The following is a 121,896-nucleotide window of genomic DNA, read 5'->3' on the forward strand; positions in this document are numbered from 1 at the left end:
TCCATTTTCCCTAATAGAGCCCTAAAAGTGACTCACTTCATGTGATTTTCCCTACAGACCAGATAAAATTAATCCAATACCCCAAAGATATTTATTCCTGCACTAGAGTGTATACCCACCACATTGTTGGGGAATTTTAATACAGCAAGGCTTGGAGTTCTGTAAAATGCATTTTAGTGGGGTTGGTTGAAATTAAACTAGTGTATATCATAATGTAAATTACTAGGTAGGAAGATTGGCTTAACTCACTAGCAGCTTCTGGTCAACATCATCAGTGGGTATTAAGTCTTTGATAATCTTTTAAATCCAAAGTGTATGATTCATTGAAGCAAGGACAGATTGAACACCTGCTGTTTGCAGAGCATGGTGCATGCTTCAGGAACTGAGAAACTGTGTAGGACAATGATTCCCAAAGTGGGAGCTGGGCCCAGCAGCCTGAGCATCACCCAAGAGTTTGTTAGAAATGCCGGTAATTCTTGAGCCCCATCCCAGACCTATGTACCGGATTCTTGGGGGCCCAGATAAGCCCAGCTTATCTAGATAAGCCCACAAGAGGATTCTGGTGTGTAATGTTTAAAAGCCACTGATATAGGACAGACTGCTCTGAAAGAGCATAGCGTATATTGTCCCCTGACATCCCTTCACTAAATCTCTCCTGCTTAAATTGACCAAAGTGGTAGGAAAGAACGCATGTCTTGTAGAGAGAAGGAGGTCCTGGGTTCAGAATCTGGGTCTGTCATTCAAAGCTCAGGGACCCTGGGCACCTGTCTTTCTTCTCCAAGCTTCTGTTGCCTTATCAGTGAGTCTCTTCAAGTTCCCTCTGCTCCCCAAGTTCCTCCCATCTGTTGTGTTTTTGCAAGTCTGCAGGCTTCTCTTGTTTCACTCATTTCCCTTTCTTCTACCAGCCCTGGGCTGTGCCTCTATTGCTAGGGCAGCACCTTCAGGATGAGAGAGAGGGACTCTATCTAAATAACTCTAGGTTTTCAGAGATGTACAGCTCACACCGGCTTCATTTCACCTTAAAACTCTTGCTGTCTGCATCGCTGCTTTTCTGGGGTGACTGTGCAGTGTTGCTGCTTTAGGAGCCTCTGGCTGAGTCCGACATTACAGAGGGCCCAACCCAGTTACCCTGTGCCTTCAAAAACAGAAAAAATTGGAGAAGTAACACCCTTTCCTGCAGGGGTGTTTCCTGCTCAAACATGTACTTTTCAAGCCTTTTGTTGCCTATAGGATAAAATCCAAGTTCCTGTCACTTGTTGAGCACTTACTATAGATCACAGACTTCCTCTAAACTTAAAAGTATTTTATCTGATGCTAAAATGACCCCTCAGGATAAATATTCTATCCCTGTAGTATGGATAAGGAAATATGCTCTTTAAAAGGTTGAATCACTTGTCTAGTACTACAGCACTGCATTGTTGCTGTATGATCCCCCAAAGAGATGTCCACCCAGAACCTCAGAATGTGACCTTGTTTGGAATAGTCTTTGTGGATGCATTGAGGGTAAGGACCTTGAGATGAGCACATCCTGGATGAGGGTGGACCCTGAACCTAATGACAAGCCCTGAGAAGAGAAGGAGGAATCAATGAGACACCAGAGGAAAGGAGACCATGTGAAGACAGAGCAGAGATTGGAGCTATAAAGACCCGAGCCAAGGAATACCAACCATTGCTGGCGGCTTCAGAAGCTCAGAGAAGGGCAGGGAATGGATTCTCCCGAGGGAGCAACCTTGTCCACACCCTCCTTTTGCACCTGAAGCCTTTAGAACTGTGAGAAAACAGATTTCTGCTGGGACTTCCTAGCAATCCAGTTGTTAAGACTTTGCCTTCCAAGCAGGAAGTGCAAGTTCAATCCCTGGTTGGGGAGCTAAGATCCCACGTGCCTCATGGCCAAAAAACCCAAACATAAAACAAAAACAGTATTGTAACAAATGCAATAAAACGGTCCACTTAAAAAAAAAAAAAAAGGTCCTACAATATATAGATTTCTGCTGTTTTAAACCACCCAGCTTGCAGAAATGTGTTATGGCAGCCCCAGGAAACCAAAACAACCACTGAGCTATCTTAAGAGTGGAATGTGGGTTCAGACTGGGGCCTGACTATAGCACCCTGCTCCACACTGCCCCAGCCAGGCATAACCCAGCCTCCCCCTGCCCTCTGCCCCCTACCCCCCCCCCCCACCATTCCCCACCCTCCACCCCACCCCCAGTCCAGGCTCAGTGAACTTCTCGGTGTCCTCAGGGTCCTTCTGCTGTCCACAGCCTGTAGCTTTGTACTTGCTGCCCCCTCGACATGGCATGGTGTTGTGGACTCAGTGTTCGTGGTACCCTCCAAGTGCATTAAAGTCCTAACCCCCAATGTCATAGCATTTGGAGTTGGGGTTATTTGGAGGTAATTGGGTTTAGATGAAGTCATGAAGGTAGAGGCCCATGATGGGATTAATGTCCTTGTAAGGAGAGGAAGTGACACAGAGCTTGCTCTGAAGTCCAAGCAAGAAGGTGGCTGTCTACAAGCTAAAAAGAGAGCCCTCCCAAGACCTGGACCTGCCAGCCCCTTGATCTTGGCCTCCAGCCTCCAGAACTGTGGGAAAGAAATGTCTGTCATTGAAGCCCCCCAGACTGATATTTTGCTACAGCAGCCTGAGTGGACTGCGGCACTCGCCCTCTCTTCCTCCTCACAAATTCTTACTGAACTTTTATGTCCAACTCAGATGCCTCCTCCTCTGAAATGTCTCTAGACTCACTTCTGCTGCCCAGGCACATTTCATAGATTTTCTCCTCAGCTGGACAGGGGTCTCTCCAGTGTATTACTTCTTGGCAGACTAAGACCTTATCTTTTCTTTATGTTCTTGGTTGCCTAATAAAAGCACAGTCAATGTCTGAGAAGTGAATGAATGACCTCTGTTGCTGGACTGTGAAACAGATTGAAGATCTTTCAACACATGTTTTCTGACTGATTATGAAAGAAGTCACAGAACACAACTGAATGTTGATTAAAAGGAGCCTAACAACTCTGGGAGTTGGTGATGGACAGGGAGGCCTGGCGTGTTGCGATTCATGGGGTCACAAAGAGTCAGACACGACTGAGTGACTGAACTGAACTGAACTGAATGGAGAGTAAGAAAATAAGAAAAACATGGGTGCCCTTAGCATCCAAATATGTTGCTTGTTAACCAGTCAAAGCTTGGCATAATTTCCTCAGGGAAACTTAAGTATTTTCCAGGTTTATAGAAGTTCCTTGGAAAAGTGACAGGAGAGTTGGCTTTGTCAGGAATCAGGCCTAGTTCATGAGGACCAGCAGAGTCAGTGCTGTTGAAGGCCTGTCCAATAGCCATTTCTCCCTTCTTCCTTTTTGGTAGAGTCCTAGTGTCTGTCCCTCCACTGTGAGGCTCAGGGTGAATCATGAGTGATTGAAGCCATTTATGGTGGTACCAGTTCTTCTAGTGACTGATTTGGAAGTTGGTGCGTGACCCTGCTCTAGCCAAAAAGATAATGGACATTCTAGGGAGCTCCCAGGAAAGAATTTCATCCTCCTGAAAAGGGCAGCATGGGAGGAAACTGTTTCTCTTCTTCTGTGGAATAATGTATCTGTGTATGATGCTAGATTGTGGTGCCAGCTGGCCAAGATGGGAGAGGTAGCCTGTGATGGCAGAACTGATTCCCCAAGGGTGGCAGGGCAGAATCTGGAAAGCAACATGCCCCTTACAGATGGGTTTGAGCCACCAAATAACTAACCTCAGACCTGTTCTAACCAAAGACTTGTTATAGAGATATTTTCTCTACCATTAAACCATTGTGAGTTGAGTTTGGGGTTACATAGGACAGAAATAATCCCAACAATTCTAATACAACCCAACTACCCAAAAACACCTCTGGCCCCACTCCAGGAGAGATGGCTGAGAACTTCACCATCTGCAATTGATTAAAGAAAAGTTCTGTGTGTTAAATTATAAGTTTTACCCTTGAGAGGGATTAATCACTGAGCTTTTAACACCTTAGAATTTATTCATTTATTCCTAAGCATTCCTTCCTCCATCAAGCATTTATTAAGTGCCTTTTCTATGCCAATCACTGTTAGACTCTGGGATAAAACACACACACACACACACACACACACACACAATGAACAATGAGTATCAATTTATAGCTAACAGTCAAATCCTTTATATTATTCTCTCTAAAATTATTTAAATGTATTTTTTGTTTGTTTAAAGGCATTTTTGAACTTGGGCTTGACTTAAAAAGAATTCCCACTTACAGCTACATTAATCCAAAATCGTGAAGAAGATGAAAAGAATGTAGATGACTTGGGAAACTTTTATTAAGAGAAGCAAAGAAATACAGACCCCTAAGAACCCGCTCTGAACCTAGAGCCTGTTATAGAGAGTGAAGTAAGTCAGAAACAGAAACAACACATTTCATATATTAACACTTATGTATGGAATCTAGAAAAATGGTACTGATAAACCTATTTGCAGAACAGGAACAGAGACGCAGGCATAGAGAACAGACTTTGGACACTGTGGGGGAAGAAGGTGGGACAAACTGAGAGACAAGCATTGACAAATATGCACTAGCGTGTGTAAAATGGATAGCCAGTGGAGGCCGCTGTGCACGTGCAGGGAGCTCAACCTGGTGCTCTGTGATGACTTAGAGGGGTGGGATGCTGCTGCTGCTGCTGCTAAGTCGCTTCAGTCGTGTCCGACTCTGTGCGACCCCATAGACGGCAGCTCACCAGACTCCCCAGTCCCTGGGATTCTCCAGGCAAGAACACTGGAATGGGTTGCCATTTCCTTCTCCAATGCATGAAAATGAAAAGTGAAAGTGAAGTCGCTCAGTCCTGTCCGACTCCTAGCGACCCCATGGACTGCAGCCTACCAGGCTCCTCCGTCCACGGGATTTTCCAGGCAAGAGTACTGGAGTGGGGTGCCATTGCCTTCTCCGGAGGGGTGGGATGGGGGTGAGGAATTTCGGGGGGAGGCTCAGGAGGGAGGGGGCATATGTATACTTATGGCTGATTCATGTTGTTGTGTGGCAGAAGCCAACACGATATTGTAAGGCAATTATCTCCCAATTAAAAATAGGTTTCTTTAAAAAAAAAAAAAAACTTGTCCTGCCTTAAGAAAGGGATAAAGAGAGCAGTGCAGAGAAGGCAAACGGGCACTCACTGCCAGAGCCAGTCTCTGATGGCACGAGAAAGAAAGAGCAAGAGGCCTCCAAGCCAGCAGAAGAAAGACTGACTCAACCCTAACAGCTGCTAAAAATAGCAGAGCAGAGTTATAAGCTTTCCTGTCCAAACAGATCTAAAGCTGGCAGGTAGTCCGGGCCTAATAGCGAACGGAAGGGTCAGAGCCATCTCAACCAGAGACCCTCACAAGGGGTTCTGATCCTTGCTCGGCTATGAGCAGAGCCATTGCTGGCTTCCCACTTGGCAGGGCTGGGTGCATGGAAAGCCAGAGGCACCTAGGAGGGGAGGGTGGGTGAGAGACAGAGTTGCTCCAACCCACCCTGAACCCACTTCACTGAAGCGGGTTTCAATAAAGTGAAAAAAGAATTTTTTTAAATAAGAGCTATAATTTTTTTTTTTTAAAGGACCAAGTGTTTGGTCTGGTTTTGAAAAAGCTTAGCAGATATCCCTCAATATAACACTGGTGTCCCCCATGTGGCAAAGGAAGATTGCAAGAGGGGTGGCAAACCTTGTTAGCTAACTTACTTCCACTACCCCTTGAGTATTAGCATCTTTTCTTAAGAATGTGAGAGGGAAAGTAATGCCAGTGTGAGTTATTTAATAGTTATAAAAATCACTAGCTGCAGAAGCACATGGATATGATTAACCTGCTCATGTCTAATTTGAGTGTATGTCAGCACACCCGCAGGGCCTGAGAACTTTGTGAAATGAATCCTAGAGAGCGTCACTTAAATCTGGACCACTGTCTTCCGGTAATTATCATTTTGTGACTTCTTGTGCATTATTCCTTGATGGTCTCATCCTTTTTTGAACCACTTTTTATCCCAAATCAGCTATAGCTGGTTAGGACGTGTCATTCCTCCTGCTTTGCTTTCCCCACGGCCCAATGCTAACTTGACCCCTAGCCAAGCAAGGGGGCAGGCTACGGAGGGTTATTCCCCCAGTGATGCCCATTGAGGCTGGGCAGGTCAGATTGCACAGCACAGCCTGAGGTCAGATGTGTGGGTGTACACTTGGGCCATGCGCTTTACCAGCTATGGAACCTTGGGCAAGTTATGAACCTACTCTCAGTTTTCTCATCTGTAAAATGGACATATAATCATCTTTCTGGCATAGAACCATGAAGATTACGTGAGACAAGTAGGTGGCGACCCAATCAAGGAGTATCCTGGATGCTAAAGATTTTAGAATTGAATCTGAAGGCAGTAGGAAAATCATAGACACTTTTTGAGGAAGTAAAATTGTCTGAACTGTGTGTGCTTCCGGGAGATATGCCAAAGACAGCAAAAAGGGGGTTTGGAGAAGAATCTTGGAATGAATCCCATGAACCTCAGGCATCCATTCTTCTGTTGGGCCCATAATGTCCTCTTGTTCCCAACCAGCAGTCGTGGAACAACGCCAATTAGGTGACATGGAAGGGACAGGGACCCACAGGAGGGCCTCTTCCTTCCCAGCTTTACCCTTGCACTAGAAGATTTCAAGGGCCTCTTTTCTCTCAGAAGAAAGTACCTTTTTAAATGAGACTTTTAAAATCCTTTACAAGCTCCAGATTTTACCTGCTAGTGCATTTAGTGCAGCATCAAAAGTAGAAACCCTGCCTGGAGAGCATGTCAGGAGCCTCCCCTGATCAGTGGGAATAATGTCTCCCCAAACTGTCCTCATCCTGGTCTCCAGAAGCTGTGATGATGCTGCCTTATGTGGCAAAGAGGATTTTGGAAATGTGAGTAAAAGCCTTGATGAGATGATACAGGTGGGTCCAAGGTAATCACATGGGTCCTTCAAATTGGAAACCCTTTTTCTGGTTCTGGGGTGTGACTATGGAAGCACGGTGAGAAATGCACTATTGCTGGCCTTGAAGACTGGGGAAGGGTTCCTGAGGGAAGGACTGTGGGCAGCCTCTAGAAGCTGGAAAAGGTAAGGATTTAAGTCCTCCCCTACAATCTCCAGAAAAAATGCAGTCCTACCAATGCTGTGGTTTTTGCCAGTGAGTCCCATTTTGGACTTCTGATGTGCAGAATTGTGAGCTAACTCACCTGCACCGTTTAGACATTGAGTTTGTGGCAGTTTATTATGGCAGCTGCAGAAAAGGATTACACTTACCAGGGACCTGCTCAGCCCTCAGCACAGGGCAATCGGCAGTTTAAAAACCGAAACAGGATCACTGTATCAATAGAACTCACATGCTATGGGAGAGAAAAGTGTTAGTCACTCAGTCATGTCCAACTCTTTGCAACTCCATGGACTGTAACCTCTATCCATGGGGTTATCCAGGCAAGAATACTGGAGTGGGCAGCCATTCCCTTCTTCAGGGGATCTTTCTGACTCAGAGATCCAAACCCGGGTCTCCTACGTTGCAGGCAGATTCTTTACCACCTGAGTCACCAGGAAGTATAGGTATGGAAATGTACAATTGGATCCTTAGTTTCCTGTGGCAGCCAGAACAAGTTATCACAACTTGGATGGCATAAAACAACAGAATTGTACTCTTTCCCAGGTCTGGGGTCCACAATTGCAGAATCAAGGTGGTCAATAGTGCCACACACCCTGGAGGCTGGAGGGGAGAATCCCTCCCTGCCTCCTCCAGCTTCTGGAGGCTCCAGATGTTCCTTGGCTTGTGGCAACATCCCTCCAGCTTCTGCCTCCATTGTCACAGCACCTCCTCATCTGTGCCTGTCTTCTCTGTGTGTCTCTTAAAGACATCAGATTTAGGGTCATCCAGGCAATCCATGATGATCTCATCTCTTGATCACAGCTGCAAAGACACTTTTTCCAAATAAGATCACATTCACAGGTTCCAGGGATTTGGCCATGTACCTATCTTCTGGAAGGGTGGTGACAAGGAACCGTGCAACCCACTACAGATCTCCAAGTGAAAAATGACCACTATTCCTTGAGGACAACTTCAAGGGAAAATGACATTGAGCACTTTACAAGTATTATCACATTTGATCCCCTAGCACGTTGGGGGGTGGGGGATGGATAGGAAGATGGGGATAAGATCAGACTTGGATTTGGAATGATCGATTGCCCTAGTTGGGGTAGTAGAGAATGGGTGAGAGGAGGAGAGAGGAAGAATAGGGTCAAGAAATGCTTCCCAAGTCCTGAGATGGGGCGCCAGGCCAGGGAGTGGCTGCTGGAATGGTTTAGGTTTGAATATCTACAATGAGGGCATGGAGCCAGCCCTTCTCGAAGCCCCTAGCCTGACCCCCTAAGAACTGGGCTCTTTGAGTACTGGGACAAGAGGGAGGGATAGGCACTGTGGAACAGAGGCCTCCATCTCCTGCTGGCCTGGGTCTTGTTGCCTCTCAGTGTTCAAAATCTTTTCCTGCTCCTTTGAATCCCCAGCAGGCAAGGAGAGGCTCGTTAGGGCATATTTCTATGGTGCCTCTTCCCAGAGGGACCCTGGCTTAAGTGCTTTTGGAAACATGACATTTCCATAGAGGCCTTGGGATTACTCAGCATCCACATGTTGCTTTGCACTCCTTGGGCATATGTCTTACTTGCCCCAAATTTAACCTGCCTGGGCCTCAACTTCCTCATCCAGGCTGAAGTAGAATGATGTTTTGAGTGTCTTCCAGCTCTGACATCTAGGGAGCCATGATTCTTCCGGGTGCCCCTGGCCGTAAGCTGGGCACTGAGTCTGAGATCACAGTGTCCTGCCCGGAGCACGCTTCTGAGGATTCCCTCTGGAGCTGTGCTTATGCACCACCTGGAGCATCTGGAGTCCAGCCCTCCTTTGCCCCTTCCTTGCTGTGGGCTCCGGAGCAAGTCCCCTCTCGTCTCTGAGCCCTTTTCCTCACCTGTAAAATGGGGACCTGGGTACCCAAGTCATAAAGCTGAAGGAAAGAACACCATAGTGCCTGGAGGCAGGATCCCACAGAACACAGGGTCACCGCCCATGGGGCAGTACGGACCAGTGCGTGCAAGGGGACGAATGATTGGTATTAAGTTGACGTTATTTCAGCAGCAGGTTATGGAGTAGCTGCTCTGTTTCAAACGCTGGGCTGGAGGAGAGCTGGCCCAGCTCATGAGGAGATGCTCACACCCAGGATGGAACAGACTCAGAGACACCCCCATCCAGGGAAGAGAAGGTGGTCCTCACTGTGCTCTCTGCCCACCCAGAGGCCCCAGGAAGGGAGCAGGGCACTGGCGCTGTCAGATGGGGGAGGAGGGGATGAGGCCGGAGCCTACCCGCTAGGGCAGTGTGGCTGTGCCGGTGAGATACGTGCGTGCTCACCCATCACACTCATCACATGCATGCACTCACACTCATCTCACATACGTAACTCTGTCACAGACTCTGACACAAAGCATGTACTCATCCACTCCGAAACACTCGGACCCATACTTGTACATGCTCACAGTGGTCCAACAAGCAACCCAGAGGAGAGGCAGAGCTGGGGAGACCTTAACACGGATGCAGAAGCAGCAAGAAACAGAGAAGGACAGAGAGACACAAAGAAGTGACATTCGGGCTGAGAGTCAGAGAGGAAAGCCACGGTGGGGTCAAGACAGGGACCCAGAGGGAGACCGCAGCCCAGCCCGGCTCTGAGTAGGTCCCGCAGGAATAGCAGTACCAGAGTGGCGGGGCGACCTGACCAGGAGGTGGCTGGTAACTCCCATTTGACTTGTTCTGTGGAGACTTGCCAGCCATTCTGCTGGACTTTCCTGGGAGCTCAGATGGTAAAGAATCCACCTGCAATGCAGGAGATACGGGTTCAATCCCTGGGTTGGGAAGATCCCCTGGAGAAGGGAATGGCAGCTCACTCCAGTATCCTTGCCTGGAGGATTCCATGGACAGTGGAGCCCAGTGGGTTACAGTCCATGGGGTCAGACACGACTGAGTGACTAACACACACACTGATGTCCTTGAGCCCCATTTCCTAGGGGGCAGTCTCTGTTATCCACCACGAGGATACTGAGAATTGAGGAGCTGGAATCATCTGTCTGAGTCCCCTGCAGCATCTAGGCCAGTGCCCATGGTTGACTCCAGAGGGCTCCTGTCCTCCAGATGAAGGCTCTGAACCTTTGAGCCGGAGGAGTTGGTGAGGGGTCTGGGCCCTGTAGGAGACATCCTCCCGGCCCACCCATCTACTCTGCAATTGCTGCGGGTACACCCTGTAGAGTCCTTGCCTTTCTGCACGAGTGTCCTGTTTCCTGCTCTGCTGCCCACCACTCAGCCTCCTGAGGCTCACACCGGCATGCCTGCAAGTACTTGAGAGTAAACCCACCGACTGGGGCCCCTCAACCACTGCAGGATGGAAGCAGACAGATAAATACCATCCCCCTCCCCCCTGCTCCAGTCACCCAGCCAAACATGCCCAGGTGCCTTCTGCACAGCTCCTCAGAGGGTCCCAGAGGGACTGAGCCCCACTGCCCGCGGCAGGGACCACTCCGGCACACACCCTGTATTTACTGGCTTTCCTGTCTTCCCTCCCTCTCCCAATTAAACCACCTGCACACAGGCTTGTGTCAGGCTCTGCTTTCAGCTGAGGCCCCAATCAGGGCCCTCCTGGGGCCCAGCACCAGGGGAGCTGGGGATCTTCTCTCCTCCTACTTCTCTTTCCCCAGGACTCCAGGGTTCTGCTCTGATCTATTGTTTGCTGGATTCAGGAGCCACCGCTTTTCCCCAGGGGGGCACACCACTCTTGTTTATCCAATAACCATTAATTCTCAGCAATCATCTCTAGTCTCAAACCATACAAACAAAAGTTGCCTTTGGCAAACAGTTATCCTATCCGAGTGGATCCTGGGATCGGGTGGAGGTTGGGAATGCCCTCTAAGCTTCTAGCCAAGCCTGTAATTCTGTCTTCACTTTAGGACATGTGTCATAGGCAAGTCACCCACACAGCCATTCATGGTCTTGGGTTGTGTGGGTGTGTGCATGTGTGTTTGCAAGATAGATTTACTTTATCTTTTGATTGTAAAAGAATGCATGTCAGTTGTCCAGATAATGCAAGATGCATAGCTTAGAAACTGAAGACACTTTGCCCCCTTTTCACTTGAGTGGGGTTATTTTTATTATTTTTTAAATTTATTATAATTATTATTTTTGCCCCACCATGCAGCATGTGGGATCTTAGTTCTCTGACCAGGGATCAAACCCACACCCCCTGCATCCCCAAAATGGAAGCTTGGAGTCTTAACCACTGGACCACCAGGATAGTCCCTGCGTGCGTGTGTGCTCAGTCGCTCAGTCGTGTCCAACTCTTTGTGACCCCATGGACTGTAGCCCACCAGGCTCCTCTGTCCATGGGATTCTCCAGGCAAGAACACTGGAGTGGGTTGCCATGCCCTCCTCCAGGAGATCTTCCCATTCCATGGATGGAAACTGCATCTCCTCTGTCTCCTGCATCTCCTCTGTCTCCTGGCAGGCGGGTTCATTATCACTAACACCACCTGGGAAGCCCAGGATAGTCCCTAGTTATCTTTAATTTACCCTGGCCCAGGACACATTCCGCATCAGTGAATAAGGTCTGTTAGTCCTCTTAGGGACAGCCAGGTGCACTTATAAAGTGCCATTTCTCCTTAAGGAAATCATCCACTCATTCAGTGGCTGTTTTGAGCACCCACTAGGTGCCACGTTCTGGAGAAGCAGCTGTGAGGGAAACAGCTGAGACTCTTGTGGCCTCACTGTCTGTCTCTGACTAGCTGTGTTTTCCCTGACAGCCTCTCTTAGTTGCCTCTGGCTTCAATGAGGGGCTGCAGCTGCCCCCCTGGGTTTCCCACATCCATAGGGAAGGTCTGTGCATATGACCCAGGTTGCAGAACAGGGTTGGGAGTGTGCTGTCCTGCTGCTGAGCCTTGGCAGAGGATCCAGACAATCCAATGCTCCCCTCTGGTCCTGAAAGGCCCTGTTTCAGGTGGCCTGTGCTCAGCTGAGGGTCTATCTTGGTGGACATAGTACCCTGGCAGAGCCGGCAAGCATCTTGAGAGCACGGGCAAGGTGGCTCCTCTAGTCTTTCCTGATGGATGCCTGGGCTGGCTGGGCATCCTGGGTGCTCTCAGCACAGGTCTGTTGAACAGGTGGCACGGCTGAGAGAGGAGGACTGTGGAAGGCCAGGGAGCAGAGCAGTGAGGTCAGCAGTCAGAGTAGGAGGGGGCGAGAGATTTCTGTGTGGAACCCGCTCCCTTCACGGGATTTGTGGGGAGGAGAGGCCAGGGCATGGGTGGTGGAAGCAGGCTCATCATGAAACCCACAGGGCCCAGGGGCTGGGCGTGGCCTTGCCAAGTGGGGAGCTCCACAGAACCTCAAGAGTTGGCATGTGTGCCAGGAAAACAGGAGGGATTCACAGAAGGCACAATGTGCTTATCCCTTGCACCCAAGCAGGCTCAATTTATCAGCTTTTTCTTTTTCCTTTTATTAACCCATGTATCTTGGTTGTGTTGGTGGTGGTAAAGAATCCGCCTGCTAATGCAGGAGACATAAGAGATGCAGATTCAGTCCCTGGGTTGGGAAGATACCCTGGAGGAGGGAGGGCAACCCATTCCAGTATTCTTGCCGAGAATCCCATGGACAGGGGAGCCTAGCTGGCTACAGTCCATAGGGTCGCACAGAGTCAAACACGATTAAAGCAAGAGCATAAGCACTTGGTTAAACATAAAAAACGTGCCTCCTTTAACATTGTGTAACGATTCAAAATTCAGAAAACTAAGATCATGGCATCTGGTCCCATCACTTCATGGCAAATAGATGGGGAAATAGTGGAAACAGTGACAGACTATTTTGGGGGGCTCCAAAAGCACTGCAGATTTTGACTGCAGCCATGAAATTAAAAGACGCTTACTCCTTGGAAGAAAAGTTCTAACCAATCTAGACAGCATATTAAAAAGCAGAGACATTACTTTGCCAACAAAGGTCTGTCTTCCAGTAGTCATGTATGGATGTGAGAGTTGGACCATAAAGAAAGCTGAGTGCCAAAGAATTGATGCTTTTGAACTGTGGTGTTGGAGAAGACTCAACAGTCCCTTGGACAGCAAGGAGATCCAACCAGTCAATCCTAAAGGAAATCATTTCTGAATATTCATTGGAAGGACTGATCTTGAAGCTGAAACTCCAATACTTTGACCACCTGATGCGAAGAACTGATTCGTTTGAAAAGACCCTGATGCTGGGAAAGATTGAAGGCGGGAGAAGAAGGGGACGACAGAGGATGAAATGGTTGGATGGCATCACTGACTCAATGGACATGAGTTTGGGTAAGCTTCCGAAGTTGGTGATGGACAGGTGTGCTGCAGTCCATGGGGTTGCAGAGAGTTGGACACAACTGAGCGACTGAACTGAACGATTCAAAATAAATATTTGAATTCCAACGGGGGGAAATGCTGCTTTATTGAAACTGTTGTTTGCTGTTTAGTCACTTCAGTCTTGTCTACTCTTCTGCGACCCTGTGGACTGTAGCCTGCCAGGCTTCTGTCCTTGGGATTCTCTGGGCAATAAGGGAGTGGGTTGCCATTTCCTTCTCCAGAGGATCTTCCTGACCCAGGGATTATTGAAATTACCCTCCTCCTAATTTGATGTCATATTTCTCATCTTTGGAAGCAAACCCTGACAGGTTTGAGCTGAGGTTAGTAGTTTTTTGTAGTTAGTATGAGAAACAGACAGAAAAAACTGTGATAGGATCGAGTCTCCAACTAATCTACCCCCTGAGGTTCTGCAAAGGGCCCTCACAGATGATCTCAAGAGATCCAGGAGTCACCTTCATCCAGGGCCTGGAGGGCTGGAGTTCTGCTTTCCCCAGGAAGCCCACCCTGAAAGGGCTGGCGTCCTCAGCAACTCCCTTCCTCCTCCCTCCACATAGTCTCTTGTGTTTCAAAACAACTTACCTCCCTTCTCTCCCTTTATCTAAATTCCTAAAGCCTGTGGTTGATCTTGACAAGACGTTTTGTCAAATCCGAGGAAAGTAATTTATACTAAGGTGAAAGAGACTGGTGGCTTCCCTGGTGGCTCAGAGGTTAAAGCATCTGCCTCTGATGCGGGAGACCTGGGTTCGATCCCTGGGTCAGGAAGATCCCCTGGAGAAGGAAATGGCAACCCACTCCAGTATTCTTGCCTGGAGAATCCCATGGACGGAGAAGCCTGGTGGGCTACAGTCCACGGGGTCGCAAAGAGTCGGACAGGACTGAGCGACTTAACTTTCAAGAGACAGATAGACTTAACCATTCAAAGGAGCATCTTCGTTCTTAACAGCGTTCCTACATTCAAAAAACGCCTCAAACACGTGGAGTGTGCACAAGAGACCGTTTTGAAGCAGGGTCTCTCTCAATTCCACGTGCCTCCTGGGCCACTCCTACCCTCTTCCTTCAAGAATCGGGCTCAGTTGCGGGCCCTTCTGCGGCAAGCTCAGGCCGGCGTTTGGGCTGCCAGGGTGGGCGGGGACACAGGCCTAGCGCGCCGGGCAGGGGAGTCGTCCCCAAACCTCAGCCCCCGCCTCTCCGAGCCCGGAAGGAAGCCGCGGTAGAGGAGGGGGCGCCCGGGATGCCCCGAGTGTGCCTCACCTGCGGGAGGGCACGTCCCGGGCTTTTATCTTCCGAGACCGGGCCTGCGGGGGGAAGGCCCTGACTAGCCCATCCTTCCTGCCGCCGCCCACCCCGAGCTTCCACGCAGCGATTGCCGCCCGGTCCCGGAGCGTGGGGCCGCGGGGGCCTCTGCAACTCGCCCCCGCGCTCCTCCTCCTGCCCCCGCACTGGGTCGGGGTCCCGAGCGGAGCACCTCCCCCCCGGCACCTCCCCTGCCCCCCACTCCCGCCCCAGCTCCTGACCCGCTCGCCGAGAGGGCGGCGACTGCTGGGAGGGAGGGGCGCCGCCCGCCTCCAGGGGCCTGGAGCGCGCGTGGCCCCGGAGCCGCCAGCGCCGCGCGGGGACTCACTGTGCAGCGCGCCCGGGCTCGGCTGGCTCCGCTCGGCGCGCGGGCGGGGCAGAGGATGCTGGCGGGCTTCCCCGGCCTCGGCCCGCGCTCCCGCCGCCAAGGGCCCCCGGTGCGCCCCTAGCCGCGCTGCCGCCGCCGCCACCGCGACCACTGCGGGGCCAGAGGGAGGGCGCCGGGCCCGCGAGCCGCAGCCCAAGAGGCTGGCGCCCCCGGATTTTCTAGCCGCCGCCGCCTCCTCTTTTCTCCAGCGGCCGGGCGCCTGTGGATGCTGAAGGGCAGCCCTGCGCCTTTCCCGGCCTGACGGCGGGAGGGTCGCGCCCCGGCGAGGGGACCGGGGACCGCAGCGCTAGCGGGGCGGCGCGGCTCCGTGGAGAGCAGCCCCCGGGCGCGCCAAGCCCTCCTGTCCCCTCCCGCTGCACGCGTGACCCGGCCTCGCAGCCCGCGAGGGGACTGGCCCGGGCCACGCGGTTCTCGAGTTCCCTCACAGGTAAGCGCAGGGGCAGGGCCTGCCTTCCGGAGCAGACAGTGCCCGGAGATGGGGAGCCCCAGGGGCAAAGGGCTGGCTGGGAAGGGAAGTAAACAGAGAAAGATTCAGGAATCCCCCAGGCTGGCGCTGGTTTCTTGGAGCATGTTTTATCCTCACATTCTAAGACTTGGGCCTGGAGGCGACTTAGATGAGATCAGGGGGGTGCGAGAGACTGAGATGACACGGAGAGAGACCAGGGATGGTGGAGAGGTAGCCAGGCCCGTCCACAGCCGGAGACAGGAAGCAGAGTGTTTGGGTGGACAAGACTAAGTATGTGTGTGGTCGGGTGGTGGCCGTGAGCGTTGGGGTGGCGGGAGAAAGGCCTCGGTTTTGGAGCCTCTGGCAGCAAGGATTCTTCCCGGAGGGCTGGGGCAGGTCGTGGAGAAAGCTCGGGTAGGAAGGAAGAGGGGCTTCTACTCAGTGATGTCCTTTTAAGTTCCAGATGGTCAGCGCTCCCTGGGCCCTGGAATCCCGCTCTGCGTTCCTGCCCAAAGTGGCCCCAGGTCTCCGAGAGTCCCGGTAGGTGGCCCGTGCCAGAGCGCTTCCTCTGCTCTACGGCCGGCTTCTCCGGAGCCAGTAGAAGCAGATACCAGCCAGGATGCCGAGGACCCAGGGCTTCTCCGAGCCTGAGTACTCCGCGGAGTACTCGGCCGAGTACTCTGTCAGCCTGCCTTCGGACCCGGACCGCGGGGTGGGCCGGACCCATGAAATCTCTGTCCGGAACTCGGGGTCGTGCCTCTGCTTGCCTCGCTTCATGCGGCTGACCTTCGTACCAGAGTCCTTGGAGAACCTGTACCAGACCTACTTCAAGAGGCAGCGCCACGAGACCCTGCTGGTGCTGGTGGTCTTCGCGGCCCTCTTCGACTGCTATGTGGTGGTCATGTGCGCTGTGGTCTTCTCTGGCGACAAGCTGGCCCCCCTGGCCGTGGCTGGGGTCGGGCTGGTGTTGGACATCATCCTTTTCGTGCTCTGCAAAAAGGGGCTGCTCCCCAACCGGGTCACTCGGAGAGTGGTGCCCTACCTGCTGTGGCTGCTGATATCAGCCCAGGTCTTCTCCTACCTGGGCCTGAACTTCTCCCGTGCCCATGCGGCCAGCGACACGGTGGGCTGGCAGGCCTTCTTCGTCTTCTCCTTCTTCATCACGCTGCCGCTCAGCCTCAGCCCCATTGTCATCATCTCCGTGGTCTCCTGCGTCGTGCACACACTCGTCTTGGGGGTCACTGTGGCCCAGCAGCAGCAGGATGGGCTGAAGGGAGTGCAGTTGCTGAGGGAGGTGAGTCCCGCCTTTTGACCCGGCCAGTGACTTCCCTCCCCAGCGGCTCTCAGCTGAGGGTACCTGTTTCGGACAGTGGGTGGTCTGGGGGTCTCATCTACGTGTGTAGGAAGGACCACCTCTCTCTCAACCCCTGGCTTCGCAGGAGCACTGGTCTGTGGCTTGAGGGATCAGAGGATTTCCGGACATTGGCCACTCTGTCAACCCACGCCCAGCCTGAGTGGGTGGCCGGAAGGGCCTGGGCCTGATCTCAAGTGAGGCAGCCTTGTCTTTGTCACTGACCCCTGCCGGGAAGGACTCTTGTGGGGAAAGAGGGCTCCCCTGGCTTCTGGCCTCTTAACTTGGCATTGAGTGGCTTCAGCAAGAGGCTGACTGTGTGGACTCAGTGTGCCTCTGCCCAGTGGGGACGGTGTTTGCCTGCCTAACGCTGCTGTTATCAAGATGAAAGGTTGTGGGTGACCTCAAAGAACAAGATGTGAAGGACTGTGTGGTTGTCACAGATCCCACTTCTGCTGCTGAGAGCTCAGGGTGCTTGAGTGCTCAGATGATGGCGTGGTGGTCTCCCCCTGGGAGCTGTGGTGCGGGGATGCAGACGGGGACAGAGTAGCCAGCCACAGTGAGGGAGGGTCTGCTGGTTCTGGAGGAAGCCTTCTGCTGGAAGGGGCGGAAGTTTGGCTTCAACTTAATAGTCTGTGCTCCCCACTGGATGCCAAGACCCTGGGTAGGTGCTGAGGGGCTGTGGAGATATGATGCCTGGCCTTCTGAGCTGGGTCACCTATGGGGCGATGGGGGTTCCATAGGGCTGAGAGTCTGTGAATTCCACAGCTGTGTATCCTACTCGCTACTTTTTCCTCATTTTGTGTATGAGCCCAGAGATGGAGAGTGACCTCTCTCAGTCCACACAGCTAGGTATGGCAGTGGGTAGCTGCAATGTCCGTGTCCAGATTCCCATTTCAGGACTCTTCCTTCTATGTCACACCACCGCCCCCATCTCAGCCAGAATCTCCTGGGATGTGGGGCTGAGTCTCCAAGGGCACAGCAGTGCTGGTGGTCGATGCAAGCACCCTGTGGGGCCGCCCCGTTGCCTCCCTCTTGGTTAGAGGAAAACACAGGTTTTTTCCTCTGTTTTAACTTTTTCCCCGGTTCTTGGACCAAGATTCTTCCTGTTTTCCCATTCTGGCTCATGCAGTCATCTCACAGAAGCTTTGTGCCTTGATTCTGCAGGGGCCCAGCCCTGGGCTGGTGTGCATGGATTCATGCAGGCACACTAGAAGGTCCCTTTTCCTTCCAAGGCCCTGTTCATAAAAGGGTGACAGCCTGCCATACCCCTAATGACTTCCAAGTTGGCGAACTTCAAGTTGTGCCCTTGCCAGCTGAGGGTCCTGCTGGAAGCTATCTGGGCAAGAATGGTGAGAGGCATTCCTTTTGGGAATCAGTGAAAAGCACAGCTTGCGGGCAGATCGGTGGGCATAGCAGCCCTTGGGGCCTGGGATCAAACTCTGAACCCTTTCCTTTATCTAACCAGTCACTTCTAGCTTTTTCCTCTTTGCCGGGGTCCCTGGACCCCATGAATTTCCAGTATGCTTCGCTGCCTATGAAGGAGGCAAATCAGACATTCTCCACATTGGAGCCCAGAGGGTGAATACTTGATTGCTGATGTCTTTGGGGCGCTAAGAAACAGAAACTCCAAAAGATTAGGAAACAGGAAAAAAAAAAAAGAGAGAAAATAAGTAAATCAAGAATAGCAGTTGTTAGCATCCCAGGAGAGCATGACCTTGACATGGAAGTAGTGCCTTGGATACAGCTTTGGGACTAGAAGGGGAGAGAGACGGGGCTCCCAGGGTCTGTTTGGGAGCCTGAGATAGAATGCAGGAGGCCCCAGCCTTCAGTGGGCTGTGTTCCAGAACTTTCTGAGTCACTTGTTTGGGACTAATATGACTTTCTGAAAAGGTGCCTGCATTCCCAGGCCCACCCACCAAAGTCTTAAGTCATAGGGGCCCTGCATTCAGTTTCTAGGAGCACGATGGAGCCCTGAGGGGGCCCCCTGTGGCCCCCTGCTGCTGTGGGGAGAACACCTGGACACCTCCCCCTAACAGCCTTGGGATGAAGCTCACCTGCCTGCTGCTCCCCTGGGCCCCTGAAGCCCCCCGGGATGGGGTGCCAGCATAGAAGAGGGCAGGGCTGGAGGACAGGGATATGAGGACCAGGCAGCCAGACCCCCTTCCCCCCGACAGTCCGAGTAACACCGGGCGCTTCCTTGCGTCACTTTCTTCTGCCCACAGACTCCTTTTGCTTTCTCTTCTGCCATCACCTGTTGGCTCCAGCCAGGGACTCTCTCCTGGGTTGGTGGGGGGTGAACTCAGTTTCGCAGTTAGAAGTAGACACTGGGTTTCTGGGGCTTTGTGAGTGCCAGCAGCACCAAAGGAATGTTCCCAATGCCTGAGTGTGCTTCCTCTGGCCCTTCATCCCCACAAACCCGTACTTGAGTCTGGGGTGGGAGGAGATAGAAGGACATGGGGCCTTGGAGTAGCCTGAAGTATCAGAGGCAAGCCACCCAGCCTACCCTGCCTGGCTCTTCTCATGGAGGCAGGCTGGTTGGGGATCCAGCAGGAAGAGCAGGTGGAGTCAGGGGCTGTGGGATGGGGTGACACTGGGGCTTCATTTATTAGTGGGTGAGTGGCTTTGACTGAGCAACAAGTATGGGCCTTGCAGCTTGCAGGTCTGGGACTGAAGAGAGTCAGATAATGATGTCAGAGGCTGTGGTGAAGGAGAGCACAGTGTGGGGCTGGGGAGGGAGAAGCAAACTGGCTTTCCCCACATCCCTCCCCTTGCCTGGGTCCTGGCCCAGCTTGCCTTTTACTGCCCCATCTGTGAGCTGACGAAGCAGAGAAGGGGTCAAGGGCAGGGCCAGGCAGCTGCTGATGGGTGAGAACGAAGGGGAAGATGGGGCGGGAAGAAGATGCAGCCAAGATGGGGAACATTCCTGTGGCCAGTGGCTGCTCCCAAGGCCCTCACACGTGGCTGCAGACATCTGTTAGCTTCTGAGAGGGTCCTTAAAAAATAAGTCTGGCAAATTAGGGGTGAGGAACCCCTGAGAAATATTTTACAGCTTTATTTCCTAGCAAAGAGGCTATTCAGGAGCAAAACTCTCTCATGGAATTAATAGTCTGTTAAGACCTTTATTCACAAATTAGAGCATGATGGAGCCGTGGATGTGTGATTCCTTTCACACCTACAAATTATATAGCAGATCATCCACCTAGTGAATGCGCATTTGGCTCTGGGAGGCTGGAGGGAGCTCATGCTGCAGATGTCCTGTGTATAGGCTGAAAGTCAGGTTCACACGCATCATCTCAACTGATCTTGGGTGTTACTGGCTCCATTTTACAGATGAGAAAAGTGAGGCTTGGGAGGATGAGAGAAGGGAGGAGGACTGGTAACTAGGGAGGGATCACTGGTTGGGAGGGGATGAAGGGTGAGGGGCAGGGGGCATCCCTGAAAGCCTCTTTTTCTCTGCGACCTCTTTCCTGCGTCCTTGGCTGTCCCCTGATGCCTTTGCTATAAGCAGCGTTGAAGAACAGGGCCAAGAGGCGGGAGGCCCTAAAATATCACAGGGAGCGCCCCTCTGTTTCCCCCTGGGAATTGGATGTAAAGAGGGGAGAAGCCTGTGACAGAATGTTCCTGGTGGAGGCGTGGCCAGGAGTTCATGAGAAGTGAGTGCAGGGAGCAGGAACAGGAGCTGGATGGGGATGTGAGGGGACATAGCCTGGGGCTTGCAGCCTCAGAGATAAGTGTGTGTGTCTATGTGTGTGTGTGTGTAGGTTTGTGTGTGTGTCAGACAGACAGGTATCTGTGTGTGTGTGAGTGACAGACAGACAGACTGGGAGTGGGCAACAGCAACCCAGCTCTTGGCTCCTTGCAGCAGTCGAGAGGTGTGTGTGTGTGCGTGCGTGTGCGCGCGTGTGTGCGTGTGTGTGAGTGACAGGTATGTGTGAGTGACAGACAGACAGACAGACTGGGAGTAGGTCTCTTGTCCCATTGGCCCTGGGCTCTGCCCCCATCCCACAGTGGGACAGGTGGCTCATCCTCCACAAGTGTCTATTCAGGCATCATGTAGGAACTGGAATACCAAGGAAACACATAGGAGGGGACCGGGAGGCCACTGAACCCAACTGCCTGGGGGAAAGAATGGTCAGTTATTGAACATGTAACAGCTTTGCAGAAAGTTTCCTCTCAGTCCCTTCCCCTGGCTGCATTTTTCTGGGGCCTTTTCCTGTCCTTAAAGAAAGAAAGTGAAGATGCTCAGTCATGTCTGACTCTTTGCAACCCCATGGACTGTAGCCTGCCAGGCTCCTCTGTCCATGGGATTTCCCAGGCAAGAATACTGGAGTGGGTTGCCATTTCCTCCTCTAAGGGATCCAACCTGAGTCTCCTGCATCGGCAGGTGGGTTTTTTTACCCCTGAGCCACCTGGGAAGCCCCAGTTGGGTCCTCCAACCCTGAATAAACACTTGGCCACCCCCTCTCCGACCTGTGCCCTCATGAACACATGCACTCGTGGTGATCTACTTCCATGGGTACCATCCTGACCAACACTCAGATTTTGAACTCAAAGATAACCCCCAGGTACAGACCCAGTGAACCTGGGGGATGGACAGGGTATTCACGTTTACTGAGCTCTTGCAGTGTTTCAGTTGAGCATATTCCAGCAAGAGGCAGATCGTATTTTTGCGTTACAGATGAGGACACTGAAATATGTGAGTGAAATGGCTCATCCAGGGCTACATAGCAAGCGGAGGAGCAGGATATGAACCTGGCCAGTGGAATTCCAGAGTTCCTTCTCTTCTGCCATCATAAAAGAACCCCTTAGATCTTCCCCGAGAATCTGTTGAGATACAGTTCCAACAGGATGGGGTCCTCAGTTTCTTCACCCACAAGTATCAGAAGGAGCAATGCAGGGGATGAGGAGGTGTTTCTGGGGGCAGACATATTGCTGCTTATGGAGAGGCCGATCTGTCTGGGCGTTGCAGCCGATAGTCTGTATACACCTTCCTGGCTGGAGGAGGCATTGTTCTATTACAGGACCTTATATAACCCATGTCTATAATCATGACCCCCACTTCAAGAAAACATTAGGTTACATTTAGTGTAAAGTCTAATACTACATTCTAAAAACATTTTTTATCAGAAATGGATAAGAACAAGTTTGGATGAATAAGGATTACATTTTGGCTCTCTAGAAAGTTCACTAATGTGGGGTTGCCTGTTTCTCAGTGGCCTTACTATACATGTCAGTAAAGAATCTGCCTGCAATGCAGGAGACCTGAGTTCAATTCCTGGGTCTGGAGGATCCCCTGGAGAAGGAAATGGCAACCCATTCCAGCCTGGAGAATCCCATGGACAGAGGAGCCTGGCAGGCCATAGTCCATGAGGTCACAAGAATCAGACATGGCTTTGCGACTAACCCCCACCACCATCCCTTCATTTACTCTGTGTTTCAGTTATCCGTGGTTATATAACATAACCTCAAACTTAGTGCCTTAAAACAGTAACAGTTTATTTAATCTCATGATTCTCTGTGCTCAGCTGGGTGCTGCCCTGCTTCCCATGCACTGGCCAAGGCCACTCACTTGGCTGCCTGGACTGTTTCTTTCAGCAGCAGCATTCAGCTGACAGCTATGCTGGCAGAGCCTAACAAGGTCTTACACACATGCCTGGAGCCTTGGAGCTTCTCTAAGTGACCCTTCCAAGTGGTTAGCTTGGGCTTCTTCACAGCATCATGGTAGTTATCAGAGATTTTAAAGGCTAGACCCATCACTATTGGTCAAAGCAAGTCACCCAGGTGCAGGATAAGGGGAAATTGGTTCTACCCCTTGATGTGAGAGTGATATGTACATATGAGGAAGGAAGGAATGGAGGGCCGCCGTCTTCTGAGGCTTTTTACTAAACCAGGGGGTGCATGAGGGATGTTGGGGGAAAGAGATGAAGAGAGCCATGAGTCTGGGTGGGGTACCTTAGGATGCTTCAGAAGTTAGAAGTGTGGTCTGCAGTATAGTTATTTCTCTGTATCCGTGGATGTGAAACTTACACATACGGAGAGCAGACTGTCTTCGTTGTACTGTGTCACTTTATGTTAATATATGCCCTTGTTATTCGTGACAGTCCCTGGAACCAGTCTTCTGCAGATACTGTATATAACTTTTTGAAGGTATTGATTCTCTATGAGACCCAACACATCATTTCTAAGATACTCAAAGTTAAAAACTGCCTTGCATATGAAAAGATGATAGCTCATGGTTCGTCTGCTTGGGATTTGCCTTATGTTCTGAAGAAGAATTTGTTCTCTTTTTCAAACACACATACTCGCCCTGTCCAGGGCACTGTCCGGGGTGGAGGAGGGCACACTGCCTCCAGTCACGACCCCAGCACCAATCCTGGCCCTTTCTCTCCACATATCAGCTAGATGGGCAGCCTGGTTTGTATTCCTTTCTCAGGAGGTGGAAATTTGCTTGTGCGCATCCATCAGAAACACGTCCAGTTTGTCTCTCTTAGCAGATTGTCATTTACCCCAGGGAGAGTGAGGCCATTAGTACAGCCCCTTGTGGTGCCTTGGTCCTGACTCTCCCTCTATACATGTGTGTTGAATAAATACATTCCTGCTTTGCTTTTATCTTTATTTCATTCCTCATCAACTCTGAGAGTTTGGTAAATATTTGGTTAGATCCAGGCTAGGGAAACGTTCTGATGTTAATTTAAGTGATTTGAAAATGACATTTTTAAAGCAAGACTTATAACTCTTCAGGAGTGCTAGTCTTGTACTTCCTTACCACTTGTTAATAATTTTTTTTTTCTTGTCTAGGGAAAAAGCAGCAATAGAAAAGGGTTTTAGGGGCCCAGAAAATGAGTCATTGATATCCTGTTGGCCTAGATCTAATCTTGACCTTGGGCAAAAATGATTTGCATAAGATCGTGTAGAAGAATGAATGAGCAGAGTTGGAGCTCTCACCATCCCAGCCCACCTTCCTGCTAGTTCCTCTAGTCTGAAGAGAAACTATATTTCCTGTGTCACTTACCAAGCATCATTCTAGGCAGGAGTATACAAAGAATGAGTGAAAGTCATCCCTTGGCATCAGGGAGCTCCCAGGTTGTGGTATAAGTCTATTAGTGAAAGAGACCCTGCCTCAGGAAACAGAGAAAGGCTTCCTAAGAGCTCACTGTTGAGCTGGGTTTTGAAGGATAAGTAGGAGTTTACCAGGGGGAGCAGCGGGAACAGGGCTTTCTGATCAGAGTCATAGGAGATTCTAACTTGCTTTGGATTGGTGAGAATTCTGTGTGACAGGAGCAGGAGTGGGTGGCAGGAGCTAGAGATACAGGTATGGAGAAGCTAAGCAGTGGAAGGGCTAAGGAATTTGGGCTTTATTCCTCTAATGATGAGGCTTCATGGAAGGAATTTTGGCTTTTTCCTCTAATGATGAGGCTTCATTGAAGACGGAGACAGACAGGATCTGATTTGTATTTAATAGAATCCTTCTGGTGGACTTGAGTAAGGTTGAAACTGTTTAGGAGGCTATTAAAGTAGTCCAGGCATGATACCATGAAGGCCACTCACCAAGATGGAATCAGAGGATGGAGAAGATGAGTTCAGGCTCAAGTGCCTGTGGGATATCCAGGTGGAACTATCAGATTATTCAGTGGATCGTTATTGAACACCTTCTGTATACCAGGCCCTGGGCTTAAGATCTGGCGCTTAGAAGAGAGGTCATGGGTTCTAGATTTGGGGATCATCAGCCTTTAAGTGGTACCCAAAACCATAGGGAGGATGAGGGGTTGCCTAAGGACAGTGTGTAGAATCAGAAAGGAAGAGGGCTTAGGACCAAACACTAGGAAGCAGCCTTGTTGGGGGACAGTCCCCCACATGGAACACCCATGCCCAGTGTTCTTTTGCATTGGGGAAGCTTTAGACAAGCCATGGTGAAGTAGGGCTGGGATGTCAGGTGGGGGACTGCTCACGGGAGTGTTTGTCACCTGTTGGGGATGGGGGATAGGTCTGTAAGGGCACTTTATAAATTGTAAAGCACCTTGAGAATGCTAGCTGTTTATTTCTTTATTGAACCTAATCTTGACAGACCATCTCTGATCTTTGATCTATGAATGAATCAGACCAGGTTTATTCATCATCATTTTCCTCATCACTCTTCTGTGTAACCAACTGGCTCTTTCCCCCTCCTTGTGAAAGGATTATTTTAAGGAGTGTTTTTAATTATAAAATGCCGTCTAATATTGCAGAAACTTTGGAAATGAGAGAAATTTATTGCAATCCTATAATAATGAATTTTGTGTGTGTGTCTTTCTAGTCCTTCCTTTCTAGAAATTTTTACAAAGCTGTATGCATTACTCTCTACTTAGTCAGCTTTATAGCACAGACTTTTTTCTGTTTTAAATTAGTGTTTACAATCATCATTTTTAATGGCTGCATAATATGATGTTGGCTAAATGTACCATAATTAATTCAACTGTTCCTTTTCTGTAGGACATTTGGTTACTCTTACTTTATTAATTTTATTTATTTATCATCTCATTTTCATTTGATTATTATTATTATTATGTATATGTAATACCAGCAGGCCCGGTGCCTCTCTCCTTTCCCCTCCTGGCTGTTTTGTGTCTGATGTGTCTTCCTTCCTCGGATTACATTTTCAGCCGTTGCTTCCAACAGAATTCCTCTTTGTGGTTCCTAAGAAGTTTGCTTTGAATAATGATGACACCTTTTCCTGTTCCTCTCTTCAAGAGCCCTTTCTTTGCTGTAAACAAGCTGTAAACAGAAAAGAAAATGACACGTTTCAGAAGAAATCCCATACCACGCTTTACCCCATTCAAAATCCCAGTGTATGCAGACTGGATTTGAACGCTTGCAAGATTCCGTGGTTGTGGGTTGTTGTTCCCATGTCCTTTGAGGACTGGTCCCCATGAAATGGGGCCAGCTGAGTCAGAGCTGGCAGTGTAAGGCTGGGAGCTGCCTGCCCAGGCCAGGGATGGGCTCAGGGCTGCCCCTGGAGCCCCCAGAAGGCTGAGTTTTTCACCCAAGGGGGCTGGGCAGTGGGGAATTGATCCCCATGGGCCACATTCTTAAGAGACTGACCAATAAACCCAAGGCTAAGTCACCAACCTGCTGATGGTAGGTGGACCTTACCATTCTCGAAGGATGGTAACACCCTGTCTGGTACAAGTTTACTACCAATTCCTAAGAAACCAGATCAGTCACTTCCTGAAGGGGAATCTGAGCAAGGAGCATTGCCAGGTGCTGAAGTGGATCATCCTCCCAGGCTGGGGCTGGGAGTCCCCCTGCTACCCCCCGGGGCCCGTTTCCCAGTAATGGGCGATGCTGTCAGCTAGACGCAGCCTCCCCCAGATTGCAAGAAAAGTGCCACAATTTCTCACTCGTCAGCTCTCTGTTTTCTAAACTCCTACACGTGATTACAGCTCACCTTTCATTGTGCTGCATCAAGCACTCTGGAAAACAGAGGAGTCCCCCCTTCCCTAAACTGGGGCCACAGTTGTTACATGGCCTGTCTCTGGGATAGATCTGGGACATGGCCCCTTTATGTCAGTAAAGGGTCCTATGTAGGATGGTTACTTTAGCTGAGCCACCATTTTTCTTGTTGTTGTCTAAGAAACGAAATGCATACTTTGCAGATGAAGTTCCCTATGAGGACAAAAAATTCTGCACTTTGTAAAAAATAAATAAATAAATATACTTGTTTGGCTGTGCCAGGCCTTAGCTGTGGCATAAGGGTCTTTAATTGTGGCATGTGGGGTCTAGTTCCTTGACCAGGGATCGAGCCTGGGCCCAATGCATTGGGAGTGCAGAGTCACAGTCACTAGACCACCAGGGTAGTCCCAAGAATTCTGTACTTTTGATGCAAGGCTGTTTGTTTGCATCACGGCCACGGCCTTTCACTTAATATCTTTTTTCTTTATTCCCTCTTTTTGGAGGATCAATTAAGAGTAGCAGCAGGTGAGAGACACCGTGAAGGAAGTCTCTGGAATGATTTAGACTGGAGGAAAGTCAAATGTGTTCTTCCTTTTAGTTGAATGCTTGAGATTTCAATGTGAAGCTTGTTTACTTCCATTATTGCGAAAAAGGGAGCTGTGGGTGCCCACTGCTCCTGGGTGGCTTCATTTTGTTCATTTTCATGCCCACCTCACAACACTCATCGCTGGATTTAGGGGTAGAAGAGATCATGGAGCTTGCAGTTCAATTTACAGAGATAACAAAGTGCCCAGAATCAGAGAGTGAAGATGGAGCATGGCTGGTGTCAGGTCCAAAAGCAGGGACAGTCCTTTAACCTGGAGAGATCGACACAGGTGCTTGGTCAGTTGATGCCAAAAGTTAAATGATTTGACAGTGGGCATACAGCTGTGTGTCAGAACAAAGAGAATTTTACTGTATGTGAAAAAAAGGGAGTAAAAATGAAAGCTAGATGGTGGTAAGCATTGGTGATCACCAGATGACCTTGATGCATTTTGTGTGTGTAAGAGCCACAATGCCCTAGATACTGTGGGGCAAGAAGGGGGTTGGATGGGGCGCAAAAGAACATTCTGGGGATGATGGAGGCTTTCCCTGTGGTGACTGTGGATGTAGTCACACAGTTGTGTGAATTCGTCAATACTCATCAAAGTAACATTATATTATTATTATTTGGCTGTGCCACATGGCTTGCGAGATCTTAGTTACCTGACGAGGAATGGAACTTGGGGCCCCTGCAGTGAAAGCACAGAGTCCTAATCACTACATGGATGGCTAGGGAATATACATTTTACATGAGTGCTTTTTACTGTATGCAAACTTTAACTCCACAAAGTAGATTTTTAAAAGTCAGTAGAATCCAGCAATCACAAAAAAGCTGCATGTAAATATAAACATTTATATGCATTTAAAGGAGCTTATTTCAGCTGAAAACATCCAGCTACTCGTCTTTTGTGGAAAGGAAAGATCATCGCCTCTGGGTGTCCTTTTTGGTGTTCCTTGTGACCTTCTGTAGGTAAGATGTGACCTCTGTAATTTCTAGTTTCCTTAAAGTGGAGAGAGGGTTAAAAGTCACTTGAAAATAATCTAGGGACTGAATCTTAGATCTTTATGACTTTCATTTTGGCTAAATTTTACTGTTGTCTTGCCCACTTCTAATTCAGCAGTAGTTTCTGTTAGTTACTCACATTTATTCAGAAATTTCCAAAATTCTCATTTTACTTTTCTTAGAAATAACAACTGTCTGTTGTTCATACTGATATTTTATTTGTTTAGGTTCTTAATTACATTATGGGCTTCCCTCATAGCTTAGTCAGTAAAGAACCTGCCTGTAATGCAGGAGACCTGGGTTTGATTCCTGGGTTGGGAAGATCCCCTGGAGAAGGAAATGGCAATCCACTCTAGTGTTCTTGCTTGGAAAATCCCATGGACAGGGGAGTCTGGTGGATTTAGCCTGGCGGGCTACAGTCCATGGGGTCGCAAGAGTCGGACACGACTTAGCAACTAAACTACCACCACCAGCAGAAACTGGGGCAGATGTGCAGGAAAGTTCTAGAGAGGTCCTGCCAGCTGTGCACATAAGGTTGGCAGGTTTTGTGGGAGTGGGTGGACTTGACTAATCCGGAACATGGGTTTGGAGGACTTTAGTGCCATCCTGTGTTCCTGGCCCTCCTGCTGGAGCCCCATCCTGCCCCTCTAAGCATCTGGTCCTGCTTCTGGTTTATCCAGGGGAAGGAACTCACGTCTACCTTTCATTCTCTACCCAGTCGCCTTCCCGGTATTTGGATTCAGCCATCTTGCTCTCTTTCAGTCTCCTCTTCAGCCTAACCCATTGCACTTTTTCATGAAGCCCTCAGGTGACGTGGTTTCTGGGCCTTACATCATCCTCGCACTTTCTTTGGCTGCAAACTGAGACGTGGTGCCTTTTCCCGTCTTAGACACATTTTCCCCTGCCTGCTCTCAGAACCCTGCCCATCCTGCCTTGTTGCAGGACACAAATGCTAGAGGTGTAAAGACCGCAGCTGGAATTTGAGGTTTGGTGGGGAGGGTGGTCTCCACTCATGGAAATTTAGATGTTGTTCAGTTGCTCAGTCGTGTCTGACTCTTTGTGACCCCATGGACTGCAGCACCCCAGGCTTCCCTGTCCTTCACGATCTCCCGGTTTGCTCAAACTCATGTCCACTGAGTCGATGATGCCATCCAACCATCTCATCCTCTGTCACCCCCCTTCTCCTCCTGTCCTGAATCTTTCCCAGCATCAGGCTCTTTTCCAATGAGGTCTTAATAAAAGAATTAGTGTCTACGTGAAAATGGAAGTTAATCTAGAGAAACCCACTACTGCTTAGGTGGTAGGATAGCTCCCCAGAGACTGACAGAATGTCCCTGACCTGGCAGGATGTGCTATTTAAGGGAGTGGGGGCAGCAGAGGAGTTGGTCCCAGGGACCATTCACTGAAACTGCAGCCTGGGGCTGGAGGTGTGTTTGCCTCCCTGGGCTGTCCTCTGACCTGGGCCATGTCCCTCTGCAGCCTACATGCCCCTTATGCCTTTCCCTTCCCCACAGTTTCTGTGTTCCTGTTGCCCTGCCAGAGCAATAAAGACCAGCACGCTTATCAAGTTACCCAGAGTCTGACCCATCCTCTTCTCTGTCTGCCCTCTTCCTTTCCTACAGAGATGCTGTCTGCTTAGGAAGTCTAATTGCATGTGTGTGCCTATTGATGGGCATCTGTTGTCCTTCTGTCTGCTAATTTATCTCTTCACTCGGCCAACATGTATGGTTCTGGACACATGTTTGCACAGGTTCCTGGGGACACAGACAGTACCCTCAGGTCCTGCCTACAAGTGAGCTTGGTTTATTTATTTTCTTAAAAAAATAATCATTGTCTGAATATGGGCCTGGCACAGAGCAATCCCTCCAGCATTGTTGAATGTTGTTGCATGAATTATGAGTAAGTTGAATCATATGAAATAACCAATATCCAACCATTTTCAACATGCAAGCAATGGCAATTTCATTTCATATGGTTCTGTTTAATATAAAAGTAACAAATGTGCTCACTGGGGAAAGCCTCAGTTCAGTTCAGTCAGTTCAGTTGCTCAGTCATGTCCAACTCTTTGCAACCCCATGGACTGCAGCATGTCAGGCCTCCCTGTCCATCACCAACTCCCAGAGTTTACTCAAAACCCATTTGCATTAAGTCGGTGATGCCATCCAACCATCTCATCCTCTGTCATCCCCTTCTCCTCCTGCCTTCAAACTTTCCCAGTGTCAGGGTCTTTTTACATGAATCAGTTCTTCACATCAGGTGGCCAAAGTATTGGAATTTCAGCTTCAGCATCAGTCTTTCCAATGAATATTCAGGACTGATTTCCTTTAGGATGGACTGGTTGGATCTCCTTGCAGTCCAAGGGACTCTCAAGAGTCTTTTCCAACATCACAGTTCAAAAGCATCAATTCTTTGGTGCCTAGCTTTCTTTATAGTCTAGCTCTCACATCCATACATGACTACTGGAAAAACCATAGCTTTGACTAGACGGACCTCTGTTGGCAAAGTAATGTCTCTGCTTTTGCCTGGAAAATACTAAATAGTATGGGGAAATACTATCCATAGTATTATCCTTCAAGAATACCTGCTGTTAACATTAGGTCCCTTTTTACAGATAGAGGTGATAATTAATTTTTTCTTCTATACCATGTGTTGTTCTTATTGTAAGAAATATTAATATTTCATGCATGCGTGCTAAGTTGCTTCAGTCATGTCTGACACTTGCGACCCTACAGACTGTAGCCTGCCAGTCTCCTCTGTCCCAGGGAGTCTCCAGGCAAGAATACTGGAGTGGTTTGCCATTTCCTCCTCCAGGGGATCTTCCCAACCCAAGGATCGAACCCATGTCTGTTACATCTCTTGTATTGGCCGGCAGGTTCAACTCAGGCAGAAATATAAACATAAAAATGAAGCCCCCCTTTCCTCTGCCGCTCCCCTCACCATAGGCAACAATTGCCAAGTGTGTGGTATGCATACATCCAGACAGTTTTCTTTGAATTTGCACATGTGTGTGATATATACACATTTGAGATTGAGAGGTTATTTATGTAAGTTTATGCAAATCAATGAAGCAAACCTCTCAGTGCTAATGTCCACACGTTCCTTTGTAGTAGCTGGTGCCCTGCCTGGAGGTGGTCACATGTCCTTGGTGATCTGTAGCCCTTCCCTCCTTCAGCCAGGAGCACCCCCCAGTGGGGTCCGTGCTGGTGGCCTCTCGTGGGCACCTGTGGCCACTCCTTGAGCTGATGGAGAGTCATAGTATCCACATACCCGCCAAGTGCTGACATCCCTTGTGTTTCTGATTTTGTCTGTTTCATCGTTGTCTTGTCAGTGAACAGGAGTTGAGTTGAAACTCTGCCCTGCTGTGGGTCTCGGGAAAGCCACTTGATGTCATTGAGCTTGGTCTTCTCCTCAGTGAGTGAGGAGAATAGAGGACACGAACCCAGTAAGCAGGAGCCAGACGTGGGGCCAGATGCCAGGGTTCCATGTCTGGTTCTGTCTCTTCCAGCTCCGAGAGCTTGGTCAGGTTGCTTAGTCCACTCTGTGCCTTCATTACTAAAGCTCTGAATGATATAATAAAGCTCCTGGAATAGTACTTCACTTGTGCGTTTGCCATGATGGTGATGATGATGTCCCAGCTCCTCCAGGGTTGTGGTGAAGGCTGTAATGAGAGGATGAGTGGACACACTTTGTAAACCACAAAACCCCGTTCAGATGCAAGTGTTACTATGATTACATGCTTATCTGTCACTAGTACAACCCCAAAGTTTCCCTGTTGGAAGGTGGCACACTGCATTTCGCTTGAGTGGTATTTACAAATCGGGAGGAGTTGGGATTTGCACCTAAGAGGATCTCATTCCTGTGTTTGCGCTCCCCTGTGCCCACACTGCTTCTGCCAGGAGGGGTGGCCTCTGAGTTATTACTGAGTGTTTCCAGAGAGGATGCGGGGGCCCAGAGGGGAAGTGACTTGCCTGAGGCCCCACAGAGAGACAGTCTCAGTGCCTCTGTCTGTAGCCTCGGCCTCCAGGCCCCCAGGCCAGCACTGTGCTCCACCGTGGCCACCACGTGATGGGGCACAGACCCGCGATGGGAACAGGAAACAAAAAGGAGTTCATGAGTAGTTTGTGTGGCTCTGATTCAGGAACTTACTGTGGAGATGGCAGCTTCAAAGGGCTGTGGGTGGGAATGGTTGGTGGTGTTGGAGGCAGGTGACATTGCAGTAACGGAGTGAAAAGCGAGTGAGGGGCCAGTGGGGCGTTAGGAGGAGTTTGTTTAGAGAGGAGACTGTTGGGCCTGTGGTTGTGTGGGGAGAATGATGAGAATGGGAGGCGGAGATAAAAGGGGGGCAGGTCACCTGGTGTGGGCGTGTTTGACGGGATGCTGTGGCATTCTGGGCCCCTGAAAGAATTTCCAGTGAAAAATTGGGATGGCCTCAGGCTTCATGTCTTTTGCTGGTGAGCCGCTTTTGGTTGCTTGATTCATTTTGCTTTAGTTCTTCTAATTTGGGGAATTCTGTTTGCTTTCTTGGGGCCTTGGCAAGGATTCTCTCCTCAGAGACCTGGATCCAAGAGCTGAGTGGTTTCCTGGAACATGATTGCCTCCTCCTGCTCCCTTGACTTTATAAGAAGGAAGTTGGAAGCTGGAATGGGATTTTTTCCAACTCTTGAGCGGCTACATTGAGAGACTGGTCTGAGAGTGAAGATCCTTGGAGGATATTTCCTCTGGCTCAGGATAATTGACTTAATCTGCTGTGTGTCTCATTTTTCCCTTTGGAAAATGGAGAGATGCTGCCTGACTCACTTCTTCCTAAAATACTGTGTGCTCAACTTCTCTCTCTGGAAAGTCTCGCTTAGGTGCATTTTGACATAATGTCACTCTTAACTCCCATCACTGAGTCCAGAGCCTTTCTTTCTTTGGGGGCTGAGGGTGGGACTCATCCCACATTGACTGAGAGTATGCCCTCAAGCTCTCAGGGAGTCACTATGACAGACGGCCTGTGAGAGTACAGAGAAAAGGCATCATTCTGCCTTAGTTGGGAAAGGTCTCTTAGAGGAGGCAGTACTGAACTGTGCCTTGAGGGGAGAGATATATTTTGAGCCCTGGATTGGTAGGGGGCAGAGACAGTTGCTGGTGGGCAGTGGTCTGGGGTTGAACACACACACACACACACACACACACACACACACACAACTTTGACTGCAGAATTGGGTGTATGAGACAGATGAGTCTGGAAGGTAGTTTGGGATCTCAAATGGGTGACCCAGAAAGCTATTTGAAATTGCTTTGACTACATTTTGTAGGCAGTGGGAAGCAATAGAATCCCAGAAGAAGAGCAGAGAGAAGACATAAATAGTATTTTTCTAATAGTGAAAAAATTTCAAATTCAATGAAAACTATAAATTCACAGTTCCAGGAAGCTCAAAATAAGTCAAATAAATATAAAGAGCAAAAATAGAATCATACCAAAGCACATCACAATCAAGTTAGTTAATCCTAGTAGTTAAGGGGAAACTCATAAAAACAACCAGAAAGAAAGACATAGAGGAACAAAGATAACAATGATAGTAGATGTCTGGCCAGAAGTTATTAAAGGCAGAAAACAATAGAACTGAAAGATAGATCAAACTAGAATTCTATACTCAAAAAATATCCTTCAAAAAAAGAAGGTGAAGACTTTTTTTTTAATAGAAAAACTAAAGTTGAGAGAATTCATGACCAGCAGACCTATACCACAAAGCATTAATCAAAGTTTTTCAGGCAGTAGAAAATTGATACTAGATAAAAATTTGGACTGTACAAAAAGAATAAAGAGGCCTATGGAAGTTATTTTTTCTCATTTTTAGTCTCTTTAAAAGACTGTATAAAGCAAAAACAAACAGTGTACTGTTTATAACGTAGATGTATGATGTATGACAACAATAGCCCAAAGGATGGAAAGGAAGAAATATACTGTTATAATTTTCTAACACTACATGTAAAGTAATAATATTTGATGTAGACTGTATTTTTTTCTTTTAAAAAAATTTAAATTATGGAAGTATGGTAACACATTTATAAGGAGACTTGAAAAATGCAGAACAAAGTTACATATAGTTCTATATATTACAGTTTCTTAAGTAAATTAAGATTTTTAGTTGGAATTTCAATATCAAACTCTCAAAAATCAATAGGATGGACAGAAAAGTAGAAGGATATATAAACTTTAAAAGCACTATAAACTAATTCAACATAATTAAGATTTATACAATTTTCACACAACAGCAGAATACAAATTCTATTCAAGTTCTCATAGACTATAAACCAGGAGAACTGGAACATATCCAGGGACATAAAACAAGGTGCAAAAATTTCATGATCTAAAGGTATTGATATCATACAGAGTCTGTTCTCTTATCACTGTGGAATTATGTTAGAAATCAATATCAAAAGATGTTTGAAAATAACCCATATATTTTCAAGTGCAATGTGACATTTACCAAGATCTTTGACTCAGCCAGTGAAGCCACAATAAGGTTAGAAGATTGAAAAACACAGAATCATTGCAGAGAAGAAAGCATTTAAATGAGAAATTGATATCAAAATGAGAAATTAATATCTAAGATGCTTTTAAAAACCCATGTATTTGGAAATTAAATATCCATGAAATGAATTACGCTAAATTAAAGATGCCTATAGGCATACCTCATTTTATTGTGCTGTGCTTTATTGCACTTCTTAGACATTGTGATTTTCATAAATTGAAGGTTTGTAGCAACCCTACATAGAGCAATTCTGTTGGCACTATTTTCCTGACAGCATTTGCTGACTTGTGTCTCTGGGTCACATTTTGGTAACTTTTCCAATATTTTGAAGCACCAGCAAAAAGATTATGATTTGCTGAAGGCTCAGGTGATTAGCAATAAAGTCTGTTTTTAATTAGGGTGTGGTCCTAGTGGTAAAGAACCTGCCTGCCAATACAGGAGATGAAAGAGACCTGGGTTCAGTCTCTGGGTCTGGAAGATCTCCTGGAGAAGGAAATGGCAACCCATGCCAGTATTCTTGCCTGGAGAATCCCATGGACAGAGGAGCCTGGTGGGCTACAGTCCATGGGGTCGCAAAGAGTTGGACACGACTAAAGTGACTTAGCACACCATGTTGTTTTTTTAGACAAGCTATTGCAGTTAGTAAACTACAATATAGTGTAAACGTAAGTTTTATGTGTTTGGAAAACTTTGTGTGACTTGCTTTATTTCAATATTCTCTTTCATTGCAGTGATCGGGACCAAACCCATAACATCTCTGAGGTATGCCTGTATTGTAAATCTCAGAGCAACCATTAGAAAACATAACAAAGAGGTGTGGCACACAAGCCGATAATGGAGATAGAGTAGAATGATAGACAAAATCAAAAGACGGCAGGAGAAGAGGGGAAAAGTAACAAAGAACAAATAAGACCAGTAGATGACAAAAGATAGTTTTAGATTCAACAATACTGAAAATAATATTAAATGTATGTGATATAATGACTCTATTTAATAGGCAGGTATTATTGGATGGATAACAAAGTAAGCACCAACTATAAGCTGTCATAAAGAGACCCATTTTTATTATAAAGACACAGATTTAAAAGGATGGAAAAAGCTATTCCATATAAACACTAATCAAAAGAGAGCTAAGATGGCTATGTTAGTAACAGACAGTGCAGATTTTAGAATAAGGAAAATTATCAGGAATAAAGAGGAACATTTCATAATGATAAACAAGTCAATTCATCAAAAAGACATTAAGACCCTAAATATATATATATATATATATGCCAAAAAACAATAGAACTTAAAGGAATTGACAAATTTGTAATTATATTTGAAGATTGCAACACACCTCTTTCAGTTATTGGTAAAAGAAATAGACAAATTAGAAGTATAAAGAATATAGAACACATGACAAATTAAAAGTATGCATTAATAGAACTTAACAACCAGCCAGACCAAAGTGATATTTACAGAACCCTCTACCCAATGACTGGAGAGTATAATATTTTTCAGATGCACTGAAATGTTCATGAAGACACACAGTTTGGGCTACCATATAAGATTCAGTACATTAAAAAGTTACTAAAATCATGCAAAGTGTAATGTTATCTGACAAAAATAATGGATTGAGGTAGAAATAAATATAATCTTGAAAATTCCAAATTATATCTGGAAAATTAAGCAACACATACATAAATGGGTAGACAAATCACAAGTAACATTAGAAAATGTGTTGAATTAATGTGAAAACACAGCATACCAATTTTTTGGAATGCAGACAAAGCAGTGCCAAGAGAGAAATTCATAGCACTAAATGCTAGTGATAATAAAAAAGATCTAAAATGAATGATCTGTGGGACTTCCTTGGTGGTTCAGGAGTTAAGAATATGCCTTGCAATGCAGGGGACATGAGTTCAATCCCTGGTCAGGGAGCTAAGATCCCACATGCCCAGGAGCGACTAAGCCCGTGTGCTGCAACTGCTGAGCCCGTGCACCACAAGTAGAGAGCCCAGGTGCTTTACGCACATCGTTTTCATGAGTTCCCTAACCCACCCTGAGGTAGGAGTCCTGTTATTCTCATTTCATAGAGGAGGGAGCAAGCTTAGAGCAGTGATGACACCTCCCAAGGCCACAACCCGTGGTGGTGGAGTTGGAATTCAAGCCCAGTCTCTAACTGCTGTGTTTTTCTGTCCTTGAGTGTTTCCCTTATAGAGAGATGGTGTGTGTGTGTTAATAGATTTGAGAGGGGTTGGGACCGATAGTCCTGGGGGCCCCCAGAGAAAGGATGTCACAAGAAGTGTGACACCGAGTGTGAGCTGGGAGGGACTCGGATGCCAATGGGGCAGACCACTGGCCATGCTGGTGATGGGCTTTAATCCTCCACTCAGGTTAGAAGAGAAGATCTCATCAAAAGCATATGGCTGATAAGTGGGGAAATTCAGCAGAAACCAAAGGGAACTATTTTAAGAAATCGAAGCTTCTCAGAAAGTCAGGGGATGGGTTGAGAGCTCTCCTGGGAGCCTGGGATACATGTGTTCCCAGGGTGAGAAAGCCCCTGCTGGCTGGGTGGCCGATCTTTGAGGGCAAGGACAGTGGAGGCACTCACAAGTGGACAAAGCATTTGAGAGCAGAGGACGAAAACCAGGTCCAGAGGGGAACTTAGACCCAGTGAGCCGCCTGGCATCATCTGTAAGAGACTTTGCAGTTGACGAGAGGATCTCCCTTCCAGTGGTGATGACCTGGAGTGGGACCACTCAGGATTCATGGCAGCCACCTTGCCAGCTGGATGCACCCTCGCCTTTATCCAGGGAAGGCTTGTCAGTACGAGGCGATGATGGCTCTGTGGGGATAACCAGAGCCAGCTCCAGTTCAGGAGACGGTGCCTCTTCTGCACGTGTTGGCACTGAATGCTAAATGATAGACGATCGGCTTGACCCCTAGGGTCTGGGGCGGGGCTCTCCTTCACTCCTGGTGGCTGCAAGCCTGGTGTGTTCCTGCATTTCATGGAGCAGAGCAGGATGGCCGAGGGCGAGGCCATCCGATGCTGTGCCCAGGTCTTGTCTGAAGACCCTTGGAAGGTTTATCTTCCCAGATGGCCCTTTGAGAAATCTGGTGGGGGGCGAGGCACATCCCGTAGAAACAGGTGTGTGCACAGGGGCGGTTCTGGGTGGGGCTCCCCGCCACCGGGTGTTTCTTGAGGTCCTTCCTAGTGCAAGAGGGAGTTTCCCTGCAGACGAGTCTCTGTTTCTAAGGGTCCCGGTCTGGTGGTGGTTAGGGTGTTTCAAGCGAGTGGAGGGGGCAGCCGAAACTTCCCATAGTGCCCCTTGTCTTTATTGTCTCTGCCCAGAGAGAGTCACTGCAGAAAGATGAGGCGGTGAAAAGGAAAAAAACAGAAGTCATCCTAAATCTCCCTCCCCTGCATGATAAGCGCTGTTGACATTTTGGTGTTTCTGCTCCTGCGCCATTTCATTTCTACTCTGAAAATGAGATCAGAGTATGCCTGCATAGTTAAACTTTTTTTTTTCCCCTCTGAATGACTTATCTTGCCCTTATTTCCTCTCTAAGAAGCTAGAGAAGAAACACAAGGAGAGTGTGATTGCTCAGGGGTGGGGCCATCCCGGAAGGCTCTGTGGAGGGGTGGAGGTCAGCTAGATTTTGAAGGAAGGGAGGAAGGTGATGGAGGGGCCAGTTCGGGTAGGGCGCTACTCACATAGGGATGGATGCAAGGGTGTGCTGGCCTGGTGTACTGGGGATAACTAAGGGGACTGTAACATCTGTTTCCATCCTCCTGCCCTGCACCCTTTCCTCCCTCCCTCCTTTCCGTCTCTCCCTCCCCCCTCCATCCCCCATTGATTCCTTCCTTCACTCAGTAGTCATTGAGCGCCTCCTATGTGCTAGGTGTTTGTCCAGTGGGGGCCACATAGGGTCCTTGGAACAGGTCTTGTCCCTGCCCAAGTGGAGCGTGTAATGTAACAGACAGGCTCATGTGTTTTACTCAAAGGCAAACATTTAAAACACTTAAAAATAGTAATACAAACATGGGTTTTTATGGGATAGAATGCAGAAGCTGCATGCCCCAGCAGGGAAAGAGGTGAAGCTTCCTCCACACGTACTTTGGTGGAAAAGTTTGAGGGTCCTCAGATGTGGGCTGTGACACGTGCTGAGGTTCAGGAGTGCCTGCCGGGTGACAACGTTGGGGACATCAACTTGGCTAAACCAGGTGGTTTACATCCGGGGACTGTGGGAGATATTTAGAAAAGGTCCTAGGGGACAGAATTATGTAGGATCTTGCGTACCAGAATGAGGAAAACTGGCAGCACTTGAAGTGTTCTGAGCAGGAGATGGAACTTTCAAAAAGGTAATTGTGGAATTTTAACATGATCCCAGAGGGTAGAAAACTGAGCACTGAAGAACCGATGCTTTTGAACTGTGGTGTTGGAGAAGACTCTTGAGAGTCCCTTGGACTGCAAGGAGATCCAACCAGTCCATCCTAAAGGAGATCAGTCCTGAGTGTTCATTGGAAGGACTCGTATTGAAGCTGAAACTCCAATACTTTGGCCACGTGATGTGAAGAACTGATTCATTTGAAAAGACCCTGATGCTGGGAAAGATTGAGGGCAGGAGGAAAAGGGGACGACAGAGGATGAGATGGTTGGATGGCATCACCGACTCAATGGACATGGGTTTGGGTGGACTCTGGGAGTTGGTGATGGACAGGGAGGCCTGGCGTGCAGCGGTTCATGGGGTCACAAAGAGTCGGACACAGCTGAGCGACTGAACTGAACTGAATTCAACAGAGGGTAGATTAGCAAGACCAGAGAAGGGCCAGGGAAACAAATCTGTGCCCAATCCTGGGGGAGGTGAGGGTTTGGGCTAGATGATGGCAGGAGGAGGACAATGAGGAAGACCCAGAAGGACCAGATGGAATGAATGACCCACTGGAGACGTGGAAAGGAGCACCAACAACAGGGAGAACAGTCAGCCAACAAAGGCTTACTGAGGATTACTTGGCACTGGGTGCTGTTATCTTGGGTACACAGTTGAGTGATCTGTGGTCCTAACCCTTGGCTGGCAGAAATGGGACCTTCAGCCTGGGGCTGGCTGGGAAGACTGCGACCAGCTTGGGTGTTCCCATTGTTCCCGGGCTGTACCTGGCAGCTTTTGAACGATACCCACATCTGGGCTTCAGATTTCACTGTTCTGGGATGCTGCCCGGGCATGGCCCCCAGGTGAGTTTCAGGTGCTGCCAGGGTTGGGAGCCTACTCAGATGGTGCTAATTCAAGACAGTTCAGGCTGAAGAAAGTTAGGAATGGTGATAGCTTGCCAGGACTTTAAATTTGAGTTGTGGAATTTGAAAGTCTTTGTGTGTTGTGTGACTCAGATGGTGCACGGAGAGGACTGGACCGTGGCCTGGCAGGTTCCTCCCAGGCCAGTGTTTGATGGTGACTCTGTAACTCAGGGTGAGAAGGATCAGAAGATTGTTAGGCAAGAGAATAAATGGACAGAAGAAAAACAGGCAGTAAGCAGAGGGAGTTGATGTAAAGCAATTGCAATGTTCACAGTTTGGTTTAAAGAACCAGGAAGCTTCCAGGATATTGTCTTTGTTTTTATATTTACTACAGCAAAATTCTCCAAGCCAGGCTTCAGCAATACGTGAACCATGAACTTCCAGATGTTCAAGCTGGTTTTAGAAAAGGCAGAGGAACCAGAGATCAAATTGCCAACATCCGCTGGATCATGGAAAAGGCAAGAAATTTCCAGAAAAACATCCGTTTCTGCTTTATGAACTATGCCAAAGCCTTTGACTGTGTGGATCACAATAAACTGGAAAATTCTGAAAGAGATGGGAATACCAGACCACCTGACCTGCCTCTTGAGAAACCTATATGCAGCTCAGGAAGCAACAGTTAGAACTGGACATGGAACAACAGACTGCTTCCAAATAGGAAAAGGAGTACATCAAGGCTGTATATTATCACCCTGCTTATTTAACTTATATGCAGAGTACATCATGAGAAAGGCTGGGCTGGAAGAAGCACAAGCTGGAATCAAGATTGCCGGGAGAAATACCAATAACCTCAGATATGCAGATGTCACCACCCTTATGGCAGAAAGTGAAGAGGAACTCAAAAGCCTCTTGATGAAAGTGAAAGAAGAGAGTGAAAAAGTTAGCTTAAAGCTCAACATTCAGAAAACTAAGATCATGGCATTTGGTCCCATCACTTCATGGCAAATAGATGGGGAAACAGTGTCAGACTTTATTTTTTGGGGCTCCAAAATCACTGCAGATGGTGACCACAGCCATGAAATTAAAAGACGCTTTCCTTCCTTGGAAGGAAAGTTATGACCAACCTAGACAGAATATTAAAAAGCAGAGACATTACTTTGCCAACAAAGGTCCATCTAGTCAAGGCTATGGTTTTCCCAGTGGTCATGTATGGATGTGAGAGTTGGACTGTGAAGAAAGCTGAGCACTGAAGAATTGATGCTTTTGAACTGTGGTGTTGGAGAAGACTCTTGAGAGTCCCTTGGACTGCAAGGAGATCCAACCAGTCCATCCTAAAGGAGACCAGTCCTGGGTGTTCATTGGAAGGACTGATGCTGAGGCTGAATCTCCAATACTTTAGGCATCTCATACGAAGAGTTGACTCATTGAAAAAGACCTTGATGCTGGGAGGGATTGGGGGCAGGAAGAGAAGGGGACGACAGAGGATGAGATGGCTGGATGGCATCACTGACTCGATGCACATGAGTGTGGGTGAATTCCGGGAGTTGGTGATGGACAGGGAGGCCTGGCCACAGTTCATGGGGTCACAAAGAGTTGGACACAACTGATTGAACTGAACCAAACCGAACTGATAGCACCTAGAGAATCCCACGGACAGAAGTGCTTGGAGAGCTACAGTCCATAGGGTTGCAAAGAGTCAGACATGACTGAGCGACTGAGCTCGCATGCCTACCACCTAGAACAGTAAATAAAAGAGAGTCACCTGGAGTGGGGGTGCAAAATTTAGATTCCTGAGTCTTAATGCACTTGGATCAGAAACTAGAGAAACAGCAACTAAGGAGTAAGCACTGAAGGGTCAAGTCAGAACCAGTGACTAAAAAACCACATCCCGGGTGTCTCCAGGCAAGGCTCTGGGAGGCTGCAGGGCTGAGCGAGGCTGAGTAATCCCTCAGAAGCACTCAGAGAGCAGAGAGGGAATCAAATCTCCAAGGAGAAAGACATGACGTGGGTTTCTGCAGCTGAGAGTCTGCAGAAAGTTCTACTCTCAGGACATGAGTCATCTTGCATCTAGAGGTACGGAGTCCTTGGAATCCCAAGTTTGCTGAGTTCCGTGGCTCTGTGTACAGGGGCTTCAGTGTGCTTGTGACACTGCAGATCCCTTTCATGTTGTGCTGTTTGTGTGGCGGTCATACTGCTGGGATTCTAGAACTCTCCTTCTGTCTTCAGATGGTATGCTCCTCTGGGCTGGTGCATTTGTTCTCTAGCTCACTCAAAGACAGTTCCAGGAAGTCAGAATCTCTGCATTCAATCTAGGTAGGGCTACTTAGAGGTGAGAAGGCCAGAGCAGGAAGCTGGAACCCTCTCATTGTTCTGGTGACTTCCATGAGTGTACAGTTTATTACTTTTTGCCTTTTCTGTATTTAACTTTGGTCCTTGTGAGAAATTGGGTTAAGTTGCTTTTACTATCCAAGTATTACCCTAGAGGAGGGAATGGCAACCCACTCCAGTGTTCTTGCCTGGAGAATCCCATGGCCAGAGGATCCTGGCTTGTTCAGTGGCTCTTTACGACCCCATGGACTGCAGCACGCCAGGCCTCCCTGTCCATCACCAACTCCCAGAGTTCACTCAAACTCATCCATTGAGTCTGTGATGCCATCCAGCCATCTCATCCTCTGTCGTCCCCTTCTCCTCCTGCCTTCAATCTTTCCCAGCATCAGAGTCTTTTCTAATGAGTCAGCTCTTCACATCAGGTGGCCAAAGTAGAGTTCATGGGGTTGCAAAGAGACACAACTGAGCACACACACACTGACACACTTACTGATCCCTCTGTTAACATGTCTATAAAAGCTCTGTGTTCTTAGCGTGTGTGAAAACCCACAATTGAGTGTGACTAGCCCATTTTACTCCTTCTTGGGGACTATAGAGCACAGGGAACTCTATTCAATATCCTGTGATAAACTATAGTGCAAAAGAATATAAAGAAGAATGTGTATATATACACGTATAACTGAATCACTTTGCTGTACTGTAGGGACTGCCACCTTTGCCAGCCTGTCCTCCTCTCCTCTCCCAGTCTGTGTTTCCTGCATTTCCTGTGGCTTCTTTTCCCCAGTAGATCTGGGCTCTTGAAGTTCTTTTTTACTCTCCAGGACCCAGTATGGGATCCATCACTCAGTAAGAACTTGGGACAGTTGTGGGTTGAGTTAAAAAAAAAAATCTGAAGCCAAACATGATTAAACATTTTAAAAATAGATTCCTTTAAGTAGAAAGGGAATCATTTGGCCTGAGGAAAAAACCCAAGGTGACTAATGGGGTCACATATGTAAGAAGAGACACAAGGTGCCGTGACCTGATGTTTTGTATTTCTGCCGTGAAGCCGCACGAGGAGATGGAGCACTTTTGATTTGTTTTGTGGTTCTTCATCATCTGGGCAAACAGACCCTTTGGAGAATCTGGTGAAAGCAACGGAATTTGCTCCCCAGAAGAGGGCAAAAATTCCACCCCTGCCCCGCCAATTTTAGAGGTTCACTGACTCTCCCTAACCTGGTCCATAGACTTCAAGTGGATAATCCTTCATCAGTATCAAATGCCAACTGTGAGACGTTTATTCCTGCATCTGCTCCTCCAGGGAAGAAACAGACCAGGTGCCCTTCTCTGGTCTTAATCGTCTCTATCTATGGGATTTGGACCTTCCTTCTGTCCATTGTGGGAGCATTTGTCAAGCTGCTGTGTCCTTTCATTTAGCAAGTATTGGTAGTGTTGTCTTCTTAGCCCATGAGGTCTACAATTGATATAAAAAAAAATCTTCGTGTTCCATCTTTGTTCTCAGAGTTCCTTGTTCTTCAGTCCAAAAGCGTAAGCAAGTTTCAAGTGAAGACTCAGGAATCAAAAGGGAAGAAGGCATTGCTCTGGGCTAGGGTTTCTCAACCTCAGAGCTGTTGACATCTGGGGCTGGACAGTGCCTCATTGTGGGAGCTGCCTGGTGCACGCTGCAGTCTTCAGCAGCAGCCCTGGCTTCCACCCAGGAGATGCCAGGAGCATCCTCCCCGCTGGTTGTGACAATCAAAAATGTCCCCGGACACATTGCCAGATGGTCCCCAGATCACCACCACCCCACCCCAGTTGAGAACTGTTCCAGCCTTTCTGCGGCTGGATTTTGGCTCTTACTAAAGGGACACCACAGTGGAGAATGGACTGTTCGTTCAGTTTCTTTCTATGATAGCCATCCGTGCAGCTAACTTCTGCTCTGTGCCAGAAACTGGGCCAGGCCCTGCGGTTGCAAGTGTGAGTACAAGACACACCCTGACCATAGGTGTTCCTTGTATACTTGTCTGGGTGATACGCACAGATGCATCAGGAGGTGGAGGGGGGAGGATTGTCTCATGGGAAAGAGTCTGCACCAGTGCATTCTCCATCCAAGAGGCTCTTTCTTCTGATTTTTCCTGTGACTGGGACTGTTTAACATTCATATCTCGGTTTAAACAACACCACTTCAGGGAGACCTATCCTAACCATCTAACCACAGTCAGCTGTTTTCACCTAATGCTTTGTAACAAACAGCCCAGACGTCAGTGGGTCACAACTGCACATTTCTTGCTCACATGTGTGTGGGTTGCCTGGGATGTGGGTTGGCTGGGGTGTGGCTGATGCAGGCTGGGCTTCAGCTGGTTTTGGCTACAAGCTGCAGCTTCAGTTTAGCTCTGCTCCATGGGTTTCTCATTCTACTGGACCAGTGAACTTTTGGTGCATGTTGTTCTCATGGCGACAGCAGCAGCACAGAGCGGGAAGCAAGCGTATTTCTTGCTTGTATCATATGCACGGACATCCATTTGGCCAAAGTAGATCACACAGTGCAAGTCAGCAGGAGGGAGGAACCTCATCACTCTCCATGAGGCCGTGGCAGAGGTGTGGTTGAATAGGACTTTACAGGGCAGTGAAGAATGGGGCCCAGCCATCTGCCTCACTCACTCTACAGCAGCCACCCAGTCATTCACTCATTTCTATTCTCTGCTGAGTTTTGATACTCTTATTGTTGAATTATTTATTGCTTATTTGTCTTTTGTTACCAAATCATCAGCTCCATGACAGTAGGGACTTTTTCTGCCATATTCACTGCTAAATGCCAAGTACCAACCTAGCACAGGGTGGGCATTCACTAAATTGATGGGTGGATGGATGGATGGTTCTGTCTGGGAATCAGGGAAGGGTGTTGGAGATAATCTTGAAATAGTAACAGCAGCTAACGGTTTCTGAGGGATGACTAAGGGCCAAGGGTGCGCTGCATGCTTATGCTTGACCTGGTTAAGTCAGGGGATCATTTCAGTGTAGCCAGCCCTCCGCTGGTCGAGGAGGGGAGAGAACAGGGTGTTCTGGACGGAGCTGTAGAGCCCTGAAATAGCACATCTTGTTAGAGACTGGAGAGATGCCCAGTGTGGCTGGAGTGAGGGGAGCCTGGTGGGCAGCAGCCACATACAAGATGTAAGAGTGGCATGGGAGCCCCCCAGTCAGGACTTCTGTGTTCCACATCTTCAGGGGAGCCGTCGTGTCTGAGTCTGGAGTGGTGCCCCAGGGCACAACCTGGAAAGCTCTTCTGGTCTCCTAGCAGGTCACAAGGGACCTTGTGTCACACGTCAAGATGGCTGGATGACTATCTGGAAGTCATCTTTGTTTTGGAAGAGGGTGAACATTGAATATCTTTTAGCAGAGGCATGTCCAAGCTATTAAACAAGTAGGAAGCTTCTGGAAATCCTTTTGAGGCAAGTGGTGGAAACTTGACAAAACCTCTGACTTGGGAGAGCTTGTCACAGTGCCCCAAGGCTTGAGCTCTGCATTGTGTGAGTAGGGTTGTATTAACTAGAGATTCCAGCCATCTCTTGGCTCAACGTGCTCCCTGGGGGAGCACGGAAGCATGACCTCACTGACTGCAGACCTCCCCATACGCATAAATGCTCCAGGTCTTCACTGGGTGCTGAGCTCTCAGGGTCCCCCAGCCCCATAGACTTCGTGCAGCCTCTGCTGACCCACATCACAAATCAGCTACCAAGACAGGAACGTGGGGAAAGCAGCCCTGGCCTTGTGTTTGGGTGGTGTGCTTGCTGGGCAAGAAAACGGTGGTGGACCTGTCCCAAGGCCACCCGTGCCTGGCCAGGCTGGTTTCTAATGTTTGGTCTTCTGGGCCGGGACAGAATTTTTTTTAATGTCTTGAAATTTAAACTCTCTGCTTTTAGGGGGAAAAATGAAAAGGGAGATCTGTGTTCCAGTTTCAACATTGCTAGGAGACCCGTTGAATGTGAAAGTTCTTGTAAAACTTCATTAAAGTGTTACCGGGGGACTTCCGTGGTGGTCCAGTGGTTAAGACTCTGCGCTCCCAATGCAGCGGGCACAGGTTCAATCCCTGGTTGGGGAACTAGGATCCCACATGCCGCACAGCATAGCCTAAAATAAAGTGTTAGATACCAATTTTCCTTCTCTTCTCTGGAAGAAATAAAAAAAAATGTCGTTAACATATTTTGTGCCAACCCCGCTGTTAGGTGGTGTTGCGGAGAATCTGTTTTAATTTTAGTGGAACAGCCTTCAGGGTTACGGTGAGGATGAGGAGGCCAAGTCTCAGAGAGGTTAAATGACTTGCTCCAGGTCACACAGCCTGCTGGTGATGGGGGAGGTTCTCTGTGACTGCATGGCCCAGCCTCTTTGTTATGTGTTCATCCACCAGTGGGCCCCTCCAAGGGGCTGCCGGGAGCACGGCTTCCCAGGTGTGGACCCGGTGGGCACTGTGTGGCCGTCATTGCAGGCTCTGACCCGTCTTCCTTGGGTTGTGGAGGCTGGTTGCTGCAGAGGTGTCTTCTCCCCTGCTCCTTCCTGCCCTGCAGCTCCTGGGAGAGTTTTTTTTCCAAAACATCTAAGTTAGCTCTAATGAACAGAGGCCTTCCCCCAGCAGTAGAGATTCACAAGATCTCTGAGGACAGCTGACACCCTGGAGCTGCAGTCTTCCCCTCCACCTGCCATATGGGGAATGTTCTGGAATCCGCAGGCCTGAATGAACTTACAGAGCAAGGTCAGCTTGGGTACTTGAGCCAGGAGCCTTCCTCTGTTGGGGTGACTTCCATCTTAAAGCCCCACTTGGAGCCATCCCTGTCCCTGTGGGCTGTTAGAGGCTGTGCAGGACATGGTGACTCGTCAGATTCCAAGAGGAAGGATTTCGTAAAGGAGTTTTCTCACGGTTGCATTTCTGAGCTAGGGTATTATAAACACTTGGTCCAGCTGTCGTGGGTTAGATGAAGTTTTAGTCTGATTGTTTACCCACTTGGGAGATTCATTCATTTTATTCATTATTTTTAGAATCTTGTGTTTAAAAGGAAAAAAAGAACAATTCTTTTTTTATAGTTGTTTATTTATTTTTAATTGATGATTTCTTTACAATATTGGTTTGATTTCTGCCATACATCCATAAGAATCAGCCATAGGTACACATACGTCCCCTCCTTCCTACCTCCCAGGCTTTCCCACCCCTCTAGATTGTTATAGAGCCCCAGTTTGGGTTTCCTGAGTCATACAGCAAATTCCCATTGGCTATCTGTTTTACATATGGTAGTGTATATGCTTCCATGCTACTGTCTCCATTCATCTCAAGGAACAATTCTTTTGAAATAAGACTGCTGCCCAGTCTAAAGGAGACCACTAGGGTATGAGGAGGTGACCTCAACGGCACCCTAGAGCAGTCTCCTCAGGTGTTGCCTGTCTAGGTGGGCGGCCAGGTCGTGGTGCTGTCCCAGCCAGCCCAGGACCATGGGGAGGAGCAGGAATGAGGGTCTGTGCATCTGGGCCACTGCTCACTTTCAGAACTGGAAAGTGGAGCCGGAACTCTCCAGATTCATCCTCTGGATGATATAGAGGCAGAGGCTTCGGGCCACACTCATTCACTGGCTGCGGTATCAGAGCCTGTTACCATGTTTCAGAGACCCCATCTCTCTCTGGAGCATGTATAATGCCATCTAACCTCTTTCTGAATGAACACGGCACCCCACCCATCCCTACCCTTCTCTTGGTGCTTTGTATGCTCTGCTTTATACTCTGGATATTTCTCAGACTGTCCCCCTCCTGCTGTCCTGGGGGTCTGCACCATCCTGGGGGAATGACCGAGCCCCATTCCTCTCTGATCGTAGGGTGGGAGAGGGTGGGGTGCTGCAGATGGGATGTTAATTAGAAGGCTGGGTCCTGGGAGGTCGTGGGGGGCCAGAGGTTGACTTTAAGATGGTTTCTTGTCTGCTTATCTGTGTTCAGGCTGAAGGGGTCAGCTGAGCGGGGAATCTGTGTCGTGGTTTCATTGCCTGGTGTGTCCAGCCCAGCTGCTCTGGCTTCCTGAACACCAGGTGCGGGGTAAGGTCTGGGTGGATTCTGAGGACACAGGGGTGAGAAGCACAGCGGTGCCAGCCTTACCAGCTGTCTGTGAGAGACAGGATAGAACCCTGTGTGAGGAGGCTGGGGAGGGGACGGAGGGGAGGAAGGGAGATGGAGGTTGAGCAGGAAGAGGGCAGCCAGTGGGCTGGGGTGTTGGGCGAGGTATTTATGCAGCAGTGGGTACAAGAAAGGTGGCTCTGGAGGGAGTTGAATTCTGACAAGAAGGCCCTTCCCCACTCACTGGAGTGGGAGCGACAGAAAATTTATCCCAGACCAGCAGAGCTCAATTGTCGTAATCATGGGAAAGACACAGCTCAGATTCTCTCCAGGGTTCAAGCTTTCCTGGCGGCCAAAAGTTTGCAAAAGCTGGGCCAAAGCTGGGTCTGCAGCTTTTAAACTGTAGTGTGAGAGGCAATACTAGCAGATGAGTTAGAGAGATGACAGCTGCCCGCCTTGTCCATCATCGTGGCCTCCCCTGGACCTAGACCTTCTCTGGCAGCGCTGGGCTCGTGGGCTCTGGGGTGGCCTCCTGGTCACCTTTGATTCCTCCGTGCAGCACTGGGTGGGGGCGGGGGCTCACTGCCGAAGGAGGCACAACTCATTTCTCCAAACCACGTTTTGGGGGAGCACATTCCTTTTGCTAAGTGAGACACACTTACATTTATAAATATGAATCAGGTAATCTAGGAATTCCCGAGCCTAGAGCTAATGACCACCCATGTGTATGGAAATTGTGGAAATCTGTCGATGTACTGCTTTGTTTCAGATGAAAAGTGCAAGTAGCTCACAGTAAGTGCCTTAGGGCTGGTATCCTGGTGGAAATTTTAATTTTAGTGTTGAAAAATATCTAATAGCCTTTCTGGGAAAAGGTGGGGTTATAAATATATACATTAGCCAAGGGTGCTTGTAGGATGGGATTATGCATCAAAGAATAAGAAGAGAGGATTTCCCAGGCGGCCCTAGTGACAAAGAGACCACCTGCAGGAGGATTCTTGCAGGAGACGCAAGAGACTCGGTCCCGTCCCTGGGTCGGGAAGATCCCCTTGAGGAGGGAATGGCAACTCACTCCAGTATTCTTGACTGGAAAATTCCATGGACAGAGAAGACCGGCAGGCTACTATCCATGGGGGGTCACAAAAAGTTGGACAAGACTCAGGGAGCAGGAAGAAACCTTATCCTCTAGTTTGAGTCCTTGTTTAATTTCAGTTTCTTCTCCTGTAAAATCGGAATAACATCACTTACCTTGTGAAGATTCAATGAGATGAGGGGGTAAGGTGCGTGCCTGTGTCTAGGATGTAAGGGTGTGATGTGAGCAGGTGTTACAGGCAAGGGAACTGGACAAGAGCAGGGGCTCCCAGCCCTGGCTGCATTTCGGGGTCCACTGGGAGTGTGTGCAGCCTGCTCTGCCACTCACCTGTGCACACCTGGGGCAGAGCAGCTGGGCCCCCATCACCCCAAGGGACCTGTTGCAATGCATCCCCTGGCCCCTCCCCAGAGCAGACCCCTGCTTCCTTGGCTGGAGGTCTCCTTGGCTAGGCAACATCACCTGGCGGATTTGTGTCCTGGATTTGGAGGCTGAGAGTTGGTCTGTTGTCGTGGGCTGAGCCTCTTTCCACCTCTGCCTGGCCCTGAGGGGTTACCGAGCTCCTTCCAGGCCTCAGAACGGTGGCTGCACGCGAGAGAGGTCAGGTGGACTAGAGCAGCTGCACCCCATGAGGGCCTTTTCTTCAGGTGAAGCAAGTTTAGAGAATTGGGGGAGCTCCAGGAGACCCAAGGCCTGGGACTGTGGGAAGAATCACCTGGAAACAGATGCACTCACTGAAAGGTGGAGGGGGTTCCCTGGCGTGGACAGCACCTGCAGGACCCACCTGAGCCTCCAGCTTGTGGCGCAGATGCAGCCTTTGCCTCCATGTCCCTGCAGCTGAGAGTGCAGGTCAGGAAGGGGTGAGGTTTCCCAGGACCAGGGGTGCCCAGGGCACGAGAGGCAGTGTGGATCTCTGGCCAACCTGGAACCAACCTGCTGTCCTTCCCCTGGCCTCTCGGGACCAGGTCTCCAATCCCAACCTTTGTCCTCAGTGAGGTCAGAGGACCAGTGTCAAGGCTGAGGGACCTTCCAGATAAGTCAGTCCCTCCCTCAGCTCAAAGATGATGAAATGAACTCCAGCTAGTTGTTTGACCTGGCAGCACCTGGCTGGCAAGGGAAAGTGCCAGAGTCCAGGGCTCCCCTTGAATGTACTTTCTAGACTCTGTTCCTGCAAGTGGCATTGCAAAAATGGGTTTTATTTTAAAATATGTACAGTTCTATGAAAGGAATGCTGTCCTGCCTACACGGCCCCAGGCATGAACCAAATCTGACTCCTCTTCTAGTTTTGGGATTATAATCTTTGGTTTGGAACTTCTCCACTAGAGCTGCTCTCTGCTGGTCTGTCTGCAAGTCTGGTTTTCTTTGGTGGATGCCTCAGGAGGTAATGCATAACAGTGATCCCTGACACAAGCTCAGTTCAGTTCAGTCACTCAGTTGTTTCTGACTCTTTGCAACCCCATGGACTGTAGTACACCAGGCTTCCCTGTCCATCACCAATTCCTGGAACTTGCTCAAACTCATGTCCATCAAGTCAGTGATGCCATCCAGCCATCTCATCCTCTGTCATCCCCTTCTCCTTCTGCCTTCAGTCTTTCCCAGCATCAGGGTCTTTTCCAATGAGTCATTTCTTTGCATCAGGTGGCCAAAGTGTTGGTGCTTAAACATCAGTTCTTCCAATGAATATTCAGGGTTGATTTCCTTTAGGATTGACTGGTTTGATCTCCTTGCAGTCCTCGGGACTCAAGAGTCTTCTCCAACACTGCAGTTCAAAAGCATCAATTCTTTGGTGCTCAGCTTTCTTTATGGTCCAACTCTCACATCCATACATGACTACTGGAAAAACCATAACTTTGACTATATAGACCTTTGTCAGCAAAGTAATGGCTGTGCTTTTTAATATGCTGTCTAGGTTTGTCATAGCTTTTCTTCCAAGGAGCAAGCATCTTAACATGGTACCTTTTACACAGCCTGCCTCTTCCATCCTTATGAGTGGTCCGGAAGACCCCTGAGTGTGGAGCTCTGTCCCCAGCCATGTGATAGCCCAGGCTGGGTGTGGCCAGGGCAGACACAGGCCGGTGGCCCCAGGTTATCGCACCTTGTCTGGAGCCCCTGGTTCAGTTGCTGACACTGACAGGTGTCGGGTCCAGATGTGTGGCACCTCCTTTACCCTCCAGGACCCTGAGCCCTGTCAGTCCCCAGACTCTCGGCCTGGTGGCTACTGTATCTGGACTGCCCTCCCGTGGGCTTTGATGGGGTGCCGCTATTCCATGAGTATGCATGGGGAGCAGCCTGACCTTGACACTCTAGTTTCCTGAGCCTTGAACTTGAGAGCAAGCAGATTTCTAAGGCCCCATGGGCACCATGGAGAGTGGCCTCTGGGCTGGTGGAGTTTCCTGGACCTCAAAGTAGACTGGCTTTGAGACCCAGTGATCTGTGTGATTTGCTTTGACTCACTGAACATAAATTATAAATTAGCATCTTTTTTGATCATCAGGTGTTTAATAAAGTGGCCTGAGGCCATACTAATACTGATCGCTCGTGGGAATGGGCTGTCATGGTCCAGAAGAAGGCACAGGAGATGTCCCAAAGGACTTTAAGATCCCACCTGCTTGCCCTACAAATGGTGTAGACCATCAGAGCTGCCCAGGCCCAAGATCGGGCTATTGTTAATTGCCAGAACCAACTATCCAAGAAGCTTGTGAAATTATCACCCAGTGACTTGATTACCAGCACTAAGCACACCTCTGTTATTGTACGTCTCACCTGCTAATTAATTCATTACTAAGTGGACCTTTCTTGAGTGTCCCCCTACACCTCCAGGCTCAGACTGGTAGCCAAGTACAAACTCTTTAGGAAGCTTCTTTCTGGGTGGTAGATTCTCCTAGTTAGTATCAACCAGCAGCCCTGATGAAACATTAAAACAGAAGGGATACAGCATAACCAAGGATACTCAGAAAATTAATGTTACAATTAACTTGCCTTATTATCTATTAAACCTTCTTGCTTAGAAATTTAAAATGGACTTCCCTGCATTTTTCACCTACCTCAGAATTTATTATGTTCCACTGGACTGATCTTTTCTTCTCCTAGGGCCAAGAACTAAGAACTTCTATCTCCCTTCCCACCTCTCAATTTCCACCTTCTGCTCCAAAAACCACACCCTTGAGAGGAGAGGTCTGTTCACCTCTGACAGGCCCTCAGAGAATCAAGGCAGGGAACCTGGGGCAGCTCAGGGGAGTAAGAGGCACCAGACCTGGAAACAGGCCTTGTTGGAAAAGATTCACAGCCAGGGCTCTTAGAGAAGTGGGAGGAACTAGAACCTTTGTCATTCAGTCACTAAGTCGTGTCTGACTCTTTGCGACCCCGTGGAGTGCAGGACGCCAGGCTTCTCTGTCCTTCGCTATCTCCTGAAGTTTGTTCAGACTCCTGTCCATTGAGTCAGTGATGCCATCCAACCATCTCATCCTCTGTTGCTCCCTTCTCCTCCTGCCTTCAGTCTTTCCCAGCATCAGGGTCTTTTCCAGTGAGTTGGCTCTTTGCACCAGGTGGCCAGAATATTGGAGCTTCACCTTTAGCCTCACCCCTTCCAATGAATACTCAGGGTTGATTTCCTTTAGGATTGACCGGTTTGATTTCCTTGCTGTCCAGAGGACTCTTAAGAATTTTCTCTAAACCACAGTTTGAAAGCATCAGTTCTTCAGTGGTCAGCCTTCTTTATGGTCCAGCTCTCACATCCATGCATGATTACTGGAAAAAACATTATTCTTGCCTTGCGAACCCCACAAACAGTATGAAATTAGAACCTGATCCAGCCCCAAATGGGACCAAGTTGGGTCAGAGATTGGAGCCGGCAGCAGCCAGCACCCGGAAATGTGGTTTGGATGTCAGGTCCACAGTCAAAGTTACCTCTGGCAGCCTCTGGGAGCTAGGGACGAGAGACACCTAGGGGAGCCTGCCAGGTGCCAGGGCTGGGGAAACAGCCTCTTGATGCCCAAAGAAGCCCTTGGCGCCAGTACACTGAGCTCACCAGACCAACATTAGATCCCAAACCCCTTCTTCTGCTTCCTGTAGCTGTAGTTCCTTCTGAGACCTGGATGTTGGTGCTGGCCGCCCTCTCACCAGGTGGCAGGTGAGTTGGCTCAGAGGATGCACGTGAATCCTAGAGGTCTGTAACCTGTGATTCACATGTTAGGTAGCATTGTGACAACACAATCAGCCTAGGACCTCTTCTGGTCTCCTGTGACTTTCCCTATGACCTGTAGCTGTTAGGATTATACACACCTGGCCAGTAGATCTCTTTCACTTTCCTCCCCAGCTATTCAGCACAGTGCCTAAATGCACCTATGAAGTAAGGGTAAGTGGTCATTGAACAAGTGAGTGGGCAAATGGATGAGTAACGGAGGGACCACTCAGGCCTCACAGTGGGCGGGATGGGCCAGCTTGGCTACCATGTAAAGGAGGATGGGAGAACAGTGGTCCTGCCACCAGCCTTCCAGGCCTGGAGCCACACCCTTGAATAACTTCAGGCATCCGTGGTGGGAGGGCAGGGTCTACTCCAGGGATCTGAATCCCTGCTCAAGGCCGGAGGCTCTGCCGGACACCTCCCTGGACCCTGGGCAACTTGGGGGTAGATTTTGGTCCCCTCCCTCTCCTGAAGATGGGCCCTGACCATTGTCCTTTCCTCTCCTCCTCCTTGGCATGCAGATTCTGGCCAACGTCTTCCTCTACCTGTGCGCCATCGTCGTGGGCATCATGTCCTACTACATGGCAGACCGCAAGCACCGCAAGGCCTTCCTGGAGGCCCGCCAGTCTCTGGAGGTGAAGATGAACCTGGAGGAGCAGAGTCAGCAGCAGGTCAGGCTCTCTGGGGAAGGCCGTGGGGCGGTACTGGCCTGGGACCCCAGTTTGGGGCCTGTCGGAAGGGAGTGAGCCCAGTTACTTCTGGGTCTCTGGGGCTCAGTGGGGCTTGGAGTTTGAATTCTCTTTTACTAGAGTTGTTGCTGCTCAGTTGCTCAGTCATGTCCAACTCTTTGCGACCCGATGGACTGCAGCACACCAGGCTTTCCTGTCTTTCACTGTCTCCTGGAGTTTGCTCAAACTCATGTCCACTGAGTCGGTGATACGATCCAACCATCTCAGCCTCTGTCACCCCCTTCTCCTCCTGCCTTCAGTCTTTCCCACCATCAGGGTCTTTTCCAGTGAGTTGGCTTTTCGCATCAGGTGGCCAAAGTACTGGAGCTTCGGCATCAGTCCTTCCGATGAATACTGAGGATTGATTTCCTTAGAGTTGACTGGTTGGATCTCCTTCAGTCCACAGGACTCTGAAGAGTCTTCTCCAGCACCACCGTTTCTTTGGAGGCATCACTCTTATCCCTCTGTCACTCCCTCTTGTGCAGATTCATGCTCCCCACCTACTGTGTGCTCAGGGCTCCCTGCAGTGGGGTTGGGGTGGAAGACACATTCCCTGGCCTCAGGGTCCTTTTGGGTGAAGTCTGTCATCCCCTCATCCCTCCTCCCATGAGCACTGTTTCCTTTGCACTCAGGGCAAGCTCCCCACTGCCTTCTCCTGCTACGTCATTTGTGAACACGGTAAAAGCAGCCCAGCCCCTGGGGCCCCACTGTTTACATTTTCCATTGAGAGAAGTGCCTGCTGTGCCCACGCTGTTTACTGGCTTCACTCCAGCCTCATCCACCGCAGAAGCTCCCTGCTCTCATGTGACTCAGTCTTTTTTTTTTTTTTTCCTGTTAATCTGTCTTGTGTAAACTTTATTATAACTTCAGTCACAAGGACTCGAGAGGGATAGACGGAGAAATTCTCCCTTCCCCAACACATATAATACACAAATACATAACATTCTTGCACATTGCATGTCTTTAATATAGTTTAAATAGGTTTGGGGAAAGAATGGGCTTCCCTGGTAGCTCAACAATGAAGAATCTGCCTACAGTGCAGGAGCCACAGGAGATGCAGGTTAGAGCCCTGTGTCAGGAAGATTCCCTGGAGGAGGGCGTGGCAATCCACTCCAGTATTCTTGCCAAGGAAAGGAAGATAAACTCACCAGTTAAATCTACCATGTGGATATAGAATTTTGGTTGAAACTTTCCACAACTTCTGCAAAGGAGAGGCCCTGGGACTTCCCTGGTGATCCGGTAGCTAACACTTTGTACTCCCAATACATGGGGCCTGGGTTCAGTCCCTGGTCAGGGAACTAGATCCCACAACTGAGAGTTCATGTGCTGCATAAAAGATTCCACATGGCAACGAAGATTGAAGATCCTGCATGCTGCAACTTAGGCTGGTGCAACTTCAGTTTAGTTCAGTTCAGTCGCTCAGTCGTGTCCGACTCTTTGCGACCCCATGAATCGCAGCTTAATTAATTTTTTTGAAAAAGGACAGCCCTTGACTTGGGGAAAGTAGTACCTTAATCTTCATGAAGCTTCAATGTGCAGCTGTCCTTACCGCCACCATTGACATATCCTGACAGACCCCACACCCCCAGCAATCCAGATGTTTGACAAAGATCCGTGGGATTTATGGCAGTAATTCCCATATCAATGTACCAGTCTTTTAAATAGTTTTTGGTCTGCATTCGTCTCAGATGCTTTTTGAAGGTCTTCAGAAATTTCATCCACCAGTTTCCTGTTCTCCATAGGTTGACTTCCCCTGAATAAACGAACTCAGTAGGTTGAAAATATGTGCCTCTCTGCTCTGGGAACCATGTCATTTTCTGTTCAGGTGGTGCTGTTTGCTCTGGGCTCAGCAGGTTCACCGAAATTGCTGTTTTCATGGACCCTGCCACCCAGGTGGGCAGGGCAGTAGTTTTGGGGGGTTCCATTGGTGAACCTCACATTCTCCAGACAGTGCTGTTTGAAAGCACACACTGACTCATTTAGCTGATGTGTCCTGGCTTCCTCTGTCCTGGGGTGTTCCTTCTCTCTCTGTTTACCAGTGAGATCTAGAAGCATCTGAGCTGAGCCTTGGACTCATCTCTTTCAGAAGACAGGCTTTAGAAGGGGAACCATCCTGACTTCCATGGTGACAAGGGGCCACCACACCTGTCCCCTTCTCCTCCGCCCTGTTTCCTGTCATTACCGAGGAGCTGCTGCGGCTGTAACTTAAAGAATCCTGCTTTACTGGCTTTACTGAGCCCCTTCAAAGGCATTCTTTAATTTCTGCCTTCTATACTGTCTTGGTTCTTGTTTGCATTTGATCTCTCATATTGTGGAGGCATCCCTCTGTGTTCTCTACATTAAAAAAAAAATGTGTGTGTCACCACTCAGCTAGACTGGAGGGTTCTTTTTTATATAGTCTGTGCAGTTTTGAGCATACTCATCTGTGTTGATCTTGTCAGTCTCAGAGTGTACAATCCAGGACATCTTCAATCACGTTCCACGGTGCTTGGTGGGGGCCTTCTGGGGTGGTGAGAAAGGCCCTGTGTCTCACCCTGGGTCTGTTATTCCATGTGTGGATGATTTGGACAAGTTATCCACCCTGGAGAGCCTCACTTTCCTCATCTTCAAAGTGGGAGTATTGCTACTCCAAAGTGGAGATGTTGATGAGCATCATCTTGCTGAGGGTTCCCTGAGGGTCAAATGAGAAACACAGACAGAAGTGCTTTGTAACTTGGGAAGCTGGGAGCGGTGACGGTCAGGCCACTAGGCCTGCTTTCTCATGCCCGGGCCGTATGCTCACTCCTGGCAGGGTCAGTGCAGGGAGCCTGGGGCCTGGCAGAGAGAACCACCCCTGTGTGCTCCAGGCCTCCTGGACACTATGGAGTAGCCAGAGGGTATCTGGCTGTCTGCCCAGGCTGCGTGGTAGCAGCAGGGCAGACACTGGCCCTGGAATGGGAGTCCAGGGAGGTGAAGGGAGAGGAGGGACAGACCCCCAGGCCTTGCTGGGGTGCAGCAGGTGCCTGTAAATGTCCATCAAGTGGACTTGAGCCTGAGTGTGCCCTTGGGCTAGTTCTTTCCGTCTTTGGACCTCAGTTTCCCTATATGTGAAGTGTAGATGATAACACATTTGCGGATAAAATGGGATAATCTGTGTCAATCCCTTTGAGGATGAGAAAAGCACTGGAGTTCTGCCACCTGTGAGTTAACATTTGCTCGTGTTTTTCTTTAGGACTTTTGTGACTATGTACATGAGATCTGCTTTCCATTTTAACTTTATTTCTCTGTCCTTGACAGGTTTGGGTATCATGGTTATGCCAACTTATTTACTGGAGAAATGTTCCCTCTCTTAGGTTACTCTTTTAATGTTTAGAAGAATTCACTTGTGAAGCCCTATTGGTCTGGAATTTTTCTTTATGAGTAGATTGGTCGGTCTAAAAAGTAAGGATGTACATTTCCTTTTGTGTGGGTTTTGGAAAGTTTTTGTTTTTTCAAGAACTTATCCATTTCATCTAAGTTTTCAAATTGTTGCTCTACGTGTGTTATATTTTATCTCTATGTGTCATTGTCTATGGGATTTGTGTTTCTTTTTTCATTACTGATGTTGGTAATTTGTGCTTTCTATTTTTAAATTTTTTCTTAATCTGTTTTACTAAAGTTAATTCACGTTTTAGCCTTTTCAATGAAACACCTTTTTGGGTTTTTGTACATTTCTATAATTCATTAATTTATACTTCTAACTTTGTCATTTTCTTCTATTTTCTTTGGGATTAATTTTGGTGTTATTCTTTATCTTCTTGAAATGGAACTTAAATAGCTAATTTTCAGCATTTCTTTTCTAAAACATGTACTTTTGCTGTAGATTTCCCTCATTATGTTGCTTTAGCTTTATTCCACAAGTTTCAATATGTCATATTTCTGTTGTCAATTAGTTCAGTTTTCTAAATTCTAAAATTCATATTTTCTAAATCCATTGAGGTGCTTTTGATCCATGAACTGTTTCAGTCAGTTCAGTCACTCAGTTGTGTCCGACTCTTTGCGACCCCATGAACGCAGCACGCCAGGCCTCCCTGTCCATCACCAACTCTTGGAGTCCACCCAAACCCGTGTGCATCGAGTCAGTGATGCCATCCAGCCATCTCATCCTCTGTTGTCCCCTTCTCCTCCTGCCCCCAATCCCTCCCAGCATCAGAGTCTTTTCCAATGAGTCAACTCTTCGCATGAGGTGGCCAAAGTACTGGAGTTTCAGCTTTAGCATCATTCCTTCCAAAGAAATTCCAGGGCTGATCTCCTTCAGAATGGACTGGTTGGATCTCCTTGCAGTCCAAGGGACTCTCAAAAGTCTTCTCCAACACCACAATTCAAAAGCATCAATTCTTCGGTGCTCAGCTTTCTTCACAGTCCAACTCTCACATCCATACATGACCACTGGAAAAACCATAGCCTTGACTAGATGGAGCTTTGTTGGCAAAGTAATGTCTCTGCTTTTGAATATGGTGTCTAGGTTGGTCATAACTTTCCTTCCAAGGAATAAGCGTCTTTTAATTTCATGGCTGCAATCACCATCTGCAGTGATTTTGGAGCCCAGAAAAATAAAGTCAGCCACTGTTTCCACTGTTTCCCCATCTATTTGCCATGAAGTGATGGGACCAGATGCCATGATCTTAGTTTTCTGAATGTTGAGCTTTAAGCCATTAGGAGTACATTAATTAATTTCCAGATATCTGGGGACTGTTTAAAAGTTATCTTTTTTTTTTTTTTGCCACACCATGTGGCCTGAGGGATATAATTCCCCAACCAGGGACCAAACTGATGCCCTCTGCACTGGGAGTACAGAGTCTTAACCATTGTACCCCCAGGGAAGTTCCTAAAATTTATCATTTTATTGTTGATTTTTAGGTTAATTTGACTGTGGTCAATGAACATGCTCTGTATGACTTTGGCCACCTGATGCAAAGAGCTGACTCATTTGAAAAGACCCTGATGCTGGGAAAGATTGAGGGCAGGAAGAGAAGGGGGACGACAGAGGATGAGATGGTTGGATGGCATCACTGACTCAATGGATATGGGTTTGGGTAGACTCCTGCAGTTGGTGATGGACAGGGAGGCCTGACGTGCTGTGGTTCATGAGGTCACAAAGAGTCAGACACAACTGAGTGACTGAACTGAACTGCATGATTTTAGCCCTGTGAAATTTGTTGGAACTTGATTTTTGACCTAGCATGTGTATGTATCAAAATGCCTTTCAAAAATGAAATAAGATCGATAAATGTCAATTATGACTCATTTGCATCTACCCCAAAGTATTTTTGCCTCTTTGGTCACAATGTAAAGATTCACAACACTTAATTCCCCCTCCCCCATATTTTCTAGCCATTGTAATGTATATTATTATTTATTTATTTCAGGTTTTTAAAAAATTGGGATGTGGTGGATTTACAGTATTTTCTTAGTTTCAGGTGTACCACATAGTGATTCGATTATAATGTATTTTAATTCAACATATATTTAAACCCCACAAAACAGTCTTACCCAATTATCATTGTTTTACAGCTAATAGTCATTACCTATGTTTGCCCATATTTTACCCTTGATTATACTCCACTTCTTCATTGCTGTGTTTCCACCTTCTTTTTTTTTTTTTTTTTTTGCTTCCACCTTCTTGAGGAATTCCTTGTAGTACTGCTTTTCAGGTAGGTCTGTTGGCACTAAATTCTCCCCCATTTTTAATTGCTAGAAGAGTTTATTTTTATTTCAATTTTGAAAGCCACTTTTTAATCAGATAAAGAATTTTAAGTTGCCAGATTCTTACTTTCTTCCCTTTGAAGGAGTCTTTCCCTTGTCCTTGGGCTTCCATTGTAATGCCAGCTGTAAGACACACTGTTGCTCCTGTTATTATTTATTTATTGAAAGGTTATTTTCAGTTGCTCAGTCATGATCTACTCTTTGCAACCCCATGGACTGCAACACGCCAGGCTTCTCTGTCCTTCACTTCTCCTGGAGTTTGCTCAAATTCTTGTCCATTGAGTTGGTGATGCCATCCAATCATTTCATCCTCTATCGCTCCCTTCTCCTCCTCTCTTCAGTCTTTCCCAGCATCGGGCTCTTTTCCAGACCAGAGGGCCCAGGTTCAATCCCTGGTTGGGGAACTAAATCCCACAAGCTGTGGTATGTCCAAAAAGAAAGGAAAAGAAAGATTGTGGCAACCCTGCACCAAGCAAGTCTGCCAGCACCATTTTTTTCCCCCAACAGCATTTGCTCATTTCATGTGTCTGGGTCACATTTTGGTAACTCTCACAATATTTCAAACTTTTTCATTAATTTTAGATTTGCTGTGGTGATCTGTGATTGGGGGTTTTTGCTTTCACTGTTGTATTTATTTGGGGGACACCATGAATTGCACCCATTGGATACAGCAAATTTAATAAATAATATTTATTCTGACTGTTCCACTGACTGGCTGTTCCCCTATCTCTCTCCCCCTTCTTGGACCTTCCTATTTTCTGAGACTCAACAATATTGAAACTAGGCCAGTCAGTGCCCCTACAGTGGCCTCTGAGTTTTCAAGTGAAAGGAAAACTCACATGATTCTCACTTTAAATCAAAAGCTAGAAATGATTAAGCATAGTGAGGAAGGCGGAGAAGGCAATGGCACCCCACTCCAGTACTCTTTCCTGGAAGATCCCATGGATGGAGGAGCCTGGTGGGCTGCAGTCCATGGGGTCGCTAAGAGTCAGACACGACTGAGCGACTTCACTTTCACTTTTCACTTTCATGCATTGGAGAAGGAAATGGCAACCCACTCCAGTGTTCTTGCCTGGAGAATCCCAGGGATGGAGGAGCCTGGTGGGCTGCCGTCTATGGGGTCTCACAGAGTTGGACACGACTAAAGTGACTTAGCAGCAGCAGCAGTGAGGAAGGCATGTCAGAAGCCAAGACAGGCCAGAAACTAGGCCTCCTGCACTAGTTAGCCAAGTTGTGAATGCAAAGGAAAAGTTCCTGAGAAAGCAGAACAGCCTTATGGCTGATACGGAGAATTTTGGTGATACGGATAGAAGATGAAACCAGCCACAACCTTCCCTGAAGCCAAAGCCTAATCCAGAGCAAGGCCCTCACTCTCAACAGTTCTGTGAAGGCTGAGAGAGATGAGGAAGCTGCAGAAGAAAAGTGTGAAGCCAGCAGAGGTTGGTTTCTGAGGTCTAAGGAAGAGGCCATCTCCATAACATAAAAATGGAAGGTGAAGCAGCAACTTCAGCAAGTTGTCCGTAAGTTCTAGCTGAGATCATTAATGAAGGTGGCTACACTAAACTATAGGTTTCCAATGTAGGTGAAGTAGCCTTCTATTAGAAGATGTCATCTAGGACTTTCATAGCTAGACAGGAGAAGTCAATGCCTGACTCCAAGCATCAAAGAATGAGCTGCCTCTCTTGATAGGGGCTAATGCAGTTGGTGACTTGGGAGTTGAAACCAATGCTTATTTACCATTCTGAACATCCGAGGACCCTTAAGAATTATGCTACATCGCCTCTCCTTGTGCTTTATAAATGGAACAACAAAGCCTGGATGGCAGCACGTCTGTTTACAGCATATTTTTACTGAATATTTGAAGCCCACCATCTAGACCTAATGCTTAGAAAAAAGATGCCTTTAAAAATATTACTGCTCGTTAACAATGCAGCTGGTCACCCAAGAGCTCTGATGAAGAAGTACAAGATTATGCTTTTTTCATACCTGCCCACATAACATCCATTCTTCTGCCCATGGATCAAGTAATAATTTCAACTTACAGGTCTCGTTATTTAAGAAATGTATTTTGTAAGGCTATAGCTGCCGTAGGGAGTGATCCCTCTGATAGATCTGGGCAAAGTAAATTGAAAACTTTCTGGAAAGGATTCTCTAGTTTAGATGCCATTATGAACATTTGTGATTCATGGGAAGAAGTCAAGATATCAACATTAACGGAAGCTGATTCTAACCTTCATGAATGACTGAGGGGTTCAAGACTTCAGTGGAGGAAATAATGCAGACATGGTAGAAATAGCAAGAGAGACAGAATTAGAACTGGAGGCTGAAGATGTGACTGATTACTGATGACACCAATGGATGAAGTATGGCTTCTTATGGATGAGCAAAGAAGATGGTTTCTTGATAGATTCTACTCCTGGTGAAGATGCTGTGAAGATTGTTGAAATGACATCAAAGACTTTTGTAATAGGATATTACATAAATTTAGTTGATAAAACAGAAGCCCAGTTTGAGAGGATTGACTCCAGTTCTGAAAGTTTTACATGCTATGGAGAAACCATTTATGAAAGAGTCAACTGATGCTGCAGACTTCATTGTCTTATTTTAAGAAATTGCCTCAGTCACCCCAACCTTCAGCAGCTACCACCCTGATCAGTTAGCAGCCATCAGCATCAAGGTAAGGCCCTCACCAGCAAAAAGATCATGACTTGTTGAAGAGTCAGGTGACAGTTAAAAATTTTTAGCAATGAAGTATTTTTTTTGATATGCTGTTGTACACTTAATAGACTTCAGTATAGTGTGAACATAACTTTTATATGCACTGAGAAACCAAAAAATCCATGTACTCACTTTATGGCAATATTCATGTGATTGCAGTGTTCTAGAACTGAACCCACAATATCTCCGAGGTGTGCCTGTATAGACTTTTCACACACAGATGGTATGTTCACTCTTCTGCACTCTCTATTCACCCAGTCCCTTAGAGAGGGTTCCAAGTCCATATTGCATTGCCTCATGCTTTTTGTGACTGTGTTGAATTCCATTGTGTGGAGGTAACATCATTTATTTAAAAGGGCTCCTGTAAGTAGACATTTAGGTTATTTCCAGTTCTATGCTACTGCAAACATTACTATAATAGATATCTTTATATGGATACCATATTATATATGTATAAATATATCTGAAAGCTAAAAACCTAGAAGTGGAATTGCTTGATCAGTGCATTTTAAAAATTATATGTGTATACATATATGTGTGAACATGTATATATATGTATATATATGTATACTGTAATAAAATATACATAAGGTAGAATTTACCATCTTAAACATTTTGAAGTTTATAGTTCAGTGACATTAAGTACATTCTCAATGTTGTACAGCCATCACCACTCTTCGCCTCTAGAGCTTTTTCATTATTCCACACAGAAGTTCTATACCCATTAAATGTTAAATTTTCATCCTCCCCTTCCCTGGCCCCTGGAAATCACTATTCTACTTTCTGTCTTTATGAAATTGACTGTTCTAGGTACCTCATATACATTGTTGTTTTTATTTAGTCACTAAGTCATGTCTGACTCTTCTGTGACACCATGGACTGCAACCCACCAGGCTCCTCTGTCCATGGGATTTCCCAGGCAAGAGTCCTGGAATGAGTTACCATTTCCTTCTCCAGGGGAATCTTCCCAACCCAGGGATTGAACCCACATCTTCTGCATTGCAGATGGCTTCTTTACCACTGAGCCACTGTGAAGCCCCCTCATATAAGTAGAATCCTACAATATTTGTCCTTTGGTAACTAGTTTATTTCACTTCGAATAATGTCTTCAGGGTTCATCCGTGTTGTAGCATGTATCAGAATTTCATTCCTTTTTAAGGTTGAATAATATTCCAGTATATATATATAACACACTTTGTTTATCCATTCATCTGTTGATGGGATCCACCTTTCAGCTCTTGTGAATGATGCCTCCGTGCACTGTTGGTGTGTAAGTATCTCTTTGAGTCCCAGCTTTCCAAGCCTTTGGGAATAAACACAAGTGGAATTGCGGGTTATATGGTAGTTCTGTATTTAGTATTCTGAGGAACCAGGCACGTGCATTTTTAATGTTGATTTGTTGCTGTTGCTGTTGTTGTTCATTCACGAAGTCCTGTCCAACTCTTTGAGACGCTATGGACTGCAGTACACCAAGCTTCCCTGTTCCCTTCATTATCTCCCAGAGCTTGCTCAAACTCATGTCCATTGAGTCAGTGATGCTATCCAAGCATCTCATCTTCTCACCCCCTTCTCCTGCCCTCAGTGTTTCCCAGCACCAGCATCTTTTCCAATGAGTTGGCTCTTCACATCAGGTAGCCAAAGGATTGGAGCTTCAGCCTCAGTTCTTCCAGTGAATATTCAGGATTTTTCTTTAGGATTGACTGGGTTTTCTTTAGGATTTTCTTTGATCTCCTTGCAGTCCAAGGGACTCTCAAGAGTCTTCTCCAGCACTACAATTTGAAAGCATCAGTTCTTAAGTGCTCAGCCTTCTTTATGATCCAACTCTCACATCCGTACATGACTACTGGAAAAACATAGCTTTAACTATATGGACCTCTGTTGGCAAAGTGATATCTCTGCTTTTTAATATGCTGTCTAGGTTTGCCATAGCTTTTCTTCCAAGGAGTAAGCGTCTTTTAATTTCATGGCTTCAGTCACCATCCACAGTGATTTTGGAGCCCAAGAAACTAAAATCTATCACTGTTACCACTTTTCACTCTTCTATTTGCCATTAAGCGACAGGACAGGATGTGAGGATCTTAGTTTTTTGTATGTTGAGTTTTAAATAAACTTTTTCACTCTCCTTTCACTTTCATCAAGAGGTTCTTTACTTCCTCTTCACTTTCTGCCATTAGAGTGGTATCATCTGCATATCTGAGGTTGTTGATATTTCTCCCAGTCATCTTGATCCCAGCTTGTGATTCATCCAGCCTAACATTTCACATTGATGTACTGTATATATAAATTAAATAAGCAGGGTGACAATATACAGCCTTGATGTACTCCTTTCCCAATTTTGAACCAGTCCATTGTTCCATGTCCAGTTCTAACTGTTGCTTCTTGACCCACATACAGTTTTCTTAGGAGATGGATAAGGTGGTCTGGCATTCCCATCTCTTGAAGAGTTTTTCACCGTTTGTTGTGATCCACACAGTCAAAGGCTTTAACGTAGTCAGTGAAGCAGAAGTAGATATTTTTCTGGCATTCCCTTGCTTTCTCTGTATCATTCAAGAGATGTCGGCAATTTGATCTCTGGTTCCTCTGCCTTTTTAAAATCCAGCTTGTACATCTGGAAGTTCTTGTACTACTGAAGCCTGGCGTGAAGGATTTTGAGCATTATCTTGTTAGCATGCGAGATGAGTGCAGTTGTGCAGTAGTTTGACATTCTTTGGCATTGCCCTTCTTTGGGATTGAAATGAAAACTGACCTTTTCCAGTCCTGTGGCCACTGCCGAGTTTTCCAAATTTGCTGACATACTGACATAGTTAATGTTGATAAATATTACCAAATTGTCTCACAGAAGTTCAAACAATTTACCCTCCTCTCAGCAATGCATGAGAATGGACTTAGGCACTTAAGGTTTCCTTGTTTATCTAGAAAAGACTTCTTTGTTTTGGAACTCCTGCAGCTCCCCCCACAGATGTCTGTTTGGAAACCCCAGCTGCAGGGAACAGGCCCCAAGGCAGTGGTAGCATCCTGTGAGCTGTTGCCCACTGTTTTCTTATTTGAGTCAAGTTACAGCCAGGTGAACACAGGTTGGAAGAGTTTCTTTTCTTTTTCAGTATACATTGTACAATATTTGATCAAAACAGACAAGTCCAAAGAAAAAATACGATAGAGGCGTATTCCTTCAAGTCTTTTTTCCTCCTTCTGTGTTTTGCAAGTGTTAACCCTTATAAAAGTCACAGCTTATTCTCAGATGTAGCAGTTTAGAATCAGATATTCAAGTTTTCGCTGTCTCATATGCTTATTATGGAAGCTAAATGTAAAGGGTTTATTTAGCACAGAGCTAAGCCATAAAGTTAAAAGACTCTTGCTCCTTGGAAGAAAAGCTATGACCAACCTAGACAGCATATTAAAAAGCAGAGACATTACTTTACCAACAAAAGTCCGTCTGGTCAAAGCTATGGTTTTTCCAGTAGTCATGTATGAATGTGAGAGTTGGCCTATAAAGAAAGCTAAGCGCCAAAGAATTGATACTTTTAAACTGTGGTGTAGGAGAAGATTCTTGAGAGTCCCTTGGACTACAAGGAGATCCAACCAGTCAATCCTATAGGAAATCAGTCCTGAATGTTCATTGGAAGGACTGATGCTGAAGCTGAAGCTTTGCATACTTTGCATACTTAGCTAATACTTTGGCCACCTGATGTGAAGAACCGACTCATTGGAAAAGATCCGATGCTGGGCAAGATTGAAGGCAGGAGAAGAAGGGGACGACAGAGTATGAGATGGTTGGATGGCATCACTGAGGCAATGGACATGTTTGAGTAGGCTCCGGGAGTTGGTGATGGACAGGGAAGCCTGGCATGCTGCATTCCATGGGGTCACAAAGAGTCGACACGACTGACCAACTGAACTGAAATAGTAGACCCTGAACTGTCTACCACTAATATTATTGTTGTTGGATACATTTTGAAGATACAGAGAAGTAGAAAAACTTCCCATAATCCAGGGGTTTCTTTTAAAAAATATATTTTTTTTAAATACAATTTTTAAATTGGGCTCTCAGCTAGAACAGGCTTTCAAGTTTACTGGGATTTTTTTCTTTTTCCTTTTTGTTGAGGTGAAAAAGGCTGTGCTGAGACAAGGGAGCCCCTGGGTGATGAGGAGATGGGACAGAGTCTTGGGTTCCAGTGACTCGGCTTGTCTCCTCCTCTGCCGGGAGAGTGGGGCCTCGTGGGTTTGAGGCTCTAAGAGCGAGCATGCCCTGGCAGGCGAGGGCCTCTTGTTGCATTGCTGAGCACATATCTGACACTTCAGGCCATCCAGTGGGACCACAGGGTGGAGTTGTTTTTCTTTATTCTCATGTGACCATAGCTCCAGGGTTTAGTTGGGGACCTTGAGGGTTGCTAAGCGCCCCAGCTGCCACCTGGCAACTGCAGGCATCCAGGAAATCCACCCAGCACACCTGTCACCAAGGACGGACTGCAGAATGATGACCCTTTCGGAATCACATCCTCAGAATCACTTCCCAGGGTTGGGAAGTGGTTGGAGGAGCCTGTGGGGGAGGGTGCAGAGAGGATGGGGACAGGCAGGTCTGCACTTCCCCTCAGATCAGGTTCAGTTAGGAAGCCAACCAGGCCCTCACTGGGGGAGGAGAACTGCCCTTGGTCCCCACGCTCCCAGAGGAGGAAGCTGCAGGGGAGCCCAGGGTCAGAAAAGCAGTCATCATCACCCGTCCCCAGTGAGGGCCAGGGCCAGATCTCCTTGCTCCGTGGTGTCCTGGGGAATTCAGTGTGGGTGGGCACTGGGGGCGTCCCACTCAGCTCCTAGTGGGATGTGTAGACAACAGTTGCTTCTTTCTGCCTCTCCTCCTACTTCAGCCCGAAGCCCAGGTCACCTGTGACCAGGGATGGCCTTTCTTCTTGGAGCAGGAGTCTTTGCTGGGGTGGGTGACCTTCTGTCCTTGAGCAGGTCTCCAAGGGGAGTCTTACCCATTTACCATGAAAGTCAGACTTCTCAGGCAAGAGAGGCTTGGGACTCATCTCCTGTCTTTTTCTGAATGTCTCTGCCCAAGCCGGCCTCCCTGTTCCCTTTGAGACCTTTAGCTGTGGGAATAAGGCCCAGAGTGATCTCAGCCTCAGTTGGTGGGGAGAGGGGAGTGAGAGTGACAGAGAGGTGAGGAGCTCGCTGCCTCCCAGCCTAGGGGTTGGCTTCCAGTGTCAGCCCTCAGAGTGCCCACTGTTGTCCTGGCAACAGTGAGGTTGGGACTGGGGACCTGCCTCCGGGGAGCCAGTAGGGGATGGGGGCGGAGGAGGAGGATGCACCCTGCTGTCCGCTGCAGCTCTGCCTCTCCCTCTTTACATGATGACGTCCTGTTATATAAGCAGCTGATGTGGGTGGGGCAAACCCATCACCTACTTGACAGGAACCACAGAGGAAACCCCCTGGCATCAGCCTCCGGAGATCCCTGCTGCCTTAACTGCTTCACAGAACCACGTGCAAGTGTGTTTTTAGTTTAGCCTTGAAGGCTTCTTGGTTTGAGAAAACCCAGAAGGTGAATTTCCCATGACATGAAGTAAGAATTAGTGCATCTCTCTGTTCCAGCTCTCACCTCTTGGATTTCACAGCATGGTCATCATTCTAACATTCCAGGATTTGGCAAAATAAATGCATGTTAGATGATGCAAGTAAGGAGCCCTCAGAGGAAAGGTTGTTCTAAGGCCAGGGAGGGCCCCTGCCAGTGGGGGAGCAGGGGAATGGGCACTGGTGGCACTGCCCATGAGGCTGGCGGACAGCCCCCTGTCTGGGCTGTGTGGCCGCTGAGCTGGGTCCCTGCCAGGCTCTGGAAGGTCCTGAGCCCTGGCCACATAGCCCAGCACTGTTTTCCTCCGCACACAGCCACAGAGTCCACAGTCTGCATCCAGCGTGGTCAGGGTTATGGTGCATCCCCACCTTTATCTGGCTAGAAGGATGAAGTTTTGGTTAGTAATAGGGGTAGTTGTGCTTTTTTTTTTTTTTTTTAACAATTTCTTGTGCTAAGTCGTAGGCTGAGTTTTTACTAAATTATTTAATCATCACAACAAAACCCTTCTGGGGAATAGGCCCACCCCTTCTCCATCCTGGTGAGGCTATCTATTCGGGAGAGTTACTAACTAGGAGGGTCAGGCGAGTAGTCCCAGACGACATCCACGCTGTTGGTTTCTGTTTTCTTTGACCTGCCCAGAGCTTCACAACTTTCCAGTACTTAAAAATGTAGACATTCTATATAAAAACTTGTTATTTCTGACTGCCTTGGGAAATGGAAAGGTCTGACAGCATGGGGTGCAGAGTGAGACTTGCATTCACATCCGAGCCAGGGCACTTACCTGCTGCATGACCTTGAGCCAATTACTTCTGCCCTTTGAGCCCCCGTTTCTTTGTCTATGAAATGGGAACAGGATAAGATTGTCAGACTGTCTCAAAGATAGGATTCATCCCACAGATACTTTCAACATGCTTCTAGACACTGGAGATACAGCTGTGAACAGAACAGAGTCTAGATTGCTGCTTAATGTCATGGGCCAGAGAAGGCTTTCTAATAAGATGAGATTTGAGCAGAGACCTGAAGGCAGTGAGGGTGCGAGCCATGCAGTGATCAGAGAAATGAGCAGTAAGTGCAAAGGCCCTGAGGTATGTTCACAGAACGTCAAGGCAGTCAGTGCAGCTGGAGCAGAGCTGAGGGGATGCGAGGTGGGAGGTGCGGCAGAGAGGTGATGGGGCTGTTAGACCTGGGCTTTTCCCTTAAGGAGAACCTTTGCTTTGGAGGATTTAAATGTATCAGTCTGGCTGCTGGTAGAGAGGACATAGCAGTAGAAGCAGGGAGACCAGTTAGAAACTTTGCAGTAATTTTGGTGAGAGAGGATAATGGCCCAGACCAGGATGGAGTGATGAGGAGAACAGAAGATTCTGGATATGTTTTGAAGGCAGGGTACTGGAGGGTAGACTGGGATATGGGAGAGTGATGGCTCAGAGATGGCTCTAAGGATTTTAGCCTGGAGGCGGTGAGTTTGCTCTGGGTCCAAGACGAAAGCAGATGGTCTGTGCTTGCACAGCAGGCGTCTTAGCACTCTTCTCCACTGATCACAGATGTGACCTCAGCATCCTTCTCAACACAGTGCTCTGGGCAGCTGCTCTCCGTCCCTCAGAGTTGGCATGTGAGCTGGACTTAATTGCTGCTGTAGCATTCTAGAGGTGTACAGTCATTGGGACTGTTTAAAATTATTTAAAAATTTTAAATTAAAAATCACTTCCTTCACTGCAGTAGCTACATTTCATGTGCTCGGGAGTTCTGTGTGGCTGGCTCGTGGCTACGCGTTGGACAGCAGAGATTACCAAACATTTCCATGACTGCAGAAAGTGCTGTTCTGGAGGGTGATGCCTTGCCCCTTGAGCCGTGGCTCCTGGTTGGCAGCTCATTAACTCACCAAACCTCTTAGGAGCACCTGCTTTGTGCCAGGCTGTCCGGTGAGGGCTCCAGATACCACGTGGGTGGCTATCTTTGGGCCCAAAGGGCTGTCTCCTGAGATGCTGGTCACCTTGGCCCGCAGTAGCCTGTCTCTGGGGACTGCACAGGCACCCAGACAGGCGACTGTCAGCCCCACCTGCTCCGCACCCGCTCTCCCCTCTAGCAAGGTAGGGGTGGGGACCGACCCTCGGTCTGTACGGTTTCTGGGCTGTTCTCTCAACTCTGAGGTTGGGTGTGGAGTTCGTCTTTCTGGGAGATCCTGGGCTGCTGGCTTGGAGCCTGTCTCGCCCCAGAAGGTCTTGTTTAAAGATACGCTGGGTTTTGAGTTATGCAGCCTCTCCGTTCTCTGCTCTCTCCCAGCTTTTGCCTGAAGACAGCAAAGCACTCCTGCCCTGTGAGACCAGCCAGTCAGCATGCAACTTGACGGCCTTGTTCCCCTGAGTGCCTGGGAATACCGTTCACCATTGACCTTCACAGCATGTAGCTCAGGGGTCTGCCTAGGCAACCAGTGACTGTTCTTTGACCTCAGTCATGACCTTGTCTTTGGGATGAGGCAGCACATGTGGGCCCCCTGGGTCTAAATGGTGGCTGTCTGTTCACACTCAAATGGCAGACTGTCCAGATTACGTGATGTGGTCCCGTGTCCTCTCGTCAGGTCAGGTGCTGTTTGGGCCCTGACCTCCCCGGGCTAACAGGCCAGGTTCCTACTCGGCGTTTCCTTCTCCTTCTGCCTCCTTTGCTCAGGTAGTCAGACCAAGATGGGCACCCGCTGGGGGCTAGTGACCTTTTGGCTTCTAAGTGGCCTGGAAACGCCAAGAATGTGGATAAATGAGGACCAGAACAGACATGTTTGCAGACCGCTGTGGGTCTTCTCCCAGCTCATTGTAGTGATGTGTGTGTGTGTGTGTGCATGTGTACACATAAGAACACACACATCCTTTCACTAGATAAGCAGAACTAACACGCTTACTTCATACAGACACTACACACACGCGCACGCGCCAACCACCTGGGCACTGTCGGTCTCACCACAGTTAACCCGTCTCCCTCCCTCTGTCCCTTCCACGAGGATGTTGTAGAAACTTAGCTTCTCATCAGCCAAGCTCATTTATCCCAGTCCCTGGTGGCCACGCTGCTGTAATTAACTCGTGAATCTGCCTCATCGGAGTATCAGCTGTAACCACTCGGGGCCCCTGGGAGCAGTGCTGGCCCCCTCCTCTGTCTCAATCCCAGGGCGGCAGGAAGGTGAGACCTGGCATGAGTCCCACTAAGGAGAAGGGGGCTTGGTCTGTCCCTTCCCCAAGCCTGGCCGAGGCTGTGCTCACAGTGCTCTGTCCAGGGCTCATCTGAGCAGCTCAGCACGTGACCAGATGAGGAGACCACAGCTCAGGAGGCCGATCATCCTGCCTGGGGTCACTGTGGTCTCTTCTCCCAGGGACCAGGACCCCCACCCCACCTGGGTCTGCTCACCCAGCCCCAGCCCCTGGAGTGGGCCTGGGTCCTTCTCCTCGACTCACAAGGTCAGACTTCGGCTCTACTCATAAGGCCTACCAGAGACTTTCTTTCTCTTTCTGGACCTCGTTTGGTTCTTTGCCCAGAGGGTCAGGGCCTTGCCTTTCGTTGCTGTGTATTTTCAGGATGATCATCAAAGCTTGAGGGCTGGACAGGGGCTACGGGAGGCTCTTCACCCACCTTCTTTCTTCATGTGGAACCACGTCACAGCCTCTGGGTCCCTGAATCCCCATCTGCTGGCCAGTCCTCCACTGGTGGTTGCCCCCTCTTGCAACCTTCTCACATGGCATCTGAGGATGAGAGATCACCACCTCTCGTGGCAGCACATTCTTTATTTGAACTCCTTTGACTTTTAGAACATTCTGCCTCCGCTGGAAGCAATAGTCTATTTGCTGCAGTCTTCCCTTTGAGGCCTTCAGAGCAAGCGCATCCCTTTTCTACACAATAGCTTTCCTTGGACTTTCATTCTCTGTGAGGCTGCAGGACCCTCCCTTTCCTGAGCTGATTCCCAGTCCCCCATCCCACCCCCCGCCCACCCTCAGGTGCCCCAACGCCAGCGCCCTCACCTCACGGTCACTTGCTGACCACGGCCCAGGTGATCTGTTTCTTTGTTGGGGGGAGGACCCAGCAGCTCCACCACCTCCTCTTTCAGGACCTTAACATCTCTTAAGGGCCAAGGGACTTGTGTAGGCACCATTTTACGCTGTGGATTCATTTAAGATCTAATAGCATCTCAAATGGCTAGACTTTCCCCGTGTTGATACACTGTGCCTCCCCAGTTCTATTCTCTTGTAGTTGGTTATTACATTTACCCACTTTGAACTTCATCCTGTACATTATACCAGACCACTAGGGAGTAACCAATTGTCCTGTGATGTCCCATCCAGATATTCCATAAATACATCCTATGTGTCTTCTGAAGTTTTCTTTCTGGAAGCATTTCCACTTTGAACAGAGAAAGAGAGAACCCATTTTACAGATGAGCAATCAAGGCCAAAGGGGCAGTGTATGCCCTGGGTCACAGGAGCCTTAGAAGCTTGACCCCAACTCAGTGATTTTTTTTTTGTTGTTGTTATACCCGCTTCAGCTACTCTTCTTCCTTCCAATACGATTTTTAAACCTTTAAAATGATTTGTCTCTTTAGCAAAGCCTGCTGTGTAGTTAGTCACTATTATCTTTACATCTGTCTTCAACCTCCAACTTCGATCCCTACTTTTGGTCTAGACCATCAGATTTTTAAAGTAGCTTCAAGGTACGGAAATGTCCTTTTCCCACAGTCTAGTTTCTGGCAAATGTCCAGCAGGCTCTTGCCAGAACTTTTCTGGACACCACCAGCCTGGAAAGGCACAGTCCTGAGAAAAGTGGCCTCTGCACACACGTCATTTTTTATAAAAGGAGAGATGATAGGAAGCGGTCTGGAGTGGATCATAGAAATTCACCTGATAATGAATGCTGAGTGTTAGAATTCAAAATGCCAGGAGTTTTAAAGATGTGGAGGTGATAGTTTCAATTTGGTTTTGAAAATGTTACAAAAAACTAATTTAAAAAATTAAAAAGGGTTAAAGGAGAAGAAAACTTAAATGAAAAGATCATCCAAATTGTTGAACACCCTCCCTCTGTGCCTTCTCTTTGTTCCTGATAAACTCTGATCACATCTTCCTGTTCTACTCCCAGTTCTTTGGGACTGTGATCATCAGTGGATTTTGTCTTTCTTAGAGGAGCCTGGGTGAGGGCTGGACCTCTGCATCTTTGTTCATACAGTCCAAGTTTCTGGAGGTGACTTGAATCTCATTGCTGCCTTGTCCTCTGGGTTTTAAGTGTTCTTTCTAATCCTCAGGTCTTGGTTGAAGGTTTTGCCTGTTGCTTGAGCATGGCCTTGGAGGCCAGGGTCTCTAGCAATGACCTAAGCAGCACGATCTTTTTCTTGGTATACCAGTAAGCCCCTCCTCACTACATAATCATGGCTGTGCCTTTCCCCTCAGTTTCCTTTCCTTCCGATCCTTCTCAAATGCTTCTAAAGTGGTGCTTACAAACTTCAGTGTGGTCTCCAGTCAGCTGAGGGTCCTGGGCTGGGTGAGCCTCAGGCCCCCATCTGCAGGCCAGACTCGGGGTCATGAAGACTTGGGTCTCATGAGGTGGGCTTAGCTGAACCAGGGGACCTTCTAAAGCCTAGGCACCCAAGGACACACCAGAGGTTGCTGCTCTTCCTGGCAGTGTCGAGTACTTCCAGAAGTAACCGGGCACCTTGGGCCCTTTGTGGTCAGTCCAGTGGCAGCTCACTGCACCTGCTCTGTAGGGGAGTCCTGCTGGCACCCCTTCTAAGTGAGCCCCTCTGGAGCTGCTGGAGCTGATATCTCTCACAACTTTGGGGTAACCCAGTATCCCAGGGCCCTCATTGTTGGTTACATTCAGAGCCAACTGTCAGTCGCTGAGGCCGAGCTCATAGCACTGGCCCCTTTCTCCTCCTCCCCTCAGCCCACGGGGAAGATGGGGTGAGGCCCGCCCAGGACTGAGCCCAGGCCTCTCCTGCACCCACTTCAGCAGCACCCTCCTCCTCCTCCTCTGCTGACCATCAGGAGGAGTCCAGCTGCGGTCTGGTGTGCCCCAGGCCACCATGCTGAGGCGCCCACAGAGGACCCACCCTCCCACATAGCACCATGGGGACTGGGGCCCACAGAATGTTCTGGTGGGCTCACTCCCAGGTGAGCTCCTTACTAGATAAGATTTGGGCACTTCACATTCATAGCAGAACAACGTCTGATGCAGGTGAGAGAGTTAGTGTGAGAAAACTGCATCCTTTGGGTAAGAAGAAGAAGCCCCTGATTCCATCAGTCAAAGAGCCCTGGGTTCAAGTTCTGGATCTTCCATGAGGCCCGAGGAACTGGAACAAATCACTAACCCTCCACACCTCGATTCGGGCACCTGCAGAATGGAGGCTGTTTACACGTTTGTGAAAATACAGGGTACGCAGGAAGGTTTTAGGGAAGAAGAGGGACAGCTGTGATACTGGTCAATAGCGTCCATTCGCCAGGCAGGGTGCTGTCTTCTGAGAACTGCAGAAAGAAGGCAGGCCAGAGAGCTGCTTCTGTCTCACGGCTCCTAAGGGAGGGCTACCGCCTCCTCCCTCCTCCCTTTGCTGCGAGGCTGTGGTCTCCCGCTTGTTTCGTGCCTGGCCGTCGGTCTTCTTTCTCAGGTTAGACCCGAGCAGACACAGGAGTCTGGAGCTAGCTCAGTGGCCTTGCCGGGATTGTCCTTTTCGAAGAAAACCGTGGTAGCTATAGACAAGCTGGGGTCAGGTCACAGCTGGAGGCAACAGGAAGTTTTGTGTTTATTTCCAGTTTAAAACGTAATTTAAAAAAGCCACAGCAGTATGACGCCATATGGAGGTGGGTTAGTTGCTCAGTCGTGTCTGACTCTTGGCAACCCCGTAGGCTCGTAGCCTGCCAGGCTCCTCTGTCTGTGGAATTCTCCAGGCAAAAATACTGGAGTGGGTTGCCACCTCCTTCTCTAGATGACACCATTTAGCAGTTTCGAAAAACATCTGGAATTTTCTCCTAATTAGATCTCCTGCATTGAATCGCCCGTTTCTGTCTGGCATATATCCTTCTGCTGTTATTAAGATGCACGTGTATCCAGCGTCACCTTCACAGAATACAGTTCTGTGTCTTGCTTCTCTTTCTTTCCTTGTAACAGTTTTCATCAAGGTCATTTTTAAAGTTTCGTAATCTTCCATCCAGAGGATGTGTCACAATCTAATGAGCCATTTTCTGGACATTTGGGCTGCTTAGAGTTTTTTCTACAAGTGTAAGTGATGCTGCAGTGAGGTTCTTCTTGCACATAAATCTTTTTATTTCTTTCGGATTATTTCTGTTGGATAAATTCCCAGAGGAGCCATTAATGGGTCAGAGGCTTGGAACATTCTTATGACTCTCAAAACATATAGCAACTGCTATCTTAGGAAGAGCAGGGTGGGGCTCTGCCTCTCTGCTGGGGATGCCAAGCCATATCTCTCTGCTCTGGGCCCCTGAGACTGCCCTGGGTGGCTCCTGTCCTGTCCACGCCTGCGCCCTCTGTGAGACCCACCTGGCAAGTGCACTTGGATCCCAGCTTCTCCCTCCTCCAAGGAGACGTGGAGGAAATGCTGGAGTTTTACCTGGACTCTGAGAGTGACTGTCAGGAACCTTCTATGTGTGTGAGGATTTATCAGAAAGATCCATCGTTAGCATCACACAGTCTTAAAAGAGGCCAGGACCCAGGAATGGGTTTAGAATCTCTGAAATGTAAGGGCAAACAAGGTCAGCATCAGCAAAGATGCTGGTAAAGTGGGTATAAGTGAGGAACAGGGTGAACACACCTGGCCAGGGGCTGGGGGCTCTGGGGAGGTGGCAGGTCAGTGAGGAAGGGTGTTCTAGAAAGAGTGACACAAGAGCAGAGGGCAGGAAGGCATGCAGAAAAAAGCAGATGGTGTCCAGCTTGTCTACTGGGAGGGGCCACTAGGGAAGTCGGGGAGTCGGGGCCGTGAAAGCAAGTGGGTCACATGGAGGAGGCCTTGGGACCACAGAGCAGAGCACTGTGGGAGCCATCCGGGGATGTGAAATCGGATGTGGAAGGTGGTGGGAGGAGGAGGAGAGCAGAGCCTGGCCGGCACAAAACTCCTGCGGTTGTGACATGGGCCTAGCCCCTCCTTCACTGCCCACTCAGCCGCTTTCCTGCTCCTGCCCTCCACCTTCTAGAATGTTCTTTTCTGTCAAGTCCCTTTGCTGCATTTTTTCTCATCTAACAAATTGTCCCTTCTTCTGTGTACACTATGCCTACTTCTTATTTAAGACCTGTTTTATCGGAGTGACTTAAGGTAGGCCCTGCCATGGAATTCTCCAGGCAGGAATACTGGAGTGGGTTGCCATGCTCTCCTCCAGGGGATCTTCCTGACTCAGAGATCAACCTCACGTCTCTTACGTCTCCTGCATTGGCAGGCAGGTTCTTTACCACCAGTGCCAGTTGGGAGGCCCCTTATCAGACTCTACCTTAAAGTAGACTCTGCCTGCTTAACCGTTTCTGGTCGACCATGAGGTTGCCTCACACGGCACACGAAGATCAGTAGCCGTAATTTACAACACAGCCTCTTTCTTATTATTTGACAATTTGACGTTGAATGATGATCTGCTTTCAGAACTCATCTATTCTCTTGCAAAAAGCTACAGAAGCATATGATGCAAAATGTGACAGTTTCCCCCGTGGCACTCCCCAGAGATGAGCCCCGACCTCCTCACTCTGTTGTCTTCAAGGCACCTGGGTTTGGGGCATCAGAGCTGCAAAGCTTTGTGTTTCAGCTGCTGCCTTTGTCTGGCCCTGGTTGACAGTCCTAGAGCCCAGGCTGTGCTAGGAGCGGCCACCGCACAGGACTAGATTGTATCCTGATGTCCCCAAGGCTCCCAGGGAGCCCAGAGAGTCTTTTTTTGGAGGACAGAGTTTGGGGCAGAGTCCGAGGGTGGGGGGGAGGCCTGACCGTGTGGGCAGGGGCTGCGGAGTTTGCAGTAGCCGGGCAGCAGCACTCTGGACTTTCTCGATCCTTGGTGTCCTGTGGGCCCTCTCCACCCTTCCCAGCCTGGCATGTCCTCCCCAGCCCCTCACACACCTGCTGATTCCTTGTATTACTGTGCACCCCGCATGCATATGTCAGGGGGAGAAAAAGGCTGAGACGAGCATGGCAGGCAGGATCCTTCTTTGTGTCCCCTCATCATGATGCCTGGACCAGACAGAGCTCACAGGGCCTGGCCGAGGGACAGAAGGTCTCCTGCTGACCTGAAAACCCCCTGGAGCTTGTCATCTGTCAGCCTGTGGTCAGCTTGGAAGCCCGGGACAAGTGTAGACCTTGTCTTTCTTGGACACTTTCTGTCTCGGTGCCTTAGTGACACTTCACGTCAAGCGACACAAGAGCAGCTAAGGTATATGGCATACCTGCTGTGTGCAGACGCCACTCTAAGTGCTTCATGGTAACGAGTCACTCAGTCTCTCCATGGGTTTCTGAGCCCCATCAGTGCTCTGAAGACGCTCAGGTCTCAACACTCAGCCTGTTCAGGGCAGGAACTGACCTGTCCTGGCCTCCAGCTGCTTCCCAGCGTGGGGTCTGCCCTGCCAGGTCTCCATGGAAGGTCACCTGGTTCCTGGCCCATGTCTGTCACCAGGATTGGGGCATTTCTTCCCAGAGTGTCCACACCGGCCCTGCCCTCCCTGCTCACTCTCTCCCTTCCCACAGGAGAACCTTATGCTCTCCATCCTGCCCAAGCACGTGGCCGACGAGATGCTGAAGGACATGAAGAAGGATGAGAGCCAGAAGGACCAGCAGCAGTTCAACACCATGTACATGTACCGCCATGAGAACGTCAGGTGCGCCGGCCACCTGGGTTCCAAGCACTGGATGGGGGCTTCGGGGGGCCAACTGAGGACTGTGGAGTTCGAGAGTCTTCTTGGGGACTAGAAACACGCACTCCCTCCCCACAGTATGAACCTCAGCCCCTGCAGGAGCTGCCTTGCTGCTGGACGTTGGGGGCTGAGATGCGCTATATGGTCTAGGCCCGTCTTTGTACAGACACCACAAACAAGCTAAGCTAGAGGCCAGAGCCCTGAATGTGCCCTGGATGTGCCAGGGTCTCACCACTTTGGGGCCTGACGAGGACCTGGCTGCCTGGGAGCTGGAGTGGGAGCTGGCGGTGGGCAGCACGGAGCCTGGCTTGCTATCCACGTCCTCACCGCTGGGCCTTCCTCCCCTGCAGCATCCTCTTTGCTGATATCGTGGGCTTCACCCAGCTGTCCTCAGCCTGCAGCGCCCAGGAGCTTGTGAAGCTGCTCAATGAGCTCTTTGCCCGCTTCGACAAGCTGGCGGCTGTAAGTACCCTGCCCCTCGGCTGGCTTTCCACGGTGCGGGGCAGGGGGCACCGACGTGGCCTGGGCCTCCCCTCCCCATCCTCCCTGTCTCCCACGACTTCCTCCCACCCAGCCTTCCCTAGCGATCTTTGCCTCTCACCCCTCCTCGCTGAGGAGGGGGGCCTCAGGACCCCAGTCCACACCCCTCCCTTTCAGAAATACCACCAGCTGCGGATTAAGATCCTGGGCGACTGTTACTACTGCATCTGTGGGCTGCCTGACTACCGGGAGGACCACGCCGTCTGCTCCATCCTCATGGGGCTCGCCATGGTGGAGGCCATCTCGTAAGTGGGGCGCCGCTGGCGGGAGATGGGGGGCTCCCAGAATATGGGTCCCGGCCCCTTGGGGAAGCACACCTTCCGAGCTGGCCTGTTTTGATGGGCCCTGTGCAGCCCAGGCCCCCGAGGAAGGTCCGTCGGGGTGTGACGTGGGTGCAGCCTCTGACGGAGGCTTTTCCAGCCTCAGGCCATGCTGTTTGTTCTGCTGGGAGGTGCCCTCATCACGAAATGCCTCCACCTCACATTTTCTTTATTATCCTCCCAAGTGTCCCCCCATCTCTTCTCCCTGTGTTTCCTCATCATGACCCCCCAGGACAGATAAGTTCAGAGATCCCCATGCCTGTCTCTTCAACCAGGAAATCCGAGTGCAGCAGGGGAGTGACCACTGATGTGCAGCAGAGCCGGGCCTGGAACCCTGGCCTCTGAGCTCAGAGCTCCGCTCCTGCCTTGAGGGCAGTGAGCTCTGGGTCCCCAGGATCTTTCCCGCTGCGGTGTCTGCCCTGAGCTTGGACATCCCTGGGGGATGCTCCTGGCTGTCCCCTCAAGGCCTCTGGGGGGCCCTGGGTGGCATCAGCACCCCCAAAGCACCTTGCTGAGTCTGGGAATTGGGCGTGTGTCCAAGGGGGTGGTGTCCCATTGTTAGCATCCTCCTCTAGGACTGGCTGGAGAGAAGCCGGGACTGCCTTTCCCAGGGGACCGTGGTTCAGGATTTAGAGATTCACCTCCACTCCCATCACGGCTGGGCAAAATTCTGAAATTCACGTCTGTCTCCTCTTGGAGGTCTCAGGCCGGGGCTGGTCCCCTCCACGCACACACACCAGCACAGGGCCTGCACATAGTAGGCGCTCGGTGACGTCAGCGGCACAGACGAGTGATCGGATGACAGCAGTCGGAGGTCCCTCGGGGGCAGAGGGTCTCTGCTGTTTCCGGCCCCCTGTCTCCCCCCAAATCATACACATGTTGTTGAATGTGGGCTCATGCTGCTGCCTGCTGTAACCCCAGCAGTGGGTGACTCAGATGTGGGCAGAAAGCAGGGGGGGCAGCTAGTAGCGGCTGCAGAGGGGTTGGCTGCCTGGCTGGGCGCAGGCTCAACCCACCCTCCTTTGTGTGGGTACCTGGCAGGTATGTGCGGGAGAAGACGAAGACCGGGGTGGACATGCGCGTGGGGGTGCACACGGGCACCGTGCTGGGGGGCGTCCTTGGCCAGAAACGCTGGCAGTACGACGTGTGGTCCACCGACGTCACCGTGGCCAACAAGATGGAGGCTGGCGGCATCCCTGGGTGAGCGCGTGTTCCTTCCCAGGGTGGGGACGGGCATAGGGGCTGAGGGAGGGGACCGTCCCAGCCATCCCTCGGACAAGGGACGAGGGACCTTGGAGAACCAGGCCTCCGCACCTGGGAGCAGCTCCTCCTCCTGGGCCCTGCAGGAGTCTGTCCTACCTCCCCTTTACTTGCTGTGGGGCTGCCGGGCTCCCAGGTCCCCGTAGCTCCAGCAGGGCGCAGGTCTCAGTGGAGGGCGTTTTTAGCTGGGAGAGTCTCCTGACAGGCCCTGAAGCACCTGCACATCTCACTGAGCTCTTTACAGACTCAGTCAGGGTCTGCTGGGCAGGCCCTGTCCTCAGGATGGACAGGGATGTGGCCAAACCTTCCCAGCCTGGGTCCAGCAGCTTCCCTCGGACGCAGTCACAATTCTCTCCCTAAAGTGGCTCCCTAGACATGGGTTACTACCCCCTGACAGCTGGTGGTACAGCTGAAACTCACACCGGGTGGATACTAATCAGACTTTATGACCTTCGTGTTCAGAGCAGACTTCAGTTCCTTATCTCATCTGATATCCTCACCTGCCTGGGAGGACAGACCATCTCACGGACTGACCACTGAAGCTCAGAGAGGGGGAGATGTGGGGCTGCCCACACAGCCAGCTAGTGGCAGGACTCGCCGGGCACTGCTGTGTCCCGGGGGCAGCGGGTGGGCTGGGGGCTGCCTGGCCTGTGCTCAGGGCCCCTCTCATCGGAACCCAGGCGTGTGCACATCTCCCAGAGCACCATGGACTGCCTGAAAGGAGAGTTCGACGTGGAGCCGGGCGAGGGGGGCAGTCGCTGTGATTACCTGGAAGAGAAGGGCATTGAGACCTACCTCATCATCGCTTCCAAGCCAGAGGTGAAGAAGACAGCTGCCCAAAATGGCCTCAACGGCTCGGTGAGTCCTCCGCCCACCCCCAGGCCTAGATATGAGATTGTAGAAGAGTTGGCAGAACCGTGAGAGGTCCTCTAGGTGCAGTGTTAGAGTAAAGAGCAGTACAAGGTATTTTGTGCCAAGGGTAAAGTCTGAGCAACAGAAAATGCTCTAAAGAACTCAGAAAAAGTAGAAAGCTATCCTGCAGAAAATTAGGAAATGTCAGGGTGGAAAGTGGAGCCCCAGGAAATGACCCTTGACCTGGTCACAGAATTCTTGCGTCTTCATATTTTATGAGTGCTACACGCGGAATTTCAATATATTCCCTAGAACAAACTAAAAATCTTCTTCTAAGCAATTCTGTAAGATGCTAACTGACAATCATTTGAGGAATCAGTGACCTTTGTGAAGTGATGGAACATTTACAGTTTCTGGCCAAAAAAAAGTTTTTAGTAAATTTTAAAATGTTACTCCTTAAAAAAAAATTACCCACAAATTTGCTTGTCCTAGGGACCACCTTGAAGTCACAGAGCAGCAGTCGAATGTATCTTTGTGACGGCCACACACATTCCTGTTTGCTCTAATCTTGTGTTTTCTTATTCAATCAACCCTTGCATGGTGCATCATGTGAGCCAGGAGTTGTTTGTGGCACCTGACACCCCCGAGAGGGTCACAGGTGGGGTCTTGGCTTATCTTTATAAAGCTGTTTTTCATTATTCAGTTTTCCAATTAGAGAAAAGTTGAGTTCATGGATGTGTAGCTTGAAACACTGGCACAGAGGCTCCGGGTGAGTAGGAGTAGGGTCTGAGTTGTTCGGCCCCGGGACCCGGATGCCACCATGCAGGACGGAAGCACAGGCGACAGCATCCCATGGATGGGAGTCAGACTTCTTCCTGAGTGCTCCAACCAGACAAACGAGCCGACCCATTCCTCATGGAATCATGGGCGCTGTTCCCTTCAAAACGTGTACTGACATTTTGAGGCAATCCAGGTTTTCAGTATTTTGTAAAGTTGACTTTCAGCTGTTTCTTAGATGCCCCTACCTGAAAAATATAAATGTCTCAAAGTAGAAAAGCTGGGTTAAAGGTTCTGTACAATGTAAGTTTAATCCATGTCCCCTCCTCCTGCCACCCTCCCTGGGCCCTTGCTGGTTCTTGACTCATTTTTTTCTTTATTCATCTGAAAGATGAAGCCAGGGTATCTCACTGTTTTAATCGCATTTCTTCAGTTATTAGTATGACTGGACACTTTCCACATGGTTGTCAGCCTGGGGCTTCTCTTCTGTGAATGGCATATTCGTATCTAACCTTTGAGGACTTTCTGCACCTTTGATTTGTAGACTTTGTTGTTTATGAGATGAACCCTCTGTCACATGATGCTTGTCAGATCTGTGTCAGGCATCCGCTTCGTGCCCAGCACCGTGGCCCATCTCCCTCGGAGAACGGAAGATGCTGGCCTGCTGTAGATCGTATCCATTAGTTGTCTTCTCTACCTGGTGCTGCAGCAACTGTCAGCCCCCAGGGGGTGTTAACTATGCTGACAGCTTAGCAGAGTTATCATAAGCCTTTGTGATTAGCTCAATGGTAGTTTAGAACTTCTGCTCCAGATGTGCTCTGAGAAGGCCGAGCTAGCAGATCACCAAACCTGCTCAGCAGGGAGTGAGTTGGAAGCAGTCAAGCACGGACAAAATAGAGGAGATGATCCTTGATCCATGTGTGAGTGGTGACAGGGAGCAGCAGGGACAGAGGTGACAGGGCTTCTCTGGGCCTCACGTGGCAGACACCATTCCATCTGCAGCGGCCTCCTCCCGTGGTTTAGTTAAACAGAGTGATGAGGAGGAGAGTGTGAGAAGAGTTACCACAATGAATCCTTCCCAAGTGTTGGAAAGACGTTTCCCCTCTCTATGGACCTTGTTGCCAGTCTCATTTAGTTGTCCTGAATGCCGTCACCAACAGCTCCCAGATTGCGATCTCAGCTCCCTGGCATCCCTGCACTAAACTTCCAGTCACGTGTGAATTTCCATCTGTGTGTGTGTGTGCATGCGTGCTCAGTGATGTCTGACTCTTTGCGACCCCGTGGACTGTAGCCTGCTAGGCTCCTCTGTCCATGGGATTCTCTAGGCAAGAATATTGGAGTGGGTAGAGCCATTTCCTCCCCCAGGAGATCTTCCCAACCCAGGGATTGAACCTGCATTTCTTGTGTCTCCTGCATTGACAGGCAGGTTTTTTTCATCATTGTGCCGCCTGGGAAGCCCACTGGTCCAAAGCTGAGTTCCCAAACCTCTCTTTACCCTAGAACCCACTCTTCCTTGGTCTTCCCAATCTCGATCAGTGGCAACTCCATTCTTATAACTGCTCAGCCCCAAACCTTTGAAGACACCCTTGCCCCCGTCTACACTCCATGAGCCCCTTGCATGATGTACCTCTAGGCCCCCTTTTCTCTCTCACCCCTGGCAGCCATGTCCCATCTGCATCACTGTCGTCTCATGCTTGTGTCAGCGCGGTGGTCCCCCCAACTTGTCACCCTGCTCTTGCCCTCGTCCCACTGCCCTGTCTGCTCACAGCCACCAGAGTGATCCTGCAGGGATGTTGGGTGAATCATGTCACCCGCCCCCAGCTCAGCATCTTCCCAGGAGGTCCTCACCGCCCGACCCCTTTCACTCACTCGCTCAACTAGGGCAGCGCCAGCCTCCTGGCTGCTGCTCAGACCCTCCGGGTGCACGCCCACTCTGGCTGCACACCCACGCCGGGTGCATGCCCACTCCAGGCTTCCTGCTCCCCAAAACCCGAGAGCTGCATAACATGCTCTCTCACGTGTTTACGGAAATGTGATCCTCACAGTGACTCCTCCCCAGCCTCCCCTTTACAGTCACCTCCCTGGGAACCCCTGTGTCCCGTGCCTCCCCTGCCTCTCCAGGCCCTGCTCTCGGACCTCCTGTAATCATTTATTCTTTGTTCACGGCTGTCTGCCTGTCCTCAGTAGAAGGTGGGCTCCCAGGTCAGGACATTGTGTCTGTGTCCCCAGAAGTTACAACAGTTCCTGTCACACAGTAGCTACTCAATAAATACTCAGTAAATGAATGAGTGGACTGTGTTCCTGTGTAGAGGATCTCATTTATTCCGTCAAGGAAAAGTACTAATCCCTGGGTAAACTGGTTTATGGAATTTATTCAGATGTTTGGAAGGTGTTTGACAGGGCTCTCTACCCCAAAAATGATCCCTGTGAAGCTCTGTGTCCCCGAGTTACTTAGAAATAGGAGTTGGAACAATAGGATCTTTCTCTGCTTGGAAAAGTTTTAATACTAGAAATTTAATACTAGAAAATTACAGCATTCTAATATGGATGTTCTGGAGGAGGAAACGAATAGTGAGATTTCTAAGGCTATGAGGCCTCTGAACTCTAGTGGGGAGATTCCAAACCAGAGAGTAGACCAGCCCCTCGCCTGGGTGGGCAGCTGGCAGTGCCTGGGGGCCCTGACGGCCCCTCCCTTCTGCTGCAGGCCCTGCTGAACGGAGCGCCGCCTTCCTCAAAGCCCAGCTCCCCTGCCCTCATTGAGACCAAGGAGTCCAACGGGAGCATTCACACCAGCGGCTCTATATCTGAGGAGCCCGAGGAGCAAGATGCCCAGGTATGGGTGGGGCTGAGCCCTGGGATGTGGGCAGAGATGAGGAGGCAGAAGGTGAAGAGTCCTGAGCTGAAGGGCAGTCCTGGCCCCTAGCTGGGCTCCATCCTTGGAACTGCATAACATGGGGCAGGTCACCCCCCACCTGGTCTCACGGGCCCCTCTTCAGTTACTGGGGATGGGTTGGCTAAGGTCAGAAGATGTGCCCACTGCCACGGCCTGGTCCAGCTCTGATGTCCCGAACCCTGTAGGTCTGAGGGCAGTGGGGACACCAGTGGACACTGCTCCAGGACTGGACTGTTTTGGAAGTGGGCCTTCAGGGCTGTGCCCACCTATCTAGCTAGGTCCAAAGCCCGCAAGTGCTGTGCTCAAATGGAGGGTTTCCAAAGGAATCAACAGGCTGTCCCCCTGAGACCAGGGTCCACTTTGGGAGTTCAGGATCCTGTCCAGGATCCGTCCATTACTGAAGAGCTTCCTCAGTATAGCCACTGACAGAGGCAAGTGCTGAGATGGGTCTCGGCCCTGTAGAGGCTGCCATGAGCTGGTCAGCCTCACTGCCGGTCTCTGCTGCCCTGCAGAGGCTGCCGTGAGCTGGTCAGCCTCACCGCCAGTCTCTGCTGCCCTGCAGAGGCTGCCGTGAGCTGGTCAGCCTCACCACCGGTCTCTGCTGCCCTGTGCCTGCAGACCAGGTGCTGGAGGACAAGAGGGTGGACGGGGCTGAAGAAAAACTGGGTTTTCCTGAGCACCACAATGCTCAGTAACTCTTCCTTGTTGTGATTTTCTTGATAGAAAGTGGAATACCAATGCAGTGTAATTCACTAACAAGGACACAAAGGCTTAATTAGCAGCCTGTGATTTCTTCTGTCCTCACGATTAGCCAGTGTCTCATTGCTCTCAGATACGCTTCAGGGACAGAGGTTCCTGGTGCTGGAAAAGAGCATCCGTGTTGTGTTACAGAGAAGAAATTGGGGCTGGAGGAGTGTGGATTATACGGGTCAGATTCGACCCGAGGCATGCCTGAGCTCCAGCCCAGGGCATCTTGGTTCTAGCTTCCGGATAGACTCTTGGACCCATCCAGACAGCCCTAACGAGCCCAGTCCCAGTTGTCGTTTGGACTGACGGCTGTGTAGTCATGGTCTGGAGTCATGTGTCTGGAGCTGATGCTTTTCCTTTGTGACCAGGAATAAAAATGGTAGGGGGCACCCCAGCCCCACCACCCCACTAGCAGTAAGATTGTTAGTTTCTCTGCATTGCTTTCCCCCTCAGATCTTCCTCCCCTCAGATGAGCCAGATCTGAGCTCTTTTAAGAGCTCCCTTAAGCCCGAGGGCTGGGGGTCTTTTCCACCCCCTAGAATGCCGATGCATACGGCTGTATGACACCCCCGTCCTCATAGCAGGAGGTGCTGGCACCGCGCTGCCCAGCAGCAGTCTCTGACTCCAGGTCTCCTGCTCAGGAGCCCGGTGGCTGCTTCCCACACTACCATTAGTGGGTGGTCACTGCAGAGCTCCTGTTAGGGGCCTGGGGCCTGGGTGAGTTCAGGGAAAGCCGGAAGCCTGCGGCTTTGGGTCCAGACCCAAGCAGGATGGAGCCACGTGAGACCATTGGGAAGACTTTCCCTAGGAGATGGTTTTGAGAGCCATGGGGCGGTGCTCTGTGATCCCTTCTGTTTCTCTTTCCCCCAACACTGCCGTGTATCTCCCCAACCTCTCCCCACTCCACCCCACCTGCCCCCCCAACTCTGCTGCCCTGCCTTGCAGGCCGACAACCCCTCGTTCCCCAACCCTCGCCGGAGGCTGCGCCTTCAGGACCTGGCTGATCGCGTGGTGGACGCCTCCGAGGACGAGCATGAGCTCAACCAGCTACTCAACGAGGCGCTGCTAGAGCGGGAGTCTGCCCAAGTGTAAGCGGCCCCGTGGACACCCGGCCCCTTGGTCTTAGCCTTGAGCGGCCCTGGCACACACTCCAGGAAGTTTAGTCTTCTTAAATGTGTCTCACGGGGCTTGTTTGCACTGCAGAGTGAAGAAGAGAAACACCTTCCTCCTGTCCATGCGGTTCATGGACCCCGAGATGGAAACCCGCTACTCGGTGGAGAAGGAGAAGCAAAGCGGGGCTGCCTTCAGCTGCTCCTGCGTTGTCCTACTCTGCACGGCCGTGGTGGAGATCCTCATTGACCCCTGGTAAGGGGCGGGCAGGGCAGGCCCGACAGTCGGGAGGGCGGAAGGGGACAAGCTACCTAGGCTGGAGGCCTGAAGGGAGAAGGCCTCAGATGGAGCCTGACTCAGGGCGTCAGGCTTGGTTCCTTGTGCTGCACCCCCAGAGCAGTCCAGGGAATGCTGGGACTGCGCCCTGCACCCCCTTCCTTCTGTCTGCCCCTGGGTCTTGGAATAGAACTAGCGTCAAAGTGGAGCTCACACCAGGGCTGAGAAAGCTGAGGAAGGGAGGGGTCCAGGGGATGGACATCTGGCTGGGTGGGCCTGAGTGGTGCTGGGACAAGAAGACGGGCTGGAGATGCTCTCCAACCTCAATCACCATGGCCCACCTGCTCCCTTTCTTGGTTCATCTTAGTAAAGACATATTTCAGGCTCTGGGTATAGACTAGTCTCCTCTCACGGCAGCAGGTCCTCCAGGGCAAGGCAGGGTGTTGTGGAATCCTTGCCCCAGTCCTTGCTGAAGTCTGAACTGAAGGATGGCTGCCCTCTCCCTTGCTTTCTCCCTGTAGCTGATCAGCAGTTCGTTCCAGTTCAGGGATTCCCCACTGGAAGAGGTGTGGAGCCCTGTTCTGATCACAGTTTGGGGAACTTAAAAGAGCCTTGGACTTGTCATATAGTCCTAGGTTCGAGGTGTGGCTTGTCGCCTATTTGTTCTATGAACTTGGACACATCACTAAGGGCTCCTGGAGCATCAGTTTGCTCCCTTGTAAAGTGAAAGATCAGGATGCTGATGATCTGAAGATAGTAATATCTGGCTAACTCAGAATTGTTGTGAGGACCAAATTCTTTCATTTACTCCACAAACATTTACTGTCTACTTTGCACCTAGGGTTAAGGTCTAGGGATGCAGTGAACACTGTCAGCTCAGCAGCCCTTGGCCATAAGCTGCTCTGTTCCATGCTCTCCCCTTCCATCATAGTGACATGGCAGAAGGCTTGTTCCTAAGAATCCCTTCCCAGATTTTACTGGGCTCTACCCAGGGCATCTGTAAGTCTGCCCTTCTCTGGGAAATGCCTCTAAAGAACAGTTACAGCTGGGGAGGGTTGCGTGTCCCCAGACCCTGCATGCAGCTGTGTGGAGGGGAAATCACATGGAACTTTTAGGGTACAGGCTTGGCCTCACTTAGAGAGTCTGCCCTCTGTCTCCCTTCCTCTGCTCTCCTGGCCCCCGACCCAGCTCACTAAGCCCCTGCCCACGCCCCACCCCCGCCCCCAGCCCCTGGGCCTTTCCTCATCGTGTTCTCTCTTACAGGCTCATGACGAACTATGTGACCTTTGTGGTTGGGGAGGCTCTGCTCCTGATCCTGACAATCTGCTCGCTGGCTGCCATCTTTCCGCGGGTAAGAAGCGCATCTCCTCCTGGCTCAGAGCGTCTGGAAGTGAGTGTCACTCCCGGTGAGAGCGGGTGCTGATGGAGCTGTGCGCTGTCAGGTCCTGACAAGTAGATGACTCCTGTTGCGATGGTTCAGCACCATCCTTTCGTTTATGACAGACTCCTTCACTATTGGCTCTGCACCCACTTTGGTCCAGGCCCTTGAGCACGTGAGGGTGAGAGAGCCTGTATCAAGATAAATGGGAACCTGTGTTGAAAAGCAGAAGAGGACTGGCTGGAAGGTGAACTGGCTCCAATTGCAAAGGACCCAAAGCCAGACACAAGGGATTAAGACTTTCTCCTATAAGTAGTGGGTGCCAGGCAGAGGTTTTGATCAGAATGACAAGGGAAAAGCAGCATTTTAGGAAATTTAATCCAGCAGGTAACTCACAAGTAACTTGGGGGTTTTAGGTACACTGACCCAGGGAAGGCAGGAGGGGCCAGGCAAAGTCACCCGGCCCTGAAAACTCCCCTGACCTGGCTTCACCACCCGGAGGCCAGGAGTGCACTGCTGCTGGAGGGCCACCCACAGGCTCCGGGCTGATGCCCAAGCAGCTCTGGGAAGGGCTCTGATACCTGGGTCATGGTGTGTCTCCCACACCGTCAGCAGCACTGGCAGGCTGAGCGGGGACCCACGTGCCTTCTCAGGCCTGCCGCTGTCGGGTTTTGGTCGATGCGCACGCTCAGTACGGCTTCCCAGGTTGCTGGGAAGTGTGGGAGCAAGCAGAGTGATTAGCAGCCATGTCTACAGAGGAGAAAGCTGTCAAGGCTCAAGGCCCTTGAAATTCCATGCTTATAGGCCTTTCCTAAGAAGCTCGTGGCCTTCTCTACTTGGATTGACCGGACGCGCTGGGCCAGGAACACCTGGGCCATGCTGGCCATCTTCATTCTTGTCATGGCAAACGTGGTGGACATGGTGAGCCCCCACTGTCCTGCTGAAGGGACGCCCGCTCTCAGAGGGTTCTGAATTGACCTGCATGAGCAGTTGCCAGCCCATCCTCCCCCCCGGCTCTCCACACTGGCTGCTAGACACAGGTTTGAGTGGCGCTTGGGTTCCTAACTGATCATCCCGACCAGCGGGGTCATCTCCCCGGGGTACCTCCCAGACTGCCTCTCTCCCCGGCCCAGCTCCTTGCTCTCCCCGCATCCCGGAGCCCAGCTCCAGGACCTGTGCTGGGGGCTTTACGCAGATTGATTCATTTACTCCATATAATAATCCCAAGAGGTCAGGATCATCTGTAGTTTTGTGTGAAAAAATGATGCTTAGAGAGGTTAATTCAGTTGTTTTAGGTCACACAGCCAGCTTGCAACACAGTGGAGAACTGAAGCAGTTCTGAACCCGTCCTGTCTTTTCTTCCTCCATGTCTCACTGCTCAGGGGCCCTGTACTCTAAGCTTTCTTCGTATCTAAGTGTCCCCTAGTGAGTCTAGTGCCAGGTGTCCAGCAGGACAAGGGAGGCAAACCTGCTCCCCGAGAGGAGCACTCCTGTTGGGCCTTCATCCATCTGAGCGAGGCCAGACCTTCCAGAAGTGTGTCACCGAGGGCGGCTGCCTCACTGAGCCCAGGAGGCTGGTGGCAGATTTACTCCTCTGTTGGGGCTTCCCTGATGGCTCCGATGGTAAAGAATCTGCCTGCAATGCGGGAGACCTGGGTTCAATCCCTGGACTGGGAAGATCCCCTGGAGGGCATGGCAATCCACTCCAGTGTTCTTGCCTGGAGAATCTCCATGGACAGACGAACCTGGCGGGCTACAGTTCATGAGGTGGCAAAGAGTCGGACTGAGTGAATGAGCTCACGTGAGATCTGCTCTCCTCAGTTCCTGCAGGTTCCATGAAGGGGCAGAGGGGCAGTTGTGGGCAGCCACCAGCCAGTTATGGAGCACTGGGCGCTTAGAGCCGTCACTGGTATTCTCTCGCCAGGCCTCACAGCTCCCTCCAATGTTGGTAGCACTAGGTGCACTCTCTTAAGAGTCCTATTTTTTAAAAATATAACCTTATTTGCGTTGTTCTCTTTAACACTGAAACACAGGAGAAAACTCAGCATGGAGACTTGTTCTGGCAGCATATAGGTGAGAAGCCCTAGGCCATTCGATCCAAGTTCATCAGAAATGGGGTTCAGAGCCCTGACATGTGCCCAGGTAGCTGGAGCCACAGTGCAGGGAAGAGAAAGCCTAGGCCTCCTGCGTGTCAGGAACTCTTGAAACCTGATGTCTGGGTCTGGGGACTGCTATCTAGCAGGGTCGTGGACACTGGAAGGACATCAGGAGGTCCTGTCACCAGGGGAGGGGTGAAAATCTGGCTAAGTGTAAGACTTTCCCCGTGCTAGAGTCACGCTGAGGGCTTTCCCAAAGCCAGATAAGAGCCAGGGGGTGAGAGTGAAGCAAAGTAGGTCTGATTCGGTTTATGGATGCACTTTCCATTGACCACATCTGCCCAGCAGTGGGACTGGCAACCAGATTCCAGAAAGGAGTCTGAGCGGGGACCGGCTGCCTTCACAGTGAACCGTGAGGTTGCTGATTGGCTGGCCCACGGCTCCTCCGGGACGACAGTGAGATGTGGGCAAGAGCATCTTGGGCCTGAAACCTAAACTCCAGATTCCTAGTCTGGCTTTACCACCTGTTTAATTTTGCTACTTTGGCCAAGGGTGGCCTGTTTTATATGATCGTGTGTGTGCTGTGTGCTAGGTTGCTTCAGTCGTGTCTGACTCTGTACGACCCCATGGACTATAGCCCTCCAGGCTCCTCTGTCCGTGGGATTCTCCAGGCAAGAATGCTGGAGTGGATTGCCCTTCCCTTCTCCAGGGGATCTTCCTGACTCAGGAAGATCAAACAGGCATCTCTTATGTCTAACCTGCATTGGCAGGCAAGTTCTTTACCACTAGAGCCACCTGGGAAGCCCCTTATATGATGGTGCCAGTACTCAGAATACACAAGAGAATTTTCATGATCATTAGAGATGATGGTAAAGCTCTTAGCAGGAAATTACTGACTTTCGCAGTACTATCCCCTGGTAAACTTTCCCTTCTTGCTCGGGGCTTCTGAGGGAGCCATGGGAAGTAGCAGCTGCCACAGCCCAGCCTTTTCTTACCGGTGTCTGCTGTCCCCTTGCACCCCATGCTCTCCTCACCCACTCATGGTCCTGGCCTCCAGCTCAGCTGTCTCCAGTACTACACAGGACCCACCAACGGCACCGCAGAGATGCAGGTGGAGGATGGCTGCGTGGAGAACCCCAAGTATTACAACTACGTGGCCGTGCTGTCCCTCATCGCCACCATCATGCTGGTGCAGGTCAGCCACATGGTCAAGCTCACACTCATGCTGCTCATCGCGGGGGCCGTGGCTGTCATCAACATCTACGCCTGGTGCCCCATCTTTGACGACTACGACCGCAAACGCTTCCAGCAACACGAGTAAGATGAAGCCTGTTTGGAGATCTGCATGGTCTCCCTCCCACCCGCCTCCCCAGTCCCCGCTTCAAGGTCATGGGCCTGCAGTGAGCTGGCCATCTGTCTCTAGGGCTGATCAAAGGCTTGTATGGGAATCAGGGTTCATGGCTTCTCACAGACGGGTTGGCTGTAATCCCAGGACGGATCCTGTCCCTGCTTGAGGACTGGAAGGCCCAGGTCACCTCAGTGTTAGGCTGGGTGCAAGTATGTGCTGTTATCTGTCCCGACAGCTTTCCGATGGTGGCCTTAGAGAAGATGCAGGTGTTTTCCAGCTCGGGGCTCAATGGCACTGACAGGTAAGGGTGTCTACTTTCCCGTCCTGCCCTGCGTTTCCAGTCCCTTTCTTCAGGAGACAAAATACAACAGGCCAAAGCCCCAGGGTCTCATCCTTCCAGAGGCACACTGTCTGGGACGTTCAAGCTCGAAAAGTCAGCATGTTTCTGTGGGAGGTTGGAGCAGACTTTAGTGCTTATCTGGCCATGCTGGCTTCTCCTGAGGTGAAGAGAATGCAGAGCGGTCTAGAGGGTGGAATAGAGAGCAGGCTGGAGAGGTGGAGAGAGAAGGAGCAGCCACATGGGTGACAGCTGCGGGACAGACCTCAGAAGCCAGAGGAGGAAGGGGCCCTGTGGCATTCAGACTAGAATACCTGGGTTCTTTCCCCACCACAGTGGTTCTCTGTGGGGCCTCAGCAGGCCAGTTTTCCTGAGTCTGTGTCATCTGTTGAAGAGGTTATCAGTAGAATTCTTCAAGATCCCATCTTAGCTCTGAAGTTTTAGAATGTTATGATGCAGTGACTTGACTAGACTTTTAAGTAAGTTTAAAAAAAAGAAAAAAGATTACCTAACAGAGAAGATGGATAGAAGACTTGAATAGGCCTTTCACAAAAGAAGTCTAAAGAGGCACTAATAAATTAAGGGCATTCAAGTAATCAGGATCATGCAAATTAAGAACACCAGGAAAGACTGTCACACACCAACCAGTTTGGCAAAAATTAAGAAGGCTGATAACATCATGGATTATGGTGACCCATACATTCCTGGTGGAAGTATAAATGGTACAACCATTTAAGAAAACAATTTGGAGTTAATTAGTAAAGGTGAAAATAGACATATGACTCAGTAACTCCACTGCTATGTATACACCTTAGAGAAATTAATGTACATGTTATTTGTCCCCAGATGTGTGTACTAGAATGCCCACAGTTGCACTGTTCATAATAGCCACACACATACAAACATCCAAATCAAAGGAGAACCCCAATGAAATTAAGACTAAGAGGATATGTAAATTGTGGTATGTGCATATAATACCAATCAGCTCCACACAAAAATATGGCCGACAGTTATAGAAAAGCATGGTGCAACTGTGCCCTCATTTCATCACTGAGACGTTAGTCTCTCCCTTCTCCAGATTCCTACATGGTTGCGGCTACTGTTGTGATCAGTCAGGTGATGTGGTATTTAATAATAAACATCCAGGGAGCAGCTCTGAAGGCCTGACGTGGATTCCAAGTGCAGCCAGAACTTCCAGGAGTTGGCTGGCAGTTAAGACAAAAACCCAGTGATTTCAGAAATTTTTACTGCCCAGTGGGCATCTGGACTTGATATGAAAGTGCTTAAGTGGCTGAGAAAGGTTTCTGGGGTGATAAGAAACAGAATAGCCACGTTAGGATAAAAACTCCCTTGTCAGCAGAGGGCAGCATGGCACACTTTCAACTGAATTCTCTGGGCCCCACAGGCTGCCCCTGGTGCCGTCTAAGTACTCGATGACAGTGATGATCTTTGTCATGATGCTGAGCTTTTACTACTTCTCCCGCCACGTGAGTGCCTGAACACCCACCCCTTCTGCACCGACTTCTCAGGGCCTCCTGAGAAGCAGCCCCGGGATCTAAGAACCCAAGGTCCTGGGGAATGCCGTTTTCCTTACCCCACATGGCATGTGACCCTGGCCAGGCCACCACCTCTGCCATTTTCTGGTCTCTTCCTCAGGAGTATCAATACCAGAACAACAGTTCTTACCTCTTGCTCTGACCTGCTGATGGAAGCCTGGGGGTAGGGCACAAAGCCTGGATAAAATCTCTAATTTCCTAGGCCAGGGGCTCATGGATCTCCACTCATCCTGGCTCTGGGGGTCACTAACACACTGACTACAGAGCCAGAAAGGGAAAGAAGCTGGTGAAATTTTTTTTGGTTAAAAGGAAAAAGAGGAAGAGGGAGGAGAAGTACCCACACAAGGGACTTACTTCCATATTAGCTCAGGAGCCACCCAGTGGCTTGTCAGAGAACTGCAGCCACCTCCAGCCACTTGGCGACTGGAGCCTGCTGGAAATGGGGACTTCTCTTCCCTGCACTGAGATCCCCACTGCTGCCACCACCCACAAGGCCCATCTGTAGCTAAAATGAGGTCCCAGGAGGCCCCTCACATCCTCCTGTAACCACAGAGGCTGGGATCCTCACCCCAGCTGTAGGGTGTAGCCTTTTTTGATGAGATGAATCTTTCTGGGGTTCATTTCCCCTGCTATCCAGCCATCTCCATCTTCCTTTCAGTTTTTCCATGTTGGAACCTCTCAAGTTCCCATTTTTCAACTTTTTTTTGGTTGTTGTTTCACTTTATGGGATCTTAGTTCCCCAAGCAGGGACTGAACCCAGGCCCACAGCAGTGAAAGTACCTGGTCCTAACCACTGGACCACCCGAGAACTCCCTCAAATGGCCAGCTTAGGGCACACACCTTGCCTGTGTCTATATCCATAGGTGGAAAAGCTGGCACGGACACTGTTCTTGTGGAAGATTGAGGTCCACGACCAGAAGGAACGTGTCTATGAGATGCGACGCTGGAATGAAGCCTTGGTCACCAACATGCTACCTGAACACGTGGCACGCCATTTCCTGGGGTCCAAGAAGAGAGATGAGGTGAGGCGCGGCCCCATGCTGGAGCCATGGGGCTGTCTTCTGGCTTTGTCTTCTCGTGACATGGCCTGGGGGTCCAGGTAGGGCTGGACCTACACAGCACCACAGTATTAGAAGCGAAAGAATCTCTTTTGGTGAAGAGCACCACCGTAGACATTGTTTTCGCAAGCCATTATCTCTGTGAGGCCCATTTCAGAAGACGAGGCCTTAGCGGAGCCTACCTTTCTGTCGACTCTGATTGTCCGAGTGGTTCTCATGCCTCACTTCCCAGCTTCCCACTGCCCTCTTTCCTAGAGTTGGGGCTGTTGGCAGGAACTAGCAAAGCTCTTTTTTGGTTTCCAAAGTTGCAATGAGCTACTTTCTAATTCAGTCAGGATAGTCTGGGAGACGTGTGGGTCCAAAAAGTTGAGTGCACATGTCATGGGTGTGAAGGACATTCATTTTTGTAGCATGTCATTAGACTGTCTTTGAGCACTTTGGCCCTGCCTCTCTTTAGGAGCTGTACAGCCAGTCTTATGATGAGATTGGAGTTATGTTTGCCTCCCTGCCCAATTTTGCTGACTTCTACACAGAGGAGAGCATCAATAACGGTGGCATTGAGTGTCTACGCTTCCTCAATGAGATCATCTCAGATTTTGACTCTGTGAGTGACTATCCTGGCCCCCGCATCCTGCCACAAAGCCAGCCCTTCCAGACTGCACCCCAAGAAGTTTGGGAGTTACTTTGGCTGCTGTTTTCCCATAAAAATTCCTCCTCAAAGCGCATGGCCTTCTGGAGTTGTCTGGAAATGTTGGGTCCCAGGTGGGAGCCTGGGAAATCACCTACAAGTTCATAGGATAAGGTCTGGCCAAAAGAAGATTCTGAGGCCCCTCTGGTTCCTCTTATCCTCAAATTCAGATTCAGCAAACATTTATCAGGTATTAATAACTTGTGTACCAGGGGAAATGCTTTTACATACATGTTCAACACTTCAAGACTGGCACTTTTATCCCTGTGTTAATATGGTAGAAACTGAGGCTCAGAAAATCAGGACACTGGCCCAGGATAACATGGCAGATGTTGGCTAAATGAAGCTTTAATAGGAAAACATCTCTCGATGCTTCATGGGTTTGTTGTAATAAAAAAAAAAAAGGGCAGATCTGTCATTTAGTTGGCTCATTCATCTCCCTTGACTGCTGACAATTCTCTCTTAACACTGGCCTCAGCTTCTGGACAATCCCAAGTTCCGGGTCATCACCAAGATCAAGACCATTGGTAGCACCTACATGGCAGCTTCAGGAGTCACCCCAGATGTCAACACCAATGGCTTTACCAGCTCCAACAAGGTAGCTAACCAGCAGTAGCTAGAGGAGATGGATGGGGCAAGAGAGAGGCAGCCCACACGTCACTGGTGGGAAACGGTGTAATAAAAGTAGCTGCCATTAAGTACTCTATTAGCACCATGTGGTACAAATGCAAAATGATTGTTATATTCACATCTTCTTTTCCATTATGGTTATTACAGGATATTGAATAGTTCCCTGTGCTATACAGTAGGACCTTGTTGTTTATCCAGTCTCTGTGTAATAGTTTGCATGTGCTAATCCCAAACTCCTAACCATCCCTCCCCCACCCTACTTGGCAACAAGTCTGCTCTGAGTCTGCTTCTGTCTCATAGATAAGTTCATCTGTGTAATATTTTAGATTCCACATAAAAGTGATATATGGTATTTGTCTTTTGGACCTAGTGTGATAATCTCTAGGTCCATTCATGTTGCTGCAAATGGCTCTTTTTTCATGGCTGAGTAGCATTCCACTGTATATATGTGCCACATCTTTATTCATTCATCTGTCATTGGACATTTGTTTCCACGTCTTCAGTTCAGTTGCTCAGTTGTGTCCGACTCTTTTGAGACCCCATAGACTGCAGCATGCCAGGCTTCCCTGTCCATCACCAACTCCTGGAGCTTACTCAAACTTGTGTCCATTGAGTCGGTGATACCATCCATCTCATCCTCTGTTGTCCCCTTCTCCCACCTTCAATCTTTCCCAGCATCAGGGTCTTTTCCAATGAGTCAGTTCTTCGCATCATGTGGCCAAAGTATTGGAGCTTCAGCATCAGTCCTTCCAATGAATATTTCCTTTAGGAAATATTTAGGACTGATTTCCTTTAGGATGGACTGGTTGGATCTCCTTGCTGTCCAGGGGACTCTCAAGCATCTTTTCCAACACCACCATTCAAAAGCATCAATTCTTCAGCACTCAGCTTTCTTTTACAGTCCTACTCTCACATCCATACATGACTACTTGGCTATTGTAAACAGTGCTGTAATGAACGCTGGGGTGCATATATCGTTAAAAGTTTTCTCCAGATATATACCCAGGACTGCAGGATCATGTGGTAACTCTTTTTGAGGCACCTCTGTATGGTTCTCTGTGGTGGCTGAACCAATTTACATTCCTACCAACAGTGTAGGAGGGCTCCTTCTCTGAACATCCTCTCTAGCATTTGTTATCTGTAGACTTTTTACCAACAGCCATCTCCATTTTATGGATGACCTTAAAAACACATGTCTAGGATGGTGTTTCTAAGCTAGCTGAAGGCGCCCAGCTGGCCCCAGCGCTCACAGCCACTCTCTGGTGCAGGACGAGAAGTCAGACAAGGAGCGCTGGCAGCACCTGGCAGATCTGGCCGATTTTGCGCTGGCCATGAAGGACACGCTCACCAACATCAACAACCAGTCCTTCAACAACTTCATGCTGCGCATTGGTAAGGCCCCTCAGCACGCCCTCTCCTGCTGTGCGCCTCCTCCCCAAGCAGGGGACTCTACAAATCAGGGGAGGGGTCTTGGATAGACCTGATGCACTTCGGGTGGGAAGGGTCACACTTCTCGAGCTGAAGGGACCTTAGGGGTCTTTAGGTCAGTGATCAAACCAAAAATGTGATGCTCAGCCATTCCTGTCCCATGCTGTTTATGATGACCTCCCTTCTGAATCTGGCTGGGGCTTCAGTTTGTCTCCCTTTCCTTGGAATCTTCTGTCACTTCAGTCCTGCCCACTAGGATTAACATCACCCATCATACACTTCTGGGGAGGGGAGTTCTCAATCCTGGGCAAGGTCACAGGAGACTTGAAGTACCAGGTGGGTGGCAAGAGAAACTGGCAACTTCTGCACTAAATTATGTAGCACAGCAGGGTGGCTGACATCTGCTGAGCACAGTGAGGATGAGAAGACTTGATTTCTGTCCTCTGGGAACTCAAGAGTCAGGCTTGAGATCAGGTTATATAACCAGGAGCTTTGTGGCTGGAGTCAGGCAGAAATTGAGGAGTTGGTGGCTTCTGCGATGTGGCTGAGCTCAATTTTGTGACTCCCCCTCAGGAATGAACAAAGGAGGGGTCCTGGCTGGGGTCATTGGAGCCCGGAAACCACACTATGACATCTGGGGCAACACAGTCAACGTAGCCAGCAGGATGGAGTCCACAGGGGTCATGGGCAACATCCAGGTAAGGCCAGGGGACAGAATCAGAACAGTGCATGTGTTGCTGGGCACTGTGGCCTCTGTTCTGTGGGCCCAGAATGTTAAGCGGGTAGTGTTGCCATAAAGAGCAAGAATGGGAAGAGCTGCCTCAGTAGAAGGGAGGAAATATTTCAACTCTATTTGCAAAATGTAGGTTTAAGTTTTGGGTAAGAACATCCTGCCTCTTGGAGTGAACTAGCTAACATTTTAGGCCTCCAAGTGCTCCCCTCAAAACCACCAGATCTTTGTCACTGGGTCTGGCAGGAGAGCTCCACAAAAAAGGCAAAGAAGAGAGAAAAGCAAGATACAAGTTGCCAAACAAGATGACCTATGGTTGACCTCCTAAGAGAGCAGGCAGGAAGGCTACCTTTAGGAGAGAGAAGAGCTGGGCAAACCTTCTCTCTGCCCCCAACTCACCCCCAATCTGTGCCCAGGCCAAAGGGGACAGGAGGGGAGCCCTGCGGGCCTGAGTATGGGAACTGTGCTGGGTGCTGCCAAGCCCCTCAGCCCAGGCTCACTCTCTAACCCCAGGCTCTCGGTTCTCCTCTACAGGTGGTGGAAGAAACCCAAGTCATCCTTCGAGAATACGGCTTCCGCTTCGTGAGGAGAGGGCCCATCTTTGTGAAAGGGAAGGGGGAACTGCTAACCTTTTTCTTGAAGGGCCGAGACAAGCTGGCCACATTCCCTAACGGCGCCTCAATCACACTGCCTCACCAGGTGGTAGACAACTCCTGAATGGCTTCCAGCCCTACGAGAATCCAAATGGGAGGGAGAGTTTATTTTTGGGAATCAAAGAAAGGCTTCGGGAAAGGACATGTGACCAAGTCCCAGCAACCCAGGCTGTTGAAGTGTACACTCACATAGACTTTAGGTTTAAAAAATCTCCTTCAGCCTTCATTTTCCATGGATGTGCGAGCTCTGAGTGCGGCCATACTATTCCTCAGTGTGCCTCTAGCTTACCCAGAGAGTAGGGCTCACAGTCATTGTACTGGAACGTTCCTTCCAGAGCCCTAGTTCTTACCAGCCCTCTTCCACCCAGAGAGGCCATGGCCACTGTGAGTAGGAAGGGCTGCCAGAGGTGGAACAAGGCTGCTGCCTCTGTGCCTGGCTGGGAGCACAGGCGGAGCAGCTCTGCTTCAGATGAGGGCCGCTCACTGGCCACCACTCACTCCGCAGCTAGAACCTGGAAGCAGTGCTTTTCACTCTGAAGACCTGCTTGTCTGTGGTCCGAGTTAGGTGAAATGGCCCTTGTCCTGATAATCTTGAAAGGTTCTTCTGGAACCCCATCACCTTAGTCATGGGAGCAGAAAGTGCAATATTTCCTTTTACCTGGTGGGTGGGAGGGAGGGAGGGAAAGGGACTTTATTTCTGAAAGAAAAATATATAAACAGATCTTCTACATTTATATTTTTAACTTTCTGTTAAGAAAACACTCCAATATTGCCTTGCCTTTTGAGCTCTTGCTACAGTCGCCTTTGCTACTGCTTAAAGAGAGAATTTACAGGTATAGATAAAGAACAAGACTGTTTTATTAAAAGCTTTATTCAACTTGAATATGATCATCTGTGCCAACTCTGTTAACAGCCCTCATCTGAGAAGTGCTTTGCTCTCTCCCACACTCATTTGAAAAGACCCTGAGACTGGCAAAGATTGAGGGCAGGAGAAGGGGATGACAGAGGATGAGATGGTTGGATGGCATCACCGACTCAATGGACATGGGTTTGGGTGGACTCTGGGAGTTGGTGATGGACAAGGAGGCCTGGCGTGGTGCAGTTCATAGGGTTGCCAAGAGTCGGACATGACTGAGCGACTGAACTGATCCTGATACACTGGTCCTTACCGTGTGCCCGGAAGGCAAGAACTTAAACTAACACCTCCCTCTCATTCTTAGGCTGCTTCCTTCTAGATGGTGGTCCAAGCTGGCTCGACCATCCCCCTGTGCTCCTCCCAGAATTACCTGTGGCACCCACACCTGCAGCTTACTGCCTGGCCATCAGCTCTAGGACAGGACCATTTTAGAGTGAGGCCAGAATACAGCTCAGGGCTTTGGACAGTAAGGGTAGTGATGACTCCTTTTTGTGACCTGGCAAGTGACAGGTTTTCACATCCATGCACTGGCCTTGCACATACTCCCATGGCAAGGAACAAAAAAAGCCAGCAGAGCGGAGGCCATGGTTATGTGGAGAAGTGGTTCACTAACTGGACTAGGAGAGGATGAAGACAATTGCATGGCCAGGGCCTGGAGCTTACAGAAAAGGGAAGAGATAAAGGACAGGGGTCTACTTCCTTTGCAGTGATCAAGGTATGAGTAGACTTCTGATCATGAGCTGACTCAATAAATTCAGTGCTCTCCCAACATGTTTTAGGAAACGATATGAGATACATGCAGCCCCAATTACTCTATCCATAGTACTCACACCACATTCTTTGTAAAGCAGTGGCCGAGAATCAACCACACTTCTCTTAACTATATGATTCACATCATATCATGAACCCTGAGAGTTCTAAGAACTTTCTTCTCAAAAGTCACAGACAGGAAAGTGAGACAAAGTTAGCTGAAGGTTTCATAAAAGCTACATAATTAAATGGTAATACTCCCTCTCTCACAAAATGCCTTCTGTAAAAAAATCTCATTTTCAGCTAAAATGTGTGATTAATATCTCAAAAAGAAGAGATGATTTTGAGCACTGGAGCAAGTGACCAGGCAATTTTGGAGACCTGTCCAAAAATGCCAGGGTCAATAGACTGAAACTTGCCCCTGACCATCCTTGATAAAGTGGGTGTCTGTTCTGATTCCAGGGATGGTTCCCAGGAAAGGAGTCTTAGCCTTTCAACAGTTTTCAGTTCCTAGGACCTTGCCCGCAAGTGTGGTCAGTACTCATTTACTCACTTCTGATGTGTTCCCAAAGAAAATATTCTAGGAGACCAAGCTCATATCCAGCTTTTCTCCTTTTTTTGCAAATGAAGTAAACACCTGATGTAGGGGCTTCGTAAAAAACAGGTTTTCATGGGCTGCTCGCTGTTCTTCCCACGTGCTGGGTAAAGCTTCTGTTCCTGAAAAAAAAAAAAAGACAGGATCTGTCAATCTCACAGCGCTAATATTTGGAACCAGGGGAGCTTTTTTTTTCGTTTTTGGTCTGGAGCTGAGACAGCCTTGCCCCTTACTGGTCCAGTGAAATTTTGAGACCAGAAACACAGACTCTGCCATTTCCTTCTCCAGGGGATCTTCCCGACCCAGGGATCGAACTCAGGTCTCCTGCATTGCAGGCAGACGCTTTAACCTCTGAGCCACCAGGGAAGCCTAGACTCTGCCCAGAGAAATCTAGAAACCTATGATGTGAAACCTGCCTCCTAAAAACATTTTATCATTTTTCTTGTTATTGTCCATTATGTTACATTTAACAACAGAAATCTCGGCCATAGCTAAAAAATTCCCATTCAGAGACCGGTCTGTGCAGAGCTAAGGGTATGCCGACTTGTCACATCTATTTGGCTTCACAGTGAAGCGAGGCTTTCACCATCACAGCGACCCTATGACGCAACCTCATCACCTGTCTAAGAGGGGTTTCCAATGAAAACAAATCGTAAGCTGAAAGAACTCTGGTGGTGGTGGACTGAGCAAAGGAGAAAGAAAAAGTTGGATAATTATGTTTACTACTTAACAAAGAGGAGAGGAAAACTGACAGAAATAGGGCAGATATTATTGGTATCTTTTCTGTATTTTTCTGTTCACAGTACAGAAACAGAAGATAATATCTCAACAGGACCAGCTGATATAGTCTCACTATTTCACTCTGTTTCAATCACGTGAATAACACAGAGCATATTATAATTTCTTCCTGGAGGCATCCTTCCTCTTACCTTGAGAAGTAACTGTGACGTCAGTTGGAAGGGTTGTCGTGAGGTCCTTATACAGCAGTCTAGCACAAAAGGGGAAGGACTGACCTTCCGGCTTCACTTTGTAAGTAAATGACAGCAAGTTGCACAATGAGTTTCTCTGCAAGGGCCCCACAAGAAAGGCTGCAAAGTCACTCTAATGGGGATGGGGATCAAAAGAGACACAAAGTATATGACAATTACAGCTCCAAGGCAATAAGTGGTTATGAGCATCAAACATGTCTACCAAAACAGGGCCCATTAATTAAATCTCAGAAATAAATGAAGGATAGAGAAAGGCCTGAAAAAAGGACAAATGAGAGAGATTTATAAGATAATTAAGAGTTGGTAGCAGCCTAGAAGGCCTGTAAGAAGCACTTACTAAGTCAACGGCCAGAGGCTGGGGAGACACTATTTCTGCTAAGAACTCAGGGGATGTCACACGTTTGGCTGAAATGCTTCATGTCTACATTCACATGTCAGTATCTAACTGATAACCAGAAGCTTCGGTCATTCCAAATGCACAGAGAAATTTTAAGTTTGTAAGAGTCACTTATTTCCTGCTTGTATTCATTTCCTTTTTTTTCCCCCCTTTTTACTGCAACCCTAGCTCAGTTACAACCCTAAGAATGTAAGCCTGAGCTTAGTCAAAGATGGACAGCATTCCTCTATGGTATTTTCAGAAACCATTATTCTGCTTTGCACCTATTCCCAAGGCTCAGCAAAGATACCTGGCACACAGCAGGTCATCTACTGGGCCTTCACTGAATTAAAAATAAAGCAACTGTACCCTACCACTTTGTGAGAGGAAGGAAGGGTCAAGAAGTATAAAAGCCTGAGAATCACCATTCATGAGTAAATAATCTCTTCACCAGTACCCATCCAGAGTTTCAACAGAAGAGGAGGTGGAAAACAGCTTGTATGTAAATAAGAAATGAGCATTAGGACGACAACAGTCAAACTTCTGGCTCGGAATTATGAACCAATCTAAAGTACAAAAGAACATGTCCCTTTCTTTCAAGTCTATCTGGGCTCCCAAAATGCTTTATAAGATCACAGATACCTGAAGTCGATCTGCCTGGTACTTCCTCCCTGAGTAAGCATTTAGGTATTCCCAGAGAACAAACAAGAAGTGCCGAGTATTAGTCTGTAGGTATTTTGCAGATATCTCTTCTAGGGGAATGAAGACTGGAACTGAATGGTGATGTATCCAAAGTGGTTTCTCCATGACAAGGTCCACAAAGTAGGAATCCAGCAGGTTCCCCTCGAAAGCAGTGCTGATGCAGACACAGACTCCTCGGCTGGTCAGCTTCCCGCTGATCCCTGGGACAAGACAGTGCCTTAAGGGACACGAGGCAAAGGCTTCATCTGTGCATCCCACGCTCCTCAACTCCACCCAGTACACACACCATGGGCTCAAATGCTCACTGAATGAATGTCTAGACTCTTTCTTCTGACTTTGACTCACTGAGTTTGTTTTCTTAAAACCACAGAATTGTGGGGGGCAAAAACATTCTAAGTATCAAATTATTGAAGAAGAGATTTTGAAATTTTCAATTTACCTATGGCTCCTTTTTTCCTGAGTGCCAAGTAACTTACGGTAGTACTCAGGTCTTCTCACAATCCTCTTATGATACAGATAATAGGTAAGTAAGTCCTCATTTTAATGGTCAAACAGAGACTTGAGGGGTTCAAACTATTTGAACAGTGGCATCAAGCAAACCAGCTGTAAAGGAAGTTCTAGCACACGGTCTAGCACATGTTGAATCACTACAATGAATAGTCTAAGCCAGTCACCAACCAATCTGCTGCTGCACAGGGGCCAGTTTTGCAGGTAAAGCTGCCTATGAATAGCATGCCAGTTCTGCATGTGTATGTCGGGGGGGTGGGGGGCAAAATTCAGTGTTAATGAAATAGGTCCAGGACTAATAATACATCTTGCAAACTATCTCACTAGACAGGAGACTCAGACTGAAACAAGTGAGAAAAAATTATACCTGTAAAACGATATGCCTGCAGAATGGCTTTCATGTTTTCCTGTTTTCTCTCCAAAATTTCTTGCTCACTAATCTCTAATATTTGGTCAGGTTCTACATTGGCAGTAGATGCTTTAACCTGCAAGACATGTAGCAGATTTATCTGGGTACAGAGGCATAATAGAAGTCCCATGCCCTCATCTACATGGGAAAAATGTACATGCAAGAGTATTTTTTTTATTAGGTTATGAATCAAGAAATGCTACTGTGGCCAGCCAGCTGGTGCTATGAATTCACAGCAGAGGAAGAATCTTGTGGGTTATATACAGTACCAGGAATCAGAAGTAGAAACTATGTTGGCCTGAAGAACAATGCATTTGGCTGCAGTATAGTCTTGTGAGAGGAGAAAGAAAAAGAGGTAAGGAAAGCCTAGGGTAAGCAAAAACAGCTGTAAAGAGGCAAAGCTGGTAAAGTTGGGTCAGACTGTGCAGGCTTTTAAGTGCCAGGATGAGAAATACTGATTATAAGTTGCACACTGTGAGCTACAACCCAGTAGATGCTATCAGACTAACTCCTTCTGAGACAACTACCCAAGCTGATGCAAATACCAAAAAGAAATAAGCAATCATGCAAGTAAACAAACAGAAAATGGCCCAAAGGCATCAGAGAACCACCAAAATAGCCAGACTGAAGACTAAAGATGAATGCGGAAGTTAGTTGGGTTTTCCTCCTCATAGTCCTGTTGATTTTTATCACATGGCATACAGGCCAAATAGAAAGCTGCAGGCTAGATTCTGCAGCAGTCTCGCAGTGCCAGGGCAACAGAAACTGGAGACTGAAGTTACCAGAGCAGACTTCCTATGGGCCAAGATATAGAAATGGGAACTCAACAGGCTGCATGACACTTGTCCTCCAGGCATAACAGAAAGAAGCTGCTGAAAATTAAAAAGCTGAGCAGACTGTGGAGGTCAGGGCCTGCCAAAGAAGACGGATCTTGACACATCTGTCCTAGCACACCCAAGCTTTCAAGTAAGGCCTCCACAAAGGACTACACTCTACGAATGAGGGCAAACCAGAAACAGGTGACTTCAGTTGGTTGATAGTGATGTGCCCTTACACTATCTGCCTGTCAGAAAAAAGCTGAAATTTTTTCTGCAAGAAGACAGCATAGTTCAGAATCCCTATTTTTTTTTTCAAACACTACCCATCATTGAATTAAAAAGAAAAATTACCAAGCATATCAGGAAAGAGGAACAGATGTCTAAAAACCAGAAGGAAAAAGAAGACAACAGAAGCAGATCTGAGGGGATTCAGCTATTTGAGTTATTATCAGACATAGTCATTAACACAGATTAAAGGATGGAAAATTCATACCAAAGGGCTGGAATCTATTAAAAAGAATCAGATGAAAATCCTGAATCCAAAAAATACAGTTAACAGAAATCAGGAATTCAACGGGTTTAAAAGCTGACCGGACACATAAGAAAAGTGAAAAATAGGTATATTTTCATAGCTAGATTAAAGAAGAGTAAAGACATAAGAGAGATCACAGTAAGAACAAAAAATCCACACGTGGAAACCCCAGAAACAAAGAAAAAGAACAAGACAGATACATTACTTGAAGAGATACTGGGCAAATTTTCCAAACAAATGAAAACTGCAAGTGATTAAGGAGTGCTATAACACAAAGCAGGATAAAGAAAGAAAACCAATCCTAGCTACATTATGATGTGAAACTGCTAAAACCCAAGGATAGAATCTTAAAAGCAGCCAGAGGAAAAAAGACACATTATATTCAAATAGTAAGACTAACATCTGAAAGAAACTATGGAATCAGAAGACAATGAAAAAATGTTTTTAAAGTATGAAAGAACATAAATTTCAACCTATAATTTGAATACCCAGTAAAAATATCCATTTAAACATGAAAAATAAAGTGAAATAAGGGTGCTTTCAGACAAAAATAGAGAATTTTCCTTTCCTGCAAACCAACACTGATAATAGTATCAAAAGGACCTACTTAAACTGAAGAAAAATAATCCCAGATGAAAACATGGAAATGCAGTACTAAAGAGCACTGAAAAGGGTAAACAGGTATGTAACTTTATAGGCACAGTGACTGTACAATGAAGTGTTTCATAGAGTTTAACACATGTAGAATTTACATACAACAATAACATGAAAGGTTGCATGTGTGGGAAAGAAAAGATGTTAGGTTCTATAATTATCTATGAAGTGGTAAAGGTACAAATCTAAAGTATATTCTAGTAAGAAAAACAAGCAGAGGTTAAAGCGTCTGCCTGCAATGTGGGAGACCTGGGTTCGATCCCTGGGTCGGGAAGATCCCCTGGAGAAGGAAATGGCAACCCACTCCAGTATTCTTGCCTGGAGAAGCCCATGGACAGAGGAGCTTGGTGGGCTACAGTCCACAGGTCGCAAAGATTCGGATACGACTGAGCGACTTCACTTTCACTTTCTTTTCTCAAAGATAATCACTAAAAAAATGCTAAAAGTCATATAATTAACAAGCTAATGCAGAAGTGGAATAATACAAAAAGTAGCAAGAAAGAAGAGAAACAAAGAACAAATAGTAACATCTATTTTATTAGATGTTACTAATGGAGATGGAGATCTAGATATATGCGTTATACGGAGATCTAGATATATTGCATTACATGCTTTAGTCGCTAAGTTCAGTTCAGTTGCTCAGTCGTGTCCGACTCTTTGCGACCCCATGAATACGCTCAGTCGTGTCCAACTCTTTGTGACCCCATGGACTGCAGCCCGCCAGGCTTCTCTGTCCATGGGATTCTCCAGGCAAGAACACGAGTGGATTGCCGTTCCCCTCTCCACAGGATCTTCCTGACCCAGGGACTGAACCCTAATCTCCTATATTGCAGGCAGATTCTGTACCATTTGAGCAACATGGAAGTTCTTCTAGATATGTTAGGAATCATTAAAAGTTGATAAATAATTAAAAGACAAAGACAGCCAGGCTGGATTAAAACTAACTATACGCTACTTACAAAAATAAGAACTGTCGAAGTTATACTTAACAAAGTTGGTTTTAAGGCAAGAAGTTTAACTAAAATAAAAGGGAACACTGCATAATGATAAAGTCAAAGTTGCTCAGTCACATCTGACTCTGCAACCCCATGGACTATACAGTCCATGGAATTCTCCAGGTCTGAATACTGGAGCAGGTAGCCATTCCCTTTTCCAGAGGATCTTCCCAAGCCAGGGATTGAACCCAGGTCTCCCGCATTGCAGGCAGATTCTTTACCTGGGAAGCCTAAGAATACTGGAAAGTGAAAGTGAAGTCGCTCAGTCGTGTCCGACTCTTTGTGACCCCATGGACTGTAGCCTATCAGGCTCCTCTGTCCATGGGATTTTCCAGGCAAGAGTGCTGGAGTGGATTGCCATTTCCTTCTCCAGGAGATCTTTCCCACCCAGGAATCAAACCCGGGTCTCCCACATTCCAGGCAGACGCTTTACCATCTGAGCCACCAGGGAAGCCCAAGAATACTGGGTAGCATATCCCTTCTCTAGCAGATCTTCCTGACCCAGGAATCAAACCGGAGTCTCCTGCATTGCTACCAACTGAGCTATCAGGGATAGCTGATAATGATAAAAGGTTGCTGCATAAAAATAAAAGGCTTACCAACCAAGAAGATAAAACAATCCTAAATTTGTCTGTACCTACTACACAGCAAAACTGAATGAAAGGGGAAAAAATGTACAAATCCACAGTCACAGTGGGAGATCAACACTTATTATCAACTAATAAGTTGACAAATAAAATAGTGAAGAAATGAACATCATGATGAACACATTTGGTCTATTTGATATACAGAGAGAATACAGTACCCAAAAATGTAAAATCCACATTTAATGAACATGGAACATTTGTCAAAATTCACCACATGCTGGGTCATATTCTTCAATCACAATGGAATTAAGCTACAAATCAATAACTAAAAAAATTAATTAACAAATCCAATTTTTAGATATTATGCAGTATACTTCTTAAACTGATGGGACAAAGGAGATATCACAATGGAAATCAAAAATATTTTGAACTGAAATGATAATGAAAACATATCAAAACTTGCAAGATATAGCTAAAGCCATGTGCTATGAATACTTGTGTCCCTCAAACTTCATGCTGAAATCTAATGCCCAGTGTGATGGTATTTGGAGGTGGGGCCTTTGGGAGGTGATTAGGTCATAGCTGGAGAGCCTTCATTAGTGTCCTTATAGTGTCTGGAATTAGTGTCCTTATAAATGAGATGCCAAAGCACTAGCTTGCCCCTTGTGCCATGTGATGTTACAATGAGAAGACCACAATCAAAGAGGTAGTAAGGGGGACTCCCCTGGTGGTCCACTGGTTAAGAATCTGCCTGCCAATGCAGGGGATGCAAGTTCAATCCCTGGTCTGGGTAGATCCCACATGCTGCAGAGCAACTAAACCCAAGTACCACACTACCAAAGCCCACGCTCTGGAGCCTGTGTGCCGTAACTACCAAAGAAGTCACCACGAGTCCGTGCACTGCAGCAACAAAGACCCAGTGCAGCCCAAAATAAAATATTCTTTTAAAAAGAAGTAATAAGTCCTCTGACACTAAATTTGCCAGTGTCATAATCCTAGATTTCCCAGCAACTACAACTGTGAAAAATAAATATTTGTTGCTTATAAGCCATCTAGTTTACGTATTTTTGTTATTGTGGCCCATGTGGATTAAGACAGTATGCTTAGAGGGAAATTTATAACTTTAAACACATACAGAAGAAAAAAAAAGACTTAAAAAACAGTTAAGTATTCATCCCAAGAAACTAGAAGATATATGCCATGTACAATGACTGGAAGGCACAATACTAAAAAGATTTCAACTCTTTCCAAATGGATGTATAGATTTAGTGCAATTTCCATCAAAATTAAAGGAGGTTTCTTTTCAGAAACTGACAGCCAATTCCCAAATTTATGTGAAGTTTGAGGGGCCAAGAATGGCCAAGATAATTCTGAAGAGTAAGACCTAAACGACAGGAATCAAAACTTTTCAGTAATAAACCTCTGGTACCTGCACAAAGACCAACAGACCAATGGAACAGAACAATTCAAAGATGGGCCCGCAGCAGACCCAAAGATCCACTGCAATCAATGGGGAAGAGTGACCTTCAAGCAGTGGTACTGAGTGAACTGCATACCCATATGGAAAAAAACAGCAAGTGTGACCTTCAGGGACTTCCCTCGCAGTCCAGCGGCTGGGCCTGTGCGCTCCCAATGCAGGGCGCCTGGGTTTGGTCTCTGGTCAGGAGCTAGATCCCATATGCTGCAACTGAGACTGCATGCCACAACTACAGATCCAGAGTGCCATTAACCAAGACCTGGTGCAGCAAAATAAATACTGTTTTAAAAGAAGTAGTAGTATGACTTCTATTTCACACTATGTTACACAAAAATCAATTCCAGAAGGACTGTATTTCTGAAAGTAAAAAGTAAAATAAAAACTTTCAGAAAGTAACACAGAACATCTTTGTGTTCTTAAGTTAGGCAGATATTTATTCAAAGGAAACATGAAGTTAGATTCTTAAATCAAGCCTCATTAAAATGAAGACTTTCTCCTCATCATCACAAGATGTCACAGGAGAGTGAAAAGGCAAGTTCGTCTTTAAAAGAAGATTTGGAATACAGATACAAAACAAGGTACTTCTAACCAAAATGTGTAAAAAATTCTACAATAAGAGATATACAACCCAATAAAAATTCTGCAGAAGTTCTGAAAAGTTCATTTCACAAGACTTTCAAGTGTCCAAAAAAGGTACTTAAAATCATTAATTAAAAGAACTCAAATTAATTCACAGTGACTTACTATTATACTCTCACTAGAATGATAATTTTTTAAAACTGACAATATCAAGTATTGGGAAAGATGAAAAAAAATGGAAATCCTATATACTGTTGCTGGTAATGTAAAATTGGTACAATCAGTCTCAAATTCTGTTTGACAGCATTTACTACAGATAATCTTTGTACCCTGTGACCCAGCAATTCAACAGAAAAGTAAGTCTTTTTACATCAAAAGAGCATGAAGAATACTGCATTATTCTTAATACCCACAAAGTGAAAAACCCAAATAATGTAAATGTCACCAACAGTTCAATTAGTAAAGAAATTGTGGGATATTTTCTAAAATGGAATAATTATATAGCAATAAAAAAGAATGACCAGGGGACTTCTCTAGTGGCCTAGTGGCCAAGACTCCGTGCTCTCAATACAGGGGTTCCTGATTTGATTCCTGGTCAGGGAACTAAGATCTCACATGCCATAACTAAAAGATTCAGCACAACCAAATAAAATAAGTACATACATTGTTGCTGTTCAGTGGCTAAGAAAGACCACTGCTGCTGCTGCTGCTGCTGCTAAGTCGCTTCAGTCATGTCCGACTCTGTGCAACCCCATAGATGGCAGCCCACCAGACTCCCCCATCCCTGGGATTCTCCAGGCAAGAACACTGGAGTGGGCTGCCATTTCCTTCTCCAGTGCATGAAAGTGAAAAGTGAAAGTGAAGTTGCTCAGTCGTGTCCGACCCTCAGTGACCCCATGGACTGCAGCCTTCCAGGCTCCTCCATCCATGGGATTTTCCAGGCAAGAGTACTGGAGTGGGATGTCATTGCCTTCTCCAAGAAAGACCTCAGCATGCACCAAAATGGATGAACCTCATAGAGAAATCAATCCGCAAAAGAAGACAGACAGAACAGAGTTCATACATTTTTCATTTATATAAAGCTCAAAAATAAGTAAAACCAGTGTTATGATAACAGAAACCAGAATAGTGTTACCTTGAAGGAAATGACTAGGAGGATGGGGGAGGGAGACTTCTCAGGTACTGGTAATAGTCTACACCTTGATTTGTGTGGTACTTACCAGAGTATGCTCATCTCTATAAAAGGATCTTTAGATTTGTGCACTATATACACGTATTTATCTATCTATATTAATATATAGATACATATTTTCTCTTTACTAAAAAAAAGAAAGGGAAGAGGGAGGAAGAGAAGAAATGGAGACAAGGAAGAGAAAGAGAAGAAAAAGAAGGAAGGCTGAGGACGCTTGTGACTGAGCAAGAAAACTTGTAATTTAATGAAAAATGTAGTATTTTATGAACATTTTCTTGGCTGTGCAAAATGTATTGGAAAATATAAATATTAGAAGAGAACCAACTAGAAGACTACTGCAATAATCCTACCATCTAAAACCTGGTAAATATTAAGACCCATGTGTATAATGCACAAGCTATGGTAAGGAGGAGGTGGAGGAGGGGGGCACAAAGACAATCTAAAGAATTTGACAGGTTTTACTAATTGGATCTGGGCTAGAGAGAAAGCTTAAAAGAACGAAAAGTCAAAGTTTACTGTGAAGTTTCAAGTTGGGTGAAAGATGATTCTAGAAAGATGGTATTAATGACAAAAGTACTAATGACTCAAGTCTGGCTGAAACTAAGGTAAGAGGCTCATGTCCATGAGGGCAGGTTAAGAGATTATGATGAATTCACTTGACCCATTAGTAAGGCCTGCCAACTGTTAGATGATATTGATATCAGCTGACTCTATAGCTGTGATTACTTGAGGGATCAAGGACTGAAATTGCTCCAGTTAAGACCACAGGTAAAACTTATTATTCAGATTTGCTTATCCCAGATCATGTTAGGTTTTTACACTCCAGGAAAGCCTGCCAATATCAATCACACTTCTACTCACTCTGGCTTGACGCTGTTTCACTTCAGCCCTCAGCTTATCTCGTAGACGTTTCAGTTCATGAATCCTGGCTTCAAGAGCTTGTGCATTCTGTGGCTCTTCCAATTTTTTACGGGATTTGCTCACTTGAGTCTCTAGTCTTTCCAAGTGAGCTAAAACACCTGCGGGAAGTAAAAAGGAACTTTCAAACAAAGCTAAGGATTTCTAAGTCCAGGAACAGGAAGCACTTCAGGGAAGAACAGATGGTGACCCTTTCCCCAGAACTTTGTGGTCAGTTAAATTGTAGATAACAATTGCCAACAATTTATAAAACTAGAGGAGCTGACAACAAGAAGTCAATGGTCAGCAACCACTTAGGCAGAACCTACAAGTTCTGACCTACAAGTGGTTACTTACTAGGCCATTGTTCAAAAAGGGAATCATCTAAATATAGCTACTCTTAGTTATCTGTGATAATAGTGACCCAGAGGAAAAACAGGGTCAGAAAAAGGTTTTTTTTAATTGGGTTTTACACAAGTTTTCCCAAAGTGGTACTGTGTAACTGTTGGATTTAGACATCCATAAAGACTTGAGTATTCTGAAGCCCTGAAAAGTATCAGGAGCATACAACTATAAAGGCACACACTAAAAGGAACTGTCCACCAAAACTACTGGGCATTAGACAGGGAAACAAGCTCACCAACGGACAGAAACTGGCAATCTCAGTTTCCAAGAGACTAAAGACCAATATAGTTGAGGTCCTAGTTTTAAAATGCTAATCAACTCTAGCAATGAAGCATCTGCGAACACTTCCTACATATTAAGACACTTACACCAGATCCTTTACTTGCAAAGCATGTAAAGAATTAAAGCGTTTTTATCTCCTATACATTATGCATCTGCTAAATGCTTCAATGAAAAGCATCAAAACAATTACCTAAGTTCCACAACCACCACAATATTATTTTCCTCCATTTTTTCAGATGAAGCAATCAAGGCAGAGAAAGGTAAAATAACTTGCTCAAGGTAACAATATTTATAATGACACAGCCAGACTCAAACCCAGGTCTCACCAACACTGGTCACTGCTTGGCAAGGCCCCTTCCACAGGAGTAATGCGGGAAATGGCCTCCCAAAAGTTCTGAGAAGAAAAGAAGGCTCACTGGCTAGAACTGCAGCTCTGAATACGAACATTTAGCACACTATTGTGGAGAAGGCACTGGCGACCCACTCCAATACTCTTTGTCTGGAAAATCCCACGGACGGAGGAGCCTGGTAGGCTGCAGTCCACGGGATCGCTAAGAGTCGGATACGACTGAGCGACTTCACTTTCACTTTTCACTTTCATGCATTGGAGAAGGAAATGGCAACCCACTCCAGTATTCTTGCCTGGAGAATCCCAGGGACGGAGGAGCCTGGTGGGCTGCCGTCTATGGGGTCGCACACAGTCGGGCACGACTGATGAGACTTAGCAGCAGCAGCATACTATTGCATGCAGCCTACTGGTCGAAAAAGGGAAAAGAGCTTAGAAATAAAAGTCATTTTTCCTGCTCCAATGATCTCAGCTGCCTTTAAGTCTTCCATGTTAGTTTAGTTCACCATCCTACTCCCAAACTTCAGGTTAGAGGGGAAACGGGCTTTCAGCCTGAGAATTATTTTGAGGAGCAGCAGTTAAATGTAAACCTTTGAATACCTCCGCGAGACTCGCCGTCTTGTCTTAAAGTATTTGCCAGCTCCATCTCCTCCTCAGATTTTCAAAGGCCTTCCTAGAAAAGTTGTCCATGCACCAGTAATTGCGTTATCCTTGCGGGCAAAAGAAAATGCCAAGAATGTATTCACACTCACGACAAACCCACAGGGCCGGCCCACACAACGCAGACACGCACCCATGAGCCCCGACACCGCAAGCGTATTCGCTAGGACGCCCCTTCACTGACTCGCCCGGCCCATCCCCAGGTGCGAGTCGGCCTCTACCTCCCGGTCCCTGCGCGCTGCCGCGGCACCACGCCTCTGGATCCCCTCTCTGGGTGTCCTCGCACACGGAAGGGGCTGTTAAGAGGCCTGTCAGCCTTCCACCCTGGTCAGAGCCCCGTCCGCCACTGGGTCTGGCTTTCCCTTTATCACTTCTCCTCTTGCTCACTCTAGCCAGGGTCAAGAATTCCCGCCATTCTCGGCTTCAAAATCAAGCCAAGCGGTCCCAGCGTGCTTTGCGCTCCCACCGTACAAAAACATGGCAGCGCCCAGGGCCCCTCCCTGATCCCGGCATGCACCGCGGGGTAGGCCCGGCCTTTCAGTTGAGCAGGAAGATGGCGGCCTCTGGCGGAGAGCCGCAGATCCTGGTACAGTACTTGGTGTTACGAAAGGATCTAACACAGCCTCCATTTTCCTGGCCAGCAGGCGCAGTGGTTGCACAGGCCTGTCACGCAGCCACCGCGGCCTTGCACCTTCACCGCGACCACCCGCACACAGCAGCTTACCTCCGGGAGCTAGAGCGCATGCGCAAGGTGGTCCTCGAGGTGAGGCACTAGGAAGAGGGGTGGGACCTTGAGGACGTTGGACCGGAAGTGGGTGTAGTTTTGAGTCCGGGCGCCTAACATCATGGAGTGGGTGTGGCGTGTGTGTGTGTGTGTGTGTGTGTGTGTGTGTGTGTGTGTGTGTGTGTGTGTGTGTGTGTGTGTGTGTGTGTGTGTGTGTGTGTGTGTGTGTGTGTGTGTGTGTGCATCATGGAGTGGGTGTGGCGTGTGTGTGTGTGTGTGTGTGTGTGTGTGCATCATGGAGTGGGTGTGGCGTGTGTGTGTGTGTGCGCGCGCGCCTAACATCATGGAGTGGGTGTGGCATTTGTGTGTGGGGGGGCGCCTAACATACAGTGGGTGTGGCGCGTGTGTGCGTGTGTGTGTGGAAACGGTTCTGGGGCTTGAGCTACTGCCCAGCGAGCCTTACCTAAATAGGGCGGGGCCTGACGGTGTGAGGAGTGGACACCCGGCTGGTTATAAATGCTTTCTGCGCCGCTTCGGTCTCACCTGTGTCCCTCTTAAATAGATGCTTGTGAGGGCGAAGGGCTTTCTACCCGCCTTTCTACCTGAGTGCTTTGCTGGCCTTTTAATGGCTGTGCCGAAAAGTACAGTCCTTATCCCTCTCCAGAAAACCGATCCAGAAGGGTAGGGACTCAGGGTTCCTTATTGCAAGTGAAATCAAACTGAAGCATTTACCTGGGTCTGACCCCAAAATTTGAAAATAAATGTGAACCCTAGTGTGATTTGAACCTAGCATCAGAGGTAAGGTTCTTTTTACAGATGGCCAAACAGATCTTACCCTTACCTTCTGTCAGTTCTAGAAGGTAGAACTCTAGAAACGTATCTTAAGAAAATAACAAGATGCACCCAAAGAGCATTGCACAAAGATACTCATAGGGGCGTTTTATAATAGTAAAAAATGTGGAAATCATTAAATTTCCAATACGATGAGTTGGCTAAACTTCGGCCCTGATAATGGATTATTATGAAACTGGCCTAAGTGACATGACTGAGCGACTGAACTGAACTGAGCCTCCTAAGTCGTGTTTTTGAAGTACATTTAGCTGGCGTGCAAGAGTGCTCATGACGTGGTGCTCACTGAACTATATTCTACATACAAAATGATCCAGATTATGAAAGGAAAAACTAAGTAAATACATCCAAATACTAAATAGTGGAATTTTGTTTTTTAGGTAATGCTTCTCTCTCTCTGTTTTTACTTTTCTACATTAAGCACATATTTTATAATGAAAAAATGATTGCTTTCATTTTAAAGCAGCTTTCTTCTCATTATAAAATTTATCTTAATAACTGAGGTGGAGGGTTGGGGGTAATTCCTTCTCGGCTAGCTGGCAAAAGCATTATTTTTCAAGAGAAAACTTGCTGTTGAGTGTTGAAACATCAAATAGTAACCTGCAGGGAGAAGTCCTGAGAATCTGTAAGGCAGAAAAGAAACAGATAGTCTTTCCTTTGGATTCTTTTTATAGGACTTTTATAGGAAGACTTCAAGAAATCATGTGGTTTGGACATCTCCCTCTCTCTTGCTTTTAGCAGATAAAATATTTACCCCTTTTCTCAGATGAGACATCTGAAGCCCAGAGATTAGGTGACTCCTCTGAGTTTAAAAGACATGTCATGAGTCTGTTGTTAGCTGTGACTCAAGAAAGGGACTTAGGAGTCACCACTGATTAAATAAAGGTGCTCCTGTAGCCACAAAGACCAATAAGATATAAGACAATGCCACGATTAACTCCATTTACTGTTTACTGTGTGCCAGACACAGATCTGAGCCTAATTTCACTGAATCTCATTACTACTAGGAAGCATTATCATCCCATTTTACAGGGGGGAAACAAAGATTTAGCTAAGCCACACAACTTACCAGAGATCACACAATGAGTAAGGGGTGCAAAGTTAAAGTGTTAGTTGCTCAGTTGTGTCCAACTCTTTGTGACCCCATGGACTGTAGCCCACCAGGTTCCTCTGTCCATGGAATTCTCTGGGCAAGAATACTGGAGTGGGCAGCCATTCCCTTCTCCAGGAGATCTTCTCAACCCAGGGATCAAACCCAGGTCTCCTGCATTGCAGGTAGGTTCTTTACCATCTGAGCCACCAGAGAAGCCCAGAAAGTGGTACAGCAAGGGTTTGAACTCACTCTAACTTTACTATGCTGCTCCTGGTGCTGAAAAAGGAAGGAAGGGAAGTCAATGCAAGTCCTTCAGCATGCCCAAAGGACTCAATAGATTAAGAGTAGCAATCCCAGCATCCTCTACTTTGATAAGACAAACCTCTGGTTATCTTAGTGGCTTCTGCTTTTCTAGGCAATATATATGTGTGTATATATATATATATATATACACACACACACACCTTATGCAACATAACACACTAATGGTCTTTATTTTCTGAGTGATGGCTTTACTATTTCCTGTAATGAGATTCACATGGGTGATAAAGATGATGAGAAACGATTTCTGAAAGACACGAGAGAATCATTTGCCCACCATTGAGTTAACAAGGCGGAACTATCCCAGCAGTAAGAAAATCCTTCTTGGTTTGTGTGGACTGGGGTGGAAGTAGGAGGGAGGTGGAAGTGATGTGATTTTAGAAAGCCTTCCAGTAGTCAACTCTTAAGGTCAGAGCTGGCTGTGGGATTAGTGATGGCTGTTTAGTCACCAGAACTAGAAAATGCATAGAGCATAATTACTGATAGAGCCCCTCAGCATCTCAGGAGGGGAGAGATAAAGCTCCATTTTATACATAGGAATATTAAACCTTACCCCACTCCCACCCCTTCAGAGAGTGAATGGCAAATGGAGCGATGAAGCTGTTGCTTCTGGAGACATTCTCTACAGCGCCTTCTTTGGTAGAGCTGTTACTCCACTTTCAGTTAAGAGGAGTCCCCCTTCATACTTTTTTTTTTTTGCTTTTGCTTTTTGTTACTTCCTAAGTGGGCTTTTCAGCCTGTGTTCTGCTCCTTTCAGGCCCCGGATGAGACCACCTTAAAGTTGCTGGCAGAGACGCTGCAACAGAAGAACATTGACCACAAGCTGTGGATGGAGCAGCCAGAGAATATACCCACTTGCATTGCGCTCCGTCCCTACCCCAAGGAAGAAGTGAGCCAGTATTTGAAGAAGTTCCGATTGTTCAAATGACTGACGTTATCCATTGCTTTGTTATGTTTGCGTATCAGCTGAATCCAGAAACTACATGCCGTCCATCCCTAAGCACCGCGTACTCCTTTCAATGACAATTCCCTCTTCCTTTTAAATTCTGGTAGTTTTTATTTTTTCTTGGCCATGCCAAATGGCTTGTGGGATCTTAGTTCTCCAACCAGGGATTGAACCCACACTCTTGGCAGTGCAGAATCCTAACCACTGGACTGCCAGAGAATCCCCAAATTATGACAGTTTGTTGAAGGTCAAACACATGTTCATATTAAAGTTGTCATTAATAAGTATTTCCTCTTACTTTTAATTAATAAGTTCAGATGGGGAAGGTCAGTGAGTAGTAGTATCATCTCTGGGTCATTGCTCAAACAGAAGATTTGGTTAGACTTCTATATAGGGTCAAGGAAATGCCCTTACTTTTTTTGTTAGAATTAATATAGTTCTTTCAATCACCCAGGTTTAAAACTCAGCCTTTAAAGTCCTTATCTCTTACTCATTTTCAGGTCTTATAATCGTTGAATCTAGGACACCATCAGATTTAAGATACACAGTAATTTTTACCTGTTGTTAAGAAAGGAGAAATGCTGCCACTTGAGACATACAATTAACTGAAAGATGTATTCCAGTTTCAAAGATATAAAATTTGTTTAGTAAAATATGTCAATACCACATCTATTTTCTTATAGCTTCCAGTGCCACTACCCTGAATCGGGCTCTCATTTTCCTCGTGGGTGTCCCACTGGTCTGCCCACCTAGTGTGTCCTGGTCACAAGCCAGCAGATGACCTGCCACCAGGCTTATGCAGGATCACTGAGCACGCTTGTCAGTACAGGGTCCTACTTGCCCATGGAAGAAAGTCAGGCTTCCTTAGATCAGCCCTCAGGCCCTCCGTGTTTATATTTCCTAACTTTTTAGGTGACTCTTCAATTCCCTTATTCAAACTTGATGCATCAGTAAAGACACTCCAGTTGCTGCCCTCCAGTCTCTGGCCTGGGAGTCGAATGTTAGGACTCTCCTCCTCCCTTGCCTGCCTCTGGACGTAAGCTGTTTCTGGCTCCAGTGCTGCCACCTTCACAGAGCCTAACCCAGCCACAAATGATAGCACCCATCTCTGAATGTTTATATAATATAGACAGTGCTTAAAAATAGGCAGGGTCAGGGGCATAATAGAGGACTGGCCTTGAACAGGGAGAGAGAGAGAAAACTTAATTTTGAGACTAGAGGAGAGGGAGTGGGGAAAAGTATGAATATATATAAGTTCATAGTGGAAGAAATACCTGTTGACTTAATTTTCTTCTATGAAGTGGGAAGCATATAGTCTTCCAGAACAGTGAATAAACTTTCTGAGCACCTTATTACATGGCATAACATAGTGGTTAAAGCTCAGACTCTAGTGTCAAACAGCCTGAGTCCAAATCCTGGCTTTCGTACATTTCAGCTGGGTGAACTTGGGCAAATCACTCAACTTCCCTGAGCCTAGGCCCTTCATCTGTAAAACAGGGATTTACAGGAGTGCCATGTGGATTAAATGTGTCAGTGTGTACAAATCCTGTGGAACAATGCCAGGGCACTCAGTGCCAGAACCTGAGTGTAAAAATGTAAGACACAGCCCTTAAGAAGCTTTGAGTCACGTAAGCCAGTTGTCTAACTCCTTTTCTGTGAAGTGATGCCATCCACTCCCTGCTACTTCCATTTAAGACAATTAGGTAAATGTTTCCAAATGATACTGAATTTTAAAAAAAATCTATATATTTTTAAAATTCAAATTCTGCAGTAAGACAGTGAGTGATACAGTCAGAGAGAGATGAGTGTCTATACAGCTGGGAGATAACAGCTCAGGCAAATGCCTAAAGCAGCTCCCAAGGGAAGAAAGGATAGGCACTCAAGTGAGAGTAAGACAGTAACGGGGAAGCAGCAGCTTTCCTTAGTAGAATCAGCTAAGCTTATTATCATCTGAACTCAATCAGAGTTTCTCAAAGTGTAGTCCCTAAATCAGCATCATTTGGGTACTGGTTAGAAATATAAATCCCGGGGCCCTACCCCAGACCTACTGAACTGGAAACTCTGGTATTATCTAGAAGCAGCCTGGTCCCAAGAGGCAGCCAATCTAAAATGTGTACGATGAATGTGTGTGATTTCAAGTCAATGATAGTGTATGATGTGCTTACAGGAAGGAGGCAGGAGGGAGAGCAAGAATTTGGCACTAATTACACTATGTGGCCTTGCACACCAAGTTTACAAATAAAGAAATTTTTCTCCAATGGAGCAAGGTTGTGTTGCTAGACCTAGAATAGGCGGCAAGTCCTTGAAAAGGATCTATGCTTTGGTGAGTTTCTTACACGTGAAAAACATCTGATTATAAACAAAATGCTTCCATTGTGCTAATCAATTTGACAATTTTGTGATGCAGGCTGTCTTGTCTCAAGGTTACTGATTCAGAAAGGCTTAGACTTGCCCAAGATCAAAGTCAGTGGCAGGACTGTGGTTGGAAACCAGGTCTTTCATCAGTCCAGTTTTCTCTTAACCTCTTATAGCTGGTTACTCATTTGTAGATACTAATTGAGAGTGGTTTGAGAAGGAGTCATGAGTAGTTTGAGTGCTAGGAAGCTGTATCTTCCATTTTAAATTGGTTAAATGACATTCCAGATTATAAATCAGCCTCCTGTGACTGTGAGCTGTGTGACTCTGTACCCTAGGGATCAATTATCAGTGGAGGAGCTGACAAAATTCAGCTTGTGAACGTGTACAGCTGAGAATCAGTGCCTAGGTCATTGCTTCCCACAGGGCCAGCAGAATGCAGAGGGCTCCCCCACGGGGGCATGGTACAGTCACCTTTTATTGTTGTTTAATCAACATATCTTCCCCACAGATTCTGAGATGCCACCCTAGGGGTGTGCGCTGCCTCCTGGTTGAGAACTGTGGCAACAGTGAACCACTGCTGCTGACAAGAAGGTGATAGTGTGGAAAAATGGCTGAAAACCACTGCCCTCAGCTACCTTGGCCTCACAAGTTTTAGCCATCCTCTGAGGTCAAGTCAGCACAGCCCCAGCTTCTCTTCTACTTTGCAAGGGCCAAAAAAGTGGCACCCAAGTTCTTAACCTAGGTTTTTGAGATATAAAAAGCAGATGAAGGAAAAAAATGTCATTTTTACTATCAATAGGTTAGACAATAGAGCTTTATGTGACCCCTGAATGGGCTTGCTACTTTCCTGTCTGAAGGGAAAGCAGATACCAAAGTTTCTGCTTCCGGTCACGGGGAGAAGTAAAGAGAGAATAATAAATCCCCCATATTCAGTCTGTCAACTTTGACTAGTTCCATCCAAATGAGAAACATGGACAAAAGCAACCATCCACCAACTAGGCTAGTCAACCTGCACGAGGAAGAGCGAGGGGAGAAATGGCAGACTCCATATGAACATTATGTTTATTAAACTCACTCTATAAGGAGAGAAGTGGGGAAAAGGCATTCCACCTTCTCAACACTGATGTAAGGAATTCTGAAGAAGAACTAATGATCCAAGAGGAAGACTGTTTTGACAACAGGTTCAAGATAGATTTGCTTGGAATGGGGAGGAAAGTTGGGATATAATAAAGACGATGTATAAAATCAGGCACAGACTGATGATGTGGTGGCAAAAGGAAAACTGAGCCATAAGAAATATGGTGTTACTTCCTTACGGTACAAATGGAAAGAGCAAGGCAGGTGACAATCCCAGAAGACTTGAGATTGAAGCTGAACCCTGCTACTTAATGGCTATGCAATTTGGCCTCTGTTTCCTGAATCTGAAAAATTCCTAATGGGAATTAAACAATCAGTTTAAATTTAAGGACCAATTTAAACAATACCCCACAAAAGCACTATCACCACACAATTTAGTGTGCAATTTAATGCAATCATTATAATGTTTTTTTTTTTTCTCTCATTTTATTGCATTATGGAGATGTCAGATCAAGACCTTACACTGGGCTAGGACCTGTAGTACAATAATAGCAGTGTGCATAGGTACCCCTGACTTGCTATCATTGACTATAATGGGAATGCTTTTAAACTTTCAATGTTAGGTATGTTGATTTGTTGAAACTTTCAGCAAATCCTTTGTGTTAGATTAAGGATGCTCCTTTCTGCCACTGCTTAGCCAAATTAAAAAAAAAATTCATATGTGTTTTTAAAAAATCAACGACTTTTTTTCTCATTTACTGAGATGATCTTTTTTTTTTTTCCATTGTTACCATGGTGAATTGCACTGCAAGATCTCAAATACTGAACCATCTCTGTCCTTGGAATAAACCCTACTTTGGCATGATGATTTAGTATGAGGGAGATGGCCTAGTTAAGACACCTGGGTTCCAGTTATCTTTCCATCTCATGGCTTTAAAAACTAATCAAATGACTTCCAAATCTGTATCTTCAGCCCCACCTACTCCCCTAAATTTCAGCCCCCTCTGTATCCTATAGGTTTGACAGCTCCTCTGGGATGTCTAACAGGAATCTCAAACTTATCATGGCAGAAAATAAACTTGCCTCTTTCCCCCCATCCCTGTTAATGGAAAATCCATCCTTCCATCCCCCTTCTCCGAAGATCTGACTTTCCTGTTTTAAACTGCAAACACTTTCCTCCAGTAGTATTCTCTATCCCTCCTTTCCTACTTAATTTTTCTTCACAGCACTAATCACCTGGCACACCACGTATTTTGTTAGTTT

The 121,896-nt window shown here is 48.0% G+C and overlaps 3 protein-coding genes across 7 annotated transcripts; 2 read left to right on the forward strand and 1 right to left on the reverse strand.

Annotated features, from left to right (window-relative positions):
* The first annotated feature begins 15,106 nt into the window (after nucleotides 1-15,106).
* Nucleotides 15,107-98,888, forward strand: ADCY3 (adenylate cyclase 3). Of its 2 annotated transcripts, none has more exons than XM_027555926.1 (22): nucleotides 15,107-15,542; nucleotides 16,018-16,854; nucleotides 53,851-54,000; nucleotides 77,754-77,884; nucleotides 78,271-78,382; nucleotides 78,578-78,705; nucleotides 79,822-79,980; nucleotides 80,721-80,898; nucleotides 84,374-84,502; nucleotides 86,255-86,397; nucleotides 86,513-86,674; nucleotides 87,959-88,046; nucleotides 88,878-88,994; nucleotides 91,227-91,486; nucleotides 91,753-91,818; nucleotides 93,260-93,341; nucleotides 94,274-94,432; nucleotides 94,926-95,072; nucleotides 95,635-95,754; nucleotides 97,055-97,178; nucleotides 97,788-97,912; nucleotides 98,479-98,888. In XM_027555926.1, the coding sequence occupies exons 2-22, from the start codon at nucleotides 16,180-16,182 to the stop codon at nucleotides 98,659-98,661; spliced, it is 3,438 nt and encodes a 1,145-aa protein (XP_027411727.1). In that variant the 5' UTR covers nucleotides 15,107-15,542; nucleotides 16,018-16,179; the 3' UTR covers nucleotides 98,662-98,888. The 2 variants fall into 2 exon arrangements, with proteins under 2 accessions (XP_027411727.1, XP_027411728.1); XM_027555927.1 differs by having other exon boundaries at nucleotides 16,024-16,854.
* On the reverse strand, nucleotides 98,679-114,091 carry CENPO (centromere protein O). 4 transcript variants are annotated; one of them, XM_027555928.1, is made up of 8 exons: nucleotides 113,487-113,748; nucleotides 113,206-113,315; nucleotides 111,537-111,694; nucleotides 103,800-103,917; nucleotides 102,866-103,125; nucleotides 101,788-101,959; nucleotides 100,817-100,980; nucleotides 98,679-99,255 (listed from the first exon to the last, which is right to left on the reverse strand). In XM_027555928.1, the coding sequence occupies exons 2-7, from the start codon at nucleotides 113,249-113,251 to the stop codon at nucleotides 100,844-100,846; spliced, it is 891 nt and encodes a 296-aa protein (XP_027411729.1). In that variant the 5' UTR covers nucleotides 113,252-113,315; nucleotides 113,487-113,748; the 3' UTR covers nucleotides 98,679-99,255; nucleotides 100,817-100,843. The 4 variants fall into 4 exon arrangements, with proteins under 4 accessions (XP_027411729.1, XP_027411731.1, XP_027411732.1 ...); XM_027555930.1 differs by lacking the exons at nucleotides 98,679-99,255; nucleotides 113,487-113,748 and adding an exon at nucleotides 113,990-114,091 and having other exon boundaries at nucleotides 99,438-100,980; XM_027555931.1 differs by lacking the exon at nucleotides 98,679-99,255 and having other exon boundaries at nucleotides 99,438-100,980; nucleotides 113,653-113,752.
* On the forward strand, nucleotides 113,762-119,456 carry PTRHD1 (peptidyl-tRNA hydrolase domain containing 1). The gene is made up of 2 exons (XM_027555933.1): nucleotides 113,762-114,028; nucleotides 117,010-119,456. The coding sequence occupies exons 1-2, from the start codon at nucleotides 113,777-113,779 to the stop codon at nucleotides 117,178-117,180; spliced, it is 423 nt and encodes a 140-aa protein (XP_027411734.1). The 5' UTR covers nucleotides 113,762-113,776; the 3' UTR covers nucleotides 117,181-119,456.
* Nucleotides 119,457-121,896: the final 2,440 nt, after the last annotated feature.

The sequence above is a fragment of the Bos indicus x Bos taurus genome, chromosome 11 (genome assembly GCF_003369695.1).
Source record: "Bos indicus x Bos taurus breed Angus x Brahman F1 hybrid chromosome 11, Bos_hybrid_MaternalHap_v2.0, whole genome shotgun sequence".
In the NCBI taxonomy this organism is placed as follows: Eukaryota; Metazoa; Chordata; class Mammalia; order Artiodactyla; family Bovidae; genus Bos; species Bos indicus x Bos taurus.

Bases quoted from the DNA above. Each gene is read 5' to 3' on its own strand.
- PTRHD1 (XM_027555933.1), top strand. From the start codon at position 113,777: ATGCACCGCGGGGTAGGCCCGGCCTTTCAGTTGAGCAGGAAGATGGCG. The intron at 114,029-117,009 runs GTGAGGCACTAG...TGCTCCTTTCAG, and splicing joins TGCGCAAGGTGGTCCTCGAG to GCCCCGGATGAGACCACCTT.
- CENPO (XM_027555928.1), bottom strand. From the start codon at position 113,251: ATGGAGCTGGCAAATACTTTAAGACAAGACGGCGAGTCTCGCGGAG. The intron at 103,126-103,799 runs GTATAATTTTTT...GTCTTGTCCCAG, and splicing joins GCAGGCATATCGTTTTACAG to GGATCAGCGGGAAGCTGACC. The intron at 101,960-102,865 runs GTATCTGTGATC...CATCCCCATTAG, and splicing joins ACCAGGCAGATCGACTTCAG to AGTGACTTTGCAGCCTTTCT.
- ADCY3 (XM_027555926.1), top strand. From the start codon at position 16,180: ATGCCGAGGACCCAGGGCTTCTCCGAGCCTGAGTACTCCGCGGAGTAC. The intron at 78,383-78,577 runs GTAAGTACCCTG...CCTCCCTTTCAG, and splicing joins GCTTCGACAAGCTGGCGGCT to AAATACCACCAGCTGCGGAT. The intron at 80,899-84,373 runs GTGAGTCCTCCG...CTTCTGCTGCAG, and splicing joins AAAATGGCCTCAACGGCTCG to GCCCTGCTGAACGGAGCGCC.